We start from the raw sequence: 134,268 nt of genomic DNA, 5'->3' as shown, positions 1-134,268 counted from the left end.
TGAACAACCCAGGTAATTTTCGAAACGAGACGCGCTCCTGCATGCAGCCACGAGGCCGAACCCCCGTTAAAACCCCTGAGATATTTCACAATGCTAATAATTAATTAACAGCTAAAACAGGCAGCGGGAGTGGCGTCATTTGGCGCCCAACGTGGGGCAGCTTTCAAAAAACGAACTTTCGAACGTTTTTAAAAAATTTATAAAGTATATCAAAATTAATTCAGCACAAGTGAGTTTAAGGCGAGCAAGTGGCATTCAGTTTTCGTGACATTTTATCATTCCGGGACTATTCAATAAGGAACATTTGTAATTTAAAATATTTTAAATTTATTTTCATTACTCCGATGCGACGGTCTCACGCCAGGGCGACAGCGGAAGCCGGCGCGCCAGAACACGGGAGACGGCGCCGCGAGATAGCGACAGGAGACGGCGCGGCGAGATAGTAACGGGAGACAAGAAGATCGGATTCGCCGCGGTGCGATAACGCCGGCACCGCGGGATACGGCCGGGATCGGTTGCACGGCGTCTCACCGCGATCGGTTACGTCTCGGAACCGCGGGAACGGCGTGCCGCGACCGCGGGACACCTGCGCGGCGCAGAGTGATGTCACCGAGACACAGCCGCGCACAGCCGCACACACTTCATCGGGCTTCCGCGGGACAGGAGGCGTGCGAGCACGGGACACCGACTCGGTGGTGAGGGGAGGCGGTCCTCCCTACCTGCTCGCGGCCTTTCATCGGCGTCCTGATCCGTCGACCGGACAGCCTGCCGCGAACGCGTGTCACACGTCATCATGAACGGGGGCTACCCATGGGAGATGTGCTTACGGGCGGTAAAGCACACCGCGGAGACAGACGACGCGGGACGTCCCGCGGACGAGAGTGACCAACCCGCGAAACAGGAGCCGCAGAAGCCGGACATTCGAGGGGGCGAGTGCGGGGTCGCACAGTGCCGCGGACAGTCAGACGAGTTAGCCACTTGCTACCAGTGCGGCACGCTGCGCCACCGAACATGTATAGTCGCGCGAGAATTCCTAGTTTTCCGGGACGGACTATTCATGTGCCAGGCGTGCGAATGTAAGGCGACCGCGCCGTTGCAAGTAGCGGTCATAGCCGGCCCAGCCCGCGCAGGCGCCGGGATTAGGCTTCCCGAGTTCGCCGGGCAGGAACACGAAGACCCAGGAGCATTCGGCCGCACCTGCCGAGACCGTCTGACCCGTTTGGCGTTCCACTCGATGAGTGGACAGAGCGGGTGAGTGACCAGCGCTTAAAGGAGCCGCCCGGGACTGGTGGACCATGGTCGGGGAAGGCGAAATGGCCTGGGACGACTTCATTTCACGGCTGGAAAGCCGATTCGACGACGCGCGGGCAGGAGCACAGTGCCGACGCTCTCTGTTCTGCACCCCACAAGGCGACGACGAGGACGTGGAGGTGTTCATAAGAGCCAAGGTGCGGCTCCATCGCCGCCTAGCCACGGGGGGTTATTTGAGCGAGGCCCTAGGAATAGTGGTCGAGCTGAACAGGCGGGAGCTGCGGCCACACCTGAGGGGGGCCACCGGACGCGACCTGGAGGACTTCGTGCAGCTGGCCAGAGAGATCGAGCGGGACATACAGGCGCTCACAAGAACCCGTCAACAGGCGACGACGCGGCCACAGCCTGTAGCGCCGGAAGATCGACTGGCGGTAGTGCCCTACAGAGCCCCGGCACCGTCGAATGCTACACCGGCGGACGAGGGGCGGGGTCGCGCTCCTCCGACGGCCGCACGCCAGCCCGGGCAAGCAGCACAACAGAGCCGACGCGCAGGCGAGCAACAAACGCGACCACCTAAGTGTAGATACTGCCAAGGGGTGGTATATCACTGGCACGAAGTCTGCCCTACCCGCGCAGCGCTGGAGCAAGCTCTAAGTTCGGGGACTTCTCCGGCGGGAAACGCCAAGTAGAGGACAGCGTACCAGCGGGCTACTGTCCCCAGCTCACGGCCTCGTCACCGGAAACCAGGCCCATCCGCACCTACTCGCCCATCGCCGCGACAGGCGGTAGTGCCACGCACCACCGCCACCGGTCACGTCAGGCGGTGGTGCCCCGCACTACAATCCGCCGCCCCGCCCCGGGTCGCCGTCGCGCCACGCCGACTCGTCAGCGCACTCGGCGACTCCGGCACCACCTGCGGGGCGCGGCGACGCACCACTGCCACCCGTCACGTCAGGCGGTGGTGCCCCGCACCACGCGCTGCCGCCCCACCCCCGGTCCCCGCCGCGTCCAGCTGACTCGTCGGCACACCCGGCAGCGCGAACGACGACACCAAACCGGCTAAGGCGAGCAGGTGACAGCACGGGGGCCTGATCCGCGTGCCGGTCCTGGTCAACGGGCGACCTGTCCACGCCCTGGTGGACACTGCGGCGAGCCACTCTTACATCGCCGCCCACCTGGTACCTGAGGCAGAGCTGGAGCCAGGGGAGGAGGACGTCCTCCTGGCCACTCGTGGGACCCGCGCGCTCACGTCTGGGCGCGCTCAGGTAACGATCACCATAAGAGATATAAGCAGTCAGACCACCGCCCTGGTGCTGCGGGAGTTGAGGGACGACCTCATCCTGGGGCTCCCGTGGCTCGTCCAGGAGGACGCGTCCATCGACGTAAGGGATGGTAAGGTGCACGTGGGACGTGCGAGTCGCAGGACGGTGTACAGCATCGGCGGGGACAGGCCACTCGTGACCGCGCCAGCCATCACCGTGGGGGAGTTGCGCAATGAGGTACATGCAGCACACGTGGACCAGTTCAACGGGGTCCTAGCACAGCACCCCCAAGTATTCGCGGCCGCGGACATGTTACGCCGCACCACGGTGACGCAGCACACGATCCCTACACATCCCCATGAACCTAAATTTGTAAAACCTTTTAGTTTCGGACCCAAAGAACGTGAGGCCATTCAGGTACAAATAGCAGAGATGCTACGCGACGGGGTAATTGAGCCGAGCGAGTCGCCCTACAACAGTCTAGTGGTGATGGCGAAGAAGAAGGATGGCTCGCTCAGGTTTTGTGTTAACTTCAAACCCGTCAATTCTGTCACTATACCAGCACCCCCACCTCTCATCAACATAATGGATGCCCTGGCAGGGTTGGGGGACGCCCGCGTTTTCACCCCCCTAAACCTCTAATCGGGATACTGGCAAGTCCCAGTATGCCCGGAGGACAGACCCAAAACAGCATTCACTGCTCCCGATGGCCGCAGATTTCAGTTCTTCGCCATGCCGTTCGGGCTGATGGATGCCCCCGCGACCTTCCAGACCATGATGGTCCGCGTCCTGGATGGTTTCGTGGGCAAATTTGCCGCGGCCTACCTGGACGACGTGATTGTCTGGTCGCGGACGAGGGAGGAGCATGCGCAGCATATTGCCATGGTCCTCGAACGGCTGGCCAGACATGGGCTGACCTGCGCGCCCCACAAATGTCACATCAGTGCTACGGAACTAGAGTACCTGGGCCACATCGTGAGCGCGGACGGATGCCGACCCCTGCCAGCGCAACTCGACCTAATTGAGTCCAAGACCGCACCACGTACCCGCAAACAATTGCAGCAACTCATAGGCCTACTCAATTGGCTGAGGAGCTTCATCCCCCACTTCGCCACTGTCACAGCGCCGATGACAGCCCTTCTCTCTCCCAAGAACAGGTTCAGGTGGACAGACGAGGCAGACCACGCGCTGGCTGACGTGAAGCGTTTGTTCCGGGAGTGCCACACCCTCGCCCGCCTCCGCCCCAAGGAGCACGTGTTCCTGCAAACGGACGCTAGTCAGGAGGGGATAGGGGCGGTGCTGTACCAAGTAGGTCCGGAGGGGGAACGGTGCGTAGTGGAATACGCGAGCGCCAAGTTCAGCCCAGCGGCGCGCCGCTATCACGTCAATGAGCAGGAGTGCCTCGCGGTCGTGTGGGCAGTAGTACGCAACCGACACCACCTGGAGGGTAGGCCATTTACCCTACGTACTGATAGCCAGTGTCTCAAGTGGCTCGACTCGGCACAGGGCCGGAAGTCGAAGTTCACGCGGTGGGCCCTGAAACTCCAGAACTTCGACTTCCACGTCGAACACGTTCCAGGGCGCGAAAACCAATTGGCGGACGAACTATCACGACATTCCGATCCTAACACCGAGTATCACGACGAGGGCAGCTGGGAGGAGCTGCTAACGCCTGTAGGACATCCCGCGCACACCCCGGGGACAGGCGAACCCGCAGTTCTGTACGCCACCTCTTCCAACACAGATCCAGACACGTCTCTCCCGGACATGCTCACGGCCCTACATCGTGTCATGCTGGAGGCGCAGCATGACGACGAGTCAACAAGGGGGTGGGTGGCCAGGTGCGGGGAGCAGTTGCAGCCGTACCACAGATGTGTGGACGGGACGCTGCTGACCCGGGTACCAGGGGACAGGGAGGCCTGGAGAACATACGTGCCCGTAGCGGCCCGTTCAGCTGTCATCAACTTTTACCACGATCACGACCTGGCCGGCCACCCAGGCGTGGAGCAAACGCGAGGGGCGCTAAGTCGGGAATTTCACTGGTCCGGTGTTGCCGGGGACGTCCGCGACTACGTACGGAGGTGCCAGCTGTGTCAACAGCGCAAGTTGCGGCGAGCCGACGGGGTAGAGCAGCAGCAGCCCCGCAGACCAAAGGAACCCTTTCACACACTAGCCTTAGACATCATGGGACCATACCCCAGCACGTCACGCGGGAAAAGATTTTTGGTCATCATTACTGATCTTTTCACCCGCTGGGTAGAAGCCATCCCAGTCTCCAACGTCAGGTCGGGCACCATCTTGTCCCTCCTTGAAACGGAAATTTACCCACGATTCGGCTTCCCGATGGTACTTCTGACAGACAATGGGTGCCAGTTCACCGGGGGGCGCTGGCGAGCCAGATGCCGCCAGTGGGGGATTTTTCACCATACCACTCCTACATACCACCCTCAGGCGAATCCCACCGAGCGGAGTAACCAGGAGATAAAGGTTCAGCTCCGCCTCCGCCTCAGGGAGGATCATTCAAAGTGGGACATACACCTACCAAAACTTCTGTATTGTCTGCGCCGACGTACCAATGTGGTCACGGGCCACTCTCCAGCCGAACTACTCCTGGGGCAGAACCTGGCCCTCCCTGGGGAGTGTCGGGTGGCCGCAGCAGCTACCGAGGATCTATGGGGGGAGGAGATCGCAGCCATGAGGGAGCAGGCACGCGTAAAACAAACACAGTTCCTGGCCCAAAAGACACCGCAATCCACCCGCCCTCCGATTCAGCTTGAACCCGGTCAGTGGGTGTATGTGCGACAACACCATTTGTCTTCCGGAAAGAATAACTTCTGCGCGGGACTGGCCCCCAAGTGGTCAGAACATCGCCAAATCCTGTGGCGAACCGGGCCGTCAACATACACCGTACGCACCCCCAGGACCACATGCTGTGCCTGGTCACCGTCGCCCACCCCGCTGAGGATCCGCACCGCCACCTCGTCAGCTGTCTCCTCGTCAACGTTCGTGTTTCCCACCCGCCGTTCCCAGGGGTGGGCGCGACTCCGTTTACGTCCCTTTCCATGATCCGGCAGAGTCACCAGCGGGTCACTGAGGTCCACCAAGTCACCCAGGATGGTTTCGTCATCAGTCACTTCCTCGATGAGTGGCCCCGGCTTGCGAAGAGCGGCCCCGTCGTCGACGTTGTCGTCGTCGTCCGGAAGTACCCGGTTCATAAAGTGCTCAAGTTCCACCATGCAAGCGCCTCGCGGGCCCCCTCCGTGCATATTGCCGGGTGTCACTGCCCCACCCTTGGTCACCGGTGGGGAGCAGTCGCCACCCCCCTGACTTCCTCTCGAGGGAGAACGGGCCGGCACCCTCGCGGCGTCATTTCCGAGAACATTGTCCCGTTTTTCGTCGTCGTCGTACGTCCCGTCAGTTAATCTGAGATCAACCCTGTGTACCTTCATCGGCGGACGAGGTACGTGGTCCCCAGTCTGCCAACCTCCTCCAGTGGGCTGACCACTTAGGGGCTAGGCTGGTGCAGAAACCCTTGTCACCTGATGACAAATGGTGAACCCTGACAAAGACCTACTGGCCTGGTTCAAGCAGTCCCAGGGGCCGGTGCATCCGGGGCGTACGTCAGGCCAGGTATTGCTCTTGGCGATGTCGAGCGTTCTCTCGTCGATTGTCGACAGTCGCCTTGTGAGAGTTGGTAGTGCTACGCGCCTCCCCGGACAGGACGAGGTTTCGGACCTGCAACAGTTTGGCGGGGAGTGGCCCGTGACTACATTGGTCCTGCGGCGCAGGCTATACAGCAGCGTCGGCAGGTGCAGGTCCTACTTGGTGTGGTCCTTGTCCAACCGGATGTGCAGCTGAGTCTTTATGTCCTGATTCCGCCTTTCGGTCGGATTCGCGCGTGAATGGTAGGTGGGCGTGGTTTGATGCTCCACCCCCCAAGCCTCGCAGGACATTCGCCATTGTCTCCCCGTGAACTGCACCCCGTTGTACGTCAGGAGGACCACGGGATACCTGTATCGTGGGAAGGACTCGCGCTCAAGTGGGGCTTTCACGGTGCCGACCTTCACGTTTGGTACCGCGAACGCTTCTGCCCAGCGGGTGAAGACACGTCCGTGACCACTACGATAAAGCGCCGGCCGCGGGACGTACAAGGATACGGCCCTATGATATCCACCGCCACAGTGTGGAACGGATCCCGGGCCATCGTGAGACCTGTTGCTCCGTACCATCGGGACGTCTGTATTTCCGCCTCTGGCAACATTGAATGGCTCCCACATAGTGCCTTACCTCTGCCGCATCACCAGGCCAGTGGAATGTCCGTCGGACCTCATGCAGCGTCTGTTCCACGCCCGGGAGCCCCGCCAGGGGGTGGTCATGCACGTAACCAAGTACCCACTGCCTAGCCTCTGGCAGCATGTGTGTCTGCAACCTGTTCATCCTGTGGGCCCCCCTGGGCTGGAGCACACCGTTCAGACTCCGGCAGCTCGGTACCACACCTCTCCCACACTCCAACAGTTGGGACTGGGTGTCGGGCTCCCGGAGTTGCGCAGCGTGGACCCACGAAAGCAGTCCTGTCATGGTCTCTGGTCGAGTGTCTGGCACAGGAGCAGTGGAGCTGGACAGCGATTACAACGTGCACGGCCATGGCACAGAGTCCTCGACCCCGGGTTCGCGCTCAGGGAGGAGCACCTCCTCCCAGCCCTGGTCATCGCGGAACTCGCTCCTATGGTCCGGATTCCGGGACAACTCGTCGGCCAGCTGATTCTCTCATCCAGGGACGTGTTCGACCGTGAACAAGAATTCCTGGATCAGCATGGCCCAGCGACTGAACTTGGACTTTCGGCCCTGAGCGGAGTCCAGCCAGCGGAGGCACTGGCTGTCGATTCTCAGTGTGAATGAGCACCCCTCGACGTGGTGTCGGTAGTGCTGCAGGGACAAGAACACCGCAAGGCACTCCTGCTCATTCACGTGATATCTCCGTTCAGCCTGGCCAAACTTCGCGCTGGTGTACTGAATCACACGCCTCACTCCGTCGTCGTCTACTTGGTACAGCACCGCTCCCATCCCCTCCTGACTCGCATCTGTCTGGATGAAGATGGGGCAGCCAGGAACCAGACGTGACAGCATGTGACAGTTCCTGAACTGGTACTTCACATGGCGCAAAGCCTCGTCCACGGCGGGTGTCCACCAGAACTTGGTCTTTGGCGACAGTAGGTCTGTCATCGGAGCCGTGATCGTGGCGAAGCCAGGGATAAAGGACCGCAGCCAGTTGAGCAGCCCCAGCAGCTTCTGGAGCTGCTTCCTGGTCCTTGGTTCCCCCTTCCCCTCGACAAGCACCAACTGCTCGGGACGGGGGCGGCACCCCTCCGCCCTCACTATGTGTCCCAGGAATTCAATTTCAGTGGCACCAAAGTGACATTTATTTGGGGCAAAAGTCAGTCCATGTCTGCCCATCCGCTCCAGTACCAGTGCCAGGTGGTCCAGAACACGCACCATCAGGGCCTGGAACGTGGCAGGGGCATCCATGAGACCAAAAGGCAAGGCGCAGAACTGGTATCGCCGACCGTCTGGTGCAGTAAATGCCGTTTTCTGGCGGTCAGCAGGACATACTGGCACCTGCCAGTAGCCTGACTTTAGGTCAAAAGTCGTGAAAATGGTCGCGTCCCCCAGTCCAGCCAAAGCGTCTGTAATGTTGAATTGTGGGGGCGCAGCGGGAATAGTCAGTCTGTTTATCGCCTTGAAGTTTACTCAAAAGCGTAAACTTCCGTCCTTCTTGGTGGCCAACGCCACCCTGGAGTTGTAGGGAGAGGTACTAGGTTCTATCACCTGGTCACGCAGCATTTCGTCAACCTGGTTCTGAATGGCCTCACATTCTCAGGGCCCTAACTTGTTTACCTTCTCGAAGGGTTGGGGGGGCGGTGCGGTACCATAGCTCTCCGGTGTTCCATCATAGTCGTACGTCTTAACCGGTCCGCTGCCGCATATACCTGAGATTGGGAGGCGAGGACACTGTTGATGGCGTCGATGTGTTCTGCTGGGACGCCGTGCCTGAGGTCCTCGAAGCAGATGACCGACCGAGGTGGACTGGGAGGAGCCTGGTGGACGTCGTACACCGTCCAGCGCCCACGTGTGCTGAAGTGCACACCCCCAGCTCGTATCTCTACAGTTGCATCGACCTCGTACAGCCATGGTGCTCCCAGGATCAGTCCCTCGCAGAGCTCGAGGAACACCCAGGCCTCGATGTGACTAACGTGACCAACGATTTTCAATGTTACCTGGATGGTGCCCCTTGCTGTTGCTACTATGTCTCTGGTGGCCAGCTGCACTGTCTCCATACTCGGGGTTCACTGCCTCGGCCGTCACCAGGTGGGCCGCGATGTAGGACCGGCTGGCGGCGGTGTCCACCAAGGCCAGCATCTTCCGCCCACAGCGCGTACGGGTATCCGCTGCAGCTCCTGTTCATCGGGACCGACTTGTCCCAGCTGGGCAGCCGCATGGTCCCCTTCGCCCCCAGACAACGGGCCATCCGGTCGTGGGGAACCCGCGGGGAGCTCGCCTGCTCGCCCTGGAGTCGACGTGCCGATACTCTGGTGGGCCGGAAAATTCGGTATGGCATTATACGTTTGAACATCTACGAGTCCTCTACACCATTCTCCTTCCAACTCCAGGGGCGGGAAATGGACCGCACGCAGCTCCGAACTGTGACCCGTCAGGATAAGTGTTATCGACATGACTAATAAATTTTCATATCTGTACAGTTATTTTATAGACAAAAATTTTTTTTTCTTTTGGAAGCTACATTTTTTAGTTAAAAAGCGCAGACACAAGTGTCCGCAGTTTGTTTGATTAGGTGACTGTTTGGTTTCGTAATTGTAGAACAATGTAGTGGTTCGACCCAGGTACAACCTAACTTCTGGCGGAGGCCGTACATTTCCAAAACTATCATAGTACTCGGCAATTTTTCCAGACTTTATGTACGCCACCCAGTGCGTGCCACGACCCGACGATGTATCTAAATTAATTATGGCACGCTCACGTGTTTTTGGCTTGCTGGGTAAAGTGTCTCGCATAAACATGCCTCGGAAATTGGAATTTTCAGTTTTCGAGGGTACCTGATCAAATCTATATTGGTGAGCGGACGTTTCGGCAAAGAACTTAGGATTTTTTCATTCGTTTTTTTCTCATGCCCCGTCCTGCTTTGCAAGTGCGAAGTTAGAGTCCTGGCCATTTTTTTGTTTACCCATGGAAATGGCTTCCATGTTGGCGTTGTGTCGTGCTTCCTTTAATTGATTTCTCTGGTTCTTGCTAGTGTTGACTGCTCTAGCAATATTTGCTGCGGCTGCAGCGATTCCACTGAGTGTTCCCAGGGAGGGTAGCAGCAGAGGTAGAAAACCGCCCTTCTTCTTGTTCTTTTGTGTCTTGCGCTTGCAAGACCTGGTCCGGCGACGAGCACCCATTCCTAATTTGGTCTTTGCCTTCATGATTTTGGAAACGCCCCAAGCTGCGATTTTCTCTCTTAGTCCCGCGTTCGACGATTTACTTATAACTTCGGCTTCCTGTGCCAATACCTTGTCGGCACGGTGCCTGGATTCCAGATCCTTGTTGAGTGTGTATGCAATATCGTGCTGTTTGCACTTTTTGTCGAGAGAATTTGTAACCAATCCTCTACTGAAAGGATTGACTACACGTGTTGCGTAGCAGGAGAAATCACGAACTATCTAAGATATTAAGGCAACAGTCAGAAGTGTTACTATGAGAAGTGTAACTGGCTACAAAAAGACATGAGGCTAGGTAACGATAGTGCAATATATATTTTCATTATATGAAATTTACAATCATCACAGCTGAAGTACAATAAAGAACGAACATACGACATCAGAAAGGTATCTTTACAAGAGATTAACTGCCATCTTTTACTATATATTCAATGCTTAACAAATGAAGGCAAGAGACTAACAATACAATTTTTCCTAGTGATACATCCCACGTATATACATAACCGTAATGCTTCAATATACGTAAGAAATTACGTGTACACTAAATGTCTACTAAATGTGCCTCCTGAAATAACGTAAGGCTATACCACATTCACAACTGCTTATTAACGGCTTCACGATAATCACGAGTATATAAACAGGGACAAATACATATATTTAAACTAAAGCTCTCAAAAAGTGTTCTAAGACCACCAGCTCTTAACATGAATATATATATAAATATATTTACGCCCTTAATAAAGCCAACCGCCTCCAAGCAGGATCAATAGTACATAAAATATGTTTACTCGCGAGTAATAGAGCAGCTCTACCAGTAAGTTAACATTCATCACACGGATTAAAATGTGTAGTAGTGTAAGCCGTACGTCGAACACGCGCAAATGTCACCTATGCTAACACGGAATATTTAATGAATCAAGTAACATGCGCCCAGTGTAACAGCGCCGCTCAAGAACCACCACAAGCGACTCATGAATCGCCCTGAACTTAAAGCACCATAACTAAGGAAGCAGTTACACTGACTAATACCACTCGGCTGCGGATAAATCTACGTGAACATAACGTAAGAATGAGCATGAGCAAGACTAAGATCGTTCACTGACATATTCATGCGACGCGAGACTAAGACCGAAGGTTTAGCAATCACCCAGGGCGAGTAGAGACCATATCTACAGCCTATCGACAATAGTAACCGCGCCGAGTGGTTAACCATACTAACATTTGCTCGTCTCGACGGACAGTCATTCCCCTAATGGTAATGAACTGCGAGGAGGCCACGCAGAGGACACCCTTATATACTACTCAAAACACTAGGCCGCTAGGGGTGCTAACATCGCGGCGGCGGGGAAGGAAGGAGAAAAGGAGGGGAGGACCTGGAGGGGGAAGAGGGGGGGGATCAAGGGGAAGGAGCGCCGTACCAGGGGCCATGCTGACTAGCGGTGCAACATCACCGTGCCAACATCACCGTGAACTAACCTTTTCGTTAGTTTAGTGCTGGGGCCGCAGAATCTGTAGGCGGGAATGTGTAGCTCGAAGGGTAGGTTGTGTATCAGCGAGTTTACGAGTCCTGCACCGATGCGGTTTTTGTTCTTTCCTCTTCGAGGCATTACACACAATTGACCAGAAAGTATAAATACGGTTATTTTATACAATTTTTTGTCAGTATATTGCAAGTCGTCAAGCAAGAAGTGTGTTTGCCCGTGCGCATTACGCGAGATGATGTATTTAGTGCGCGTGAATCAACCATGGCTTACTGTTGACTCCTGCTGTACGATGCATAATGGTGGGTCCGTCCAACTGCAGTAAAACATGCGTTCTACTGAGTTCATTAGAGGAACCAAAAGGTCTTAGGTTTGAAAATGTGTAGCCTACCTCTATTTCAAATCGTTGCAACAGCCAAAATACCAGGGACTAGCTACAGTTCTACAATCGGTGGATGGTCTAGAGTATTTCCCGTTTAATGATAATGCGGATGTGGTACCTCCTAGCGAAGCGAGAGACAATTCCGTGTTTGTTTTCGACGATGTAATGTGGGAGAAGCAAGGCATAATACAAGAGTACTTTTCGATGGACAGACATACCAAGGTAGACTGTGTTTACCTGTGTCAGATGTACAGTCGTATTCCAAAACATCTCCTACGAGACAACGCGAATGTCATAGTGCTTTTTGGCATGGACGAACTTAATTTACGTCACGCTTATGACGATCACATAAACACTGACATTACATTCCAGGAATTTAAAGACATGTGCTCCTTGTGTTGGAAAGACGAACACGGATTCCTAGTTATAGTTAAAGACTGGCCTCTATATAATGTCATGTACAGACGAGGTTTCGATCAGTTTATCGTCAAACATGAGTCATAGCATTTCAAAATTCGGTCATAGCAGCAGACATACTGTATGTCACGAGTCAGATATCCGCAAATACAATATACTACTGTCTCATAAGGTTGACGTCGTCCGACCGAAGGCCACCCTAAAGCCCGACCTGCAACAGCCAGTATTCAACCCCGCTAACAGAACGCGTCCCTAGCCATGGCCCACCCGAGTCAGGCGAGGCACCAGCAACCAAGGTAGAACCCGGCCCCCCCCCCCCCAAATAAACAGACCGTCATTTCAACCAACCACGTTTAAAAACAAACACAGATTATTAAACAGTATTGAATATTAATTTGAAGTTGGTTGACGAAAGTGCGACGTAGGAGTGCCCGGGCACTCACGTGTGTAATACGTCGATACGTGTGTGAGTGTTCCCCTGGCGGCCTTCTGCCTGAATTAGTCAATGAAACCATATGATATAATTATTCACCCCTCGTGTTACGTTATTACCTCCACCAGAGCAATCCGGCAAGAGACGAACAGTCGCTGGTGTGACGTAAAATTTAAATGAAATAATTTCTAAACATAATAACTTCAATTTGTAGAAGGGACGAATGATCTTTATTCAGCTTTAATAATTAACGTAAGAATTTAACGCCCTTAAATTCTATTATTAACATATCATATCAGAAACTAACGTAATGAGGTCAACCCTGGCGCGAGGGCCACCGAGCCTCGGCCCGACGCCATGACATGACGCCAGTACAGCGCGACTCGTGGACCGGGGCGGACGCACATCCCACGGAGAGACATCATCCTTTGTCCACACCGAGTTCACTTCTAGTAAATATAGTCACTTCTTAAAACCTCTTTTTTATTAATCTCTCTGTGCATACCCGGTCCAATTTTTCGGCCCAGGGCCTAATCCGGCCGCATAAATTTAAACCCCCCCCCCCCCTGCATCAAACTTGGTCCGCGGGGTAGGTTCAGCATTCGGCACGGGCCGTCTCCCGAGGAACAGAACTTTAGTTAAAATCAGTTGCTCCGGCACTGACACCACCCCGTAAGGGAACTTTGAGCGAATTTAGCCGCGGTCCGCGCTCCACGACCGTGGACGCGAGCACTGCCTCGATACGTAGATTTACGAGATTGGCCGCCTCCAATCACCCTCACCCCTCGTTTGAGTAACCAGGCTCAGAAACGCCTAGTGCCACGCTAATACGGAATATTTAGTGATTTTGTACGACGCCTTGGAACTGAGCGTTTTTCTTTTGTAAACTTGTGCAACGCAACCCCACGTAACATTCATGAACTTGTGTAACGCACCCTCGTGCAACATTTCTTTTGTAATCTTGTGCAATGCAACTCCACGTAACATCATAAACTTGTGTAACGCACCCTCGTGTAACATTTCTTTTGTAAACTTGTGCCACGTTTATTAAGTAACCCTCAGACTCAGTTGTGTGTAATTGTGTAGTTTTTGTATTTGTGACGTCACCTGTTGTACGACGTGGCGTGTAACCAACGGCGTTACACATAGACCACAGTCGCCTGAATAAATGACGCACATCATTTATTGCCTCATGTCAGCGTATGATTACTCAACCCTACGATTCCCAACCACCGCCGAGTAGGGAATTCCTTAAACCCACGCAACATCGCCGACGGTCCTAGTGGGCCACGCAGGGAAATCAACCCCACGACCCACCTTACCGACTAGAACCAGAGCTAGTCTGGCGTCCACCCGGAAACATTACATTCACAGCAGCCACCCCCGCTAGGAACCGCACCGGGACTCGAGCCCGAGACCCCGGACGACGGCAAGGTAGAAAGTGTGAAAAAGGAATTACTAGAGTATCTCGTTGCCATCGGCCAGCGCGTGGAAGCTTCGGATTCTCGAATTCGCGACATGATCGAAGTTTCGACTGCGCAAAGACGTAACGACCTAAAGTCGCTCTTTTCGAAACTTTATTCGCGTCTTGTGAAAAAAGACATATAAGCATGGATGAAAAAACCAATTTAGCCAAACAACTACATGAGGTGATCGAGGCCATACGATCAAAGTACTTGCTCGCAAAGCAACATAGAATAGCCGACGAGGTTCGTAAGGAAGAGGAATTCAAGCCCCTAAGTACAAGACTGGATAGTTTGATATCCAGGAAGGACGAAGACGTAAAACCTGTTAGAATAAAAATTAAGGAGGAAGAGCTACAGTCTACACCTGCAGGGAAACGTAAGTGTGTCATTGAAAACGACACTACTTCTAGAGTGGATTCTACGGCAGAAGATGTACAGCGTAGACGATTTATCAGGAAGAAAGTACGTGACACAGGACCCGAACTCGTACCGCTAGCGAACGAATACCTAGCCTCTTATGCGTCTGGAACAAGCGACACGACTTATGGTGTGTGTAAACGCAGGAATAAATGGGTCCTTGGTTCGAAGGAAGTACATTTCTTGCCTATTGATAAGAAACAGTGCGGTAAAGACATGATTAAACTAACTTGCAGTCTGTGCGAATTTTTGTTTCGCAAAAAGCCACGACAGTATTCTAAGTACTTGCATAAATATCACAAACTACTAAAGACCACACATGTAGTTTTCGTAAACAACGATCCGAGCTCTCTAACATTCAAGGACTATGAGCATGAAAAGTATCCAATTATAGCCAGTCTTTTTTCGGAAATAGTGGGGGCCGGGCTACATAAACTCGATACTGGTAGAAAATTGTACCATGTGATGCCGTCCCCTCTACCTCCATTGATTTTTACGTGATTTTTATACTGTTCGTGATCTCAGGGAAGGTTCGGCCTTGTGGCTAGAGGTAGGGGTTAACGCAGTAGGACCCCCCGAGCTGTTATGGCCACTCGGTACACCTGAAGAAGAAAACAAAGTTACTGATTGATGCCTGATGAATTTATTACGGCACAGCCGTATACATAGTGCTGCCCGTCCTGGCCGTAACAGTTGTCCCGAATTGAATAGTCACACGCGCAGCCACTTCCTCAGTGGCAGCTCACGATTTTACTACGTGTGAAGGACCTACTCTTGCACATGATGCGGTGGTTACAGAATAAACCCTAACATGACATATTATACCCTGACGAATAAAACACTTCACAATTACACTTTACGTATTACACTGGGCTAATGACACCTAGGCCCATAACTCCGGCGACTCTACCTGACTCTTAGACTTGTCCCAGATATTGACTCGTTAGTAAGTTTGGTGGCACGATACCGTGCGGCGGTTACAAAATAAACCCTAATATGACATATTATACCCTGACGAATAAAACACCTCACTATTACACTTTACGTATTACACTGGGCTAATGACACGTAGGCCCGTAACTCCGGCGACTCTACCTGACTCTTAGACTTGTCCCAGATATTGACTCGTTAATAAGTTTGGTGGCACGTGACGCCTACTGGCTGTCCCGTGCAGGCTGAAACTATTTAGCCGGTCAGCTAGGTTGTTGCGTGAAGCGCCGACGTAACTTCTCGTAGACTCCCCACAGTACTTACGTATTATGCTGAACACTCGTCTTGGAGCACTGATTAATTTAAATTGCCGTCGCCCGGGTTCTCGTGTTCGAGACTCAGCGGTGTTCCTAGCGGGAAGGCTGTTTTCTTGCGGGGAAACGCGTTCGGGAGGGTGCCAGGCTAATGCGGTGGTTAGCCACGAGGTGGGTCGTGAGGTCCGAAGGCCCCTGCGTGGCCCACTAGGAACGGTGGCGGTGGTGGTGATGTTAGCGGTCCCTAATGCCTGCTGCACCACTGGCCCTACACAGCATAGGACGCTGATCCCTAACTGGATTGGTGAGGTTCAGATATAACGTACACGGTTTTGCACTGTCGTTTACATGTCGCGCACGGAGTGTGCGGAGTGGACGTTTAATTACGCTGGCAAATTACACTTGCAATTACATTCACACGATTTCCCTACATAAAGTACACTGTCATTATACACTGGGCGCTCTGACGCGCCGTCACTAAATTTATGTCCTCACGCCAGTCGAGGTTGAGGGAGAGAGTTTGATTGGAGTTGGCCAATCCCGTAATTTGTGAACGGCGACGCGCGGGCTCACCTGTGTGGACCGCAGCTCGCTATTAAATTAAGTAAAGTCTTCGATTAGATGTAGCCAGTGCCTGTGCACTCGGCAGTTAATTGAAAGTCTGGTATGGCGGGAGTCGGCCCGTGCCGTATATTGCACGGCCCCGCGTAATGCGTTGTGCGGGGCGTGTTATGTCTACGCGGCTGGGATAGGCCCTACACCAGAAAAGGACCGGGCGCGCACGGGGATTAATTAAAAAAGGTTTCGAAGTTTGACTATAGTTACCAGATGGAAGTTCAGTGAAGACAAAGGATGATGTCTCCGCGAATCGTGCTGTACTGGCGTCTGGAACTGGCGCGCGGGGAGGGGTGAGCTTCCTGTCGTGCCAGAGTTTCTAAAGTTCCGTTATTCGTAAAAAATTATATTAATAACAAAATGTAAGTGGCTCTAAATTCACACAATAAAACTTAATAATTAACTCTATATATATGTTTTAGAAATGACATGAAACAAGTTTGGATAAAATAAGTTTGAATTATCAGAGTCACACTGGAGACTGTTCGTCGCTTGATGACTGCTCCAGTGGCGAATGATAAATGCTAATTTGGGGCGGTTTTAATTAAGTCACATATTACACTATTGAATTCAGGCTGAAGGCTGCAAGTGGAGCACTCACAGCTGTTTTATTAAAAAACTTACGTGAGTGACCCGGGCACTCCTACGTCGCACTTGTGTTGCACGGTGTTGATAATTTAAAGTGGCGTATTCTTTAAAGTGTATTGAATTTACCGTGTACGTGACACGGTTTGTCTTGCCGGTTAAGTTAAGGGTGTTGATAATTCCTAAGTTCCGCGGCGCTTGTCTGACTCGGGTGGGCCATGGCTAGGGGCGCGTTGCGTTAACGGGGTCGGATACTGGCGGTTGCAGGTCGGGCTTTAGTTTGGCCTTTGGTCTGACGACGTCAAAGTGAAATACCACATGGTAAATTGAGGCCGACCACGGAACTGTACGAAAAAGATTGAGAAAGATTACGACTATTAAAACTACATGTCGGTGAAAACAAAAGTTGCTGGTTCCGTGTTGCGCGGCAGCTGCCGGCCTCTCGTAGCTCCTGAAGGACACTGCCGCTCACCGCGCGCGACACCCCTCGCCCGCCATCCCTCCCACGGAAACGTGTGAATTTCGCGGGAAACTGAACCGGCCAGGTTCGGGACAAGGCGCTCAGTGAAACATAATTTTGAAAGGACTGTAATATTAAATGATGAAAATAATGTCTAATAAAAACCTGTGGAAAAATATACATAATTAAATTTGTTGTAGTTCGGCGGCGGGATATGCCTGGCGTTCGCCTCGTTGCACGATCTACACTTTGGTGCACGCACGAGCGCGTTCGGTGCACATACCTTTGCGAGACGTTGATGAGGCATAGCGGTCTATGCATCATAGAGGAGCATTGGCGGTCGGCGTCACATGTATATTATGACGAACCAAACGAGTTGGTTACGAGACTTTGACTTTTAATGGCTTCGCAGAACGCGGGAAATTATTCGCACACAAATGAAATTGTATCCATTATGGAAGAATCACAGGAAGGGGGATATATTGAATAGTGATCATGTCAAAGTGTTGCATAAACCCGCAAAACGTAGTTATCCACGTCGAAAAATCAAAATCAAAGAATTGGAAGACAATTGGCAGTCTGATTTGATCGAGATGATTGAATATTCGCGTGTGAACAAGGGCTACAGGTACATTCTTCTTGTTATTGACACTTATTCCAAATACATTTGGACTATTCCCTTGAAACGTAAGACTGCAGCTGATGTTACGAATGCGATGGAGGATATTTTGAAACAAAAACGTAAGCCCTTATTATTACAGATGGACGACGGGAAAGAAATTTATTATTAACAGTCACTTTCATAAATAAAGTAATTTGAAACTGCACAATGTAAACACTACACTTCATCCTATTTAGGGCGTCAACCAAAATGGCGCTTTCATTTGTTAAAGGAAAAAAATCACCCCAAATATAAATACTTACTATGTTTTCATATAGATGTAACCACCTTATGGCTGTGCGTTACTTTTGTTTGAATTCCCACAGAAAAACGGCCTAACAGACATGCTGCACCCATGCAAATTAGTGTTTTAGGTTATGATCAACGTTATGTTTTTGAAGTACATGTGATTTTGTTGTTATTAATAAAGTGAAATAAGTCAGCAGCGATGTCCAAACGCAGTAACAAAGGAACAAAGTCAGCTTTGGAAAATATAAAAAAAGAAGATGTAGTTCAAGCTGTGGTTGTTATTGATTCCTTTAATAATGTGTTTGATCCAATAACTTATTTGAAACCAACAGTAAGTACACGCTGATAGGGTTATTTTCTAGAAAAATTCCAACAAATAATTATTCGGTCATATTCGTAGAATGTTTTTTTTTTTTCAAGAATCTCCTTAAAAATTGTTTTTGGGATGACCAAATTGGTTTTCCAAATTAGATTATTTGTGTTTGGTTTTGGCTTAATTTTTTCTCGTTTTTCACATGTTGCATATTGAATTTTTTTCTCAAGCTAAAGCAGAGCAATAAGTTTGTATTTGTTGCATATCATATATCGCCTACTTCTTGAGGTCCTGGCACAGTGTGCTTATTAGCTGCAGTGGGAGCAGTCTGCTGTTGGCAATTTAGCTTCTGATTGGCTAAGCTATGCGTTATGAGACTGCAGATTTGCAGCAGGTTGGCATTGAAAAACAGTGTCAACAGAATTTGGTAATTTTAATTTATTTGGTATGTGCATCTACTGCTGAGCAGCATTGTGTAAGTTATTATCCATTCTAAATGATACGAACTAATAAAAGTTGTTACATATGTGCGCAAGTGGATTATCAAAGTTTTGGTTACCTACTATTAATGAGAGGTTTGCATCCATTAAAAGCACATAAAAACTGGGACATGCATCTTTTTGGTACCTGACCTTTTTCATAATGATTCTGTAAAAGAATATTGCTACAAATGAAATAGTTTTCTGGTATTACACCATTTTAATGGTTGTTTATGTTAGGTAAGCTACATTAAGGTAAAATTATCTAGCAGATGGGCACTTCTGAAAAAGGAAAAATAAAAAAACCAGAAACTAATTTTTTTTTAGGTAAATATGTAGAGTCGCAGTATATGCGGAAAAAAAAATGCTAAAAATCCGAAAATACTTTTATTCTATGCTCTTTCACTTCCTCTTTTCAATAAACCCGGCGGAGATAAGAAATTCCAAATACTTTAGGAGATATCGAATTTTTATTTTCCATCACAATACCGACCATTGTTGCTTGTTTACGTTTATGATTTTTTTATTTTCGCGACGTAGGTAGAATGACTACATCATTTTCTACTAGTGGCAAAGGAATTGTACCCGCCTCTATCGTAGGTGATTTTTTAACGTTTCAAATTTTAATGTTTTATTTGTTGCGCAAGTAATAAGTAAAAAAAAAATTACGTGAGTTTCTACCGTTTCAAATTTTAATGTTTTATTTGTTGCGCAAGTAATAAGTAAAAAAAAAATTACGTGAGTTTCTACCGTTCATCCTTTGTCCCGGTTTGTTAGGTCAGGTCAGCTACATTATAAATACTTTAAAACTAAACAACCATTAAAATTAATTTATATTATTTTTAATGTCTGCTTAGTTTGAAAGTATTAATAATGTAACTGACCTGACCTAATCGACCATTTTAATAATTAGGCATTCACGAACGGTAAATCAAGATGCACAGAAAGTTCTGCAATTCCCGATTACACCCGAACAATTTACCTTCGGCCAACCTAGGGTTTATTTATTAATATTTATATTTCTCTGTTTATTTTAATGTAGCTATACTAACCTAACTAACCGTCCATAGTGTTTTAGTGTTTTAATGTAGCTAACCTAACATAACATAACTATAATAAAATTATTTTCAGATTTTAATAGATACTCCTAAACAAGCAACAATGTAGTCGTTCACCTACGTTGCGGGAAAAAAAAAAAATCATACTCGTCTCGTAAACAAGAAACAATGGTGGCCGCCTGAATTCACAGGTATTGTGATGAAAATTTAAAAATTCGATATCTCCTAAAGTATTTGGAATTTCTTATCTCCGCCGGTTTTAATGAAAAGAGGAAGTGAAAGAGCATATAATAAAAGTAATTTCAGATTTTTAGAATTTTTTTTTCGCAAATACCGCTACTCTACATGTTCAAAATTAAAAAATTCCATATCTCCTAAAGTATTTGGAATTTCTTATCTCCGCCGGTTGATTTGAAAAGAGGAAGTGAAAGAGCATATTTACCTTTTTTTACATCATGACATATTTTCTTTTTATTCTGTTAAAAAAATTGTGATATTATAAACTAGTTTGTAGTTACAATGGTGGTAAAATTAGTGTCTTTTCCGATTGAAAATGGTGATTTTGAGCACTAACAATGTTCCTGAATGTACCGTGAAAAAAGCATTTTTATTATTCATACTGGATTCTGAGAAACTCATTTTTTGGCAGAGCCATAAATTTAAGGGCAATTGTACATTAATAGTAATAAAAAACCAGAAAAATATTGATTGGAAAATTATTATAATTGTAGTGTAACAATGATATTAGAGCAAATGTAATAATTTTGCATCAGTATTTACTCATCTTCTAGTGGCTAAAATATACAATTTTTGTCGACTTTAAGACAGTTTTCCACTACCAAGTTTACTACAATTTCATGCCACCAGGATCAATACATTTTTTTGAATGATTTCTGCAGTGGGAAAGGTTGACTCAAAACTTATTTTGGACATATGCCATTGGCTGATGTAGGGGTGTGGGAACTCTTGTCAAATTAAAATAAAGATACTATTCTCTTGATTTGTATCCTTTGGCTTAAACTGCCAACTCCTGGCAGCCTGGGGCAGTGAAACCAAATTCAACATTTGGAAACCAGAAACTTGTCTAACGCCAGCTCGACCAAAAAAGCCCACTGTCTGAACCGGTCCTGTATTCAATTAATATCAAATACTCAACAAAGGAGTTCATCATAATCACCATGGCAGCGAGGGGGACAATTGTCTCAAGTGTAAAAAAGGTAGGTAATTTTCTTGAAAAATTATTTTGGGCCCAGTTGGTATCTTTATAGTCTATTTTTTGAAGGAAAAAAAAGCTTATAAGATAATTTTCCTGTCTGTGTTTATAGAGACATTACATGTGAAACCATTGAGCCTCATTTCTTGAGGGCCTACCGGTGTTGCGTTTTATACTGATTGTAGAATTAGTGGGCGCCACCACGTGAGTGGGCACGTGGACTCGACTGGAAACTCTTACTCAGGGCGTACCGTGGCCCGTGTGAGGTGAGATATTGGCCCTCCTGACTCCGGCGTTGACACCTGTACCTGTACCTAGCCCGCTCTCAGCGTCGGGTACTCTCCTACCTAATCGCAGTGGGCTCTTAGGGCATCCCACATGCCGCTGACTGGAGGAAGGACCCACGTGGCCCCCAAACACAAAAACACGTGACTCGTTTAAGTTGATTTATTTAGACTTAACAGGCCCTCTTACACTCCTCTCTTTACACGGTTGAAACGCCCGAGGCACGAATTGGTATAGATTAAGGAGGCGGACCACACACGTGGCCGCCCGAAGCTTTTAGGTAGAGTGAATGCTAAAAACTCCTGGGAGTATATAAACCATTTAAGATACAGCCCCACTGACCGAGAGAGGCCCCGAGGATAATAATAAAGCGGTTTAGATTAATTAAATATACAGAGCTACCTATCAGTGAATCAATGTTGATGTCCTCGGGGTGTCTGCAGAGACGTCCGCTCTTGGCCGGCTGAAGAAGTAGACTGGGGCGAGCCAAGGCTCGCGGCGGGAAACATGGCGTCCTTCGTGCCGAACACAAATACCGTTATCATTTGTAAGACTGTGTGGCCCGGGTTATTAGAAAAATAACATGAACCTCTTACAAAATTAATACATACATACCCATGACCAGACTTTCGGTAATAACTAATTGTACATGGAAAACAGTTTAAATAAAGTTTTATATTACTTCCGTCGTCGCCTGCTAGGGAGCGTCATTGGCCGTGCTTGCACTTACTTTACTAAAATTATCTAACTAAGAAACAAAGAACACTCACTCGGCTGACCTGTCATAACATTATTTAGGGGTTAAAAGAAAAAGGCTTACAATATTAATTTAGGTGTTTTAGTGGTACGGAGCACTGACGCTAAGCGCCCTCTTGCGGCAGTTCGTGGCGCGCAATTCAAACACCCACACGACTACGTATGTATCGGTGCAAATGCCGGGCGGGATGGGGAGGGAAATGGAGGATGACCAGGCTCATGGGGCGAAGCCCCGGCTGATGTCAACTTGAACATCACCATTTGCCAAAAAATTCACACGATTAATAATAAAATAATACCTACAAAAAATTTTGTTTCAGTTGCTTAGTCACCATGTTTTTTTTTTATAAAACTCTGTGAAAAAGTAAAAACATAAAGAAAGAAACTGGAAAAATGTAAGTTTTCATATTTACAAAACATTTTTCAGCACCTGTTTATATCTAGAGTTCCATTTGGTTTCATTGAAAATCTTTTGAAATTGGTCGTCATATAATATATTACTTAGCAAGGTTTAGTTGAGATTAATAGTTCAAGATCACCCAAAATTTATTCATTCCTGAATATATCCAAAAGTATATTTTTTTCAAATCTATTATATATATTTTTTGACCATTAAGAACATATTATTTAAATGACTATTATACATACTTACAATATTTGTTATTGTTCAAAAACAGTAACTATTTCAATTGCATATTTATTTTCATCAGTTATGCTTGACCTATTTAATTTATAATTTTTTTACTTGCAAAATAAATAATTAAAATTTTTTTTGATTATTTTAAATACATGTTTTACTCTGATGTTCAACGTTTAAAGAATTTAAGACTGTGCTGAAGAATTGTTTAAAATGTTATATTTAGATAAAATGTTTGCTGTTGAAATACTACATACTATTAACAATTTACCTTTGACAGCATGATGAAAATTTAAGTTACAGTAACTTTTTTTACCTACCATTTTCAAATCACACTGATTAAAGTTGAAAATGCAAAACCTTTTTCAGAAGACGGAAGAAACTAAATTAAATTATTAGAAAAAAATAATTAGTTTTGCATAAAGTAGGCTAAATAGTTATAGTGAAAACTTCTTACATTCCATTCACCAATATCGCCCAGGTATTCAACTATATAAATTAATTTTGAGCCTGCAAACAAAAGAACAGGTGGCAGAACAGTGCTTGCGTGAATTAAATAAATGATGTGATTTATTTAGCAGAATGTCCATCTATAATTTGTGTGTGTGTATGTGTGTGTTGAGGTGTGTGTGGGCATGTGTGTGGGTGTAGGTGCATGTGTGTGTGCATTTATGTGTGTGTGTGTGTGTGTGTGGGGTTGGGAGTGAGGGGGTGTGTGCTGGCATGTGGGGGTGTGTTTGTGTGAGGGGTAGGTGTGGGGGTGTGTGAAAGTGTGTGTTTGTGCATGTGTTGGGGTGGGTGTGCATGTGTAGGTGTGGGGGTATGTGTGTGCTGGGATGGGATTGGGGGTGCATGTGCGTGCATGCGTGGGGGACAGGGGTGGGTGCACATGTGCATGTGTGAAGGGGGGGGGGGGGAGATTGCGCAAGTGCGTGCGTGTGTGAGATTAGCAGCTTTTAGAACGTAGTTGAACACTTTGTTTGAGGTGCTGTTTCCAATGGTGAACACTCCATTGCTGGACTACACGCTCGAGATGTTGGCCCTCTCCAGAGTGCAGGAAGCCATACTCTTCTGCAGTTCTCACACGGATGCAGTCAAGAGTCACGTCAAGTAAGATATAATTGTGCTTTGATTCTGGATATTATGAGAGGTATTTCTGGAATTTGCTATTATCACAGGTCAAGGCCCAGGGGCATTCCATATCAAATCAACCAATAACATAATGACTTTAAAACGTGATGTTTTCATAATATGTCATATTTGGTGATTTTGTTATACTCATCATTATGACAAAAAATATAAAGTAAAATTTTTTTTTGACCATTTTTAGTCTACAAATTTTTGAAAAATTATAAAAAAATGATAGTTTGTATGAATATTTTGAAATATTTAATAGCATGTTACTTTAAAACCTTTTGTCTTAGAAAGCTAAAATTTTTTGTACTATTCTCTTTAGGATGACAAGGGCTTTAACTTGACATATAACTTGAGTGTATCACATTATATTTTTTCCAAAAAAACTCAAAAAAGTTTTTTTTATAAAAAACAAAAATTAGAATTTTTAATTATGATGAAAAAAAAATATATATTTTATACCAACCTCTTTAGTAAGTTGTGTACGAAGTTTCATGATGTTATTGGAATGGTATCATATTGAAATTATTTTTTTTTATGAAAATTGATGTTTGTGAAAATTCTGCTAATTCATGACTTTTTTATTTAACTTTTTAATTTAATCTTGTCTTAATAATTGATTCTCTATTATACAATATAAATTTACGTAAGTAATGTTAGGTCTAAATAGGGCGATAATAGTTACTTTGGTAAATATAACAACTGGACCTAACAGGAGTTACTCAAGCAGTGACATGTTTCTTTCCTGTCTCAACTTGCAACCCTTAGTCAGCTTCCTCCTACTAGGACTCTTATCTTCATTCATTGTGTTGTGACTTGTCTCTGAGTCAACAAGTGCTCTGTGCAAGTTCATAACATAACAAATGAATAAACCGTGGGGTAAATATTGTTGCAATCCTTTTAATAAACACAGGCATTGAGGGTCTCCGGCCAGAGGGGGTTGTTACCGCTGGATCTCTAGAAGTGGTGGGAGTCAGTGAACACGAAAGGTCGTCTCTAGCAGAGAGTGATTACAGGAGATGTCTGTGCATCAAACCCCATTTTCCCAGCTAGATGTAACTGGGAATTGCTGAATTCCAAAATGAAAGGAAACCCATGGAGATTGTTGCATGCTTTCTTTTTATACTCATGCTTAAGTCTCAGTTTTACATGCCGAGTTGGTTATTTAACTTTCTTGACATCACTATTAATCAAGGGATTTTTCGGTAAATTTTTTTTCAGTAGTTATCTTGTTTATATTATTTGGTCACAAATGTTCCCACCAGATATGTACCAAATGTAGTTTTCGAGTTGTAAAATGTCTCACAAGTGATGATGACTGTGAACACTAGTGTGACTTAACACTATATAATATTTAATAAATATCTGTTAAGTAAACTTGAGACAAAACATAGAATGAAACAGATTAATTTACAAGAAAAGACAAGTCAGCATGTGAAACTAAACTTAAAATAGGTAAATGTATGTAATGCACTGTCTAATTTATAGGTCTGAGGTACGTGAGTAGTAATAATAAACCTGCTGTATTTATTGCAAGGAAAAATAGTATGTACAAGCTAAGTCTCATAATACGTACTTTCCATTCAGTTTAGTTTAGTTTAGTTTATTGCGACTAGTTAGTCTTTTCAGTCGTAGAAGCTGGGACAAAGATGTTAAAGTCAGACTATACATAAATATATTACAATGACTTTTAATTAAACAAATAATATATTTCATTAAAAAATCAAAATATTTGTGTTATAATTTTTGTAATAATAATCTTAAAAAATGTAATATTTTTCTAAACTTAAGTAGTTTTTAAAATGAAGTCTACCTGTTAAGAGTTGAAAATATGCATTTATAAATTCTTCTATTATTTGGGAGTAGAAACTGAATGAATACTTATAAACTGCTTTAAGAAATAAAACCTTTTTGGTGTCAGACCTTTATTCTTGCACTGATTTTTAGTCGTAGGCTCGTCATGGCACCCCTTTTTTCTCTGAATTTTTTGCAGCATTTGTAGCGACATTTTCCTCCTCGTCTTTCCAACATTTCAATTTGTTATTACCTCCGAATGCTCCTTCCTCTAGACGGCATTCCCTGCACATGCGCATGCGGGGGGTTGGTTCCCGCTGAAACTCAAGGACAAGAACCTTTCGTCTCTCATTCTGGTTGTGGGATTTATCAGAATAATTAGTTTAGGTTTGCAAACTTGCAATGGGCAGTTTCTTTATTTTCTAAGTTATTTCTGTGGTGGGCAGTAGTGAAACCTTTTGACTGGAAATAATTTTTTGATTTTTTCCTCTTTTACTAAATTTAATTTTGGGTTTCGCACTTGTAAATTTTGCCTGGTTTTAGTTTTGTCTGCTTGCGAACACTGCCTAGATCCTCCCTTGTGTTTTTGCATTGATTAATAATACTCTCCACATTTACTCTTTGTGTGTCTTGGTATGCTAGACCTGACTGTGTTAAATTCTCTTAATATGCTTTGAATATGTTTAAAGTGACCTTTTGGTCAACACAACTTTTTTAGTCTATAATAATTAATACACAGTGTAACTTATACTTGTATTAAACATGGCCAACGTTGACAGTACATAAATCTGTGTAATTATGTAATGTTCTTGAATTGTAATTTTTAGTGCCTTAAGAATTATCATGTTGATGAAGTTTTATGGTGGAATCACATATACAGATAAATTGCAAGGGCATGCTTATGAGTATTATGGTCATTGACTTTTTTTGGTTTTGACAAGTATATTGTCTATAGTACTATAGTTTTCACTATGGTAAATTGGATCAGAAGGACTTCTGAATTTATTGAATTATTTGCATTTAGTTGGAATGTCATGTTTTTTCAATGTTGTAAATGCCATGTACTATTCTTAAGACTTTAATATTTTTGTTTTGTGAAAACAATTCAATAGAATAATGTAAACTTTTGTGCCATATTTTAAGGTTTCTGGGGAACATATACACATAAATACTACAGCATGAATATTTATTATGATTTTCTTAAGAAAATGTTATCAAACCTTTTTAACGTGTATAAAATTATTTTGAACGATCTCACATTATGCAACAAACGAGGTATTGAATTTCGAACTAATCCATTACAAATGTTATTATTACAGATTTCAGTTCTATCCGTTTCTTATTTGTAATGCATGTGGTTCTGTGTGCTCTAGGAAGAGTAAGTGGGCTCATCGCTTGAGTCCTATGGCAGTGAAAATAATAGTGTCGGAAAGCTGCCGATCGTTTGGAGATGCCATGAGAGACTTGGATGCCAAGGGCGTCATCAACAGTGACTTTATTCTGCTGTGTGGGGACACTGTCGGGAATTTGAACCTGTTGCCTATCCTCCAGCACCACAAGTATGTATGTTTTTTTGGTCTGGAATAGTTAACATATGTATGAACATTGTGCTCACTTAATCTAGTGAGTAATTAATTGTATTTAATTTTGTTATGTCCGTCCTATTAGCTCCGGTTAGAGCATCTGGCTGATAAACTTAAGGTCCCGGGTTCGATACTGGTTGGAAATTGAATTAATAAATTAGGGTTCAAAATGTCTCATCGACATTGAGGACATTAGAGACGATGAAGAGTGGTGAAATGAGATTGGATCGTTGATGTTTTGGGTGGGGGGGGGGGGGGGCGGATGACAGTAGTACCTCGAGAAAGAGCACAGACTCATGGCACTATTTGCCACTTATAAAAAATCCAGGTTCGACCCACCAGAAAACAGACTCAGATTACCATGGTGGGAAAAGAGTGATCTGACACTCACCATTCACTCTTAGAAATATTTTGTTAAAGTATGTGTATATTTTTGTAGTTAGAACAAAGTGTCAGGGATTCTGACTGTAAAATGACTTTTTACGTTGGCCGCTGGCGGAGTCCGGGAAGTCGTGGACCCTTCCCACCCCCAGCAAGGGAGGGTGTGTGTCACCTGGCCATTAATGACCTGTCAAACACTGCCTTCCCCCTCCACGCACCCACTGCATCAGTCGTGGAACCTGGTCAGTCTGGAGGGATGAAAAAACGGCTTGTATGCCGAGTGGACTAGAGAATTCTGGGGTCGTCGCCTCGGGGGATGGGCAAGGCCTTTGCCATCGGGTCAGGGACACTTGTGACATCCTGGTGTTTCCACACTTGACCAGGGGCACTTACACGTGGCTTTTGGGCGCTTAATGCCTGGCCTCCGCAGGTATAAAAGGGGCCCCGCCTCCAAGCACAGAGTGAGAGCAGTGGAGTGGAGAGAGTCTCTACCTACTGGTGAGTGACACCCGTGCAGCGGCATCGGAGTGACCGATGGCTGAAGGCCTGGCTACCGGGGAAGAGTCTCTCTGGTAGCGATACCAGCGAGGGCGACCAGCCAGAGGGAGACTCGAGGGCCTCTACTGTAGGAGTCGGGGCGACAGTAGCGACAGTTGCGGCGCGGCGCTGGTGAGTGGTGTGAGGTGGTTGTCGAGGACTGTGGTGAGCGGACAGAGACTGGCAGAGCGAGCCACTGTCGAGCTGAGCTCCAGCGTGCAGGCTAGTGTGTGGTTCATCGGCGAGGGACTGGTTTTACGGACAGAGATTGGACTGAGAGTGTTGCTGATTAAATTTAAGGTTTAGTTATTAGTATTTAATAAAACTGTATGAGAATTATTTGGGCTATCCTTACAAACCTGTTTTCCCCAGTTCGTAACAATATGTGTGTACAGTGTTTTATCAAGTATTTTTTTATTACTGTGGATGAATAAATATACCTTTAGGCATATCATTTTCACATAACCTGACTTATTAATTATTTTCCTGAAAATTAAGAGATATACTAGTATTATTAACATATAATTTCTGTAATACGAGTATTATTTTTTTTTTCAACCTCCGATCGGCTGTAATAAAAAACGGGAATGAATTGGGAAATTATTTTAATCTCAAAAGAAACGTACATCTTTACTCTATTTTTCCACATAATCACCGTGCGGATTGAGGCATTTGTCGTACCGATGCACCAGCTTTCCAATACCCTCTGCATAAAATGATGCCTCCTGCCTATTCAGCCACGTTTTGACAGTGCCCTGCAGTGTGATTACAGTTTCATTTCTCCATGGCATGCCCATTAATCGATACCCTAATTGCTCGTACACGAATCGACACGTCTCGTAGTGTTTACCCCCTTCCACCAACCATGGAGCGGCCAACTCACACCTCAGTTGAAGATGGGAAGTGTTTGATCACCCTCCTTACAGTCCGGATTTGGCACCGAGTGACTATCACCTTTTCCCCACGTTGAAAAAGTGGCTTGGAGGATGACTCATCAACACCAATGATGAACTGCAGAGCACTGTTAAAACGTGGCTGAATAGGCAGGAGGCATCATTTTATGCAGAGGGTATTGGAAAGCTGGTGCATCGGTACGAAAAATGCCTCAATCCGCACAGTGATTATGTGGAAAAATAGAGTAAAGATGTACGTTTCTTTTGAGATTAAAATAATTTCCCAATTCATTCCCGTTTTTTATTACAGCCGATCGGAGGTTGAAAAAAAAATAACCCTCGTATATATTAAATAGGTACTTTGCTACAAATAATAATTTTATGTATTAATATTATTATATTGATGTATTATAAATAATTGAAATCTTTATTTAAATTAATATAAATTATTAATAAAAGCATATATTTTTTTAAAAACATACTATAGGCAGTACAATTTTTGTACAAGAGTATTTTCAAAATGGGATTTGACCATTGAAATGGATTGCATGGGAAATATTCCTCTGGATTTAGTGACATTTTGTATTTAATTTTATAAACATGTTTGGAAAAAAAATGTGGTGAGTGGATTGTTTTATGTGTTAGTGTGTTCAAAATTTGTTATCTTCAAAGCTTTAATAAAATCATTAACTGAATGCCAGTATAAAAGTAGTACTATATTTATTGTTGATAAGATTGCACTACCTCTCCATGTAAAAAAGTAAAATATCCTAACATTTAGAAATAGGACATATAGCAATGTAGTAATATCATAAAAATATAAATTCCATTTCAGCCATCTGGATTTCATTTTTAATGGTTTCAGAAAATCATTCCTGAAATATGCTGGGTTGGTTCTGTATTGATAGCCATGGAAATTTTCGTGCAAGACAATGATGAGTTTATTTTGCTAGCTTCCTATCCACACTTTTGATGAGATTGGAAGAATAAATACACCTAGTGTATAAAACCCTAGCAATATCCATTGTGCAAGTGTGTAGTGTATGTGAGGTAGAGGGAATTGGGATATTGTCCCTTCCTCCACTTTCCCTCTTGCATCAAGAAGTTTTTAACTGTTTGTCTCATCAGAGCAGACTTACTGCTGTGGCCAAAGATATTTCACTCGATACTCAATAGGTAGGGACAAGACATTACGGCTTTATTTTTATTAAAAGCTGCTTTGTATTTCTTTCTCCACCAAAATTATGCTACATTTTATAGAATAAAATGATCCATAATAAATTAGTTTAAAACAGATACATTCAAAACAACAAAAATAAACTATTGATAATTTGTTGTTTAAAAGTGAGTCAATAAGAGATGCACAAATAAATAAATTAAATTAAATTTTCTTATCCATACATTTTGGTACAATTTTCTGTTCCAGAAACTCATTCCTTGAATTTCAAACATTAATAAAAGAATTCCTTTTATTATGATTGAATTTAAGTTGTGGTTAAATGCTACTTACTTCCATGATATAACTTGCATTTGAGTGCTACATGGTTTATGAACTTCCACATCGGCGATGGATGGAGATGTGTGGAGACAAAGCACATCGTTGTGAGCTGTGTGTGGCGCGCAGGGCAGTGCAGAAGAAGGACAAGGGAGCGGTGATGACGCTCGTCTACAAGCGAGCGGCCCCGGGCAACGCCGCTCGGGTCCCGGAGAGCGAGGCGCTCCTGGTGACCAGGTCGGACACCAACAGGATCCTCTTCCACCAGAGACTGCAGCCGGGCACTAAGAAGCTGACCTTCCCTCTGGTATGGCCAGCGTGTGTTTGCTCTTCAAGCCTTTCGTAACACTGCATCATTAATGGATTTTTTATTTTGTGCCTGCTGGTGGTATTATTTGTGTTCTAGTAGAAAATGGTGGTGTTACTTTTACTTTATTTGCAAATAATGCCTTTTTTTTTGTGAGGCCACTTGTGGCGGCCTCAGTCGTCTTGGATATTATTATTATTTTTTTTTGCGTAAAGTTTATTCTAAGATGATTAAATTTTTTATAACACTATTTATTAGGCATGTGCGAGAAAGACTTTTTTGAATTCGAGACGAGATCGAGAAAGCAATTTAAAAATTCTGGAGAATCGAGTCGAGATCGAGAAATCTGTACTTTAGTTAACAGGATAATATGATCCAAAAAAGTAAAACTCAATAATCTGACAAACATACATATCTATTCAATAATTTTATCAAGTATCCACAAAAGACGATGAATGAAACATTAGTTTACAAAGAAAGAACACTCTAGTGGCTAGCCTAATTTAAGGTCTAAAGCGGCTATTTAAAAACACCAGCTGTTCAACATTTTCAGCCAACAAATTTTCACGCCTAATGCTCACAGTGTTTCCAGCAGTACTAAATAGTCGTTCGCTTTCAACTTGTGTAGCTGGTATTGCCAGATACCTTCTTGCTACTTTAGCCAGAGCTGGAAAGCGTATCTTGTTGTTTTTCCACCAGGTAAGTGGGTCACCGTTCCTTGGAATTACATCTTCACGTAAATATATTTTTAGTTCTTCCTCCAGACTTGATGATTTAGTCCTAACTGAAGATTGTGATGTCTTCTTCAACACTTCAAAACTTGACCACAGTGAGCAAGTCTCTTTAGCTTCACTCACCTGCTCCAGTTCTGGTTCAGGACGATAATCATTTTCAGGTTGCTGATGTGAAGTGATGTATTTCGTGCACAACAACTTTTCATGGTCTTGCAATATCACAGTCTTGAATCTAGGGTCAAGCGCCATTGAAAGAAGATCTTCTTTCACACAAGAATATGAAGGAAATCTTGATTTTAAACCTCTTTGCAGTGATTTAGCAAATGCAGTACCAGATTTGCATTGGTCTGTTTGGACATAGTTTGTAAGCATTGCTTCAATTCCATATATCAATGGGATTTTTGATGACAGTGTTGGGAACTTTGAGTAACATAACTCGGTTGTGGCCTCATCTATTGGTTGCAAAATATGTGCAATGCTAGCAGCTAGTTTCCACTCACTAGAGGTGAAGTTCTCCACTGCCATGCTCTCTCCTAAATCAGCAGAAATGGGCACCTTCTGCTCAACAAGACGTGACAGCATGGTGTATTCACTATTCCATCTAGTTGGCACCATTGGCAGTAGCTCGTGAACAGGTTTGTTTAGCTTCACTTGAAGTGCATGCAGCCTCTCACGAGCAACATTACTGTGTCGATAATGGCCAACAATAGCTCGTCCTTTTGCCAAAAGTGCTGTAATATCATGTTAATTTTTTGCATCGTGCAGTGCCAACTGTAGTGTATGTGCAAAACACTGAACATGATGAAATAAGGTTTTCCTTATGGCACATTTAAGGTTTTTTGCATTGTCTGTTATGACATAAACTGGAACTTGATCAGTTGGCAAATTCCATTCTTCCATTGCCCCTACAAGCTTTGCATGTACTGCATCTGCAGTATGTGAGCCTGGAAAGTGGTAATTGCCAAGAATATGGCATTTTAATTTGAACTCTTCTGTTAGGTAATGGCCTGTAAGCGAAATGTAGCTTTCATGTCTCCTAGATGACCATTTATCGGTAGTGAAAGAAAGCGACTCCAGACCATTGATGGCATCTGTACTAATTTCATCAGCCAGTTTGGTTCTTTCCTCTTGATACAACTGTGGTATAACCGTCCTTGAAAATGTTGTTCGCGAAGGAATCTCGTAGCTAGCTTCTAATTCGTTGATTAGACCTCTGAAGCCATGGTCATCCACCATGCTGTAAGGTTGAAAATCACAAGCCATCATGATAGCAATTTTTTTGTCTATTTGATTTTTCCTCACATTGCTGATGCAAAGCTTATATTTTTTTGCAACACACTCAAACATTGAAAGTTGTCGACTAGAAGTCTTCTTTTCTTCAGCAGTTATTTTGTTGAATTCGTTTTCAGCGGCTGGATGTTGTTTCAAGTGCCGCAAAAGTCCACTTGTCGAGCATGAAGGCGTTTTAATAATGTTTTTACACAATTTACATTCGCCACCTTCTTTCTTTTTTTAAATAAAAGTTCCATATTGTGGCCATTTTCCGTTCTTTTTTATCCACACCACTAACACTTTCCTCCATCGCACTCAACTTTACTTGTTTTCGGTTTGCAATTACAACTTTACCTTTACACTCACTTAACAGTTTATTTGCCTACTGTCGTATGTAAACATACGTTATTGACTCCATAGTCTATACAGTTTCCTTGAGCCATGGACGGTACTTGATCATGAAAGTCTGAACATTCACCACTATCGATATATCACTATCGATACGGACCACAATTTAAACATCATGTTGCTTGTTATATACTGCTGGCCGTGTGTATAACCTAAGGCCATAAAACAAAATGCAATCGCGGAAGAATTCTGCAGTCATGTTTATATTTTTGTTTTTTACCGTACCGTTTTACGTTGATACTTGATATTGATACCAAAAATGATTTATTTTTAACTTTAATGTTGGTTTTATTAACGGAAAATAATCATTTTCTTCTGTAATTTAATGTGATAACTACAGCACAATTCATTGTTTACGTTTACCGTTTCATGTAGTGACTTGTGAACGGAAGTTGTTCGTTTTTAACTTTTTAATAATTTATCGTGTATACTATCGTAACAAGTATATTTTATTTTATTCAATCTACGTTACGTTGAAGATATGTTAATTATTTCAACACGCAACGAAAAATGCTGCCTCATTATATTATATTACCTAACCTATTTCTTGTTTACAAAATTCTCGAAAATCCAGAGCCAAAAAAATTATCTCGAGACGAGATCGAGAAAATTTCTTAATATTTATTTATTGTAACTTTTTAATAGTATTGTACAGATCGCACTTGGCTGCAGTTCTTGGCGTCGCCGCGCTCGTTCGGCCTGTCTGCGCCCCCTTTCACCCACATCCTCTCCCTGGTATCTCGTGTCATACTATCTCGCGACATCCTGACCTTCGCAGCGCGCACCTGCCTCAGATCGAGTTACTTAAAAGAGGCCGCACTGCGGCATAAAAGGACTCAGACATGTTTATCGGCGCGTTTTGTGGGAACCCGATGCTTGTTGCGTTTATCTGCGTTCTTTGAGCAGCCGCCGCGTCCTTCGACAGGACTCACGACGCGTTTCTGGGCATTTCGACGGCGAAGGTCGCGCGATATCTCGGAGACATGCCCGATTGTTCTGGACAGGAACCCAAGGGCTATATAAAGAGGTGGGGCCGACCTTCGAGTCAGTCTGAGTCTGAGAGAGTTCAGAGTGAAGTCGGGAGTTTTCCCGCGGCGGAGTTTCCGGGCGATAGAGTGGCGAAGTCCTTGGACGAAGGTTCCAGAGCGAAGAGTTCAGTTACGAGCGAGGCGTTGAGTGGGATCTCGGCGAAGGGAAGTGCGACGGCGGCGGCAGAGTGCAGCGAAGGAGTCCTGTGACGGAGGACCACGAGAGGTGCTGCGGTGAGAGTTGCACCAGAGGTGCGGCCCAGCGAGGTGTGTGGAACGAGTGACTGGGGAATAGACCTTTCTTTAAGTGTAATTAATTATTTGCCATTTTAGAAGATGTTTTGTAAGTGACATAAGAAGTGGCAATAAATAAAACTGTGTGTGTGATAAAAATCTTTAATTGGGCTATCCTTTACGAACCCGCGGTAAATCGTAACATTTTGGTGTTAGAAGTGGGATAGCCCTAATTTAAAGAATTTAAGATTAGTTTATAGTGAATTAAAATTTAATTAGATTTTCGAGATTGCAACAATTTTTAGGAACTAGTTAGTTTTAAGTGTAGTAGTTGTGGAAATTAGTGTTAGCGTTTAGTAGGGATTTTGGTTAGATCGTAGAAGGAATTACAGTGGTGTTAGTCTTATAGTGTATGTGGACAAGAAAGATGGCTGCCGACGACCTTAAGAATGTCATGGCATTCTTGGTCGAAATGAAGAATGAGATGAAGAATAATCAGGAGAAAACGGAGAATAGGCTGGACGAGATGAATAGTAGCCAGGAAGAAATGAAGAGTGGCCAGGAAGAAATGAAGAATGAAATGAAGAGTGGCCAGGAAGAAATGAAGAATAAAATTGATAACTGCCAAGAGGAGATGAAGAATGCTATGAAGGAAGAGGTAGAGGACATCAAGAAAAACCAAGAAGAAATGAAAAAGAAGATTGATGAAACCAGCATCCAGTTGGAAGGAAAAGTACAGTGCTTGGAGCAACATGTGGCAGAACATGAAGAACTAGTAGCACAACAGCTGGCCCAACTCGAGCACACCACAAACAGCGAATATCAGCGGTAACCGAAGAATGGCGTCGGATGCTCAAGGATGCTACATGTGCTACGAAACGAAGCAGTTATTCTGGAGATGTGAAGGTGGAAGGCGCAACCTGTCATTCAAAGTTCAAGCCACCCACCTTCGATGGCCAAACCTCGTGGGCTGTCTACAGAAGACAGTTTGAGGCAGCTTCTGAGGTAAATGGCTGGGGCGAGGAGGAGAAGGCTACAGCACTCGTCCTGGCCCTGCGAGGACCTCCACTCGAGCTGCTTCAGACCATACCAGTACCAGAGCAGAAGAACTATGCGGTACTGGTGGAAGCTCTCGAGCTAAGGTATGGCGACCGACACATGGGCGAGGTATACAGAACAGCCCTGAAGACACGTCAGCAGCGGCCCTCAGAAACATTCCAGGAATTCGAGGCTGACATTGAGCGCCTTGTGTACCTCGCTTTTCCAGATGCACCAACAGAATTTCGACAACAGCTGGCAACCAGTGCATTTATAGACGGGATCAGAGATGCAGAAGTACAGCAGACTCTTCGTTTGGCCCGGCACAAGAAGAGCTGCGATGCCTTGGTCCATGCCTTGGAAATTGAAGCAGCACGCAGTGCTTCAAGAAACACCAGCATTAGGACAAGGAGAACTGGACTGGAGCCATATACTGAAGGAAATGCCAGAAACAACACTAATGAAGGAGATATCATCAGGGCATTGAAGAAGTTGCTAAGTGGTACTCCGTGTACCCAGGCCCGAAAAGTAGGACGCCCACGGTGCTTTGTCTGCCAAGAATTAGGACACATCCAGTGGGAATGCCCGACACGCAAGAAGACATCACAGAAAGAAGACAAGCAAGAAGAACAGGGAAACGGGCAGTAGCTGGTGTGAGGGGGCGCACGCCAGCTCTACGGGAAATGGTAGCCCCTAGGGTTTTCCCAGAATCCTTACTTCGCAGAGGTCAGGACAGTTTGTTGCTTAATGGATGGATCAATGGTAGACAGTGTTTACTCTCTGTTGACACAGGGGCATCAGTGTCTATCATCCGCTCAGACCTTGTGAGTAGGGACAAACTGAAGAGAACACCCATTCCATACAGGCTTAAAACAGCCACTGGGGACACTGCACCAGTGCATGGATGGTTGGAATCGGAAGTAAGGATTGGGACTTGGACATTACCACAGATGTTTATTGTTGCCGATATGAATCAGTATGGATTTGTTATTGACATGGAGGGACAGGTACTGCGTATAAAAGGGGAAGAGGTGGCTTTGTTTACCCCTGATCAATTGGAAGTTCCTGTAAGGCAGGTAGTAGTTAGCGAATCGGTGTCAATTCCAGCAAACCATGAGCAGATTGTAGCTGCTAGAATAATGGGAGACCCTAGGGGCAACATGTGCTACCTGATTGAGCCAGATGTGACTTTAGGATTGGAGAAGCTCCTGATTGCTCGAAGCATTGCTAAGGTCGGCGAGGTTGTACCAGTCAGGGTAGCCAACCTTGATTCGCGAACGAGGGTTCTGAAGCAGGAAGACCCAATAGCTAGCTGTGAACCAGTCTCTTGGGTAGGCCTGTGTGAGTCTTCTTCAACTAGCATACATACAGAGCAGAGACTTAATCCTAATTTAGAACAGTTATTGGAGCGAAGCCAAGATAATCTGACAAGTGAAGAGATGGAAGAAGTTACTTCTTTCCTGTTGAGAAATCAAGATGTTTTTTTCTTAGGGGACACTGACCTTGGAAGAACCAGCATCGTGTATCACCGCATTAACACTGGCGATACCGAACCAATCCGACAAGTACCACGGCGACTTCCTCTAGCGAAACAGGAAGAGGCAGAGAAGATGATTGCAAGTATGATGGAGGGTGGTGTCATAGAGCCTTCTGCAAGTCCTTGGGCTTCCCCAGTCGTTCTGGTAGTGAAGAAGGATGGCCAACTGAGGTTCTGTGTGGATTACCGGAAGCTGAATGATGTCACCAAAAAGGACAGCTACCCCCTCCCACGTATCGATGACACACTTGACACACTCTCTGGCACCAGATGGTTCTCTACGCTGGACCTAAAGAGTGGTTACTGGCAAGTGGAGCTGCACCCCGAGGATAAAGAGAAGACTGCTTTCTCAACAGGAAGTGGGCTGTTTCAGTTTACTGTGTTACCATTCGGATTATGTAATGCACCCGCAACTTTTGAGAGATTGATGGAACTTGTGCTGCATGGCTTGACTTGGAAAACATGTCTAGTGTACCTGGACGACATTATTGTGGTGGGAAATACTGTAAAGGAGCGTTTAAAGAACCTCCAGGATGTATTCGACAGGCTTCGCCATGCACAGCTCAAGTTAAGTCCTAAGAAGTGCTTCTTGTTTCAACAGGTAACATTCCTCGGACATATTGTATCACAGGATGGGGTCCGAACAGACCCTGAGAAGATCCGGTCTGTAAAGGAGTGGCCACGGCCTGAAAACAAGCATGATGTAAGGAGCTTCTTGGGTCTCTGTACCTACTATAGGAGGTTTGTACCTGGGTTCGCAGCCATTGTAAAGCCTCTGCATGAGCTGACAGAGGAAATGAGGCAATTTCTGTGGACGTCAACATGCGAGACTGCCTTTCAAGACCTCAAGAAAGCCCTGTGTACAAGCCCTATTCTCGCCTATCCCCGTCAACATGGAGACTATATCCTTGACACAGATGCAAGTGGAAGGGGGTTGGGAGCTGTACTTTCCCAAGTCCAGGATGGGAATGAAAGAGTCATAGCATACTACAGTCAAGTTTTGTCTAAGCCTGAAAGTAACTATTGTGTCACAAGAAGAGAACTTCTAGCTGTAGTGAAGTCCTTCCGACATTTTCACAAATATCTGTATGGGAGGAGATTCCTTTTACGAACTGACCATGCTGCACTTAAGTGGCTATTACAGTTCAAGAATCCAGAGGGACAACTTGCTAGGTGGATTGAACAGATACAGCAATATGATTGTAAGATTGAACACAGGAAGGGTCGAATTCATAGCAATGCCGATGCTCTTTCTCGAAGACCTTGCAAGGTAGACTGCAACCACTGCAAAAGAGCAGAAAAAAATGAGGGAATCGAAGATATTCGGCAAACTACTATAACAAACGGTGAAGACAAATGGGACAATGCCAGCTTGAAATCAGCTCAGCATCATGACCCTGACCTGGGACCCATTATAAGCTGGATGGAAAAAGGTACTGGACGTCCATCATGGCAGGAGGTATCTAGTGACCGAAAGGAAGTAAAGGCTTATTGGGCACAATGGGATTCTTTAAGACTTGTGGATGGGCTGCTGATGAGGGCATGGGAAAGTCCAAATGTAAAAGTATTTAAGATGCAACTATTACTTCCAAAGAGTCTAGTGGCAGAGGTGTTGAAAGAAATCCACGATGGTACTTCTGGCGGACACCTAGGAGTTAACAAAACTCTGGGTAAGACCTGCCTACGCTACTATTGGTTGAAATGTCGCCAGGACATGGAGGCATGGTGTAGAAAATGCGAAACATGCTCGGCTAGGAAAAGACCACAACATTGTAGTCGCGGAAAAATGCAAGCCTATAATGTGGGAGCTCCATTTGAAAGGATAGCAATTGACATCGCTGGGCCATTCCCCAAGACTAAAGATGGTAACCGGTATATTCTGGTAGTGATGGATTACTTCAGTAAGTGGCCAGAGGCTTATGCACTTCCCAACCAGGAGGCTACCACCATTGCAGATACACTAGTCAACAACTTCATTTGTAGATTTGGGGTACCAATGGAGCTTCACTCAGACCAAGGCCGCAACTTCGAGTCCACAGTGTTTCAGGAGGTGTGCCGGTTACTAGGCATAAATAAAACCAGGACTACAGCCCTACATCCTCAGTCGGATGGCATGGTGGAAAGGTTCAACCGAACTCTAGAGGAACACCTTGCCAAGGTCGTGGCCGAACATCAGCAAGATTGGGATCAACATATTCAGTTATTCCTGATGGCTTATAGGGCTGCCATTCATGATTCGACTGGGCAGACTCCTGCAAGTATTGTATTTGGACAGGAGTTGAGGCTACCCTGTGACATCAAGTTCGGTCATCCTCACCAAGAGTCGACCAGCACTACCGACTATGTCAATCGCTTGGAGGAACGAATGACATTTATACATGACGAATCCCGTAGGAACCTCCGAATAGCGACAAACCGAATGAAGACGAGGTACGACATGAAGGCTAACTCGGCAGGATATCAGGAAGGCGATTTAGTGTGGCTGTATAACCCTCAGCGAAGGAAGGGCAGGTGTCCTAAGCTTCAGACAGCATGGGAAGGCCCGTACGAAGTATTGCAATGGTTAAATGATGTGGTGTACCGTATCCAGAGGGGAAAAAGAGGACGAATGAAAGTGGTGCATCTAGACCGATTGAAGGGATATGCGGGAAGAAATGAATTACCTGTTCGGGACGAACAGGTTTAAGGAGGGGGCAATGTTACGATCGCGCTTGGCTGCAGTACTTGGCGTCGCCGCGCTCGTTCGGCCTGTCTGCGCCCCCTTTCACCCGCATCCTCTCCCTGGTATCTCGTGTCATACTATCTCGCGACATCCTGACCTTTGCAGTGCGCACCTGACTCAGATCGAGTTACTTAAAAGAGGCCGCACTGCGGCATAAAAGGACTCAGACATGTTTATCGGCGCGTTTTGTGGGAACCCGATGCTTGTTACGTTTATCGGCACGTTTTGTGGGAACCCGATGCTTGTTGTGTTTATCTGCGTTCTTTGAGCAGCCGCCGCGTCCTTCGACAGGACTCACGACGCGTTTCTGGGCATTTCGACGGCGAAGGTCGCGCGATATCTCGGAGACATGCCCGATTGTTCTGGACAGGAACCCAAGGGCTATATAAAGAGGTGGGGCCGACCTTCGAGTCAGTCTGAGTCTGAGAGAGTTCAGAGTGAAGTCGGGAGTTTTCCCGCGGTGGAGTTTCCGGGCGATAGAGTGGCGAAGTCCTTGGACGAAGGTTCCAGGGCGAAGAGTTCAGTTCCGAGCGAGGCGTTGAGTGGGATCTTGGCGAAGGGAAGTGCGACGGCGGCGGCGGAGTGCAGTGAAGGAGTCCTGCGATGGAGGACCACGAGGGGTTCTGCGGTGAGAGTTGCGCCAGAGGTGCGGCCCAGCGAGGTGTGTGGAACGAGTGACTGGGGAATAGACCTTTCTTAAAATGTAATTAATTATTTGCCATTTTAGAAGATGTTTTGTAAGTGACATAAGAAGTGGCAATAAATAAAACTGTGTGTGTGATAAAAATCTTTAATTGGGCTATCCTTTACGAACCCGCGGTAAATGTAACAGTATACTTAGTTTATTTTACGTTAAGTACTCTTACTCTGTAGTGGGACGTACGAGAAGTAACGAGAAGGATCTAGCGGAGTGAGGGGTGGTAGCAGAGGAGGGGGGTGACGTCAGCTGACGTGACGAGTGGGAGGCGGCTGCCAGCTGTTTTGCGAGGAGTGTGTTTTTGATAGCCGGCCGCTGTACTGCTCGTGAATGTAGGAATCGCATCCCGGCCATGGGGAAGTTGTGTTACGTTACGTGAACAAGAATTAACGGGAATATGACGGTAATGCCATGGCACGTTTGGCGAAGCGAAAAACGTGGTGGTACACGAGCGGCGATGGTGTGGGGCTAGTGCACGGGCCACAGAAGCATTGCGCTGCTAGAGGCGCAAATAGTGAGTGGGGTTTACACCCGACCCCGGGAGTCTCCGGCTTCAGAGGTATGCTTCAGTACCAAGTAAGTGTGAGAACTGGATTTTAGTACTTTATTTTCCCGGCTGGTACGATTTACGGAAGATGTGTATTGAAAACAGAGTGCGGCGATGGGATTTAGTGGTTGGATTATATAGACTAAAGAACGTCATAATTTCGGTTCCTCCCCCCTCCTCCGTAATAGACTTTTTTGGGACTTTGGATTAGAATTAATTATACTGCAAGAGTGTCTGTAAACCAATGTCGTTACACTGTGAATGTAATTATACCAATTTAAATGATACCTAGAATTTACCTTTTAAGTCCCTTTGCCTTTTTACGGTATTTAAGTTTGAGCATCTTTGGTTTGGTAATTCATTATTATACCTATCACGATAGAGTTTCCAGGACTGTCGGTAAATTAGTATGCTAATATATTTTTTTGCGCACTTGCCAAATGTTAGACCAGTCGATGCGCGTCTGTTAAACTTAATTTCTTTATACTCTCATTATCAGTATGTCAGTGGTGACGCGTACGCGGGACTGGCGTGGTGAGTGCGGACGTGTGCGACTACCCCGGTATAAGCGGAGTTGGCCACATTTGTTATATAATGAAGTAGATTCACTCCATAATTGCTCTAAAATATAATTTTGTCATTTTTTTTTAATTTAAAACTATTTTGCTTATACATCAGGCTTACATGAAGCTTGGACTAAGCGAATTAATTGAAACTATTTTTAATATTTGATTTTACTTCACAGGGAAATATGCTATTCCTTTTATTTGAAGGTTTGGTTATTATGTAAAGCTTTGTATCTGATGTGAAGCTTTGCATTTGTTGCAAAACATTGGAAGCCTAACACTCACACATGAAAATATGTATTTAGTTTTTCTGTGTTGTATAAGTTTTGCTTGAAAGAGTTGTTACTTAAAAAAAAATCAAAAGGGCACACTTATTTTGCTTTTATGAAATGCTCAGTATTAATATTATGCATGTTTATTTTATAATTTTTTTGGAAAAATGTTTATGTCTAGGGCCCAATATTTTAATCAGCTAATAAGTTCAAACTTTTAAAATGTTAAAGAATTATTTTTTTCTTCAATCCTGTTTGTTTTTAAACAACCGCAATACAGCTTCATCGAGAACAATATTCACAATTTGATTCTACTTTACGAATATTTTTTAATCATTCAATTTGATATTCACTTAGCATCAATAAAATTGGAACACCAATCCCTCACTTAGCATGACTAATGTTTGTGTTATTCAAAATTGAAGCATTAGTCTCCATAAATAGCAAGGCTAATTTACTTAGTGTGTTCCAAACTGTGTTGGGAAATAGTCTGTACGTAATTTAAATGCATAGAATAACACTTAACGATAAATATATCAAATCATTTATCGTTATAATTCTACCATCAAATACTTTCTATGATAAATATGACACTGCGTAACAATAGATAGGTGGTTATGTACGTATCGTCAGTCGGCTGGTTGACTTGCCTGCTCAGACTTTACCAACTCACATCACGTACCTTTCAGCTAACTTTCAAAACCATTCTTTACTGGCAGTGAAACAGATATTACTGTCCGGATATTTATCTTTTTAATTTTTCAAATATTACAGGTGTTTTTCACGTATCACAGCTTGGTTCACACCAATCCTGTCAGGCCAGTGTTTTTTTTTTTCAATGCACCATTCGTTTAGCAACCTTTTCCAAGTGAATCATCTGTTCATTTCAGTTCTGGTATCTAATTAAGGTTGCGACTCATTCAAAGGGGTAAACCTTCTGCGGGTAAATACGGTATAGCTTGCAAATGCTTTTGTATGTGGTTCCTGAAGTATTGTTTTTTTTTTAAAAAATTGGTTTTCCCAAATTAAATACATAATGATCCTGCAAAAAAAAAACAACATTAATTTGCATTACTAGATATTGCTGCACTACAGGATGTCAGTACAATGCTGCTCCAGCATCTAATTACACTAGAAGCAACTGTGCTACCTAGGGGCTAAGTTACTTATTTGTGGTCTAATTATGGTAAAATGGAGTGCTGATAAGTCATGTTAAACAAACACACCTTTTATTAGGGTACACTGTATCTTTGGTGTGACTTGAAATTTTGTGGAGGTTAACCTAGAACTGAGAATGGGGAACTACTGTTTAAGAACCTGAACCAATCCGAGAACTGGGGAAAAAGTAGAACCGACATATCACACTAATTTAAATAGTGAATGGCTGAATGCTGCTAATTATTAGGTAGGTATATTAAATGCAACACATAAGTGTAGTAAAAATACAAGTGTACACATAAAGTCAAAATAATTATTTTATGAAATTGAAGCACTTAGAACATAAAATTACAAAAAAAAAAATTGTAGGAAATGTTACACACTAATTTAATCACTTAATTATGAAAGGGCATAAGTAAATTTACTAAAAGTTGTGGGAATATGCAAAAAACTATATCATATCTGTTATACGTTTCATACATCAAAGTTAATATTTTTCCATTACTCTGTACCTAAATGTTAATACATTGACAAGTGTATGCCTTGCAAGTATTTCATTTACTGCAAGAAAAAAATTGTTAAATATCACAAAGTTAAGCCTTTTTATAACTTAACCTTGCAATTCAACAAAAGTTATGTAATAAAACATTCCAATCAAAAAACAATGATGTAATTCAACCTACATATAGTTTGGAAAACATGTAACCATGGTATTGAACACTTTGAAGCATTTTCGCTGACCTAAAAATGCATAACATCACAGGTATAACCTTATTAATTACACAACACTACAAAAGTTATTTAATAAAGCATCATTCCACTTTAAACAACAGTGATGTAAGCGTACACATTGTTTTGAAAACATGTACAAAAGTTAATAACTTCTCACTTTATATGTTCTAATGTAACAATGCCTGTTACAGTGACATGGTTGCTCTGTTTGTTTGCTTGGTCGGCCACTGGATAATCTCATGATAGAAGTCTTTGTGTTCAGCTGGAACATAACGGAGAACCTTCTTTAAGTCAGTAATCTTGTTTGCATTAATTGGCACTTTTTTCGCAGGATACGCCTTTTGAACAGGAACATTAGGATTCAAACCTTTGTTGGATGTTTGACGAAGCACAAAAGTATGTGACACAAGGCCGTCAATGAATTCGGAAGCAACTAGCAACTACAGTACCTTTATGGCGACTGTTGTACTGGAACTTGATAAACTTTGATACAGCAAAGTCTTGCTTCTGGCTCCGCGGAACTGCTGTACTCTGGCTTTCCAATGACAAGCATGTTTTTTTATAATGGCTGGGCCACCAATTCTTGAAGTCCAACACGTCATCAGATGTTACCATGTTGACTGTGAATTTTCCAGCAACCCCTGCAGATGTAATAATATGGCAGACTTCCATGGGTACATAAAATCTATCAGTCTTTTTAAGAACCCGTTTCACCCGTGCAAAGTCGCGATCGCAAGCAAGATATGAATGACCACGTATCGGAAACAGAGGATAATAATGTCAAATTTGTTGGTGTCAGTAAGTGATAACAAGAAACTTACCATGCAACTGTTGTTATTTTGCCCTCCACAAGCATCACTGTAAAGGTGTAGTTCTTTAACACATGGAGGCACATTGTCGTTTATGTATTTGTGGAGAAAAGAGCATGTTTCATTTGGCCCTTTATTTGCCTGCCCTTCGTGATACAAAAAGAAACTCGCCTCATCTGTTTTCAGGTTATGTATGGCAAAGGGGAACACAGAAAGCTGGCAGTTGTAGAAAAGATCTTGTACTGTAATGCAGGGCAGTGAAATGTTCTGCATATAATCAAATGTTAACCCTAACACACTATAATTGGTTTTGCAAATGTTTTTCGTGTCTTTCATACTTGTGTAAAACTTTTTAGTCCTTCTTTCATGAATGGCCAGCTCGGCCATAGCAACTCGCTTAGCACAGTCATTAAGATTAGGATTTTTTATCTTGACCTTCAGTTGTTCACATTGTCCACAGGTGTCGATCTGTGGTCTCCCAAAGTGGAGGTGGAAATTTTCCCTAAAAATCTTGTAATAGAAAGAATACTTTACTTTAGAATCAGGAAATTTCTCTATGAACATTGTATGCATCTTCTTTATGTCCAACTGTGCATCAAGATATTTAAATTCTTTGGATGCATGGTAGCTTATCTTGACAGGAAATGAAGATATGTGGTCTTTGATGGCCTGAACATCACCAACAGGCACCGACTTCCTATTGTTTTGTTGGCCCCGCATGTCTTTTGGATATTGTCCACATTGTAACAATGTTTGCAGTCTCCTTACCCTCTTGGCAGATACTCCATATAACTGAATGAATGCTTTCTTGCACACTTTCACTCTTCGTTCTTGAATAAGTACATGGAAAGTGAAGGAGGATAACCTTTTTCCGGACTTGTCACCATTCCTTGGTCGGCGATGTTTAATTGACACAGCATCAAGCAACCCCTGAAGAAATATGTCTTGCTCATTCTTGCATGAAAATGAATGTATAACATCTAGTAATCTCCCTCTCTGTGCAATGTTAATCTTGTCATAAGATTTTTTGGCACATCTAAAACAATAAAAAAAGTTTTATTTAATGAGTTGTGCGAGCTATTTTACATATTTCCAACTTAACAATAATACTTAATTACTAATACATTTCTACTATACTAACTGCATTGTGTTTACGTGAGTGAAATCAGAAAGATGTATGAATATACATCTTAAAGAAAATAATATGAAGAATCAGGTTGCCTGCACGACTTGGTTGTACTTTTGGGTTTCACAACATTCCCTCTGTAGTTTACATACTCCTTTCCTTGCAGACGAGCTCGTTTAATTCTTTGACATTTGTATTCTTCCACATTTTGCACACCTTTTTTTATGTTTCTTGGAATGGTTACAATCTTACAATCATTTCTCACACAAATCTTATTAGACTCCATTTCACTCATTTTCTACTAAGTAAACAAACCACAAGTCACTACAAGAAGTACGTAACAAAACAAATGAGAACCGAATATACCAGCATGCAACACTGCATGGAACTGCCAAGGAGGTTGGAAGAGTATTCTGCTGTTTTGTTTTATCTTTGTAACCAGCTGCAACCATATGGTTATAAAAGGATATAAGTCCACTGACTACTTCCTTTTCATAACTAAATGAGATTTTCTGGCGGTTGGTAAACCCACTTCCTTGCATCAGACTAGTGCCTTTTAGTAACTAAACGATGCGTAAACACCCACAGATTTGCATCCTGTGTGTAACTCATTTCTTCAAAAAAGTTGACTTGTACACTTTCATAAATAAGCGATTCAATTGAAGTGTTTCAAATGTTGCCATTATTTGCTCCAAATATAATTCTCGTATTATAGGTTCTTTTAAATTTTGGCCAAAATATAGACAGTTAAGTATTTACATTCACATTTGTAATTGTAAGGCATTTAGTGGATCGTATTATTCAGAGATGGCTTATTTACAAATACATATCAGCCAAATTGAATTTTCAGACCAGTACTAAAGATACATAGCCTCTGACCAGTATATGTTGGTGAGGATCAGTAGTGTATTGATATGGTCCATCTACTTGGTGCATGTTCAGGAACAGGAGATGGATGACCTGGACCAGTGTATGTTTGCGAGGGTGGTGATGTGTCTGCGTGCAGGAACTGTTCGCGGAGAACCCGGACGTGGAGGTGCGCTACGACCTGCTGGACACGCACATCGCGGTCTGCTCCGCGGCCGTGCCGCCCCTCTTCGCGGACAACTTCGACTTCCAGAGCCGGGACGACCTGGTGCGGGACCTGCTGGTCAACGAGGAGATCCTCACCAGCACCATGTACTGCCACGAGCTGGGCGGCGCCGAATACGCCGCCCGCGTCGCCAGCTGGCCCGCCTACCAGGCCGTCAGGTGGGCACGCTCGTCGCGCCAGCCCGAGTTGAGGACTTCTTCAGTTGGCTTCGCTTTGTTGATTAGCAACATAACACTGTTCGATGGCTTGACAGGTGTATGTTGCTATTGCTTGCTTCAAGTGGTCTTGAGAAGTTGTAACTATGTTTATGATACAGCCAACGTGTTGTTATAGATTTTTGCCAAATAAATAAATGTACGAAAATCTAGAAACCGGCAGTGTAGATCACATTTCGGAAATTTGTTTAATGCAGGTTTATTAACCTTGAGCATTGTCAAATTTTAAAAAAAGTGATTTCCTACTTGCTATGTATTAACAGAAGAAGCGAAACAACACTCATTTTTATACTGTTTGGGTGATGTTAATAATTGAAATATTTATTAATTTAACAATTAATTTGCTTAATACTGGTGGTACCAATAAAACAATTTTCATGTTTATGGCAGTTCTATAATGAGAAATGTAAAATCACCATAGTTTTCTGCAGAGCACCAACATTTTTTACATGATTCCATAAGTGCTATCTTACACAATTGCTAACTTTAAATAAAAATTAATTTTTGTGGTTTCAGCAAAGAGCTCAGATCAGGTTTATACCCATATTTTGACTGACACAAACATTTTACTTCAAATTGTCCATAGTTAATATTACACAAAATATGCATATAAAATACAGTTTATTTAACCCTTTATATGTATAAAGTCTTTTAAGTACATAGATGTTTTGCATAGTTGGAAGTCAAATGTGAATCCTCTCAAATGTTAGTTTCATGTTTTACTGTGTAACTTTGATATTTAAAATATAAATTTTTTTTAATGTTGTAGGACCACTGTTATATGTTATATAGCAGTTGGATCACTAGCATACAATGGAGACATTCAATATGTCAAGTGCTTCTATTCCCACCACAACCATCATTGCTGTAGCTCTAACGTTTCCCAAGGGCTCGGAGTGGTTGAGTTGCCAGATAACTTGCTTCCCACCTAGACGGTCTGGTTCCAAAACCTGGCAGGAAGGTCTAACCATGATAATTGCAGGTGGGAAATGTGGCGGATGTTGCATTTTATAGGCATCTGCAAAGTTTGGAAATAATGAATATTAAAAAAAAATTTTTTAATTAGATTATAAAAACATTAAAAACCTAACTGAATTGTAAAGGAAAAAATTCATCCCTACAATAGCAATAAGTAACAAGTAAAAACTCTATATAACAAAACTGAAAGGATCAGATTCATGTGTTTTTTTTATAAAGTAGTAGTTTGTAAAGAGATGGCTCTAAAAAAGGCTAATAAGTTTACAATACAAGATATTTTTCTATTTTTACATGCATTTGCATGGATTATTTTGAGTGTGTTTATCACTGAAAGTGAATAGAATATGTTACATTTCAGACCTCTACAGCTAGGTATGGTCTGAATTGCATATACCTATATAAAGAAAGCACTGGTAAACTGATGAGAGTTTATAGCTGAAAATTGTAGATTTATTTTCCATTACCAACATTTTTTTAACAATGTCTAGGAATTCACTAAATCAACACATTTCATGGTGAAATTCACAAAATCAACACATTTCATGGTGACTCATCGCTCAACACAGAAAGAATTGGTTTGAGGTTTAAAAATGACAAAATTACTGAAAGTACTGATTCCTTATTTAAGAAAAGTCCCGTTGTCATTTTTGACCCACGGTATGACAAGCTCTTATGGAGATACAGCATGATATTACAAGATACACGATACATTACAAGATACATTACAATATACATTCTGATATTACAAACTGGTTGTTTTCTGGTGGGTGCTGTCTTTTATACCGTCTTGGTCGTAGATGGGAGCGAGGCAAGCACGGAGGAAGAGGGGTGAAGGGCTTCAGCGGTGGTCGGTGCACCTTGATACGTCTCGGGCCACCGCACTTTCCAAGGCACAAAAGCATCTGGTTGTGCAGCGGGTTGCTGGCCTCCAGGCACCGGCAAGGTCCCGTGTGCATGTAGGGTGTTGTCTGTGCCCTTTGATTGTGATGTGGCAACCTGACAAATATAATTTATTAATTGATGTATATATATATATATATATATTAGTTTATGTATAGTCACCACTTTTCATTCCAAGATAAAAAGTATTCGTGACATTAAGTCGTAGGCAGGTGTGCGTGTAATACACCAGCAAAGGATTACGTATTATGTTTGTCGGAGCCCTAAAGGTGTGAAAATGAGGGGCAATGCTGTGACAATTTTACGCAATAATGGGGCCCACGACCTGTCGAAAGAATTTTCCAGCTCGTGCGTGTTTCCAAGTTTAGTGGATGGTCAGCTTCACTGTGAGCAAACACATGGGCACAACAGTCCCACACTTCTCCGTCCTCAACTTCGCAACTGGGCTTTGGTACAGACGTTTTATATTTGGTTGCCTGCCTTCTTAAGTTCCTAGTTTAACAGAACAGTTTGCTTCCATTCTTGGCATGACACAGAACAGTTATTTATGTATTATTTATTTATTCATTAATTCACATACATTTGTTAATTTATTAATTAAACTCATTCAATCACTCTATTAATTGATGTATTTGCTCATCACTTGTCCCATTTGTTTGTTTTCCAGGCTGGACGTGTATGAGCGGTGTGTTGTTCTGGCAGGTCAGCCACTCTACTGAGTACCTGCTTCCTGTCATTTGTTTGAGGTGGGAGGCAGTGTGTGGATGTCACTGGTCAAAGCTAGGATGAATGGTCTTGTTCTAGCCATGACGTCCTGCACCGCTGGACGTATCCACTGGTCCCGGACATGGTGTTCTCAGACCTGGACGAGCCATGCATGTTCCTGCGCAACCACGTGTACAAGCATGCCTCCAACACCGTTGCCAAGTGAGTTCCCTCTACCCTGCGCAACCACGTGTACAAGCATGCCTCCAACACCATCACCGAGTGAGTTTCCAGTAAACCTGCACCACCACGTGTATAAGCATGCTTCCAACACTTGTCTCCAAGTGAGTTTCCTGTACCCTGCACCACCATGTGTACAAGCATGCCTTCAACACCATCGCCAAGAGAGTTTCCAGTAAACCTGCTCCACCACATGTACAAGCAAGCCTCTAACACCATCACCAAGTGAGTTTCCAGTAAACCTGCACCACCACGTGTACAAGCATGCCTCCAACACCATCACCAAGTGAGTTTCCAGTAAACCTGCACCACCACGTGTATAAGCATGTTTCCAACACTTGTCTCCAAGTGAGTGTCCCGTACCCTGCGCCACCATATGTACAAGCATGCCTCCAACACCATCACCAAGTGAGTATCCAGTAAACCTGCACCACCACGTGTATAAGCATGCTTTCAACACTTGTCTCCAAGTGAGTGTCCCGTACCCTGCACCACCACGTGTACAAGCATGCCTTCAACACCGTCGCCAAGTGAGTTTCCTGTAAACCTGCTCCACCACATGTACAAGCAAGCCTCTAACACCGTCTCCAAGTGAGTTTCCAGTAAACCTGCACCACCACGTGTATAAGCATGCTTCCAACACTTGTCTCCAAGTGAGTGTCCTGTACCCTGCACCACCACGTGTACAAGCATGCCTTCAACACCGTCGCCAAGTGAGTTTCCTGTAAACCTGCTCCACCACATGTACAAGCAAGCCTCTAACACCGTCTCCAAGTGAGTTTCCAGTAAACCTGCACCACCACACGTATAAGCATGCTTCCAACATTTGTCTCCAAGTGAGTGTCCCGTACCCTGCGCTACCATGTGTACAAGCATGCCTCCAACACCATCACCAAGTGAGTTTCCAGTAAACCTGCACCACCACGTGTATAAGCATGCTTCCAACACTTGTCTCCAAGTGAGTGTCCCGTACCCTGCGCCACCATGTGTACAAGCAAGCCTCTAACACCGTCTCCAAGTGAGTTTCCAGTAAACCTGCACCACCACGTGTATAAGCATGCTTCCAACACTTGTCTCCAAGTGAGTGTCCCGTACCCTGCGCCACCATGTGTACAAGCATGCCTCCAACACCATCACCAAGTGAGTTTCCAGTAAACCTGCACCACCACGTGTATAAGCATGCTTCCAACACTTGTCTCCAAGGGAGTGTCCCGTACCCTGCGACACCATGTGTACAAGCATGCCTCCAACACCATCACCAAGTGAGTTTCCAATAAACCTGCACCACCACGTGTATAAGCATGCTTCCAACACTTGTCTCCAAGTGAGTTTCCTGTACCCTGCACCACCACGTGTACAAGCATGCCTCAAATACTGTCGCTAAGAGGTAGTTCCCCCCCTACCCTGCACCAATACCGTTACCCTCTACTCTGTGCCCAGGGGCGGTTCCAGGATATAATTCTGTGTAGGCCCAAACTGTACCGTAGGACAGTATGCACAGTTTTGGGAGTCCGTGGTCTGGCTCCCTTATCAGAGGAGGTCTGGGGAATTGCCAAAATTCAGATCTAAAATGGTAAGTTTTGTGGCTTTCGGAGGGTATTTTATCTCTCTCTGAAGGCCAATTATTATTATTATTATTATTATTATTATTATTATTATTATTATTGTGTGTGTGTGTGTGTGTGTGTGTTTGTGTGTGTGTGCGTGTGAGCGGGAGCGTGTGCTTGTTCATGGGCCAGAGCGCGTGCGTGAGTGGGGGCGTGTGTGTATGTATATATATATGCACACACAGACACACACACTCACATATATATATTCCGAAGGAGACTTTCAAGCATAAGAAGTGAGTGGGAAAATTTTTCTTCTTCCCATTACCAACATGTGTATGTTTACGCATATATGTGAAATATGTAACAAATCACAATCGTGCCTGGCTAAGATGATGACAGTTCCTTGCACAAACATCAAACACTTGTAGCAAACCCTCTACGACTGTTGTAGGTAGTGGTGAGTTTTGTTTATGACTATTGATTGGTTGGAAACTGTTCCCGATAATTACTGAATAAAAATGTCAAAATTAATTTCCTCTTTCATTCTCCTCGATGACCAAATCATTACATGTTTGCTACACGATAAATCCATCTGAAAACACTCACTTTCACCTATCGTTACTCACTGTTCTGTGCCTTCACGAGTAAATATTCCTATTGACTCCGTCATTTAGGTACGCAGATACATGGGAAATCAATTCCAGTGGGCCAGCGGATCACTCGGGCCTACAAATACTAATCAGAATGCCCTAAAATGATGAAAATAACAACCAAGGATGATATTTAACTGTGGCACGGCCCCGGCACCCAGATATGAAATTGTCCATCTTTACAAGCTCATAATGTGACTTTATGAGCTGCTGCCCTCACACAAGTCCTGTCGGCACAGCACTTGAACAACAACTGACAAAACACAGCACATTACCAAGCCTTACAGAAAAATTCAGTTAGCTGGTTACTTCCCTGAAATACTGCCTTACTATTGGCTACAACACTTGTTCTTACAATTGTTAGTTTTCATTCTAAGTGCTAGTGTTTGTTGTTACAGAGGCTGTCTCCTGGAAGAGGATGTAGCCCTGGCTAGTGGCACCAGCATTGGTGAAAAATCATGCATATCACGTTCTGTTATTGGTAAAAATTGCAGAATTGGCAAAAATGTGGAGATAACAGATTCATTCATCTGGGATAGTGTTGTTATTGAGGTTGGTGAAACACTGTGATACTCATGTTTAATTATTTTTAGCAAGCTGCCTATTCTAAAAAAAATTTTAAGTGGTGTCTACATATACAGGGTTTGTATAAAAGGTACATATAAGGAACAATTTTTTCGTAACATGACTACGTCGCAGCGCACTCGCACTGCGCAGGCTCGGTGGTGGGGGTTGTGTTCTTTATCACGCATCAAGCGCCATTGTTTGTTCAGGCTGGATTGTGTTTTTTTAGTGGAACCCTATTGAGAGGCTCGGTGCATGCGCAAAATGCAGCAACTAATTTAACAGTGGTACGCCATCAAATTTTTTGTTGGACTGGGGAAATCGGGTACAGAGACTTTGAGCATGATTTGCCAAGTGTTCAAGAATGAAAGCATGACACAAACTCTAGTTTTTACCATGTTTTATCGCAAAAGCGTTGCACGTGCATAATCGTTGCACCGTTATTTTAGGGAATCAAAATTTGTAGAAAAATAATTCTCTCATAAATGTCGCATGATGTTTTTGGTTTTGCTGTTCAATTCCGAGTAATTTGTGTAGGTATTATTCCAGTATAATGCAATGTATTTTAAAGTTGAATTAAAATATTCATTCAATATTACAGATTACTTATTTAATTAACAAAAATACGAACTTGTCTGATGTGTAAATTTTCTTTTAAAAATGTTTTCAAACGTTATTATTTTTATCTGTTCTGCTTCATCGACACTGTGTACCGCTTATAAAAATGTAGCCAGCACTAGTTGGCATCATTCATGTTTGTTTATGTTATTCCCTTATAGAGCGAGCACATTTAGTTGAATATCAGTATCGATAGCTCGCTGATTGTATGCAATGCGTGCACTTTGTCTGGTGCCAAATTAAGTATACGTATTTGATAGCCCGCACTCTTTCATGGTAAGTGTGTACTATGACAATAGTTACGAGTTAGTTCCGGCTCATGTTTGTATCACGGTTTTGGTTTTTATATTTTAAAGTTGAACAAAATGTTTTTGTTGCATGTCTTATTGATTTAAATTGTTTGGCATGCTTTTGTATTCTCTACTTTTTAAAGAAATGTACTTCCATGGATAGGTTTATTTTTTATGAATAACTTCACCTAGCAAATTTTTTTTTTGTGTTTAAAAATCGCACCCCTAACTCGTCCTGAAGGTCTTGATGGATGATCAAAAGCAGAAGTGAGTGTCTGCTTGCAAAGACCTTCTGCAACACGACCCCGGCTTTTTGGACAATGTAATCACAGGAGACAAATTTTGGATGTTCAATTACAACCTGGAAACAAAGCGGCAAAGTTCCAAATGGCACACTTCGGCATCACCTTGTCCAAAAAAGGCTCAAACGAACACATCCAGAGTGAAATCCATGCTCATTGTTTTCTTCGACGCCAAGGGGGTGGTATACTACGAATTCGTGCCTGAGGGGCAGACAGTGAATGGTGCTTTTTACCTAGTGCTAAGAAGACTGAAGAGAAGGGTCAACTGGGTGAGGTAAGCCATTGCTGGAAATTAGAAATTGCATTACGACAATGCACCCAGCCACACCTACTCCAAGGACACCTACGACCTACTACCTGATGATAAATGGTGTCCCAACAATTCCCCAACCCCCTTACAGTCCAGACGGCACCAGCTGACTTTTTCCTATTCCCAAATGGGAAATCCTCCCTCAAAGGACACCACCATGGGACCCTAAGTGCCGTCAAAGAAGCTTGTACGTGTACCCTTAAGGACCTTCCGGAATATGCCCACCAGGGAGCTTTCCAGTTGTGGAAAAGCCGCTGGCAAAAGTGTGTCAATGCTCAAGGAATGGACTTTGAAGACTCTTGAGGCTTTGTAGAAATGTCTCAAATAAGTCTATTTTTCTGATACATTTTATACAAACACTGTATTTTGTAAATAGCAAATTTTAAGTGTAAAATGCTTGACGTAAATTGGTTATTGTATTTTTTAAAAGCACAAGAAACTTTCCAACATTTTAATTGTATTGTGTCTAGTTTCCATTACATATTTAACAACAACTTGCCAGACCTTAAATGTGGGTAAGAAAAATTTTGAACTGCAACTATTTATATAATTAACTATAGTGTGAATTTCTTCGTAATAATTTATAAACACCATGACTAAATTGAAACTATTTAGAACGTATTTTAAATCTTAGAGGCCTGATTTTCTTTAGCTTTTCTGTGTCTAATCATGCTCAAAAGAAATCTTTAAATTTCATGTTAAAAGAATATATTTTGGCATACTTTTAAAATTCATTACTGTAGCTGAGTTTCATTTCTACTTGCTTGCATGCTATGCAAAGAGATAGGAGTTCCGTAACATAGGCAAGGGCATGAATGAAAGTGCTACCTAATTAGTAATTACCCATACTTCCGGCCAACAACGTGAATCGTCAAAACTTGGTCTGAAGCACAAGAAGTTTGTGTGCTGACTACATAAGGCATGAATATTTGGCTGGAAGAAGGGGATTTTTAGGCAAGCGAGTTATTAAATAGTCTGGCGTTGATTTGGTAAGTGATTACATTCCAGGTTGGCCTGGCTAAGCAATCTAGAATAGTAACAAGTTCATGATACAATTGGAAAATTTATGATAATTCTCAGTGAATTTTTGTAGATTATTAATTTGAAATATGTAAGTCTCTTCATTAAAATTGGGATAAGTTATTTGTTAAATAGAGCAGTTTTTGTTGTACTTTTTCGAAATGAAAGATTTTTTAAACTGTCTTTTGTTTTCTTATTTTGTCAAAACAAAACGCCAATCTCAAGTTCCGTATATCCAGACAATCAACAGCTGTTATTTGTGTCAAAAATTGCGAAACCAGTTTCTATGGAAACTCCTCATCCATTATGAATTTACAGCTGTTTGAGAAAGTTGGAGTGGATATTTGTGATTATAGGCTAGGAAGAGTTATCTTGTTATTGTAAACTATTATTCTAAGTGGATTGAAGTACTGCCTTATCTCAAGCAAGCAAGAGATGTGGTTCTTAAAATGAAGACATTGTTTGCAACTCATTGCATTGGGTACTAAAGGTAGTCATATCTGATAACATGCCATTAAATTATTACTTGTATAAATAGTTTTCAACAGTCTGGGATTTTGTTTTTTGTTATTAATTGGTAATCTTTCAAAAATTTTTTTTAATTTAAAAAAAGGGGACAGTTGGTTGTAGATGTTTTCAGTTGTTTATAAAGGCGTGGCAAGTATTGTTTTTGATCTGTTAACGCTGTCAAGTTGTAATGAAAACAAGTTTTGTGACAGGCCGAATCATTCATTTAGAAGCGTAATAAGTTTTTTTTTTATCTGTTCATGCTGTCAATTTGTAATCAATACATGTTTTGATAGAGATAGAATCATTTGTTTAGAGGTATGGTTAAACTTTGTTTGTTATTGATCTGTTAATTCTGTCAAGTTGTAATCAAAACAAGTTTTTTTAAAAATAGGGGGGGGGGGGGGGGGGGAGATGTTGCGAGCATTGACCAACCTAGAAGTTGGTAGTAATGGTAGCGTCAAAGTGAGTCATGTGAGCGAGATCAAGTGGATGTATGTCTACGGACACGATGGTGTAAATAAAGAAATACTTTCACGGAATCATGACACAGTGAGCACTCTTTGATTCTGTAATCCGGCAGTGATCAAGTCTCTAATGTTCCTATTTTTCGGAAAGGTTAAAACATAGGAAATTCAATCCAAAATAGAAGAAATAGTATTGAAATATATTTAAATAGCTCAGCTCTGAAACACTAAAATATCTCGTGCTTATAGATTACATATATGTACTTTTAAGACTGAAAGTTGTATGACATAGTTTGGATTACATTTCCAGACACATGTTTAGCCTCATAAATAAGTTGGGAGATCATGTATTTTTAATTTTGTGGGGCACTGTCGAGATGATGGTCGCCTATCTTGATGGGCAGAGGAACTTCCGTCGCCTGGAATTGAGCAAATGTGGGCGGAGTTTACTACCGTGGAGATGTTTACTCTTATAGCCGCTACATGGTGTGGACATACTAAAACAGTTGAAGAATTTGTTTGTTTCCAAAATACTGTTCAATATTCGTTAAAAGGTTGCTCTAAATGATTCGTGATTAAAATAAAGTCTCTAGAAAACGATTACTAATTTTTACTACTTTTTATTATCTTTTATCGAAAATTCACATCAGCACAAAGACTGCCATGTTCTGATCACAACACAAAGCAAAAACCAAAATAAAGGTTCGTTGCTTCCAGAAAGACAATTTACTTGAAAATGGTACCGAAATGTCAGATGAAAAGATTATTTATTACTGTTAGTAAATCCAATGATTTCCCATGTTTTCCCCATTATGGGCAACGACCGACAACTGTAGGCAATGAATTCTAGATGAAATGCCCAAAAAAATTTATAAACCAGTGCCGCCCGGACCACAGTTGTGAAATTTACTTTTCCACTACATAATTATGTTACTTTTTGAGCCAAAGTCCGGCCATGGCCATTCAGTACCACAATCACAACATGACTAACTACCGGTCAGGCTACCTCTGTCTACGAAGGAGGGAGATGGTCACGTGTCCCCCACAACCAATCATATAGCAGCTTAAAACCCAATCAGCCAATCAAAGCACAAGTTTCAAGAGATGAACCAACTCTGCATACACATAACTAGGGGTTTTCCCTTTTTTGTCTCTTTCCAATTTTAATGATACATTTGCTTTGAGTTCCCACGCCGGGCAGGGAACTCGCTCTCTCGCTCACACACACTTCAGGTCATCCCTGCCCCTCTGTTTCTCTCTTTAACACTGATGTAATTTTAGTTTTTACCATCAAATTGCATTATGCTTTCAAACCATGGATAGTAAAAAACAAGTAAAATATGATTATACTTGAAAACTTAACCAAATACGTAATAATGACTTCAAGCAGATTTTTAAAATTTATTTTGTAAATTAACAGACTTACTTAAAAACTTGAACTAATGAAAAATAAGGGTAAAACAACACATTACTAACATATGACTAACTGTGAAACATTCAATCAGCCATTTTGTACATTGAAATGGTAAACCTAACCAAGTACTGAAAATGATAAAAAAAAAAAAATATATAAATTATTTATGCCAATGTTTTATGTGTAGAGAGTAAAGGGCTTGCAATGCTACAAACTTTCTAAAAGAGTGTACGGTAGCCATTTGTTTATCTTTCAAAAAAACAGAATTAACGAAGTAACGAAATTATTCCCAAAGACTTGGCAGTTCGTGCCTTTGTGTAAGCAGGGGCGCAACAACAGGGGGGGGGGGGAGGGGGGGAAGGGTATTCCCCCCCCCCCCTCTGAAACCTTGAAGTGGTGGGGGCAAACGGGGGCAAAGAAAGTGCTGTGTAATCAATTTTTAGATGATAAAATTGCTTAAATAGCACCATTTTCCACCTTGAAATACAAATGAGGTCCGGGGGAGGACCCACCGGACCCCCCGCTTCAATAGGGGGATCGAAGATTCTCTATAAAATGGTATATTGCCCCCCCCCCCCCCCCCCCCCCCTTTGGGAATTTAGTTGTTGCGCCCCTGTGTGTAAGTAAGGCAATCGTGTGAATGTTGAGGAGGACTGTTGACTGCAGTGGGTGGTTGTTGTTGCAGGACGGGTGCTCGGTGAAGGTGTCTGTGGTGTGCGAGGGCTGTGTTCTGCGCGAGGGCGCGCAGCTGAGCGCCGGCTGTGTCCTCGCTCCGGGCGTGCTGCTGGACCCCGGCGCACGGCTGGAAGGGGCGTGTGTCGTGGCGTCGCCCGCCACCACAGACCGCGACTTCCGGGACGAGCACGGTCAGTGTCACCTGCACCGTACCACACCATGTCGTTTTTATCCTCGTTGCTGTTATTTAAGAGGCCACTCCAGTGTTTCAGGGGCAATACGCAACCCGCGTTAACCTCATAAGATTCAATGCTATTTTCATTTTGCTTATAACTTATTAACTAATATAGATTTCGAAATGATGCTTGCTTGATATGTAAGAAAACGATGCTCTAATCAAAGCCCCTTTCTTCAAAAACTTGCATAAATTATTGTTCAAACCTAGACAATACACTTATGCATATTAGTATAAAACCATAATTAAGTCACAGCGTGGGAACTGGAGGAGAACTACTCTCCCACTGTGTTGGAGAGAGAAGGAGAAAGTGAATCCCCTGTTTCTATGTATGAAAATGGTTTTCAGTGTATATGTTCTGTGTTCTGATCGGCTTGTAATGTTATAATTGTTAGTGTGAATGAAGAGTGTATGTGATTGGTTGGTGAGGTCATGTGACTGCCTTTCCTGCGTGGACGAACGAGTGCCATGATCTCACCAGTCATCTGCTACCCTGTATGTTCTATGTTCGTCTGTCAATCGCTGCACCAGGAGGGCGCGTTCGATGGCTTCTCACAAAATATTTAGTTTTGAAAGTGATTGGATTCATCTGTGCCACATTCTATTTTGAAAAATGAAACAAAAACTACAATTGGCGCTTAACATCTTTTTAATTTTTGTATATAACGAACCGTTATATTTGGCAGCCCAACGTGCGGCGGGCATGGATTTCGACACGCCCTGTGAAAAGAGGAAGAAATAACGAGTGAAAAACATTTTCAAAAAATTTTATTATCTTCAAAAATTTTGTTAATCTACGTGTTGCTGTGTTGCGGAGACTGTATGCAGTGAACGAGTGACTACGAAAATCAACGGGTGACATCAGTGGCAGAAGAAAACTGTGGCGAAGCTCAGTTCCAGTAGGTACCAATGTCTGGACAACACCGAATTTCTTCAATTGGCATTCGTGGGACTTCGGCAGCCCAGGACGTCGAGATCGTCACTTTGAGATCGTCACTACAAGGAACAACGCGGGATGAATCGCCGAAAATAGCAAGTGGAAAAATGGAACTAAATTAATTGTGTTAATTTTTTTTTGTTTGTTTTGAGCATTCAACTAATATTTGTGTTAAAATTTTTGTACTTTGTATATTTCATTATGGATAACGATAGTAACAGTAGTAATGAAACAGGGAACGTCCTGCAGAACATGGTCAAATTATTGAACAAACTGTAACTAATAGCCCAATTGAGAATATGGGGGAGTTAGACATGTTGCAGAAATTAATGGAAATTATGCAGGAAATGTCACAAAAAATTGAACAGGGGCAGAATGAACTTGTTCAGGGACAAAAAGAGATCAACAACAAAATTGAGGTAAATTCACAAGAGATTGCGAAGTTTAGGAGCGAAATAGCTACACAGTTGCGACAGGAAATTGACAGGGTTGAAAACAAAATTGATGACTTTAAAATTAAAATTAATGAATACATGTACAAACAAAGTAGATGAGTGTGCAAATAATATGGCAGAAATGCAAGCTGGGATGGGAACATGTGTTGTAGAAATTCACACTTGTAAACAAAGGGTTGAGAGCTGTGAATCACAAGTGGAAAGGAAACTAACTAATGTAGAAATTTGTGAAAATGAATTAATGGTGTCAAATGAAAATGTTGAATTTATTGGGCATGATGTACATAAATACGTAAACATTGGGAATAAATGTGAAATGTTTCGAGATTAGGTGAACAGGGAATTTTTGGATAATGTGGAGGAAAAATTCGTTACAATAAGAGGCAATGCACATGGGATCAGGATTTTGTGTAAACAGATGAAAGAAGTAAAGACTGAGATGAAAGCATTCTCGGACAAACTTAAAGATCAGTTTGCTGAGGATGTAATCACGGAATTTAGTTCTGCAGATTGCAGAGAAGTAATAAAAGGACATAATTTTCTAAACCTAAACAGTAATGTGCTAAATGTGGGTGGTTTGTACCAAACTGTTGCGAAGAGTATGAACAGTTTTTTGTCATCTGCAAAGACAAAAGAAAGGAAGTGTAAATGGACAGGGGTGAGGCAAAATCTGGAAACTGTGTGTGTAGACTTGTTTGGCCCACTGCCTAGATGGAGGGGTGGAGTCAAATCTAGTTTTGTTGTTTTTGATGTTTTTTAAATTTTTGCAATTTTTGCCTTTTTTTTTGTTTTCCAGAATTTTTTTTTATCCTATGAATTGTGTACATTTTAATAATGTTTTGTATTTTTTGAAGATTTGTTATATAATATAGGAATGTATACGTAAAATTTCTAGCATCAAATTTTTAAGATGAATTACAAGTTTTTTAAAGATAAAGAAAGCTGTACACATAAATTTTTAAGATAACTATATGTTAATGTGAATATTTTTCTGTTTTTAAAAAATAACTATGATAATATATCTATAAATTCTTTTGAGTAGACAGTTACTAAATTCTATTTAAAGAAATGCTTTACATTGTGAGAATTTCATTGCACTTGGGTAATGTTTTGTTTGTTTAACGCTGTGTCATGGGAATAGGTTAACGGAAATTTATTGAAGTGTGTTTTCGGGAAAATTATAGAATTTTTAAATGGTTAAATGTTTTAAATTAAAGTGCCACACATGGGTAATGGTAAATGTTTGTTTTGGATTGAATGACAGGGTGACAACATCCTATATTAAAGGTATGAAATGTAATGCTAAATGTTAATGAATAACAGTTGTCGAGTTTTGAAGCTGCAGAAGCAGTTGTGTGTTCATGATGGCCAGAGTTAAGGTGAATATTTTGTATTGCCCTAAATAAGCAGCAAATTTTTTTTTTTTGTGTAATGTGGTTTGTGAGGCAGCTGGGGGGTCAGGAGGTTAATTTTAAATATGTTTCCGGCATGGAGTCCGATGTTTTTTTTTGCAAGGGTGCGTTCCTTCTCCTTGGTCGCTCCCACCCCTCATCAATGTTAATTTTATGTGGCTGCTGCTGAAAGGGGAGATATGATTTGAAACCTAAGGAAGGGCATTTGTTCATGTAATTTGTTTTTGAAGAATAGAAGCATACGATTGTATCGTAATGAAGTGTTTGTCACGCCATGACTAGAATTGTCAACTTGTTGTATGTGGAAAGTTAAGTGAGGTATGTAAAGCTTAAAGTTTGTTGTGTAATGACAAGTGCTATGTATATTTGTGTATAGTTTTGTATAATTTTTTGTTTTAAATTTTGTAAATAGTGGTAGTAGGTTAGCCGAGCTGACTAACAGCTAAAAGGGTTATAGTTGGGCGCCCCTTACCTTTCAGCTAGCTCGGGAGCTAGGAATGATAGAGAAGGAAGTTGGAAGAACTTTGTGTATTTTTTGTGTAATTTGGTAATAGGTTAGCCGAGCTGACTAGCAGCTAAAAGGGTTGTAGTTGGGCGCCCCTTACCTTTCGGCTAGCTCGGGAGCTAGGAATGATGCAGAAGGAATTTGGAAGAAAAGGAACTGTGGGTATTTTTTATGTGTGATAATGATGTTTTTGTGTATTTTGATGCACCTGTTAATAAGTTGTAGTTCATGGGTTATCAATGTTGAGCAGACTAGGTATAAGTTTGAAATAAGTGTTATCCAGTGGTTGAAGTTATGATGGAGGTATTGTGAAGATACTTAGAATTTTAGAAGTCGTTTTTGAATGGAATTTAGGAAAATTTGGTGTCAACAGTTTTGAAGTGATAGTGTTGTCAAGGTTTTGTTAGTGCAGATATGAAGAGTGAAGATATTGGTTGATTTGTGGGTTAAAGTGGTTGTTCCATGGGATTTGAGGAGTTTGTTATCATGAGCAGCAGAGAATTATAGTAACAGTGGTTTTTAAAGGGTTTTAAAGGAGATAATTTGTTTTGAGGTTGCTGCCGAGGTGTAATTTTTGAAGAAGTTGAAGTTGTATTTGTCGTCATCGTTGAGGGGGTCATGGAGACGTAATTCCTGGAGTTTATTGCAGCTGGTGTTGAGGTTTCCACGGCTGTCAAAGTAAGTTTTTCAGTTTTTGTTGTTGTTGTTGTTGAAGATTCTTCTTAGACCAGGGGGTTTCTGCTTGAAGCTTGTAGAGAAACCAGTTTCAAAGTGACTTGTATTATGCACTAATGAGAGGGAAATGACCATTTGTGAAGAGTTGTTGACACTTTGTAGTAAGAGATATATTTTCGAATTTGTGGTTTTTTTTTTTTTTTTTTTTTTACAAAGAATTGATGTTATTGCAATTTTTAAGTAACAATTTTTTGAATTTATGTATAAACTAGGGTTGTAATGACTGGATGCATTTATTTCTCAGGATGTTTTTGTATTTATTTTGTATAGATTATTTTTTTACTTTTGTAACTTTTCAATTAAATGTAGTGTTAATTTAATTGAAAAGTTGGGGGGGGGGGGGGGGGTAAATGTATCATTGCAAGACCCCTGCCCTCCTAGCTAGATATTTTTCTTCTAAACTATTTTTATGCATGTAAACATTTCTTAAAAAGTCTTGCTAAGAATATTTTTACAGTTTTTATGTTTTTTAGGGTTGATATTTTCACTTGCTGTGTGTTTTAAGAATCTACTTTGTATTTTAACAGACATTTTAAATCATTACTATTTTTTATGTAATCACAAATAAGTCCTACTGGATTTTTGCCTGTGTTAGCCTAATTTTTCAGGTTTTTCTAAATAAGTTTAATTTTGTCAAGTAATTTGTATTATGATTGCTGTTATCTAATGTTTCTAGAACAAGGGACTGTCTCTGGGGTGATGTGTAGAAAGAGAGAGGCATAAGAGGCCTGTAAGTGTGAGTGAGAATGAAACGGTAATTCCCCAGTAAGAGAGAGACTGTAACGCTATCTCGTCATTGCGTGGGAACTGGAGGAGAACTACTCTCCCACTGTGTTGGAGAGAGAAGGAGAAAGTGAATCCCCTGTTTCTATGTATGAAAATAGTTTTCAGTGTATATGTTCTGTGTTCTGATTGGTTTGTAATTGTTAGTGTGAATAAAGAGTATATGTGATTGGTCGGTGAGGCCATGTGACTGCCCTTCCTGCGTGGAGGAACCAGTGCCATGATTTCACCAGTCGTCTGTCGATCGTCGCACCAGGAGGGCGCGTTCGATGGCTTGTCACAAAATATGTAGTTTTGAAAGTGATTGGATTCGTCGGTGCAATATTCTATTTTGAAAAATAAAACAAAAACTACAATTGGCGCTTAACATCTTTTTATTTTTGTATATAACGAACCATTACATCGCGTATGGGTAGCACATTTTATGCCAATCTTGGGTTTACTAACAAGTACTGCTACCATTATGCAAATTTTTAAATTTTGGGTAAAAAAAAATTAACATTGCACTATGTGGTTGAATATGTGCGTAAATAACTAGCTTGTGTTGGTTTTTAATAAATATGTTATGAGTAAGTATATATATAATAGGGTTGTGCGAATGTTCGGTATACCGATACCGAAATCGAAATTTTGCTACTTTCATTTTCGATATCGGTAAGAATTTCATCTGTCGAAGTTCGTTTTTAGCGAAATATTTCGAGCCAAACGAAAGTTCAATAGCTTACCGAAGTTCGTTTGTTCTAGTTGAAAAAGAAATCGTAATTTAATAAAAATGTACAGTATAATACCGGTACAATAACGTTCCTTATTATAAAGTATATTTCACTTAACGAATTTTTTTTAAGTCCCCGCCAAAAATCGTATCTTCGCCATGCAAAACGGTTTCAGTTTAAAGTATCATTTTCACTATAACGTATAAATTCTACTAGTAGCGTGGCATTACTACACCAAAGTTTACTTAAACTGGTAAATAAATTTTCAGCTAAATGATTAATGTAGTAGAACAAAGATACACAAATACCAACGCACGTATTTTCTAACCTCTAGATTCTCAAAACAAAGTTAACAAACAGGCACAACCATAGATTATACCGTACGTAGTATGCGACGTGAGCAACACAACACCATTCGATACATCGAAAGACGGAGGTTTGAGAGAAGTATTAATTATTTAGACAAAAGTGTTACGCTACGCTAAAAATACTGTTTGATGTCTGTGCCGGGATTGTTTATTATTATTGTTGAGTTTATTTTCAGGTTACGTTATTTAAACACCGCATTGTATTTGTGCTACAATATGAATGATCCTGGAGATAAAAAGAAACGAAAGCAATTCACGCTTAAGGAAAAAGTGGATATACTCAGAGAACTAGACACGGGGAAAAAAGCAAGTCGCAGTTGCGAATACATATGGCATTGCGGCTCTCCTGTAGCTATTTTTTTATATATTTTTTTCTCTTTGTAAAGATATGTATGCATGTTTCAGTGCTAAGTACAAAAACTTGAGGTACCTGTAAGTACTTAGCACTGAGATTCTACTGTAATGTCTTTATATGATTTGCTTGTTATTACTAATAATGTAATAACATATGCAAATCATATAAAGACATTAATTAGAAAAAAGATTTCCATTAAGATTAATTTACGTGGTGATGAAAAAAACTCACGTTAATGAAAATCATAATTTGAACAAACATGGCAGATAAAGTAAACAAAATTCAACCGTGATTACAGTAGGCCTAGGTATCAAAACAAAATCATGCAATATTTGAAAAATTACCTGATTCATTTGCTTTCAAACAGTAGTGTAGGTACTATATTCGTAAAACATACATTCCAGAACTGTTAGTACACTATTTAGTATTTACCGTATACACATAAACAAAGAACGTACCTACTTTTATTCGCGCACAGCCAAACAAAAACATTGTCATCTGCTTTATTTAAATTTTACATACTCTGACTGGCATATAAAATCCTCATAATATACAGCCAATTAGACAAAAAGGTCAACAAGTCACTGCATGTAATGACCACTTGGCAGCAACCATTTGTTATGTTTTGTTTTGACCATGTCCATTGCCTAGTTTACAGCTTCCTGAGCTAGCCATGTGTGACAGTGGTGCAAGATGGCGGCCGTTCCGCAGTATTCACGTATTTTTTCATCAGTACCATGCACGTGATAAATATATTATCATAGACTGCGACATTACGACTGTAAAGGAAATAGTCTGTGCGCTGAAAGATCTGGATTGATTCTTGAAATTTACGAGTGACATGGGGCTGTGTTGTGTGGTCTAGGGCGGATGTTGATTTTATTAAATAGTAATATTTATATATACATCAAAAGGTACCAAAATGATTTATGTAATAGAATTTATTACTGAAGAGCAAATTTTGGGGCACTTTTTTTCTTTATTAATTAAAAAATTTCGCTTAACTTTCGTTAAGAATATATTTATCTCATAGAAAAATTCATTTTCGTTTCACTTTCGCGAAACTTGATAAATTTTCTTTCACTTTCATTTCGTGTGGATAAAGTCACTTTCGCACATCCCTATATATAATATCTCAGCAGTGCATGTAAAGGAACTGCATCATTAAGACCAGGGTCGATAATTTTTGAAACCAAAAAAAAATAATAGTAGGATGAAACCCATTGGAAAAGGAAGAGAATATAACAAAAATGAAAGGAAAAATAATTTACGGGCGATCTGAGGTCGGGAAGTGGAAGGGAGTGAGTTTTTAAGGGTAAAAAACGGTTTATCACGATTTCTGGCAAAACTTTAAGTCCTATAGAAAAAAGTTAAATAGCAAAGTTTTAGGTAATAAAAACATCTACAACTTTTGTATTTACACGTTTTTCACATAACCTCAAAATTTATGTGAAAAATTCAAATAACCAAGTTATTGGTTTTTTTTTTATCTTTCACAAAAACAAAAATATTTCCACGAAATTTGGTGAAAACCTACCTTTTTATGTCCCAAACACACTGTAAATTTTTTGATTTAAAATATTTATTTTTCACCTTTTTTTGACTTAATATCGAAAAAACACCCTAATTTTCAATTGAAAATTCTCACGTCAAAATATCAGCTTTTTTATAAAGTCGGTGGTCTTTAGTTCGTTGAAATCTCTATTTTCTGATGGTGCAAAAAATATATATACATTACTGTGGTAAATGTTCTCAGAATATGCAAAAAAAACGAAAATACTCGAATCCGAAATTTTTTTAAAAATCATTATGTACAATTTTGAGCTATTTATTAAAATTTACACTTTAATTAATGTAAGATTCCATTTTAAATTGATAAAAAATATTACAAATCCATAAAACATAAAGATTGCAAAAAACATGCGAAAATAGTTCTATATATTAAAGATAGGATTTAAAGGGGATTTCATCTAAAAAAATGTTACTGCTGCAATTTTTTTTCAGTAAAAAAGTTGATTTATTAAATTCTTTAGAATACTTAGTGTTGGAGCTGGAGTCTTCATCGCCAGCAATTTGTACAGGATGTAATTTTCCATAAAAGGATGACACTGGTGAGGCATGGGCGCGACACACTGTCGCCAGTAAGTAATTTTTCATGCCTCAAGGTAGTGCGTTAACCAGTGCGAAGGTGCATGACTGCGCAGCAATGGACTAAAACTTTCGTTAAGTGTTGTCTCTCCAGCCAATCAGAGTGAACCTTGAGGCAGTGTGTTGTGTCTCTCCAAACTTTCAGAGAAAAATTCTAGCAGCATATTATTCCCTTTATGGTCATGTTTCTAATTCTGTATTGTGGTTGGTCAGTTGACCCAGGGGTTGCTTCCCTTTGTTTTCACCTTTGTAAGAGAAGACAACTTCGTTCAACAAATCGTCTCTCTATTGTCGCCGTGGGCGGCTGTGCTATTGGCAGCTCACGAAAATATTACCTGAAGAGTGACGGGATAATTTCACACTTGTTGGTCGGGGCCAGGTCGAAGTTTAACTTTTTGATGCGTTGGCATCGGCCCATGGTGACAGTCGTCACCCTCCGAGGGTTAGAGTACTTAGTTAAGAAAATTTAACTAAGGGACTTTTTATTTATAATCGAGCGACGAGCTACAGTGACATTGACTGCTGGAAATCACAGTGAAAAGAAATTCTTTTATTTAAAAATTCTAGCAGAATATTGAAGGCATAATTTATCCTCAATGTTGGCTACAAGATGAACTTGAAAACAAAATTTCTAAGTAATCAGTTATAAACATCGTAAACTCTCAAGTGATTAAAGTTTCTTGTTAGTATTCTGGGTTGCTTAGCCAGGCCGAACTGGAATGTAACACCCTTCAGTTCAAAAAACCACAGAAACAAAAAAGAAAGTTACTGCAGTTCAAGAAGTAAATATTAAAATATGCTGAAAAATAAATAAAACATTCTCTTTATGTCAATCTGTACTGATATTTATGATTTTTATGAACTATTAACTTGATTCTAGTTTTGATTTCATCATGTAGCGTAGTAGTCATTTTCCAAATGTAAATAATTGGTCTCACCTCTATAATACAATTTGTTCTCCTTCACATAAAGTTGGTTGTCCCTAGCTCTGATAGTTGTGTGCACGTATGCCCGCAGAGCTGGAGCGGCTAGGCGAGCAGTCGTTCGTGGTGCGTGCGGTTAGCCATGTGTCTGACTCGGAGGATGAAGTGGCAGACGCACTTCAGCGAGGACTCAGGCTGTCGCTCAGCGAGGAGAACAGCTTCGACAGCGAGAGTGAGTCCAGCTCCAGCGAGATGTCCTATCGAACATCGCCTGTGCCTGACGACACTAATCGTAAGTTTGCTCACCAGTGTTATTTTGATTCGGTCCTTATATGTCGCTTGAAAATAATTGCTTTTATACATACATTCCACAACATCTAGACAAATACTGCATGTGTTCCTTTTAAATGAAAACATTGTCATGTGCTTTTATCTAAATGTAAACACCTTCATGACTCTTCAATGTACTTTAAAAAAAAATATGTGTTGTATAAGTGTTTCAACTCATTTAATAAATAAATAAACAAAACATAGCTTATTGCTCTCAAACAGAATGTCAATGCACAACACAATGGTGGAATAGGACCTATATATGTGTGTGTGTCATGTATATTATATATGTGTGTTTGTATAATATACTAAATCCTTGTGCCCCGATAATACCACCGATATCTGATGCTACAGACAATTACAATTATTGAACATACTATATTAATAAATAATTTAAACATATTTTTTTTTATAAATATGTTAAAGAATGTCATATTTATATCTCTAAATTCAAAGCAAGTTTATTAAAACTTTGTTCATAACTTATTTATTAGTTAAACATTTTCATTTCTGTTTACTTGTAAATAAACAGTGTCTAAGTTTATAATTTTCAAAATTTGCCTTCAAAAAATAAAAATAATTCTATAAATATATAAATATTACGGATGGACCTATCAAATCCTAAAATCCTGAAATACCTTCAAATCCTTAGTATTCAAAGGATTCAATATTCGAGGAACAGATTCAAAGAAATATTAAAAGAAATAAAGTAAATTAAATAATTCAACTCTGATAACCTCTGAAGTTAACTACTACACGCCCAAGCCAACTGTGGTCCCGGGACAAATGTGAACTACCCAAGGTCAGACGGACCCCTCCCTCCACCGTCATCCCTTCCGCCACACTGTCCCCTCCCTTTCCCTAGTCCGCCTCAAGGGTCGAAGTGCGTCATGTCACGGGTGGGACGGCAAGTAGAGTTGTTACTATAAGTCACGACACAGTGCGCGGATACGGAAGTATCGCTGTTCAAGTATTTCACGGATCCTTTGAAAGCGGAGCAAGGTTTCGAAGCGTGCGTGACTGTAATATAACGTGTATTGACAAATGGCATCGGGTAGTACAACAAAACACAAAACTATACATAGCCAGTGCAGGGAAGTGATTAGCAATGTGATTGCATTTTGTGATCAGGAGAAGGCATCAGGCAAACTTACCCATCCATTATGTAATGCAACAAAGCGTGCGGCCGCAGCGACAGGGAAATCGATAGGAACAATATGCAAAATTAGAAAAGAAAGTAAAGAAGCCGCTATCAGTGGGGGAATTTTGCGCACACCAGGTAAGAAAAGAAAAGCAAGTAGTAACAAGATATCGGTTGATGAGTTTGACCTTGGGGTAATACGGAGCACCGTACAACAGTTTTATACAGTGAAAGAAGAAGTTCCAACACTTAATAAGCTTCTTACAGTGTTACAAGAAGAAATAAATTTCCCTGGGTGAAAAGAAACTTTTAGAAAAATCCTGCATAAATTGGGTTTCCGGTTCAAAAAATGCAAGAATAAAAGGAAAATATTGTTGCTTGTAGGGGCAAATATTTACGTCGAATGGAAGTTTTATGTACCCGTTACACGCACTGTGTCTGCATTACACGATACATCAGTTACACAGGTTATCTGATGAGCTATCAGCCATGATGCCATCTGCTGACTAACGAACCATAGACAACACAACACTCTCAGCCTTACCAACCGAGCTGACAGTACATAACAGTCCTTCCCTCCAAGTGATTTTTTACCCTAAGCACTTGTACATATTGTTATACACAATGGAGAACTTGGTCACTCAAGTTTATTGGTGTTTTCTTGACTCGTGTGGATCGCTCCCTCACCCTCGTTGGCCAGTTACTCAGCTCCTGGGGCTGTCCCTGGGTCTCCTGCAGTGAGAACTCCAAGGTTACAGCAAGCTCCTCAGATGTTTGCTGCCCTGGACGAACATGATCGACTGCAGCTGCCGATCCGCAGTCACTAGGAAACCCCAAAAATGGTAGCTCGGAGTCCCCCAACACTAGGGAACCGGCCGCTCGCTGGAGGGGCATCTCGCTGCCACTCATCCTCGTACCAGATGATCCTGGTTGTGTCGCTGTACTGCTTGGAGGCCTCTGTGGTTGCTGCTGAAGCTCTGCTCTCCCCCGATGGACAGCTTGCTGGAGTGATTCTTCTTGCTCTCGGAGCCGCGTCCCAGATGCTCCTCCCACCGGTAACCTCGAGCTCCCCTGGAGTCGTGTAGCGATATTGCGTCGCACCATCTGATCAACATGTCTCCGTGCCATGTGACCTCCAGCCTGAACTTGGTATGTAACTGGACCCTCCCTACGTGCCACCACTCCAGGGACCCACTTGGGTCCAGCTCCATAGTTGCGTATTAACACTGGGTCCTTTTCACTAAACTGTCTCATTTGACCATCACACCCGTCCTCCACTAACCCTTTTCCCGCACCCGACAGCGACCGCGGGTGCAGCTTGTCGAAAACCGTCTGCAGCTTCCGACCCATCAAGAGTTCGGCAGGCGTCTTCTGCGTGACCGTACTGGGAGTTGTGCGCAACGAAAAAAGCAGTCTGTGCAATCTCGTATTCCAGTCACCTGCTTTCAACTTCTTCAACTTGTCCTTGACAGTTTGCACCGTTCGCTCGGCTTGTCCATTACTGGCCGGTAGGGCTGTGCGAATCCTCTATTTTCAGTTCGATTCGATTCCGAGTCGAATCCCTACCAACTATTTGAAATTCGATTCCAATTTCGAATCTTTTCTTTAATTTTTAAAGTTTATTATCATAAGAATTTTCATTAACTTTTCATACTCGTATTACTGAAGGATAACAAATAAGTTGACAAAATATTATTTTATTACATACAATTTCCAGTTGGCAGTTGTAGAAATAATAATTAACTCAAATGTAAAAATTTTTAAAAATGCTATTTGTTACTTCCATTTATACAACATTCACAGATTTGCATAGGCTACAGTTTATATACTAAATAAAACACTTTGAGTTAAGATGTATGGTAGGCTATACATAGAAACATTTAAACAAATGATTTTACAAAAATAAACATTATGTAGATCTACATGTTAAAGCTACTTATTCCTTTGACAATAAGCTAAAAATGATAGGCCCTAGGCTTCATGCAAAACCCCTTTCCAATAAAATACCTAGGCTATGTAAAAATGGGTAAGCTTAGTAAACATAAAACACTGTAAATAAAAGCCTGTAAGAGCGATGGTGTTTACAGATTATCATGTAAAAAAGTCAACTTCTCCACAAGTTAAGGCACAAGACATTCCCTGCGAGAAGTCACAATATTACCGGCTGTAGAAAACATTCGCTCACTTGGCACAGAAGTTGCGGGAATTGACAGCAATCTTTTGGCAACCACCGAAATGTATCTGAACCGGAATTGATTTGCTTTCCACCATGCAAATGGATCAGTGTGTCTGCTGATGACAGGCTCATTGATGTACCTTGAAATGTCATCAAGCACACTCTCATGTGGTAAGGGATCATTCACTGCCACTGACTGTGAAGCTGTATCAAATTTGTTCCACACTGAGAACTGTGAGGATGATGATGGCTGAAGTGTATTTTGTGCCCCTGTTGCTTGTTCCTTATGGATGCCTTCGAAACTTGTGTCAGACACTATGAACAATTTAAGAGAATGTAGTCCTTTCTTCTTTTCATGGTCGTGTAACAAAATTACTTTATATCTTGGATCAACAATCATTGAAACAACATATTCTTCTCTTAGTCTGTAATCAGGAAATCGCACAAGCATTGCCTTAAGCATGTTACGTGCAAAGACAATGCCACTTCCTGCTTCAGCTCGTGAGATGAAAGTTTCTAACAAATCTTTAATGCCATCTATAATGGGGATAACCATAGAAATGGTGGTATACTTTTCCCCACACAAATCATTAGCAGCCTCATAAATAGGTGCTAATACATCCACTACACCTGCAATCAATTTCCATTCAAGAGCATTTAAATTATCCATTGAGCACGAAGAAGCAAGCTCAGCTGCAATTACTTCCTTCTGTTCCAAGAGACGTAAAAGCATTGCATATTCACTGTTCCAACGTGTTTCGACGTCTTGAATGAGTTCATGTTGTGGTTTCCCCATTTTTTCTTGAAGTGTGTGCAACCGCTGAGTGGCTTGTGAGCTACGCTTGTAATGGCCCACAATGCTGCGTGCTTTCTTGCAAACTGATTCCATGCCTGGAGTTTCTCTTTTGCCATCATTTACAGCTAGTTGCAGGGTATGACCCAAACAACTGAATGGCACCCAAAAAGTTTTTGACAGTGCAAGTTTAATGTTCTTTACATTATCAGATAAGACATACACATGTACGCCTTGGGGAATTTTCCATTTGTTTGAAACTTCCAATAATACATCACAAATGGCAGCACCACTGTGTTCCCCAGAAAAAGGAACGTTTCCCAATGTGCGATGTACAAGGACAAAGTCGCTAGTCAAGTAATGGCAAGTCAGTGACAAGTAGCTATCGTTACTACGAGATGTCCACATGTCTGTAGTGTATGAAATGGACCCAACACCATTTTTAAAATCATGTTGCATTTCTTCTGTGACCTTCTTAACTGTATCTTCATACAGTTGTGGAATTACAGTCCGTGAAAAGGTAGTGCGGTCGGGAATCGTGTACTGTGGTTCTACCAAATTCATCATTTCAACGAAACCCCTGTCATTAACCATACTGAATGGCTGAAGATCAATTGCAATCATTCTGCCAATACTTTTTGTGATGGAGACTGCACGAGGGTTGTCAACTGAATATTTGGTAGTTTTTGCAAACAATAATGGTAAAGTTTGTTGAGCCTTTTTTACTACATGTGTCGGTTTTTGCTTTTCCATCTGCATCTGCAAGAATTCTGAATATTGCTTTGTGTGCAACCTTAAATGTTTGGCCATGCTTGATGTGCAACCTGTCGTTATTTTGAGTTCACGCCCACATGTATTACATTTTGATTTTAATTCAGACACTTTTTCAAAATAAGTCCAAACACTGCTACGACTTTTCGATGACGCCGGCTGTACATATGCCAAAGCATCACTGGTGGCGGCAGCGTTACTCATTCTTCAGCACAGTAGGCTACCACAGCAAACAGTAGTTACTTTACTGCACAACCTTCGATGGTGGACAAGTAAGCAAGCCCGAACATGAACGTGTGTGGGAACACATACGCAGATGCTTCAAAGAAAATTATATTAAGATAATTACAACTACCGCTACTTCTAATCACGTTTACAAGTGTGCTGACTTGAGGTTATTAACTCAAGATATGAATTTGATAAATAAACGGCAAACGATATTAACACACAATTACCAACCACATATAAAATGAGCTCCTATAAAAAGTACGGTATTCTATTTATACCAAAAAATATATTAGTTAACTTTTAACATTATTTTTTTAATTTTAATAAAACAATTATTTGTCTGATTATATATTATTTTATTCGTCAGTCGCTTTTCCTGTTAATTGGTGTTAGTGTTTGTGGTTTTCATCTTACGAGTAATCCAGTCCAACATTAAAAATGGCAGCTCGAAAAAAAATTTGCGTTGCGGCCTTGCGGGATGCTCCTTGCGTTCATTTTATAGTTATAAAGATTTGATTTGTATTCGAAGCCCTATTACCGGTGATTATGTGCTATGGTAGGCTGCAAATTATACATATTTATACTGTCTTGAATAAATAAAATAGACTTCCGATTACCTGGGGTAATGACTGACGAGGGATCAGTGGATAATCTAAAAACACCGTTAAAGCAAAGTAGGAAAAAACTTATATCTACTATATAAAAATACCGTAACACGTCTCTCAAAGTAACGCCCTAAATAGTTCCAGTAAAACAGGGTGCTAATCAACAGAGCTAATTTTTTATTAATAAGAGAGCATCTATATATTAATCAAAATAATTCGTTTTCCAAATAGCCTATGCACTTAAGTCTGATTGCTATTATTAATGAAGACACTACGCACGTTAAAATTAATTTACAGTATTCATGCGTATCTAAAAACCTTTCAAGTGCATTAAAATAAATGTTGAATAACATTTACAGTATAAAGAACACAAAATTACATTAAAAAATTTACGTACAGCGTTATTTACATTACCGGGCTTGGGCCGTGGGCATAACCCATAACATTTTTTTCCTCATTGTAGGCGCTACCAATATTTCTGAGTTGCAAACATTATTGATATAGAAGTTATATTTCAGTTCAAATAAGAATTTAAAAATAAAAAAACTTAACACTTTTTTAATTAGAAAGGTTATTTAATTTGTTAACGTAATTATCGTTTCTGCTTCTGTACTACATGCGTGACTGCCATGATTTGCCATTGACGCTAGTGCATCCTCGTTTCTGTGAGATAAACTAGTCCCGAAAGCTTCTGGCTTTTCTCTGTAGAGCCGTTGTTGTCACGCGGGAAGCGGGATGGCTAACATGTTCTATGATGGCTAATGTAAACGTTTGCTGAACACTTGCGCTCCGACGGAAATTATTACTTTATGAAATTATGGAAGATGGATGCAAATAGCTTTTAAGGAAAGAGAATAAAATATTGTTTGTTGAATCTTTACGTGATTAATTCGATACATTACTTATCACTGCGTTGTATTTAATAATGCTACATAACATCTGTTGCCAATGCCTATGTCCGCACGGAAAAAAATACTATAAATAATTTTTGTTTTTATGTTTTGTGGAAGTGAAATATGGCACAGTTAATCCATCAATAGGATAATCCGAACCCGGATAATCGGGAGTATACGGTACGTTAAATTCTTGATGTGTATGTGTGATTATAACCTATACTTATTTCAAGCCTATTTTTTTGGACTCGAAGCATTTTGAATCCCTTAAAATTAATCGGGGCGAGTTCGGGTATTCATGGAACCGAACCGAAATCGAAATTTTCGGGTACCCGCACACCCCTACTGGCTGGATGGTATGGGGGTGTATACTTGTAGATGACTCCATTCTTCTCTGGAAAGGTCTTCATTTCAATTGAAGCAAAGGCAGTCCCATTATCAGACACCACAACGTCCGGAATACCATGGTTACTAAACATACTCCACAGTTCCTGCACCACTACAGCTGATGACATTGACGGCACCAACCGTACCTCTGGCCATTTTGAAAAGGCATCGATGACAACCAGAAATATTTTCCCTTGAAAGGGCCCCGCAAAATCAACATGCAGACGGGACCATGGTCTCTGGGGCGTGCTCCATGGCACCTGGGTCTTCGCTGGTGCCCTGCATTCGGCCTGACACATCTGGCAATGGCTTACAATCTCCTCAATATCTTCGTCCAGTTTTGGCCACCAGATGTAGCTTCGAGCTATGGCCTTTGAGCGCACCATTCCATCATGTGATGCATGTAACATTCCTAGTAGGCTACTTCGCAGCTGCTGCGGAACTACCACCCAAGTTCCCCACAGCACACAATCACGGTAGACTGACAGTTCTAACCGGCGGTTCCAGTAGGGTCGAATCTCCTCACTTGGTAGTTCTTGTGGCCATCCATGCAACACAAACTGCTTCACCCTCTTCAACACTGGATCCTCACTCACACATCGTGCCATGGCCTGGGCGTCCAAGGGGGCGTCTGGCATTGCTTCAAACATCAGGATATCTGCCACTGCCGGAACTTCCCTTGGCGATGTCGGCTGTGGCACCCTGCTCAAGGAGTCTGCATGTCCAATCCGAACCCCTGGCTTATGCATGATGGTGTAGTCATACATGCCCAGCAACAGACTCCACCGTAACATGCGAGGTGACAGTATGTCCGGGGTTGGGCGCTTGGGATCCAAAAGTCGTAATAATGGCTTGTGGTCCGTCACCACTGTAAATGATCTGCCTGCCAAATATTGACGAAATTTAGTCACCCCAAATATCACCGCGAGGGCTTCCTTGTCGATCTGCGCATAGTTCCGCTCACATTTTTGCAGTGTCCGCGACCCAAACACCACTGGTCTCTCCTCACCATCATCCATGACGTGTGCCAACACTGCACGCTCGCCATACTCTGAGGCGTCGCATGTTAGCACCAGAGGTCTTGTGGTGTCATAATGGACCAGCACACAGTCTGTTTGTAGCAACTCCTTGGCCTTGGTAAATGCAGCTGCATGCTGTGTCTCCCATTTCCTGGCAGCGTTTCCATCAAGCAGTCGGTGTAGTGGCTCCAAAACACTAGCTTTATCTCTCAAGAACCGCTCATAGAAATTGAGCAAGCCCAAAAAAGACTGCAGGTCCTTCTTGTTTTGGGGCACTGGTACCCTACGGATTGCTTCCACTTTGTCGTGTGTGGGATGTATCCCTTCCGCATCTATCCTATAACCTAGAAAATTCACCACTGCAGATGCAAAAACACACTTGGACTTCTTCAACCGTAACCCAGCCTTGTCTATCCTTGCCACTACCTCCGCTACACGTGTCCAGTGCTCTTCTTCATTTGGGCCCGCTATTAACTCATCGTCCAGTAGCACTACCACCCCTTCTACTCCTGCTAAGAGTGTTTCCATGAGCCTCTGGAACACGGCAGGGCCACTGCTCACTCCAAACTGTAATCGGCGGACCTTAAAAAGTCCCTTGATGGTATTGACAGTCAACAAATCTGCCGTTCCCTCATCGACTCCAACCTGCATGTAGGCATCCTCCAAGTCCAGCTTCGTGAAATATTTCCCCCCTGCCAGCGATGCCAGAGCTTCATTGATGGTCGGCAATGGATAACACTCTGTCTTACATGCTGGATTGATTGTGCCCTTGTAGTCAGCACATATGCGAATGGACCCATCCGATTTCATAATAGGCACGTGACGCTTGCCCGCCCTCTCTATGTTAAATATCACGTTACTTTACGTTATAATTAAACCCAAAACGAGTTTTAATAAGTTCAGAAGCAATTCAGGGAAAAAGGTATTTCGGCAATAGGCCTACTCACGTAATATGCGGCGACGAATCTGTGCGCCGTCGTAGGTTATAAACAAAGCGATGAACAATAGAATAATTCATTAAAGCAACCAACCATCTTCGCCCTTTATTTTTTACGTCGCTATAACCACACATATTAATGTACTGCAGAATATAATAGTAAATATGGACGAGTTATGTAAACAAATGTATATTGTTCTTTTGCCACAGCTAAATATGTACATTGGGACGCCATCTTGTTACCGGCAATCTACCAACTATATTTATATTTTTATAAAAGTATAAAATTAAGTTGTGAAAGCAAGTTTAAATACTTTTTAATACCTAGGATTGAATATATATGTATGTACATATAATTATTTATGCCACATTTATCTTTTCTTTTTAATTATTAATATCTAGTTTATACTTCCACCACCAGGGCAGGGAAATTTCAGCGAGATTCATGCGCGCGCATCTCATCCCTTCCAAAGAGGAGTTAGTTCGCCCCTCCCTTCTTTTCTTCGTTCCCGCGCATTTCTCCCTATATAAAGGCGAGGTCATCCACCTGAAGTCAGTTGATCGGCCCGACGGCCAGTGAGGCTGGAATTCGCCCACTGACCATAGGACGATCATAGGGAGAGCAGCAGAACGACTGGCTATCCGTTTTCTGCTGCTCGCACCCCTCCTTCGCGAGTCAGGCCATCCGAGGACCTATCTCGGCCTAGGGAATTAGTTCCCCCCCCCCCCCCCCCCCTTTCTTGACGATAGGGTGTACTGTGTATGTAGTGAAAGCCGACGCAGGCGACCAATTGAACTGTTTGGACACTCAGGTCAATTAAAAAGTTCCTTGTAAAGATACCGACATTTTTCAATGAATAGTTTAGTCCCATCCCTCACCCCCACTAGCTATTCGCCTTCACCAGCCAACTGTGAATCCTGCCGCAAGACCAGCTCGACCTTCTCTACAGGATACCTGGCTCTCACCCAAGAGGGCTCGGTGCGAGAGGAGAGGAGAACACACGACAGGTGTCACCCACGATGAATACGGCACTGCCTTGTAATGCCTACAGGCATAAGGACGGGGTGCGACGCCATAGCATGGCAAGGATTGCGAACGGGTATTTGTAACACAACAGCAAATTTTAACAATAATAAAGTTTTAATAAAACTTAACAAAAATAAATAACAAGGTAATAATTTACGTAACAAATAAACCAAGTGCTTAACACACACAGCAGAAGAGAACGAGCCATTATCAAGGCTACAAAAAAGGTGAGATTTTTACGCCGGCGCATCGTGGTACAAAACATTCGCGGTAGACGCATTGAAACTGCCAAATTACAAGATTGTCAAAAATGCAGGGAAAACCTACTGCCATTATCTAAAAATGAATAATTACGTTACGTTTTACGTACGTCGATGACTCAGGGGAGAACAGTTACAAACAAGGTGAAGTTACGTTAAATTAAGTCAAGTTACATGAAAACCAAAAGTAATTTTCCAGGTGGCGATCGAAAGGGAATTTAGACAAAACATACAAAATTCAATAAACGTTTACATTATGGCAAGGGCCACCGCCTTACTCCAACTTACATTTTCTTTCGCCTGAGGTCGCGCACGTCGTACAAAGTTAAAGTCTAACTGACTGACTACATGCTGGCTAACAATTACTCGAGCTCTCACAAGAGACTAAAATAGGTCTGACGAGCTAGTTGATACTAGAAGAACAAGACTGAATAAATTGAAAATGTCTGTTTATATAACATATGTGCCGCATAGCGCGTATGCGCCGAACGGAGGAGGAGAGGGGAGGCGAGAAGCAAACAGGCATACACTAGGAGGGGGAAGGAAGGAGGGGACGACGAGCCGCCGCCCGCGCAGACGCGCGGTGTTTTAAAGAAGCGGCGATCCTAACGCTTCAGCCTCATAAGCTCCTCGCATCACCAGCTTGTCGATTGCATCCCCTACCTTGTCCCTTATTGCAAACGGCACTGGTCTGCATTTCCTAAATACTGGTGTGGCTCCCTCTTTAAGCGCGAGGGATACCGGCGGACCCTTATACTGTCCTAAACAACTGCTGTCAAATACCTTTGGATACTTGGCTACCAGTTCCTCCACCCATCGGCTCTTCTGCACAACACTCGGTTCCTTGCAACTCTACCATGAAAATGCCCTCCACAGAAATCCCAAGGGGCTCCAACCAGTTCCTCCCCATCAAACTCGGCCCTTTCCCAGCCGCCACTAACACCGGAAGCGGTACTGCCTCACTTCCCCTTGTTTTACCAAGACTGTTTTAACTCCCTTAACCCGCAACTGTTCCTGGGACCACGTACGCAATGCGATGTTACAAATGTCCAATGGTGGCTGTTCGGGCCACAGGGCCTTGTATGTTTCCCCACTAATAACAGAAAAGCTTGCGCCTGTATCTATTTCTATGCAGTGTTTGTTGCCATCCAACCAAACGACCATGACAAAGGGTGCCTTACTTTTCAACGCTCGCAGGTTATTCAAACTGTACATTGCTTCATTCTGTTCTGCCTCTTGCTCCCTCACTGTATCTGACAACATGTGAGTAAGTCCAGAGTTGGACTTATTCCCCACATTTCCCTGTCGAGCCCCACCAATAGGCCTACCTTGTTTTTGTTTCGTAATACAAGCTTTCTCTATGTGGCCCTGTTTGGAACAAAACCGGCACACAGTTGTCACATGCCGACACTCTTCCGCAACATGATTCCCTGTACATCGCCAACACTGTTGTTTCTGTTTGTTCTCCTGGGGGCCCATCATTTTTTTACGTATTCCCGTGTCCATGATTGCCTGAATACCATCCGGACGTCTGCCGGTATGGCTTCTGCCCGCCACCACATGCACCGGAGGTTCGTCAACACGCGTTGGACTTATCTCGTCTCCTTTTCCACGTAAGTCCAATATCTTCTTCCCTGTTGCCTCAGCCACAATAGCAATATCCACTGCATCTTTGAAACTCAGTGGATCCTTAGACAGCAACGCGTGCTGAACCGATCTATCCCGCACACCACACACCAGTCTGTCTCTCAACATCCTCTCCAAATTGGGGAAGTTACAATGCGTGCTCAATCGCCGGAGTTCCGCCAGATAGACTGCTATCGTTTCATCCGCTAGCTGGTCACGTTTAAAAAATTTGTATGTCTCCACAATCTCGCTGGGTTTCAGTTCGAAATGTGCGGAAAGCTTGCTGAATACCTCGGCGATGGGTATCTCATCGGTAGCCTGAGGAGCTAACAACGATGAAACTAAGTTGTAGAGTTCCGTCCCGCAGTCAGTGAAAAATACTGCGCGTTTTGCTTCGTCGTTTTCAATTTTATTAGCTATAAAATAAAACTGCACCCTTTCGCGGTAACTCTTCCACGTGTCCCGACCCGGCACAAACTCTCCCATAACCCCAATCACCGCCATCATCGCCCGCACACCACTCCACGCGCACGAACTGATCCGGAATTCCTCGTTGCCACTTTTATGTACCCGTTACACGCACTGTGTCTGCATTACACGATACATCAGTTACACAGGTTATCTGATGAGCTATGAGCCATGATGCCATCTGCTGACTAACGAACCATAGACAACACAACACTCTCAGCCTTACCAACCGAGCTGACAGTACATAACAGAAAGCAAATGAGCAGGCTGGTGAAAAGAAAAAAAACAGTTGTGTACATTGACGAAACCTGGATTCACCCGACGTACACAGTAAGCAAGTGTTGGCAAGACAATGAAACACCCGGTGTTTTGAAGAATGACAGCGCTGGTCAATGTTGGATAATCGTACATGCAGGTTGCGATCTAGGTTTCATTCCAGGTGCATATCTCATTTTCAAGTCCAAAGGTAAAAGTGGCGATTATCACGACGAGATGAACTTCGCAAACTTTTCCAGATGGGTGCAAGACAAGCTTATTCCAAATCTGCCTGCTAATTCGTTGGTTGTAATTGATAATGCCCCTTATCATTCCGTTCAGTTAAATAAGCCACCAACAGCCAGTACCAGAAAACAAGATATCATCCAATGGTTACAGAACAACAACATTCCGCATGACAATGATATGACAAAATGTGAACTCCTCCAGCTCGTTCGTGGTCGACGTCCACCTCCCAGGTTTCGCAAAGATGAGATGTTAGAAGAACATGGGCATGAAGTAATAAGATTACCGCCATACCACTGTGAGCTTAATGCTATTGAGTATGTATGGAACATTGTGAAATCACGTGTTGCTGAAAAAAAATGTCGCTCAATCATAACGTACCATTGAAAACATCACAACAGAATCAATCAATAGCGTCACCAAAGAAGAATGGCAAAATGCTATTTTACATGTAAAACATACAGAAGCAGAATACTGGACAGGTGACTGTCTAATAGAGCACGAAATTGAGAAAATTGTTGTTAACTTTGGCGAGTCCAGCTCAGACAGTGAATGGGACTTTTCGGACAACAGCAGCACATATTCCAATGGTAACATATCAGGAATTGAAGAACTAAATGGCTGAGTGGGCGTTTGTTACGTGCACTATGCACGAAACTGTGTTGAAATGTTTCTTGCATTTTTTTCATTAATTAATCACACAAACAATATTTTCTTTGATTACCGACATGTATGTTAAATATGGTGCTGAGTGAAATAATTATTATAACGCAAACGGTTCGATGTGATGCTGTAACACACATTGGTACACACTGTGACATCTTCGTAGACACTGTGTTTCGCTGTTTCATACAACTGTACCTTCACCTTATCACAACATTTCTTACTGCACGACTGCGCTTCATGGCCATCGCTTCATCCAGGTAATCATGCTTACATGTTGCGTACACTTATGAATGCATGTGTATACTCCTTGCTTCCACAGCTAACGGTATTCCCCTACTGCCAACCCCTCCTCATTCCCCACCCCTCTCTCACTGCGACACTAGCGCTCCCGTCACTCCCCTCCTCGGGACCACAGTTGGCTTGGGCGTGTAGTAGGTAAATTTTTTCCTTAATACGTATTCTGTTACTATTCCCAAAGATACTATATTTGTTATCTAGTAATATATAAATAAAATTACAATACGTATATGTATATTGATTCTGGAAACTTAGTTTGTGTGAAAAAACCATTTAATGGGTAAAATGTTTTAACGCCATAGTTAATATTTTTCATTTATTGGACATTGTTTTATGTTTGTCTATTGACACTTAGATTCGGTTTCTGGGGATATATTTGAGGTGCTATCTGGGATTCAAATTCAAAAATCAGATTTGAGAAAATTGGTATCTGACCCATTACTAAAAAATATTATTATAATTATGAGAAATAAACATAGCTTTCCATGTACTGTACTTGATGTTTGTCCTCATTATTATTAAATAAATTAATAAATTAGCCACAAGCTAGTTGCAATTGGCTATCTGCGAATCAGGAATTTTGAATTTAAAGCAAATTTTGAAGGGAAACACACAGTATTCACTAAGTTTGAAGATTTTTAAAATCTAATTTTTGGTATAAAAAAAATAAATTATAATGGAGTTATCTTGTAATGTTGTTTGCATGCATGCGTCGTGTTGGAAACTTTTTGGTATTCAGTGTCTCAACCAACTGGAATGGTGAGTAGTTCTACCAGAAATGATTAGGAGATAAAGAAATTTTAAGATAAAAGTTGCCTTTATATTAACACTGAAAAATCTAGGCAAATGATTTATTTATTTCTGTAGGTTTTCATTACACTTATTTAACCATTCTTGAAAACAATATTTGTGGAAATAGAAACTGGAAAATAATTTATACTGACATTGTAAAAAAAAATCATACTTTTCTGATTGACCAAATTTTTTTATCCCATGTTCATTTACTTACATAGGCTCCGCATTACTCAATCATACTGATGATCAAAAACATAGGGTGAGGAATTGTGCACTGAAGTTGGAGAAATTATTTTCGAACCATGCGTGATTGCTGCTTGCTTGTCAATTTACAGCGCCTTACTTTTTACTCCCCCTTTCCTAAACTTGTATTACTGGGGAGAGTTGGCAGGGGTGTATGAACAAGATGAGGTTGTTTGGGGTTGGAGAGGAAGTGGCACGTGTGTCTGCCCTCCATAGAACTTCCTTCCTCGGGAAGGGTCTCTAGTCCTGACAGTTTAGTGGCCGAATGCCACATGCCACAGCAATGTAGACGACTTGTTGACAGCGACAGAATTTTTACATCAAAGAAATAAATTATTAGTACAGATTACAATTACACTGATAAAGTAAACAAAATATTAAATCAGAATTTTTTTTTAGTTCTGAAAAAGTCTCTTGACAGTGGTTAACTAGATGTTTTTTTGTTGACAAACTGATAAATAATAGATTAAAAATTTTGACAGTAAGGAGTCCTGTTTGGAATTTTATTCATTAATGTTAAAGAATACAGAGTAAAATATTAGGGCCTACAGCATGTCACTCGTTGGTCATCCGCGTGTTGTGTTGTGTGTTGGCATTCTGTTTGAGAGCGGTAAGCTGTGTTTTATTTATTTATTTGATGAGTTGTGACACTTGGATAGGAAAGAGGAGGTGCTGAAGGCAAGTGTCTGCGCAGTGTTCTTCAGCGAGGTGCTGGACTCCCTGTCGCGGGGCTACGAGGACCGGCTCCAGTGCGACAACCTGGTGCTGGAGGTGAACTCGTCGCGCTACGCCTACAACGTGACCGTGCAGGAGGTGAACTACCACGTGGTGAAGGCCGTGCTCAGCATGCCTCCGCCGGAGAGCTACCTCCCGGGGCTGAGGCAGCGCCTCCAGTACTTCGCCCCGCTGCTGGCCAACTACGTGCGCAACGAACAGGCCCAGCTCGACTGCCTGCAGGCCATCGAGGTGGGCACACGGGGCTTCCGCCGATCCTGGAGTCGGGTGTCACTTCGGCGGAGGATCCGACACCACTTAGAGCTTGTAAACTATGAGTTGAAGTGAATATATCATAGTAGGGCAGACTTTGTTCGTGGTCGTGACGTACGACTCACCCGGTTAACATTTGCAGTGATGACGTAATGAGCGTCGAATTGAAGTCGGTGAGAGCTGTAACTCCAAAAGTAATAAGACCGATTTGCGTGATTTAACTTTTTAGTTGCTCGTGTGTGAGCATTGAGTGGTGCTAGTTAAGTGGTGTTAGTTAGTGGAATAACTAGGGATGGTGATTTTTCGTTTTCGCGAAATAGATGCGAAAATATGGTAAATTATATATTTTTCGCTATAAAATGCAAAATCTAGACTATTCCGAGACAAATGCGAAATCAAATTAAAAAACGTAGATTCGTCTTCACTCTAAAAATTTATTTACCGACTGTATTTCGTTTCAGTTCAGTATCAACAGAAACTAGTGATGGGATTTTCGATACTTCGATACCTCGATACCTTCTATATTTGACGGTATCGCAAAGTATCGAGTATCGAAACTGTAAGTTCGATACATTTTTTCGATACCGGAATGCTTGTTCATTTGTATTGAATTAAGTTTTGAGTCCATCGTACAAAATACAACTACAGTATAACCTCGATGATACGTTCCCGTTTCATTCATTTTCCCGTGTCATACGCCGATTAATTTTGGTCCTGCCGAAAGTACTATATTTACAATGGTTTACTTTCCCGGAACATACACTAATAAAATCATTAATTTCCTTTTTCATACGTTTTTACGAAGGCCATGGTTGCTACAGGACTAGAAAACCGGGAAAACCGGGAAATGTCAGGGAAATTAAAATGGTCAGGGAATTCCGGGAAGTGTCAGGGAAAATTCTACGAATTCTGGAAATTTTAAAGTTGCTTATAATTCAAACAAAGCTTTGTTTTGATGTGCTCGTACCGCTACCGAACGACTCCGCTAAAAGGCTGCTGCTTAAGGCACACGGCAACAGTAACTTTTTTTTTACTTGGTCTACGATTGTCCGTTGCAATAGGCTGATACAAGCACCCACCATAACTTCTGGCCAATCCAGGCACTCGTTTGTTCACTAGCGAACCCGGCCTTCATTTGTTCGTGTTTTGATCCTTTTTAATTTGCCCTTGAGACTTCGTGTTTTGTTCCGTTCCATTAAGTGAACTACAGAATGGGCATGGCGTCGTTTATCTTTTGAAGACTATTTTCACGTGGAATAAGATGAGTACAAAGCTTATTACGTGAATTTAAAGGCGTTGTTTCAGGTGAAGTTAGTTTTTGATGCGATCATAAGAAAATAAAGTGCATTTTGATAAAGAAGCAATACCAATTCTCATTTTGAAAACTATCAAGCTGATACGAAAACACGTGGCTTTTGTGTGCAGTTATGTTTTTGCATTTTTTCTAACTATTTTTTTTAATTACTTTTTTTCAACCATTATAATCCGTGAGTTCTGTTGCGTGACACTTACATTGTGTATAAAAAAATATGCATAACTGAACATGTTTTTCCCCAGAATCGTTAGTTAACATTGTAAGAATGTAAGAGTAGGCCCTATTGCATGTTGTAATGCTGCTATTGTAATTCTCTAAGTAGGCCCATTATATTGCTAGGTGTGAATTAGGAATAGTTTTTGTATTTGTGTAGTAATATTTTCTTAAGAATTCATTAACAAATTTTTTTAACCTAACCTGAAAATATTAATATGTACTTTTTTTTTAGCTTAGAGATGTCGAAGAAAACTACTTTTAAGGAGAATTGGCTCAAGGAGTCACAGTTTCAGCATATCAAACCCTCTGCTAAAAACATAAATTCTGCGTACTGCACTTTGTGCTACAAAAGTATTCACAGCAATATGAGCCAAAGAGCTCTCATCAGCCATGTCGAAGGAAAAAAAAACACATTCCTTCGCAATTCTGCCATCAAAATAACACAATAAAAAAACCTTATTTTACCTCATGTTGAAATTTTTATATTACATTTAATCATATGCACGTTAATATTTATGGTATGTACTTCATAAGAAAGTCAGGGAATTTTTCTCTTAAATTTCTGGAAAACAGGGGAAAGTCAGGGAATTCTAAGATTCTATTTCTGTAGCAACCATGGAAGCGGAAAAGTCCTAAAATGCACAAATGTTTTTGTTATATTCCTCCTGATAAACTACGTTTTAATGCTTTTATTTTGAAAAACGTTCATTGTTTACCTTTGCAAACGTAAGAAAATAACTTTATCACACCATAGATATGGATAGTATCAGGAAGACTGTGCACTTCGCTAGTAGCATCTATGGCCAGCACCAAGCGAGACTAGTGCCGCAAACTAGCAATGATTATGAAAATGGTGTACGGGCTTTACCAAGGCACGGATCTCATATTTTGTGCATTCATTAATCTTTGAACTGAATATACCCATTTGTTATTGTTTTCTTACGATCTGATTGTTTTGTAATTTACGTTTCTCAAGTTAAAATTTTATTGAAAATTGTTCTGTTGCATAAAGTTCTTTGTAAAATGAAACAAACAAGCAAAAATTTCTAATTTTCTTTTTACAATAGGCCTAATTTTTTATTTCTAATTTAGGCTTGGTGACTTTTCCCCGCCCTCCAAGAAAGGACTTCATAACATTTTGTACGGCCACTGTTTCGCATTTTGTATTTCACTTCTATTTTTTATATTGATTTTTATACTCAAGTCTTTAAAGTTGTTTGCAGTTTGTATTTTTGTAATAAAGAGGGAATTTGTATAGTTTAAAACTAATTTATGTTATTTGTAATAATTGTTACTTAATGGAAAAATACTTTTCCCTGGAGTATCGAAAGTATTGAAAGTATCGAACTGAAAAAACAATATAGAATCGAGTATCGAAAATGTGGTATCGTCCCACCTCTGAAAGAAACCATCATTTTATGACGTATTCAGCACAAGTATCTTATTGTCACGTCATTCACAACAACTATTGTTCGTAAATATTGAATGAAGAATGGCCATCCGTGGCTCGCGACTGTAAACAAAGCAAAGAACAACTAGCTGGAAGATTAACCGTCATCTTGCAGAGTACAAGTTTTTAGGCCACCAAATTGTGACATCTCTGCTTCGCCGCGCTAACAATTGTAAGTCCCATTTTCTGGCTGTGTTTCACGTGAAAGCCACGTTCTTGTGTAGTCTGTGGAAGGTGGTGTGTTTACAAATACGTGCATACTCGTGAATGTGTTGTATACTGTTATTTCTCGTGGTAAAAATGGGATGAAACGTAATTTCCATTTGAAATCGCATAAATAAATACAAATGTGAACAGTTATACGAAAGTGATACAAATATTTTAATGAGCAATTTATGTAATCGCCGTCTGGAGTGGAAAAAAGAGATGTACAGTAGAATCTCGCCGATGCGACCCCCCTCTGATGCGTCCATTCCGTTTATACGACCATTTTTTGAGAAACCGTGAAAAATTTGAGCAGACAAAGTCGAAAATTTGAGTAAAATCTGCTGAAAAACAAGTCTGTTACACTTTGTTGGGCGCTATGTGTTCATGTTTATCGTGGCGAGCGCTGTACTGTAAGCAGGCAGGCATACAAAAGATGGCTAAAAATAGATACCACCCCTCTAGACTGTCCACGCTAGCCAGTACCGGTAAACTGCGCGCATCATCACCTGATAGCATCTACGCGCGCATCTATTGCCATCCCGGTCCCGTGCCTATGTCTTGCGACTGGTTAGTGTGATCTTGCCAGCTGCATCTCAGGTGTCACTGGCCTCACAAAGCTGTGTTCACTGTGTTAACGACGTCGCCAGGTGTTTGGTTCTCGGCTATTTTTCTATAACATCGCTGACTTCGCACATACGCATATAACAAAAAAAAATTGCGTGGAATTATGCTATACACCTCGGACTCGCATACCCCGAACAATGGGTTCCCATAAATACTCGCGCTAAGTGAACTCGCGTCACGCGAGTTCGGCTATGCTAGCCGGCTGGTGGTTATTTTCGTTTAAAACATGGCGAAGGAACTTGTGTGGATCAGGTAGAAAACATTCGGCTATAAACGAAAGATATAAGAACAATGCTTTCCTGAAATGCTGTGACATGTTTTTGGAGTAGATAATAACAACGACGGACCGACAGGATGCGCTCCCGCGCTTGCCGTCAGCGATGTTTATTTTGACAACTCAAGCAATTATCTTTTCCACGTCCCTTCACAGCGTAAAAAAAAAAACACGTTGGAATGCAGATGGAAAAGTAACTATGCAGTAAAATAAATATATTTACGGCCCTGCTAAATTTTTCTATTCAATAAAATTCGAGGTATTAGTGATTTTTCAGCAGAAACTGCTGTGTGACTAATAAACAAATTTAATCATAATAACTTATAAAGTATTTATTAACGGCGAAGGACAGTCATAAGCCCATTAAAATATTTATTTTACCGAGAACGGACTATACAACCTGGCTTTTGTCGCACGTGGTGTGGGAGGGGAGGAGGTTGCTGACAGTTTCTCACGCAGAAGGTTGTAATAAGGGAGGGAATGTGTTGAAATGTTAGTCGGAAAAGGGGGATGGGGTTTTTTACATGGTTTGTGGCTCTGGGAGGGATGAGCCTTGAAGAATTAGCAGGGGATGGAGAGGTAAGCGTCACGTCACGTATGACGTCAAGCCGCCGCTACCGCCAGCCTGGCCGGACGAGTTTCTTACGCTCTCGCAGAAGCTACCTACCACAGCGGCCTTTTTGTGCGGGCGGGTAAGATAACATGACAGCTGAGACGGCTTTTCGTGCGATAGTGGACGCGTCGAGCTCGGCTAGACACTGCCCGAGCGGCATTCACGTGTATGTATCCGACGATGCGGTGACACCCCTAATTCTCTATTGCGACCATTCCGTTTATAAGTCCGTTTTTCCGTAAACCATGAGGGGTCGCATCAGCGGGATTCTACTGTACTTGAAAAGCACATTAAATCTGAGGGACATCAGGCGGCAAAAAAAAGATTCACCGAAAAGTCGGATGAAGAAAAAGATCGGTAAAACGACAAGCAACGGTTTCTGGCATGATCGAAAACCAAAAAAAGGCAAAAATTGGAAAAAAACGAAGAAAAAAAAATTGGAAAAACGAGTTTCAATAACATTATTTGTGCACTCTACATCAACTATGGCCATGAACACGGCTAAAAAATATTTATTGTAATTTTAAGTATTCAATTTATTGCACTCATAAAGTCATAAGTGCTAAAATGTTTGGAAACCTGCCAAGATAGGCTATCTTTGTAGTTGTGCTAGATATTTATTTCTATGGTTGTTAATAATTAATATGTGTATTATTTAATGCTTTTTAAAAATATACTTTTCTTCAGTACTTAATGTAAAATGAGAGAATTGGCTAAATCTTGTTTTTAAAAATGCTACAAAATGCTCAATTTCAAATTCAAAATGTTAAATGATATTATTTTAAATGCTATAAATCACCATCTCTAGGAATAACTATAAAGCTACTAACTTTTGTTTTGGAACCATTAATCGCAAATGCCTAAGAGAAAACAGGTTATTTTGGAGAAAAGAAAGATAACAATCAAAATCGTCCAAGCAGAAGCTTTTAAATATGAAGAGAAATGTTGTAGGTAGGCCTGTGCGAATATTCGAATTTTCGAATATCAAAACGAATAGTTTATTATTCGTATTCGATTCGATTTTGAATACTAACACTTCGAAAAAACGAATATTCAGTCATTTGCGAAAAAGGCTGAGTGGGATCACTGAAACCGGGAAACATTTTGGGATCACGGAGGTTTCTCTTGTTGGGCGGGGGCAAAAGTTCCGCGGGATTTTCGTAATGTTTTAGAGTTATGTATGTGGAGTTATTCCACTACATCTGGCCACGTAAAGCCCGTTTGAACACAGTAATTCGGAGCGATAACTAACGTACTTTATGTAGAAGAATGTCGTCAGGTCGTTTAAATAGATTTGAACTGTCAGCATACTGATAAAGATAAATACGTGTCTGTAAAATCCACACAACCGGGACGTTATATGTGACAGTTTTCAGATTTGTGCCGGAAATTAGGCATTTCGTCACCTTTTTTTAATTTTTGTTCTATAATTTTAAAATTTTGGGATTTCTTATTTTTTTTAATTTATCTGGTTGTTAATGGGGATGATTTACTTTTTGTTAGGCCGGTGTACGCCACGGATTTAAACTTTGTGCCAGTGGACCGAAGCCCCTTCCCAGGGGGGCCTATCTGATATTTTGCTGGCTAATGTGGACATGGTCAGCCCGGTTGAAATTTCTCTCGCCTGCAGTCACGTCCCGAGTTTGTAATTTTAATTCCCTGCATGACCAAAACTGCTTTGAGCAGCTCCTGGGCTGCAAGCTGCTACCTTGTAGAGGCCTGCTGAGAATAGCATGTCTCGTCACGAAGCAGTCTCCAGTGGAGCTGCGTTCCCACCTTAGTGGCTATTTCTGCCCCCCCTTCCTCTCTCTCCACCTCACTTTAGTTCTGAGAAATCAAGCTAGGGGCAGTGACCGGACGGGACGATGACCTGATGCAAAACCTTCTCCCTGGTCCGACAGACACATCCCCGACATCTGGCGGAGGAAAATGTAACCGCGGGCCTGGTCGCCAGCGTGCAGAGCTCACCCTCATGACACCTGGTGGCAAGTCAGCTCACCGCCTCAAGTAGTTCCCCCTTACGCCGCTAGAAAGCAGCGTCGCGGTGCCATAAGGCACTATGCTTTCTTCTCGCGGCCTGTAGAAGTCGATTGTTCGTTGCCTTCGTTTCGGTCCGGTAGAGAGTGCGCATGTCGTGTTCTTGTCACGCCCGCCTCGGACTCCTTCGGAAATCTTCGGCTTAGAACCGAACCTTCCCCCTCCTTCCTAGGGCTTGAGCGCCCGTTTTAATTAGAAGTCTTGTCCGCCACCGCGGGCACTTAGTTCTCTGAGCTCGGCTACTGACCACGTGTTCTCGGCGTCCTCTGCGCTAAGAGGCTTTTCGCGGGAATGGCGATTTTCGGTTGCACAAAAGATGTAGTCAGTTACTTAAGGGATGTGATCCCATTTGTACAGTAGTCAGGCAGAGGTAGTTTTTAGAAAAGTCATGCGTAGTTAAATATTTATTTTATTTATATTTTTAATTCCAAATATTCTGGTTTCCTTCGCGCATCCACGGATTCTCGGTGCGCGTCATCCTGATGTCGGCGCGAGACATCTCGCGAGCCCTGTTTCCACACCCTGTTTGGTGAGTAATCCTTTTTTTTTTTTTTCCCAAATTCCCGTTGTTGGCTTTCGTGCCAACTGTGTATGACTGTCTGGACGCAGGTCTAATTCGTTTTGAATTTGGGCTGTGTTTCAGACAGGGTCGAAGTTACGGAGGGAGAAATTGCCCCCGCATGATCTTCGGGACCTCCAGCTGATCCCCCCCCCTTGTTAGAAGAGTTTGGCCCGCAGTCCGGAGTCATCCTGGAAAGACCCGGGTGATATGAGATATATATATATTTTTTACTTAAATAGAAGGAACTAAAACAAAGATACCAGCGAGCAGTGTTTTAAGGACGTCATCCTCAAGAATCTGGAAAATCGAGGAATCTCATATATATATATATATATGTATATATGTAATCGTTGGGAGCTATATTTGAAATTTTGTTAATGTATTCATTTGATTGTTTGGTTGTAATATGAATCGTTTTAAATAATGCTGTGGCGCCCCTTTTAATTTTGTTAATTACTGAGATTTTTATTGTCAGGTATAAATAATGCCAACACTTAATTCCTTAATAATAAACTAGGAAAACCTATAGACCAAGCTACCGATTTTGTGTATTTATTTATCAAATACCTTCTTAATTGTAACGATCCACAAACTCCCCAAGTTACTAGTGCGCAGGGAGGGTAAATTTTGTCTTGTTCACCGTCTGTGCCCCCTCTGGTGATTAACTTAAAATTTTCTTAATATTTTGCCCAGCAGTTTCCAAGGACTTTTTGATTATTGAAAATAATAATAAATTTGGGCACGAGGGGCGTATCAATTGGTAGCAGAGCATGGTTTGGTCTTTAGGCATACCTAAATCGAGTAGGCATACCTAAAAATAAAAATAAAAATAATAAATATAGATAAAAAGAAATTAATTAAATTTTGTGATAGCAATTTTGTAGTAATAACATTGTGAACTGATCACTGGTACACCCGGTAGTTATATTGCTTTTTCTATTTTAAAATTTATTTTGAGTTTTACTTCCCACTGTGATTGTGTTTGCGCGCGGTGAGACACCGCGCGGCCCCGTCGCGTCGGTGCGACGGCCCTCAGGCAGCGTGCCTTATCAGGCGCGCGTGTCATTCTCCCTGTCATCCTCTTCACCCCTCCCCTTCACGCCTCACCGGCTGGTGGAGGCAAGGTCATGTCGTTGCCCCCGTGTCCGGCAGCGAAACAATGCGTTGCATTCTAGTTTGTTCCTCACGGCCAACAGTGCCCTGAGTTTGTCTAAATTCCTCATATTATCTGTGTTTTTTTTTATAACACATCCGCCTGCAAACCAGGCAATCTTTTTGAAAAACAGATAATAGAATTCCTTTCGGACATCGTGGTATTTTTTTTTTGTCTCTCGGCGCCTTTTGCGCGCCGACATGTTATCTCTCCACATGACAGGGCCGCCAACCGCGCGGAACTCTTCTCTACTCCACCCACGTACCACGTGTTTTGTAAACAAACTACCCATGCTTTGTATGTCCTAATAATATAATTTTTATGTCACAAAACAAGCACTATAAATAATCTATACTACCTTAAATCTAGCAGCAAAGTATTTTCTTAATCTAGGGTTACTAAAATATAACATAATAATTTTATGTATACCTTATAATAATATTAACAATACAAATAATATGATAATATAAACCTTTTGTTTTAGCTAATGTTAAGAAACTTCCATTGTTTACTATTTCTAAGTATCTTAAAATTAACGATTAAGTATTTTAATAATATATAAAATAAATCTAAAAAAAAAAGGTCCAATTATTAAGTAACATAAAATAAGAATATGCTCATAAGTAATTTTAACAAGTACTCTAACCCTATTGCATCGTTCACAAGCAACGTGAATATACTTCGTCGTACCATTTCATTGTGTTAGTGCACACATCCATGTGCCTAGCTTTTGTTTAGATTTATTTCGTGATCACCCAACGAGAGGTGCAATCACTCGTGCCTTTAACAGGGTGGCCACTCACCGGGAAAACCGGGAAAACCGGGATTTATCAGGGAAATCACGTTGATCGGGAATTATCAGGGAAATGTCAGGGAATTTTTTTAATAACCGGGAATTTTTTGTGTCATGTATATTTCCGCAGAGCTGCCAACCATTACGGATTTTCCGTAATTATTACGGATTTAACACAATATTACGGAATTACGGAACATCGTTGGTTTATTACGGAAACGAGGCTTTGTGCTGCTGGGTCACAAAAAAAAATTCCGTTTCTGGTGTGCGTGTTTCGTGAACGCAGTTCGAATACATCACGTGGTTGCGCAGATAACGGAACTGATAAATGTGCGCATGTACTGTCGAAATAAGTAGATTAATTATTGTGTTTTGTAATAGAAATGGTACGGTATTATGTCCGTTGTACGATACAACTAGTACATATTCTCCGTCTTTCCGTTTGTTAGCTACTTACATCACAATAATTTTTGTACGGTACTTTGGCTAACCTGTCTTGTGTTATTTACTTTCTTGAAAGCCATTTTTTTTCATCAAAGTGTTTTTGTCGTGTGTACAGACGTGAAACTTTTTTATGTTGTTCAATAGTGTTGTGTTCTTCAGTGCCGGTTGTAGAAATGAAGCGTGTGACAGAACAATGTGTATCTGGGGCAAAAAAAAAAAAAGAACGTTATTCTTCAGAACTTTCGACCAAACTATATAAAATAATGGCCATGCTTGTCATCTTCAAATGTTTTGGAACGCCACGCTTTTTATAAATACCACGTTTCCATGTCGGGTTTAAAACGTTTTAAGAACACTTACCGATTCGAAAACGTCCATGGAAACGGGTTCCAAAACGTTATGAGTTTGAAGGTCAATACACAAATTGTGGGATGGAATGGGATTGAGCAGAGGGAAAATGGCATGGAAACGGTTATCGTATTGGAAACGGATAGAAAGTAAATACGCACAGCATTTGTTACCAACGGCAGTTGTTTATAACACTTAAAGTGTGTTGTTGGTTGTTGTTCAAAAATGACGAGTGTTAGTAGGAATGTGTGGACAACAGAAGAAGTGTTAGTTTTGTTGGAAATTGTAAGGGAACGAGAAATAATAAAGCTGTTTGGCGGGAGGAGGTACAAAAATGCGGAAATATATGTTAGTACATGCATTTCGGACGTACGTAGCAGAATGACAAATCACCTGTTTGTGTTTATTTACTTACGTCTTTATTTATTTCGTGTGAGCCAACATAAATTTCAATTACGCCACCCTTATAACAAGCAAATATATCGATCGAATCGAAGTTGGTTTTAAATTGGATCGAATTATTGCATGGAAACGGGTATCGTACACAAACTAAATTGCATACCCGAAACGTTTTAAACCCGACATGGAAACGTGGTAAATGTATGCACGTGTGACTTTTCGATTGCGCATGGTGGAAGGGATGACTGAGGGCGGCATATTGAATCAAAGAAACATGCAGAACATTTTAAAGCCGTGACGAGCAATAAATCTATATCGTCGTTTTTCGCTACATCTGAAGAAACTCAAGTAACAAACGCAGAGTTATTGTTTACAAGTTTTTTGGTAGAACACAATTTACCGATAGCAATAGCCGATCATTCGGGTAATTTGTATAGAGCTATGTTTCCGGACTCAAATATTGCACAGAAATACAGCTGTGCGAGAGCAAAAACATCTGCCTTAATGGAGTATATGGCTGGTGAAACTAAATTGAAACTGTTGAATCTTTAGTAAGTGGACCATTTGCTTTAGCTACAGATGGGAGTACTGATTGTAATGCAGTGAAGATTTATCCATTAGTTGTTTCATTTTTAAATCAAACACAAGGTAAAATTTGCACTGTACTGTTATCCCTTGTTGAGAGTACTAAAACTAAGAATATTTCACAACTAGAAATGTTACATTTCAAAAATGAATTAAAGAACAGTTATCAAAAGTTGTGTGAAAAAATATTTGAGCGCTCGCCACTGAAATACCCTATTACATAAAACAAAAAACAGACTGCAGGTCATTGAACGGGACTCTATAATGTAAAGTGACATATTTAAAATGAATTTGTTATTTAACGAACTTCCGTATGTATATAATGAAGAAAACACAGCAGGGTGCTAAAATATGAGTAATCTCTTTCTATAATATTATATTTTTTCATCAAAAGTATGTTTTTTTGTAATTGTAAATATGAGGGAAATTTTGAATTTTTAATCAGGGAAATCAGGGAAAAATCAGGGAATATTTTTGGTGACTGTGAGTGGCCACCATGTTTAAGAAAAGGACTGAATTAAATTGTTTATATACACGGGTTGAATCCCCAATACTTTTTACGCTAGCCATGAGGTGAGGAATTTATTGTAAGATAGAGTACTATACCTTTTTTTTAACGTCGAGTTTTCTATGAGCAATTTACCAATTAATCTAAGAATGCAAGGTAAAGGATAAATAATATTTTTGTAATTATGATTTTTGAGTAAACAATTTATTAACTTATATATTTTTTTGGATCGGTATCAATTTCTTTTATAAAATGGTGTACAGCTATGTATTTAAAACATCTAAATTTTTTTCATTATCCATTTTTCATCCAAATTTGTTGATCTTTCGGGTTTCAAACCCGAACTAACTCATGGGTGAAATTCCCTCGTAGGTCTCTCTGTTTCAGCCTGATGGTCTGATCAACCGTCGGAGCTTGAACATATTGAGCCTATGTGAGTTAATAAATGTAGGTATCCGGGACCGAGGTGTACTTCGCTTTTTAAGCAAGTCATAAATTCATATATTTCGTCTGATCCATCATCAGATTGTGCAGAGCTATGACTCAATGCCTTCGAATTCTTATGGACAGCGAAACAATTATGTACAGGGGTTATATTCCCAAATTTAGTTTGTAAGTTACGGGTTACCATACCCATTTACAGGGGTTACAGTCCCCATTAGTCACTGAGTGCTCAAGGACGCATTTCCCTTGTTTCGGCCTCAGTGCTTTTCGGCCTCCCTCACAGCGCCCATTTTGTGTTCCTACACGATATCCAAAATCTGAGATCAACGGGATGAATTTCATTTCATTAATATAACAAAGGCATAAATAGTTGTAAGCTTACAGGTACTTTAAGGTTAAGCTTGAAATTTAATTTTTTATTTATTAAATGATTTTAAGGATTTATTTTAAATGATTCAAACCAAGTTCAAATAGACCCTATTTAGTTATCAACCTTGTGTTTGACTCATAAAGTGTTACAGTCAAAGGACATGGAATTAATTCGGCTTCTATTACAAGTAGTAGGGCAACAGACATATTTTTTATCTTTTCTTTTAGCTCATTATTAATAATAAAATCAAGCGTATCATAATACGTATTCCCCTGAAATTAAGCAGCTACGAGGTGACTAGTCTCATTTTAATATTTAAGGTAATCACCGAGAAGGGTGAAATACTTTCAACCCCCAACGAGAGGTCCACTTAATTAATTTGGGTATGTTTGAGCATCCCTTTTCTAGGCTAGCACAAGCTAGGTAATTTAAGATATTTTAATTTTTAATTTTTACATACCTTATTTCAGTCTTTAACAAGCTACTTGACGTAAATAGTTTTAATGTGTTTTTACTCAGAAATACCTCTCTGATATTTTTTGATTCTTCATGAATCTTGTTCCACGATTTCATATATTTAATTTCTGATTACGTTCCTTTTTTTAATAACCATAATTCGTAAAGTAAGCAAGAATAATGTTTGTAGTGTTTTTTGTACTGATTTTGCGTTAATACTTGTACATGTTTATTTCTTTATTTTCCCTTGCACGTAAATGTGATGTACAGTGACGTACATAGAGTCTGAGCACGGAAGCTGTCACATCTAGCCATTTTTCCTTTTTCTTTTGCATTCTACCCCAAAGGTGTATTTCTTTTACATCGTTATCAATGAGATTGTTTATTTAAGTAAGAGCTACGTGACTTCCAGACGGCAAACTGGTTTCTTTTATGTGTTTTTATAAAATAGGAGCTAGGTCAAGCTAGCCAACGAGCGGCGCAAAAGTTAGGGTCCTCTGAGCCAACGAGCCATGACCAGGTCCTCTGAGTGAAAAATCTCATGACCATTTTCGAGTGTTCTTTGGGTTACATTCCCACCACTCATCTTTGGATGGCCTATGTTCAAACCCCCTCTCAGGCAGTGCGAAGCCTATCAGCAGTCATGGAAGATCTAACCGCTCCGTTATAACTTATCCCTTTTTGATTTATAATTGTTGGTTTATTGCATTTTACATTTCTTTAAATAATTTAAATTTGAGTGCGAAGAGTCGTTAATTTATCGTTTTGTTTGCAGAATACTTTTAAATAATAAATATTAGTTAATAATAATAAACATCAGAGTGGTATGCGCTGAAATTTCTTAATTTATCGAATATTTAATATTTTTAAATCCATTCATTCCTACGGATCGTTGATCTTTTGGGCTTTTCATCCCCAATCATTTAAAATTCCGCCAAGGGAATTCCACCCTTAGGTCCTGTGTCACTCTGGGAGAGAGGTTCTGTTTCGCCTTCGGGCAAGCAGCAAATTTGACCGTCTTCCCCATCGCCTGACTGTGCAGGGCTGAGTCCCAATGCCTTTGGCTTCTTATGGAAACACTATTTTCAGGGGTACACAAATCCCCACCTTTCATAACTGGCACCCACCGGACCAAGTTCCGGTTCCGGCCCAGTGTTTTCGGCCCGCCTCACAGCGCCCATGTTTAGAGTTTTGTCACGTGACATCATTCCCAACATCTGAGATCAACTTTCCGAATTACATCATTCACCGTTAAGGGTGATTTAGACAATTATAATACACCTTCGATTTGATCAACATAATTTTTTGTAAGTAGTAAGTAGGATACAGGCGGACCTGGTACTAGTTTTACTGAGAAGTGTAAGTGTTGTTTTTTTTTATTTTCCCTATATGCTCCGCATTCAAGCGGGGGAGTATGTGCCGGAAATTAGGCATTACGTCACCAATTTTAATTTTTGTTCTATAATTTTAAAATTTTGGGATTTCTTATTTTTTTTAATTTATCTGGTTGTTAATGGGGATGATTTACTTTTTGTTAGGCCGGTGTACGCCACGGATTTAAACTTTGTGCCAGTGGACCGAAGCCCCTTCCCAGGGGGGCCTATCTGATATTTTTCTGGCTAATGTGGACATGGTCAGCCCGGTTGAAATTTCTCTCGCCTGCAGTCACGTCCCGAGTTTGTAATTTTAATTCCCTGCATGACCAAAACTGCTTTGAGCAGCTCCTGGGCTGCAAGCTGCTACCTTGTAGAGGCCTGCTGAGAATAGCATGTCTCGTCACGAAGCAGTCTCCAGTGGAGCTGCGTTCCCACCTTAGTGGCTATTTCTGCCCCCCCTTCCTCTCTCTCCATCTCACTTTAGTTCTGAGAAATCAAGCTAGGAGCAGTGACCGGACGGGACGATGACCTGATGCAAAACCTTCTCCCTGGTCCGACAGACACATCCCCGACATCTAGCGGAGGAAAATGTAACCGCGGGCCTGGTCGCCAGCGTGCAGAGCTCACCCTCATGACACCTGGTGGCAAGTCAGCTCACCGCCTCAAGTAGTTCCCCCTTACGCCGCTAGAAAGCAGCGTCGCGGTGCCATAAGGCACTATGCTTTCTTCTCGCGGCCTGTAGAAGTCGATTGTTCGTTGCCTTCGTTTCGGTCCGGTAGAGAGCGCGCATGTCGTGTTCTTGTCACGCCCGCCTCGGACTCCTTCGGAAATCTTCGGCTTAGAACCGAACCTTCCCCCTCCTTCCTAGGGCTTGAGCGCCCGTTTTAATTAGAAGTCTTGTCCGCCACCGCGGGCACTTAGTTCTCTGAGCTCGGCTACTGACCACGTGTTCTCGGCGTCCTCTGCGCTAAGAGACTTTTCGCGGGAACGGCGATTTTCGGTTGCACAAAAGATGTAGTCAGTTACTTAAGGGATGTGATCCCATTTGTACAGTAGCCAGGCAGAGGTAGTTTTTAGAAAAGTCATGCGTAGTTAAATTTTTATTTTATTTATATTTTTAATTCCAAATATTCTGGTTTCCTTCGCGCATCCGCGGATTCTCGGTGCGCGTCATCCTGATGTCGGCGCGAGACATCTCGCGAGCCCTGTTTCCACACCCTGTTTGGTGAGTAATCCTTTTTTTTTTTTTTTTTCCCAAATTCCCGTTGTTGGCTTTCGTGCCAACTGTGTATGACTGTCTGGACGCAGGTCTAATTCGTTTTGAATTTGGGCTGTGTTTCAGACAGGGTCGAAGTTACGGAGGGAGAAATTGCCCCCGCATGATCTTCGGGACCTCCAGCTGATCCCCCCCCCTTGTTAGAAGAGTTTGGCCCGCAGTCCGGAGTCATCCTGGAAAGACCCGGGTGATATGAGATATATATATATTTTTTACTTAAATAGAAGGAACTAAAACAAAGATACCAGCGAGCAGTGTTTTAAGGACGTCATCCTCAAGAATCTGGAAAATCGAGGAATCTCATATATATATATGTAATCGTTGGGAGCTGTATTTTAAATTTTGTTAATGTATTCATTTGATTGTTTGGTTGTAATATGAATAGTTTTAAATAATGCCGGGGCGCTTCTTTTAATTTTGTTAATTACTGAGATTTTTATTGTCAGGTATAAATAATGCCAACACGAAATTCCTTAATAATAAACTAGGAAAACCTATAGACCAAGCTACCGATTTTGTGTATTTATTTATCAAATACCTTCTTCATTGTAACGATCCACGAACTCCCCAAGTTACTAGTGTGCAGGGAGGGTAAATTTTGTCTTGTTCACCGTCTCGTGCCCCCTCTGGTGATTAACTTAAAATTTTCTTAATATTTTGCCCAGCAGTTTCCAAGGACTTTTTGATTAATTTAAAATAATATAAAAATTGGGCACGAGGGGCGTTTCAGATTAGAGGGTGAAACATGGTTTGTCGGCACTGTAATTTTGTTCAGAACGTGACGGTGAAGAGAAATAAAATTGTACAGACCATGTGGAAAACATCTGGCCGCATACTCACAGCAAAGACTCCAAAAGCCTAACATGCTACGTCAATGTTTTTCAATAGGATAATACACAGTAAACGACAGGATGCAGGCGGCAAAACCCCCCCCCCCCCCCCCCCCACCTCTTCATACCCTTCTCACGCTTCCCAAATTCCTCGCGTAGTGACAGCTCAGGCAATTATCCTGTCCCGCGCATCCAAAAAAACTCTTGCCAAGAACTTACTTAGCTTGCGATCACGTTACATGGTGTACCAAGATTGTGAAGTAAATGTGTTTTCTATGATGGTAGATCCACGGTTCAAAGATTCACTAATTGAGGATGAAAATTAAAAAAAAATATGGGTTGAAAATTTGTACAGGGAGGTATGTAAGCTGTGTAAGCTAAACACAGTAGCTGAAACTATAACTGAGACAAGTGAGGCTACAATTGAAATGTCTATTAAGAAGTCATCTCTGTGGGCCTACGTGAAACCTTCAACAGCAGCTCAGTCTACGCTTGCAAGCTACGAAGAAACTATCCAAGGAGAAGTAAACGAATATCTGGCAGCACCCTTAATCTCAAAGAATGAAAATCCTTTCAGTTTCTGGTGAGAGAAGGGGCACACTTGTTTCCGAAACACAGCTGTGGTAGCAAGAAAGTACTTGCCTATACCTGCCACACAAGTGTGCAGTGGGAGACTTTTCTCAACAGCTGGCAACATTGTGACGTGTAAAAGAGAGAGTCTACTCCCCGAAAATGTAGAGCAGCTTGTGTTTCTCCACAAAAATTTAAATTAGCTACATAATATGTAGTGATGTGACAAGACTCTTTTTAATACGAACTAATTATAAAATTGGAGAAACTTAAAATTTTAAGTACTGTCAGTTTTTTTGATTCTACATACATTTTATCGGTAAATATGTACCTGTTATCATATTGTAATGTGATGTAACATGTTTTATGGGATTTCAATTCTCATTCCAATTATTCGAACTCAATATTAGTATTCGAGAATAATTTGGTATTCGTATTCGAATTTGATTCGAACTAAAAAACTGATATTCGCACAGGCTTAGTTGTAGGTATTGAATGAGGCAAAAAGTTGCAGGGAGAAATGAGCCAGCAGGGCAATTTTTCTGGTTGGCCGCCTGACCATCAAGTAAGACGTTTATTTAATTCACATCAAAAATAAAGCAACATCAATTTTCTGAAATTATTTTATTTATTTCATTTATACAACATTCCCATTCAACGTGATGGAAATTCATGAAACAAACCGCTGGCAGCTGTAGTCCAAAATACATCCTACCCAGAGTTTTTTTTATCAAATAATATTTTGAATCAAATATCAAATTGTTTACGAATATTAAATATTTTTCAAATCATAATTGAACATACAGTGAAATTTTTTTTTTTCACACCATAGAAGTACACAAAAAGAAAAATTAATGCCAAAGGTCTAGGCAGTAAAAAGAAACAAAATAAAAAAGAACCTGCCAATACATTTTCTTAGACCCATTTAATTTTAAGTTTGAAAATTGTTTTGTTGGTCCAAATGATCTTATAATTATTTATTTATTTAATTATTTATTTATTTGTAATTGTAACATGCCAACCAACAGGAGAAAGCCTTTAATGGTTGGCACACAATTAGATACATATACACTCACAATAATAAACATAAATGAAAAACACAAAACAATACAATATAATACATATAAAAACAAAGCACACATAACGAAAGACAATAAAACAAAAATCAAACGTTACAATTAAGACAAAACAGAACTAAAACACATATGATCATTAGGAACTAAGGAAAATAATTAGTCTTTATCAAATTTATTAAAATTGGTTATTAGCCTAAAGATAATATCATTATTTCTGTTAACTGTACATAAAGTGGAAGTTAAACGACTGTTAAAAGGAGGTACTCTTAAACCGGTGTTATCAAGTATATATTTACAGTTTAATTTGTTAGTATAACATTTTTTAATAAAAATAAAGTCAAGTAATTCTCTTCGACTTGAGAGGGATATCAGATTGGGTAGAGGAAGTTGTTTTTGAATAATAATATTTATTAATTTATTCTGTATATTTTCAATTTTCATATTATCGCACATATTGATGTTGTTCCAAATTACTGAGCAGTATTCTAGTTTTGACCTAATTAATGCTAAATAAAGAGAGAGGATAGAATCAGTTTTGGTAGCATAACATGTGACATATTTAATTAAAGCTAATGTTCTTCAGGAACTAGAAATTAAATGTTGAACATGTTGGTGAAAGAACAATTTAGAATCTAGAATGATACCTAAATCTTTGAGAGAAGAGGATTTCTGAATTAAGGTGTTGCCCAATTTATAATCGTATTTGATCGGAAGGTATTTTCTGGTAAAGGATATTATTTTTGTTTTGCCTTTGTTGAGGGTCACAAGATTGGCTTTACACCAGTTATTAATTTCATTAATGTCAGTTTGTAATAATAAACAGTCATTAAAAGAGAAAATTTTTCTACTTATTTTTAGATCATCTGCGAATAGAGTGCCAGAAGAATGATTCAGAATTTGAGTAATGTCATCAATAAAAATGTTAAAAAGTAAAGGAGACAAGGTACCACCTTGAGGAACTCCAGATATAGCTATAAAATTTGAAGAATTGGAGTTGTTGATAGATACAAAAAAAGTTCGATTTTTAAGGTAGCTAGAAAACCAATTAACATAATTGTCACTAAGACCGAAATTATGTAACTTGCCTAATAGTAATGAATGGTTTACAGTATCAAAAGCTTTAGCAAGATCAAAATAGCAGGCATCCACCTGACCCCTGCTAATGACTTCATTAAAAATAGGATTGAGGAAAGTAATTAGATTGGTGGCTGTGGTCATTCCTGATCTAAAGCCATGTTGATTACTAGATAAACGATTTTTTAGTTGGAAATTAGTGATTTTAAAAACTATTTTTTCAAAAATTTTAGAGAGACCATTTAATAGTGATATTGGTCTATAGTTAACCACATTTAATTTGCTACCGTTTTTATGAATTGGAATGACCTTTGCAATTTTCCATTTATTTGGAAAAACTTGGGTTCTTAAACTAGTATTAAATAAATGTTTTAAAGGGGTACTAATATATTTGAACAGCCTTTCAGAATAAAATTAGGAATCCCGTCGGGTCCTGTAGACATTGAGGGTTTTAGGGCCCTTATGCCCCAAAGCACAAGGCTGTCTGAAACAGAGGGAACAGATATTGTATCAAGGAATGAATTTAAGGTGGGAACTTGGTAATTGATATTAGAGGACACATAAACACTTGAAAAGTATTCAGCAAATACATTAGTCAACACCACTGGATCACTAGATACAACATCATTAACTTTTAACGAAAGCTGTTCATGATAACCGTTTTTTATTAATTTGACATAGCGCCAAAACTTCTTAGGGTTGTTCTTGATATTATTGTTAGTGGTTCTGGTCCAATTTATTTTATCACGCTTGATAAGATATTTGGTTTGTTTTCGAAAGAATGAAAATTTAGTATAATAGTACATATTTTTGTTTCTTCTGTAAAGTTTGTGAAAATGTTTCTTGGATTTTAAAGCTTGAATTAAGTCTTTTGAAAACCAAACAGGGTATTTAGATGGTTTGCTAGTGAAAACGGGGATGAATTCATTAATATTGTGACATATACAAGTAGTTAATTGATCAACAAGATAGTTAACATCAGTAGATTCATAGAAATTTGACCAATCATAGTTTTTAACAGCATTGTAAAGACCAAAATAGTCACCATTTATATAGGACCTAGAGACTCTAGTAGAACTGACCACATAAGGAATGCTGTCAGATATTATTTTTATAATTAAGGCAGGATGATATGGGTCTTCAGTGACAAGTGCTTCATCCGCATGAGATACTGAACATTGCGAGATGTTTGTAAAACAAAGATCTAAGAGGTTTTTGGATGATAGGATTGTATTATACTGAAATTGACCAAGACTAGATATAAAGTTTATAAGATATTGTGCTTTAGTCTTGATGTGCGTGTGCACGATGTTGGTAGTTAGATTATTGGTCCAATCAACACCTGGGACGTTAAAATCACCAAGTAGCACTAACTCATCTTGATAAGCAGCCAGTTTATCTTCTAAAGTCTCAAAATAAGATGAATAAATATTTGGTGATGTTTGGGGTGGTAAATATATATTGCCAATTATTAAGGATTTATTCTGAGACATTTTAACTTTTAACCAAACAGATTCAATTCCGGGGTAGTCCAGGTGAAATATAGGCTGAATAGAAGTGAATTTAAACTTATTGACTGCTATTACATAATCAATCACATTTTTCAATAACTCATCTTAGCTTCATACTCGGTTTTTCTGTTGGTAAAAAAAAAAAATTGAAAAAAAAGAGAAAAAAATTATTTGAAATCGAATGTCAAATTTTTCTCGAATATCAATTATTTGTTGAATACTCACAGACCCTCTAGTCCGCACACTTTTAGTCGGAAACACTGCCTTCTTAAACATTTGCTAAACTACATTCAGTTTTTTTTGTTAATTTGTAAAATTCATTCAGTTTTAATTCGGCAGGCTGTCTCCAAAAGTGACCAAGTTGAGAGCAAGCCAGTAGGTATCTAGTGTTGTGCAAAATTTTGGTAGTGAACTCTACATCGAAAAATTTTGAAATTTTTTTTTATGATTTCAATGAAAGTCATTGAAGTGAAACTTTTTGAGTTAAATAAATATTTGGACCTAACAAGCAATTATTTAGCTGATATTAAATTATTGTACTCTTTGTAAGTCAATTAGATTTTTGCTAAGGAAATAAATGGTACATATACCTAATTGGCAAATATTAATTATTCTAAAATGCTAACATTACACCCATCCAGCCATAAAAAATTACGTCGAACAAAAGCTTAGGATTCCTTACTGAGATGGTTTTTAAATCAATACTGTTTTGAATATAGACAGCAATTTTTATCATAAAGACCTCAGTTGTAAGAAAAACTTTGATTGTAAAATTCACCTCAGATGTAGGATGACCTTGAATATATGATAACCTCAAATGTAAGATGATCTCAATGATTTTATGGCTTTGAATATAACATAACCTCACATGCGAGTGAGAACTGGAATAGAAGGGGAATCTCAAATATAAGACTGCACCGCATCGAGCGGCAAGAAGACCGAAAGTGTTGCAACTCCAGGTGGCTCTGGTAACGGCAGTCCGTCCCATGACCTACTTAAGACACAGCATGAAAAGCTCACTGTCATGAGCGGCAACATCACGAGTGGCCATAATTCAAACCAACCTGCTGACGAATATGGTTTCACTGTGCATCGTTCACATGAACATAAGAATGATGTGAGCTTTGAAATAAAATGGGAACAAGACCTTAAAAAACTCCCATGCAAGAGGGTATAAGGAATATAGCTTCATTCAAAACTGTCAACAAACCTACTCCCAAGAAAACAAAAGCACTGTTTTTGACACGATTTGACCCGTCAGTCCAGGAACAAGAGATAGCTGATTATATCAACACAGAGCTTAATCTTTCCCATGTGAAAACTGTCAAAATCCGAACAATGTTTAATTCCTACTCTTCCTTCCACATTTCTTTTCTTCAAGAGGATTTCAACAGAATTAACTGTATTGTATTCTGGTCTATTGGATGCTTAATCAGCCCCTTTTATGGAAAATTACATCATGTACAAATTGCTGGCGATAAAGACTCCAGCTTAAACACTAAAGATTCTAAAGAACAATCTTCAAATTTAGTGCTTGGAGGAGCATCTGAATACCCTCAGTCTGGCATGTAAGTGTTCAGTGGGAGTAATATAATTTATTATTTATTTAGAGGACTCGGAACAAAAGTGTTAAAAATTAATAACAATTTATCAGTATCTGATCACTCCATAATTTGGCTCACTGAGACATGGTTGAATAACTGTAGTATTAACTCACACTACTTTAATGACACTATATCTATAGATCAGATAGAGATCCTGTTCTATCATTGAAGGAAAGAGGAGGTGGTGCTTTAATGTCTATTAATAAACATACAGTCAAAACAGTCTTATTAACGAATGCTTACGATTTCCCTGGAGTTGAGGCTGTCTTGGTTAAAATTAAATTATCTCCAACGGATTCTCTAATGCTCGGAAACATTTACATTCCCCCTAATACAACATCTGCAACCTATCTTGCCTACTTCGAAAATCTTTAAGATAAGTTTTTGAACTGTCATGATAATATATTAATTATGGGTGACTTCAACGTGCCTGGTGTGGACTGAAAAAAATTATATAGCTCTAATATTATTCATTCAGGCATTTGGCAAAACATTCAGGCATTAACTTCATCTCTGGTCTGGGCTTATCCCAATTTAATGACTTGGTTTCTAATCACCTTTTGGATCTTTGCTTTTCCAATTTCCAGCAGTGTACAGTCACTAAAGCTCTGGACCCATCAGTCAAAGAAGACTTGGCTCACCCTGTTTCAAACATAAACATTAAATTAGATTTAATATTTAATAATGAAAAAAAAATTCATCTGCTTTCAGAAATTACAAGAATGGCGACTTCCTTAGCTTATGTAATGCCATTTAAGAGCATGATAGGTCAGATATTTATAATTTTAGTGATGTAAACAGCATGGTGGACTATCTTACCTCAACTATTTGTGACTATATTATTTCATACATACCAATTACTACGAAGAAGACATGCTATTCACATTGGATTTCCAAATTACTTATAAGAACATAATTTTCATCAATTATATAAAGGCAAAGGGAACTCGTATTATTATGCTATGTTCTCTCATTATCGTAAAGGGGCTAAACTTCCCTTTGCATACGGTAAAAAAAAAGCCTGGTTTCAAAATGTTAATAACAAAATAAAACATAACCCTAAATTTTTTTGGCAATATGTAAAAATTATGTGAGAAGGTTATCAAAATCAACTTTCCTGAAGGATAAATATGATTTACTAGTTACTAATGAGCCTCTCATTATATATAATAATTTTGCTGAATATTTCTCCATCGAATAACCATATCTCTTTACCATATGTCTCAACTAATTACTCCATTCCTCTAACTAATGTTACTGATTTGGAGTATTAAATCTTTAAAATGCATTTTATTGACTGGTCCTGATGGTATTCCTAATTTCATTGTTAAAGGTTGTTCCCAACTTTTTTGTTCCTATTCTTACATTTATTTTTAATTGCAGAATAAATAGTGTTATCTACCCTTACTATTGGAAAAGTCTAAAGTTATTTCTATACACAAGAAAGGTAGCAAATTGAATGTTAGTAATTATAGGCCTATATTTATTTTAAACACATTTGCTAAAATGTTTGATAAAATTATTTACAAAAAACTTGAATGCAATGTCAAAAACAAACTTTCTTACAGTCAACATGGCTTTTGAAGTTGCCAAACTACGGATACTAATTTGCTAACTTTTTAAAATCCTATTTATGCTAAAGTTATTTCACATGGTCAGGTGGATTCTTGTTATTTTGATCTGGAAAAAGCATTTGGTACTGTTAACCACAACATATTACTTTGTAAACTATCCAAAGTTAACTGATAAATGTCTAATCTAGTTTTCTAGTTACTTAAAGGTTAGAAAGTTTTATCTTGCTTGCTCAGGTGTTCCTCAAGGTGGAACTCCATCGCCCCTTCTTTTTAATATTTTCTTTAATGATTTCAGTAATGAACTCACCATTCTTTAGGTGTTCTATTCACAGATGACCTCAAAATTTCTAAATCTATTACCTCTATTAGTGGCTGTCATTTCCTGGAGAGAGAAATCAATTCAGTTGTCAAATGGTGCAATACTAATTTAGGTGAACACAACTACAATAAGACATAACGTAACACTAACACTAGAAAATACCATCCTATTATTTTCAATTACAAACTGTTAAATCAAACTATATAGCAAGCTAATGTTATTACAGTGATCTTGGAATTTTACTAGACTCTAAATTACTATTTCATTATCATGTTCAATCTTTATCTAATGTGAATAGAACTCTTGCTCTCATTAAATTTATTACATTTAATGATTCTAATGTTGATTCCTGTCTCAGTCTTTGTTTATAATTTATTAGAACTAAACTCAAGTATGGATCAATTATATGAAATACAATTGGCAAAACTGATAGTAACAAAATAGAAAAAATTCAAAATAAATATTAAAAGTCCAAATAGGAATTTTAATAATAATGTAGATTTACACTCTCGTCTGGACATCCTGTCGTCTAGAAGAGATAGTTTAGATGCTTTATTTGTAAAGAAATCTTATGAACATATTATAACCTGTAATAATTGTCTTGAAAATACAGGTTTAAAATACCTTATTTTAACTGTCAATATCAACCTTTGTTATGTTCATTAAATAAATCAAATGTTATAGTTTATAGGATAGTCTAAAATTTTAATAAGTATAACAGTTTAATTCCTTTAATAAATAAAAATATATCTATTAAGAAAATAATAGATCACATTAATTCTCTATTCTAGTTACTTTTCATTTTTTATCTGGTCTACTTTGCCTTATTTTGTTTGTATAGTTTTAATTTTGGCTCGTTTAGTGTACTGTTCTTTGGTGTTTTTGTATCTGTCCATTTTTGTTTTTGTGTGTTTATTTATTGTATCAGTGTTGTGCCTATCAGTTATGGCTAATCATTTGCTGTTTATAAGCATGGTACAATTGTTAAATAAATAAATAAAAAAATAAATATTAAATATAAGACAACTCACAATTCAGAATTAGGTACTTCAAATTTCACTGTAGCCAAGCTCACACATAAAGAAATGACGTAATGTTTATCTTTCATTTCATTGTTTTGATATTATGTATATTATTCTTGAATTTTGGATGTGATAAAATACTTGTCACGATAAACAATCAAGTTTAATTTGGTAATTATATGTAAATAAAATAATGAGCCATAAGTATTTGTTTTTAAGTTCAATTATATTACATATTACATATTATAATAATATTACATGTTATATTTTATAATAATACAAAAAAACAAGGGACTTTTGATAGTTTTGGAAACAATTTTTACTAAGAGGAGAACATTAACAATTTATACTCTTATTTTCTTTTAAAATTTTAGTGTTTTGTTAATTCTTACAAATACAAGTGTTAAAAATTTATTTTCCATAATATTTGATTTATATTTACCACTACAAATATTTTATTTTAGTGGTTTTTGAGGAACGTATAAAAGCTAGTAATAATTGCTCAAACTTTTACTGATCATTGTTAAAAATTACATAGACCACAGTTTAAGATTTAGGTGTACGTATACAGTTATGACTGAAAGCTACAAAAGATAAATGTATTAAAAACATCGCAATTTGTTAATTTGTTATATTTTATTTTTATCATATCAAAATTTCTGCATTTTGCTTAAATCTAACAACTGCCTTATCACACAACCAATTTTTTCTGATTTGTCGCAGGATACTGCAAGCTCAAATGAAATGCTGAAGGAAAATCTTGTGAAGCTTTTGAAGTTACTATATGATAAGGATATTTTGGGAGAAGATATGATTGTGAAGTGGTACAAGACACCTAATGAAGATAGCCCATCTGCCCTAGATTTACGGAAAAAGGTATGTGTGTGTAATTTTTTATTACTGATCCATTTATGTCTTCTTGTCTGTTTGGTTTCCTCAGTTCTTCCCAGATGTTGTGATTTTTTTTATTCTGTTCTGGGGATACTGTTATTATTATTTTTTTTTTTTTTAAGTAAAAATGCAAAGAAATTGAGACAGTCCTCTTATCTATAGATGTTATGCTCTCTTTGTTTTGATTTTGCCAGATAACAAGATAAATTCCCATTTATGTATAGAGAAATTAATTGAGAAATGATTGTTACCACTAAAAATTTGAAAATCACAAAATTAGAACCACGAATCCATACAAGTCTTGATTTAATATTCCTAGACAAAACCCTGAACGTAAAGTATTCACATAAAATAAAATTTTTATGAGTGGAGAATATGAGATTTAAATGATAGCCCAATAATTTTCTTGGTATTTTTATTTTATCAATAATATTAACACAGTTATCTTAAGGACACCACTATGCTATTTATACATATCACTGTCCACACACCACCGATTCGAGAAACCCTTCCACCACTACTCATTTGTGCGCCGTTTTCAAATGTCGCCTCCAGTCTTGCTCTCTTCGGCCACGAAGCCTTCCTTGCCAGCCGAGTAGTTGCTTGTCACATTAGCTCTCACTTGTTCACATGTTTTGCTAAACCAAAATACTGCCTCAGCAGGTCAGCTGATGCCTGCGGGAGTGGCTAATAAGGGGTCTCGTAGCTTTTTGATTCTGCTGCAAGCCAAGTTTTCCTTGATCTGACGCCTGGAAGCGGGCTCTTGTTCCTTGTGGGCTGTTTGTAGGAGTGGTTTGAGGTGATGGCATGATTGTAAAGGCATGTGTGAAGGAAGACAGAGTGTAGCTAGCACTGGCTCACTGTAGACCGTGAGGGAATAAAGAACAAGGCATGGGGATAGCCAACGAGGCCAGAAAGACCTCGGAAGATTTGACAGCACGAAATAGACTGTGACACAATGGACAGGTAACATGACTGTCAGCCGTCAGACACACCTCTTGATAAGTAAAACACTACCGTGGAAATTTGCCATTTTGGTTATCATTAAACATTACACACACTTCTAAACAAGCTACAATAGAACATGTCACAGTGTTTTTCAAGGGGGCAAAAGAAAAAAAAAACACTTTAAGCATAAAATATCAATTTAGCACTTTTCCAATGGAGTCATCAAGCTATGTAAATAAACATATTGTTAAAAACTAAAACCATTGGTGAGTACAGTTGATGCTTGAATTTGCTTAACCAAGCCAATAATTTTTCTTCAAATTTGTTATGCTTCCAGCTTCTATTTTATTTGTCTTTAAGGGGACCGGAAATGCCCTATCTTAACATTGTTAAAATTAGCACCTTAATGTCCCATTTTCTCAGGAACCTTTTGTCACAGCATGTTGAAATTTTTTTTACGTATTCATGAAGCCTTAATTATGGAATAGACATAGGGAAATTGTATTGTGTTGGGTTATAATTGGGGGGGGGGGGGGGAGGGGGGGAGGAATTTAGCATTTGAAAAATTTTTTTACAAAATTTTATCAAAATTTTTCGCAATAACATTTTTTAAAATTAATTTAGAAAAATAATCTTGTTTTAAAAGTCGCATAATCATACTAGCAATTTATATTCCAAGTTTCATTATTCTATCTCGAATAGTTCCTGAGAAAAAGGGGCATTTGCAGAGAAAACCCTTTATTTTGAGAAAAATGCATTTAAAGTAAATACTGTATACAATATATCTCACCTAACATTCTAATACATTCCAGCTCCATATTATGGCTCATCCGGGTCTTCTTGCTGCTCATGCAGATCCTCCAACTTCCGTTTTGCTGCATTCCTCTTCTGCCTGGCTTTCATTTCAATATTTTTCACCACACGCTTTGCTTCGTCTATTCTGTAGCTGTCTAGTCTCTTCATTGCTTCCACACAATTTTTACCAGGAGGGAAACCCAATCTTTCATACACATGACACACCACCAAATTTCCATCATTGAATGATGCAACAGCATCCCACACTCCAAAATGCAAGGTACGGAAACCAACAAATGTAGTTTTGGGAAGTCTGTTCCAGATAACACTGTTTACACTCTCATTTGGATTTTGTGTCCTTCCATGTAAACATTTCTTCAGCAACTCGGGCTCACTTAGGTCTCTAAATATGGGTTTCATTTCTTCAACCACGACACGAGGAAGGTGAAAGTGATCAGCATGTTTATAACATTCTCCTTTACTCTTTGCACGCTGATATTTACACCAACTTTCTGAACCCTTAGGACAGAGTCCATGCTGGGGGTCTTCATCCGATGATAGTAAATGGAAATACTCTGCCCATACACTCTCTCTCATTCCTTGAAGATTATTTGAATTTCTTCTTATTGCCAAACCATAATATTTTTGAATGCCCGCTATGGCTGAATCAGTAACTTGTCCTCGGCCACCAAAAACTTTGCCATCTTCTAGTTTCTTTCCCTGCAATTTGGTTTTCAAATTTTTCAACCTAGTACCCATCCTCTTCTGTACATGCCCTAAGCATTCTAATTTTGATACTGTTTTATCGCCATATGGGGCAGCCTGAAGAACAGCTTTGTGTCCCTTGCAATCACCATCACCTAAATAGTTTGTATATCGTACATTGTACTGTGATATGGATCGATTGAAAATGTTTACAACACCAGAAACCTCCATGCCACCACTAGTGCCTTTGTAGTTTGCAGTGCATGCTTCTTCATGCTGACCTTTTAGTTTATCCTTGCTTGTACAGTGCTTCGATAAAATGTCTACATCTATAACTTTACCAGTATCAACACTCGTACATGTTACAACACCATGCAGTGAAACATGCCCTCTACAATGCCACGACCCATCAAGGGCAACTGTCAAATCACGATCATTATTATTTTGTGCCGCTGCTTCTTCCGTAGCTGATTTCATTGAGTCTTTGCATACTTATTCTACAGCAGAACCTAAAATGCTTACATAGCGTTGAAACTTCAATGGAGGTTTGGGTAAGTTCAGGGCACCACAAAGCTTCTCGCCAGCTCTTCCTCCTTTCCCAATACTACGTAACCCATAAACCAGTCTCAAATTAATTTCATCATAACTTACTTTTTTATTTTCTGTAGAATAATGATGTTTCTTACTATTAGAAAACTCTAGTTTCTCCTCACACACACTACAATGCAAAACCATTTCATAGGCAAGGCCAAAACCTCTCTTTGAACATAGAGAAACAATGCCACTGCAACTTTTACAGACAACAAACTTCTGAATAGCTTCTTGTAATACAGATAAATTAATAATTTCATTTGAGTCACAGTTATTTTCAAATGTGTTGTAAATATTTACATTGAGTTTCTTCTCAGATGAACACTGAAGCACTTCATTGTTGGAACTAACCTCAACTGGTTCATTCATAACCTCAACACCACGTGGCTCACACACTACTATAGGCTTTGGTTTGCCTACATTTGTCCTCTGTTTGAAGAGTTTACTTTTAGTCATTTTAAAACCTAAAGAAGGACTCTGAAAATATACAAAATGTAAAAAACCTAAAACAGTTAAAGATTTTTACTTGAAAACACTAGTGTGTATTAGCAGCTATAATCAAACAAACTACAGCCTCAACATGGTTTCCAATACCAACATTGAAAGAGGGAAAAAATATCTCTCTAACTATAAAAGTCCCAATATAATAGCATTTTAAAATAAAACGTTATTTAACATTGAATTTTGTAATTGTTTTCGTTCTTTGATGTTTTTCCCCCTGAAATTCACATCTTTTAAATTATTATTTTTAACTAAATTATATTAGTATTTACCCTTAGTGTAATATATCATTTTAAAGCTTACATTCTGAAGAAAAATAATCTGCAAAAACATGAAAAATTATTTTTTTAAACAATTTCATAATCCCCCTTAAAGACACACTGCCTAATTTATGTAAAATATTCTCACAATTTTTAATAATGATGTTTAGTGTAGAAATGCCTATGTTCAATTTCTTTGCCACTTGAAAATGTATTTTTTGGGATTCCTCACTAAAAATTAAATTAATTCATCTCTATCAGCAATAGAAAACACTTTTTTTTTTGCCATCGCAAAATACTTGGCAAACTGAAAACAAATTAGAATGGCAAGGAAAAAAAAGATTTGTTGTTATTTTTTTTTAAAGACGAGGGTGCCATCAGATGTGTAACTGTGAACGTAACGTACCTTCGATATATCAAATACACAGCGTTAGCCAGCACTAACGTGTAGCGCTAGTGTTCTGGCACATTTACATTTTGTTTTTGCATACAATCCTATTTGAACAATCTACATATATGGTAGGCCTATAGTAATGATTTTAAACAAACATGTAAATTGCAAAGTAAAAGGTTTCACATGTTAAATTCACAGATGGGATAAGTTTTGGAATAATTAGGTAACTATATTTTTTTTGTTGCAATTACTGGATTTAAGAAACCAAACATTATAAGCAAGAAATGCACCATTCATGAAACATTATAAACAGGAAATAAATACATTGTTCTTATGGGGAAAATGTTGGGACTTATAAAATATTGTTACGGCCGGGTTCGTAAAAGGATAGCCCAATTAAAGATTTTACTACACAGTTTTATTTATCGCCAATATTTACATCACTTACAAATAATCTTCTAAAATGCCTAATAATTAATTACACTTAAAAATGTTTATTCCCCAGTCACTCGGTTCTTACACACCACACACCTTGCTGGGCCGCACCTCTGGCGCAACTCTCGCTGCAGCACCCCTCGTGGACCTCTGTCGCCGCACTCTGAAGCCGCCGTAGCACTACCATTCGCCGAGAACCCACTCGTAACTTTGCTAGGAACTTCGCTCGGAACTCCGCCGCGCCCGCGACACTATCGCCCGGAACTGAACTCTCCGCCCTGGAACCTTCGTCCAGGGACTTCGCCGCTCTATCGCCCGGAAACGCCGCCGCGGGAAAACTCCCGACTCCACTGCACTGACTCGGAGGCCAGCGTCCTGGTCTTATGTATCACAGGCACCACTTATAGAATTCACGAGCGCGGCTGGGGCCAGTCGCATCATTCCGCACCGACCCGACACGAGAAATCTCTAGACACGCGTCAGCAGCTGCCAGGTGGTGTGTGGAACTCCCCAGCTGTCAGGTTGTCAGGTGTCAAGCTAACAGCACCGCCCGGGGAGGGGGAGCGGTGGGAGGAAGGGGGGAAAGCGGCGCTCCTTGTAATCTACCAGATACGCGTGGCATGTCACACGTTGCTTCAGCCAGCTCTGCACCTGCGCGCCGCTGCCCTCCTTACGTTTCATTACAATATGATGTTATAAGGAGGAAAACATTATAAGTCGGAATATTATAACAGTTCTACTATACTCGCAGTGCCCGTTGATTAAGATGCTATGCATACTATCAATACTACTAATGGATAGGTGTTAAGAGATTAAACAATTACACTAATCCCTCACTTAGCACAAGTAATGTGTTCCAAAAAATGTTCGTGTTATTCAGAATCACATATTCTAAAGCATTGGTCTCCTTAAATAGGAAGGCTTTATTTACTTGATTTGCAGGGGAAATATTATTTATTTAATATAAATAATGTTGTGAATAACACTTAACGATAAATATGTCACACCATATAAGCTTACCAACAAATACTTTGTATGATAAATACGACACCGCATAACAGGAGGTAGTTATCATCAGTCGGCTGGTTGACTTGCCCGCTCAGGCATGACCTTCAACTCACGTTGCGTACCTTTCAGTGAACTTTCCAAACAGCCGATACTAGCAGTGAAACTGTCTGGATATTTACATTATAATTTTTAAAAAATTAAAGTGTGTATTTGTGTATCACCGCTTGGTAAACATCAATCCTATCAGGCTTATGTATTTTTTTTCATTGCACCATTTACATACTTAACAACCTTTTCCATGTGAATCATATGTTCATTTCTATTCTGGTATATATTGTCAAATATATTCCCACTAGTACAACCAACAGTATCAAACATCTTTAAACGTTGGATAGAGTCCTTATTTCGTACTATTGTGCGCACAGTTGACTTGCTTAAAACTAAAGTGCAACCAACATAAGTGTGCCCGTCATGACATTCTGCACGCCGTAATACTTCTAGATTTGTCTCAAATAATTGAACATGATGCATTATGCTCTCACTTGGAAACCATGATTCCACTATGATTCCAACTGCAGGTGCAACTTACAGTTACCGGCAGATGAATGGGCAGATGTTGCTTGTGTTTGTGCGTGCAAGTTACCTGCCACTGGCTAGACTGAAGTTCATCACGGCCCGGTCTGTGGCCGGGCGACAACGGTACGGCACGACACGGCGGCATACGCGGGGACGTAAAAACATTTGGTCCTTTACACTTTACAACAGCTGATAACGTAGTCAGACCCACGTTCGCATATTCACCCCTTGTATAGCTAATTGTATGCCACAGCACATCTGTTGTTTATCTATTGAAACAGACTTTGTGGCGTCATGCCCGACTTTTTTGTGCCTGTGGCAATTTCGTGCTAATTGAAATTTACTAATGTGCTATTTAAGACTGGGGCAGTAAAATTAACATTGTGCTAAATGAATTCACTCAATCTGAAGACGTGCTAAGTGAGGGATTGGTGTATATTTTTTTACTTAAGAAGCAAATAAATTTTCTAATAATGTTGCTCCTACTTTTTTATTGGTACATCTAAACAGTACACGTCAATTAATGTTGTTAAAAACCAGTAAATTTCTTCTTACATATTAACTTACGGTTTTTCTAACAATCATTATCGTGCTTTAATATATATGATGAACCCCTTAATCTGCTACACTCTGCATAATTTTTTTTTTGAATAACTTCTCTTCTTTGCATCTCTTTTTCTTTTCTCTATCACATTAAAGTGGCAGGCAGAAAAAATATTAACAATGTGTATATGATACCTGAAAGACTGTCATTCCTAACTTTAATTGTGGAAAGCTTGGGAAAAATCATTGTCTAGCATTCAGGTAAAAACTGTGGTTTTTTACCACAGGCTTGGACTGCTTCCTTCCTCAGTATTTCTCCATTGTGTTCATTGTTCGTATCCACATTTATTTAACTCGTTATGGACAAGATTCAAAAAGTAATTCAAAGTATTTTTTTTTACACGTTAATATTGCTGCTATTGTTTTAATATTTGAAATGGTATTTTGTTTTTAGGTCTCTTCATTCATTCAGTGGCTGCAGGAAGCAGAAGAAGAAAGTGACTAACTTAAGTAAAAATAAGTGTTAATTTTTCTTCTATACAGACATTGCTATGTTTTGATAAAGTGATTTTATTGTAAATGCCAAGCTGTTGAATAAATAGTGCTAAAGTGAAGGAGGATATTTTCTAACATTTTGCGATATGTTTTAGACTTTTAAGTGGTTAGCAGATCTGGAATCAGCCTCATGACTTTCTCTTTGTGTAATTTTCATTTCCATCCCCATTTTAAACCTCTTATTCACCCCTTGTCCTCAAGTGAGGTGTAGACTTCAGCTCTTCTCCAAATCATAATTTACAGTCTAGGGTCAACAAAACAGTCACAGGGCCAAAGAGAGCTCCCTGCAAAGTGACTATGCTACAAGGGTGTATTCTGCCACTCATGGCAGTCATCTTGACTATTAAAACGTGTTCAACCAGCATTCAACCCTAGTCTTGATCACGTAGCCAAGTATGCAGGTAGGAGTCCTCATGTCATTTACGTACCTAGTTTCTCTTTAGTGAGAACTGGTGAAAGGCAGGTAGTTGTGAGTGAGAGTCACGACAAGGTAAGATATCACGTTAATTTAATTTTTTTTTATCGCAGATGTGAACTACAAAATTATTTTAATAAACTTACATTTATATTGAAACTAGCTGCCCAACCTGGCTTTGCACTGCTATACTAATGGAAAAAAATTAAGCCACATCTCCCATTTACAGTAATGGTAAATAAAATAAAAATTCAGTGAAAATTTATTACAATGTTGTATAATGTACCGGAGAGAAAATGAATAGCACCGATGGTTTCCCGACTCGTGCATGCAACGCAAAACTGATGTACCCGTACTTCGCTACGGCAGTCTACAGGCAGATCACTCTTGCGCCGCTCATTATACATGCCCCTCCTTGTGGGTACGCCACTGCCTCGCGATGCCCGTTGCCATGGAGACGCAGAAGGCATGAACAATGCAAAATCCTGTTCTCATGCAGACAAAGTACCAACTGTTGCCTGGTTTTAACCACCCATGGGATCTAATTTTCAGAAAATGAGATCCTGCGTAACATAAGGTACATTACTGTGAAGTTTCAAGTCTGTAAAATATATATACTTGAAAAAAAGGGCAATAAAAAAAACAAATTAAACACAGAGAGAGGAAAAAAAACAATAGTTTAGGTTTGCAATTTAAAGTGATAAAAAGTATTTAAATACTAATTGAACTCTTATGAGGGTACTGATTGCTTTGTTGTTAATATCACACAGGTGTTTTTTTTACTTGTATGGGAAAATTAAGAATGATAAGGCATCTAGTGCGTGGCAACAATGTTAATAGGCAATAGGAAATAAACTTCTAGCACCTGCGGCATTGTCAACACACACTTCGTACGTGTACTGCATGCTGTATCTAACCCCCTCCAACACATTTGATTCTAAATTGGACTTTTAGTAAGGATCCCTAATGTTATAGCCTTCCTAGATAAATGTACTATCCAACACTGAAAGAATTTTTCAAATCGGACCAGTGGTTCCTGAGATTAGCGCGTTCAAACAAACAAGCAAACAAACTCTTCAGCTTTATAATATTAGTATAGATTTAATTTAATTTTCCAATGCTGATTTAATGAGTTACATAACTTCTTTTATTCTTTTTCAAATAATAGTAACCCATGTTACAACTTACGAGGTGATATTTTGGAGAACATAGAATAACAGAAGGTAGTTTAAGGTATGTTTATTTTGCCTATATTTGAAATTAAGTTTGATATAATCAGAAGATATTTTTTAATGTTAAAACAATATTTACAGTATTTCACTTCTTAAGAATTAGAACTTCAGCAACAAGTAAAAATGTGTTGGTAGATTTTGCATGTTTATAAATCATACAGTATAAGTTACATCCTGCTTAATTAGCTTTAGAGATATAACTTTCATAATAAAGAAAGAACGCATTTTCACCCTCTTTGTGGTCGAATATATAAATATGTCAAAGGTAAAAAAACCTGCTATTAAATCATACAATGTACATTATTCTTGCTCAGTTTCTTACCTCCATCTTGGTTTGCATGGATATATGATTTATTACTATAAAAACTAACATAACCCCCATGCCACCTTTGGGGTTGACTATCAAAAAATGATTAAAGCACCCTACATAATTAATTATTTAATTTGTTCATTCTCAGTTTCTTACTTCCAGCTTTATTTGCTATAGAGGTATGAGTTTTTTATGATAAAACTTCCATTTAAGGTAAATTCTGGGAAATTGAAGAAAAAATTGCATATAAGTAATTTATATCTTAATTAATTTTAGGTGAATTTTAAACATAAATAGAATATTTTCCACTTTTCACCCCCTTAAAAGATGTATTTCGATACATTAAAAAAAAGAAATGTAACTCTAGATACAAGTTATTCTTTCTTAGCTTCTTACTTCTAGTTCTAATCTAATTGGAAGTGTTAGATTTTTGTTTTAAAAACATATCCTCTCTTTTTACCTCACTTAAGGGGTTGAATTTCGAAAATGGTTAAATTGTGGTCAGTAATTTTTGGATGTTTATTATTGGTACCCAATATCTGATTAGATTCTGAGATATAATAATTCATCTTAAAACTCTATTTACCCCTTTTTTACTTCTTAGGGGTTGAATTTTGCAAAATAAAAAAATATATTGGTTAATAGTTTTTGTATGTTTATTGTTGGTACCCAATTCAAAATCTTTTACCATGCCTAGTTAAATTCTGAGTTATAATTAATAGATCTGCAAAATTTTTTTTGAAAAGTTTTTTTGTTAAATAGTTAATATTTGTTTTAATTGTCTTAATTAAAAGTAATAGAAAACGGTATTCATATGATATGTATCACGTCACATTTATCAGATTTAGATGATATAGTATTTGAATACGAAAAAGAACAAAACAAAAATTTAATAAAATGAATGAGAATCATTTTAGATTATTTTATTAAGTTTTATTGAATCTATAGCTATTAAAATACAATATTAAGGTATACATGAAGAAAACAATAATAATAATAATAATGTTTTCTTTTTGAAAAAAAGCTGCATTTTGTTGGTTTTCGTTTATGATTTTTTATTTAATCTCTGTGTATCATCCAACAATAGTCCGCCATCATATTAACGTCCCAATGGCCTTGATATCTTCCTTCCGTCTCTTTTATGTCCTGATGAAACCGTTCACCTTGTTCTTCACTGTAGTCGCCTAGATTTTTTGGGAAACAATCAATGTGAACTTCAAAAAATGAATTTTCAGGCTCATATTACAGCCTAAATTTTTATAGGCGTTTAACATTTCCTGAACAATATTTTTATACGCAGGATCTTTTTTGTTGCCTAGAAACTTAGATACAACATTTTTAAAGCCATGCCAGGCATTTCGTTGCAAGGTTGTCATCACTTTTTCAAATTCTGTATCCCTTATCAGTTTCCTGATATCAGGTCCCGTAAATATTCCCTCTTTCAACTTCGCATCAGATAAGCTAGGGAACCATGAACAAAGATACTTGAAAGTATTTCCATCTTGCGGTAATGCCTTTACTAACTGTTAGATCAAACCAAGTTTGATGTGAAGTGGTGGAAGCAATATTTTTTCGGGATACATTAAGCTCGGATTGATGATAATTTTTACTCCAACTTTCAATTCCATTATAATTTTCCAATCAGTTATTTGCCAATGTAAATTTCTTGCTCTACTGTCCCATTCACAAATATAACAGGGGAATTTTGTGTAGCCTTGCTGTTGACCAAGAAGCATGCATATGATTTTTAAGTCACCGCAAACTAACCATTTGTGTTCGGTGTATTTTATTTTCTCCTAAACATTTTTTCAAGTTTTCGTAAGTTTCTTTAAGATAAACTGAATGAGCTACAGGTATCGATGCAAATTTATTGCCGATATGCAAAATGACAGCCTTTAAGCTTCTTTTTGAAGAATCTATAAAGAGTCGCCATTCTTGTGTATTGTGTTCAATATTCAATTTTTGTATTAAACCGCCAATATCACAGCAAAATACTAAATTATCCTCTTTCTTAAAATACTCCACAAATTCTTGCTCTCTGCTTCGATACCAGTAAAATGTAGTTGCAGCATCTAATAAAATGTTTTCTTTTAGTCGAGAACCGAGAAGATCTGCAGCATCCTTAGGTAATCCAAGATCCCGTACCAAATCATTCAGTTCTTGTTGTTTTAAAGGTCGAGGGTCATTTGTAGGGTGAAAAATTTCACCACTGCTTTGCAGATGATCACTTTGTTCTGAGTTTTATGATAAAGGCGTTTCGAAGCTGTTAGTGTTAGTAGGAACTGGTATGGGTAATTCGGGTACATGTGGAACTGGCTTTGTTACAGACGAAACATCAGGATTCACAATTTTGGTACGGTTTTTAGAATTATATCCTGTTACATTGGTGAAACAAAAATAACAATCATCTGTATGTTTTTTTTTGTTCCCGCCACAACATAGGAATACCGAATGACAGTGATTTTGATTTACCGTAAGTCCATTGTCTTAACACTTCAATACATAGCCGGCATACTGTATGCGGAACCCACTGTTTCTCTTGGTAACATGACCTTATTCCGAAGTAAGCATAATACTAAACATTTTTACAAAGTCTGTTATTTTTAATTTTTGCTTAACTATTGTATATTGTCCGCAAATATAGCAAAATACATTTGGATTGTTTTCGCAACTCCGAGGAGCCATAGTTACAGATTTAATAAAACAATCTTTTATTACACTTTTTTTTTTTGCAGTTTAAACCACTATGATTAGTCATAGACTAAATAAAACTTTTTTTATGATAACGTTTTCTCACAGGGGAAAGGCAGGTTAGTAACAATAGACTATAGGATGGTTGGTCATAGAGTATAGAATAGAAATACAGATCATGGAATCAATTTTGTAAAAAAAAAAAAAAAAAAGAACTTACTGATCTAACGAACTATTATATATTTATATATATATACAAAAAGAATGAGACGTGATACATTAAAACAAAGTTTATATTTGCAATATACAGACCAACATCTACATGTTTGTGATAAATTTATTTAAAAAACTTTTTCATCGCAGACCTGTGTTATTAATCTTAAAACCATTTTAACCCCTGTTTCTCCCCTTAGAGTTCTCCCCTTAGGGGTTAAATTTGACAAAATGGCCAAATTGTTTTTGGTATGTTTTGTGTGTTTATTATTGATACACAATATCTTTAATTTTGCTTGATTAGTTTTGGAGATATGTTTAATTATCATAAAATATGTACCCCTTTTTCACTCCTTTAGGGGTGGAATTCTGCCAATATATATTGCCTAGTTTTTAAGTTAGCTAAAGAATTTAATAACAAAAAAAAGTTTCATTACAATCCATCTAGTAATTTTTGCATGATGCTTGAACAAACAAAAAGACACACACACTTCTGTTACAATGTTATAATAGTGTAGATTTTTACCTCCACAACCTTCCAGCAATAAAGTTTCTGTTTTCAAGCACTTGTACATTTCAAAAACCTATGTAACCATAGCAACCAGGTGTTTCAGAAAGTGATCAGTTTTTGAAAATACCAAGGAAATGTAATTAAATTGATATTCGGTACCGAAATAAAATAGATGCACAAAATAAGTAACCAAAGGGTTACATTAAAATTTGTTAATATTCCTTATTTTTTGTAGCTATTGTTTAGATACATTGAAGAGCATGGCAAAGCTGTATCTTAATCTATTTAAATTTTTTCTTGAAATGTTTGTGAATATATAGACAAAAGTTGTGTACATTCACTCATTCATGCTTGTAAGAGAACATGTTTCAGTTCAAGCCAGAAATTTAAATAATCTATTTGACAAATTTATGGTTTTATTTTTAGTCGAATTTGTTTTCAAAACAGAGGATTTCGGTGTTATTGTTTTTGTAATACTTAAAAACCACCAAAATTATGGTAAAATTTATATGCTGCATTTTTATGGTAAAATAATTTTTAACATTAAAAAAAATTAAATTCATTTTTCTGATCCATTAACTTTGGTTCAATTTTTTGTCCAGAAATAACATTCCTTGAATTTCAGACATTAAAATATGAATTTTTTTATGATTTTAATTAAGTTTTGGTTAAATACTATCTAATTCCATGATATAACTTGCATTTCGGTGCTCTATTGCATTACGGTGTTGTGTGGTATTTTGACGTACTTTTTAATGTTATTTCGGTTTTATCACAATTTACCATATAATCTTTGCCCTAGCAATAGTTTTAGCCCAGCTGTCCAATGTCTGTTGCCTGTCCTGGAAGGGCACCTTGGAGGGTTTTATGTCTTACTCAAAGGCTTTACAGATACTTCAACCTGTTCTTAAATACAGCACTCTAGTGTTATAGCTTGTTGGATTGTCGTTTTGTGAAATTATTATTTTCTTGTTTGTTACGACTGGCTGGCATTAATTTTTGGACGACTGCTAGTGCTTGTTGTGAATTTTTGTCAGCATACAGGTGACCTTATGAGTCTTTGTGGCCAGGGTATCTTTGGTATAAATTAAGAGTAGGCCGCTAGGTGTCCCACTATGTTGAGTAGATAGATAGATACCTTAGGTATACACATTAAGAATGGCATATTTGTGGTGCACCAGTGCCTCATGTAACTATTTATTTTTCATTTTGCTTTATAATACCTACCATGTCTGTGTACTAGGTGTATCTAAGGAATTATTAGGAATGTTTTTTGATATTGCTGGTGTAAGAGCAAGAACATTGTAAAGTGCTTAAGCAAAAAAAAATCCCTTTTGGTACAGCCTACAGGCATAGGGAGATTTTGAAGTATGTATTTCTTCTGAAAACATTCTGGAAACTTCTATAAACTTTTGGAACAATTTAAGAACTATGTGCATGTGACATCCCATATTTCGTCAAATATTTCAAAACTATTGATAAGACTTTTCTCATATTCCATGCAACAAAAATGTTTAAAATGCATCGCGTATTGACTAGCTTAGAGCTAATTTCATATTATGCCTACTCAGGTAGTATTTTTTTTTTTACTTTCAAACACTATTTTTCATCCCTTGCACTAACATGTAGTCATATAAAAGTTTGCTTTGAACCAAGGTTTAAAATAATATGATGATGGTTTAAAATATGTTCCAATGAATTTAATGGTAAGAAAGTTTTGAATTTTTTTTAAACTAAGCCCCTTTTTATGTGACAATAATTCATTTCATCAAAAATTGTTTCAGCCAAATGTTTAGAATTTTTTACAATAAATTATAATGGATTAATAGTAAACCTACTAAACAAGTTATGATTTTTTTTTTGTATTTCAACCCTAATTTCCACCCCTTGCAGTAATGGTTGGTTGTATAAATTATTTTTTCACACAAAAGTTGTAGATGACATTTTAATGGTTTTTTTTATAATAAATAAAATGGATTAAATAGCTTACAGGGTTTTAGATAATTATTTGGAGATTTACAATTAATTATTATAGGTTTAACAGGTTACCTAATATGGGAGTTATGGATGTTTTGTCCATTAACACCTGTTTACCCTTAGCGGCAATGGTTGGTTGTATCAAACATTTTGAACAGATTTGATTGTTATACTTACTAAGGGAATTAATTATAAATATTTTTGTCTTTCAACCCATATTTTTTTACACCCCATGCAGTAATGGTTGGTCATTTGAAAAAAAATTTAGGACGAAAGTTGTAAATGATATTTTAAGGTTTCACAAAACATTATTATTATTTTTTATTTCTATCCCTGTTTTTCCACCCCATGCAGTTATGGTTGGCCATATCAAAAATTGTTTTACACAAAAGTTTTAGATAATAAAGTATCTATATAGTTAAACAATTCGAACAGATTTAATAGTGTCTATATTAAGGAAGTTATGAATATTTTTGTCCATCCTTTTTTTTTTTTTTTTTTTTATACCCTTTGCAGTAATCGTTGGTTGTATACAAAATTATTTCAAATGAAAGTTGTAGATTATAATTTAAGGTTTTACAACAAATAAGAATGGATTTGATAGTTTACATAGTATGGAAAGTATGATTTTTTTTTTTAAATTCTACCCTTGTATTTTTCAACTCCTTGCATCAATAGTTTGTCTTATCAAAAATTGTTTCAGACAAAACTTTTAGATAAAAATTATAAGATTTACAAACAATTTGAACGGATTAGATTGTGAGCCTACTAGGGTAGTTCTGAATTTGTTTGCCCTCCAACCATTGTTTTTTCCACCCCTTGCAGTTATGGTTGCTCATATCAAAAATATATTCATATAAAATATTTTGGTATTACTCCTACAAGTTATAATACATTCAAACGGATGTGATATTCGTCATATTATGGAAATTATAACAATAATACTGTTTTTCAAAAAAACTTCCCTATTTCTACCTCTTTGTTCGGTTTTTGACCATTTACAAACTCGACGGAGATTTTTTATTGCTATATTCTATATTAGTTTGGAAGAGATCTTTTGCAAAATTACGGCATTATAGTGTCCATAAAGACACAAGTTTTGAGTTGACAATGGTTTTGGGGTCTACGAACCATGAAACTAAAAACTATATAAAAATTTTCCAGAAGTCGCACCAAGGTAACGGCTACAATAGGTAGTCTTTCTTTGAAATATGCTAAAAAAAAGATAAATGTGTGAATGTTTCATTATTTTGCAGAAATTAAAGATATGTACCTACAAGTATTTTATTGACTTTCAAAGGTACTGTATATTAGTATATTATTTCTAACTTTCAATTTTGCACTACCCTTTTGCTGGCTTATAAATAGATTTAATTTTAGCACTAATTATTTGCATTCTAAAATAATTCCAACATGAGAAATAATGGATATACATGAATTTGAACAAGTATCAGAAAATCTGTAACAATATTATGTTTGCAATTAATCTTCATTATTTTTGGTAAATAATTTATGAAAGGATACAAAGATTTACGAGAGAGCAGGGATATCTCCATCGTATACAAATTGAAATACGAATAACAATATCGAAGATAATCCTAGAAAATATTCAAGGAAGATGATATAAACAAATTTATGATAAGCAAATGGTAAGTCGTGTTTATAGCACCTCTTCAAAAATAAAAATGCAAAACATATCTCTTAACAGAATGAGTTTTTGTAATTTCTATTGGTGTTCTTTTTAATCCTGGAGCAATTCTGTAAACAGTTTTGAAGACTGTTCCTCTTAATGGTCATATTTCAGAAAAAAATATAATCTAGTAACAACTTTTTATTCTAAAGTTAAGTGAAAGTCATTTTTAAGGATGAAAAAAACCAATTATTGTTTCACTCCAATCAGTATAATACAAAGGAACATGACTGCAAAAAAAATCACATCTTGTCCATCTCTTGTTGATAACGTGAAATATATTTTCTTTTAATTATGTTTTAAGATCCTTGAAATTTTGTAGTGTTGATTCCTTCTGAAGAGAAATTGTTGGGGTTGGTTAATGCAGGATAAAACATAAATAATTTTTTAAATCTTAAGTGAACACAATAAATGGTAGCCATTGCTATGAAACAAATTATTTATTTCATTAAACACCATTTATTATGAGTGACATGGTATGGACAAATCCTTCAATAGTATGCGACATGTCAGAATGATTTGGTAAAACTATAAACTGTTTTCACCTGTTTGGACTGAATTAGTTCTTGACATAGACAATACATTTTACTGGTTTATGACTAAGAGATGAAAATAATGTTTGATGAATAGACAATATTGAACGACAATGGCACATAAAATTTTTAAGGCTTATTTATTTATAACATTACAAACTTGTAATAAATTTTGGTGACAGGAATTTTTCAAAGTAAAAGACTGGTTTGATGTCAGTGAGTAAACAAAGAAGCAAACATTCACAGCTTTGCTTTATTTACAACCATTGAAAAAAAAAGATATTTCTTATAAAATATTATAAGTAATTACACAAGTACATATAATATTACAATGTAGATGTGTAAAACGGATAACATTGCATTCAGTTGACACTTACTTCCATTTCAGTGAGTTAACTATCATTTAAATATTTTATTTCTATTATTGTTTCCATTTAAAAATATTTACTTCTGTTATCAACAGTTCCCTTTACTCTTAAAAAAGCACATTCCCTGTTTAAAATGTTTCTGGACTGCAGTTTGGAATAATAACTCTATGGGTCTAATTTAATTTTATGGATGAGTGGATTTTCAATTATGGTTTAGTATTATTTCAATACATTTCTAAGACATACATATTGGAACTACCCAAAGTTGCATTAATATTTTCTCCCACTAAATTTTTTTTTTCATTTAATGAAAGTAAGTAAACTCTTTAATAGCATAATGGTGCTATCGGTACAAAATACTTCATTTCTGATCAAAGTAAGGTGATAACTTTGGAATTAAAATAGTACAGTTGAATTCAGTTTGAATGAAATATTTGTAAGCTAAAACTGTTTGTTTAGATTGTTAGTGTTTGATTGTATGAATGATAAATATCTCTTGTAACTTGTCACAGTAGAGTTATAAGTTTGGTACTTTATAGAAGTATGTAATTTTTTTGTCTTAACACACAACTCATAAGGTACAAGTTAGGTTTTTAAAAGTGTTAAAAGTACAAAAATATGAATTGAAACTTTTAATTTGCAGAGTGATTAGTGCTACTAATCACCAAAATCTTGAAATACCAACATCATTAAATCTTCTTTAGTCTATTAAGCCTCTACTGACATCATATTCATATTGTAACAGAATATCACATTACTGTTAAAACTTATAACAGTTAAACAAGGTGTTTTTAAGTTCTGAGTTTGAGTAACCCATCAAGTCAAGAAAGCGTTATATTTTGCTGGCAGAATTTGTAAGTAAATGTTTTGTTTAATATTAAACCATTTATATCCAATGTGGAAATTGCATAAAAAGTGTTAATTTTATCTTTTGTGCAAAATTATTTTTCATGAGAGTCTTGCACAAATCGTTAGACATTCTTATAAAGACAACTATTTAATAGGTGACATGATCTGAGTAAAATCATAACCAACTTGGTGATAATGACCATTTAAATCATGGAAAACCTGATCATGACTCGGCCTACAATCAGCACTAGATGTTTACACGAAAATAAGACTTAGTTTATTAATGAAACATTAATATTTTTTTAGGTAGACATGTTCGTATTGAAATGATATGCAAAGTATGAATGAGGATTGAAATGATTTTTGAGGTGGCAAAAAATAGACAGCTTCCGTACCTTTTCTAATAGTGTTCAATACAAGTCCTGTTTCTGAGCTTCAAAATTTAAAAATTATTACACGACGAAACAAGAGTTTTAATATGTAGGATTGTTTTGTTTAAAATGATATCTTAGAAGTGCAGTTGTGTGTCCTAGTTAACTTATAAATTGTCACAAACATTACAAAATGGCTTAACAGTGTTTCACTGCCTGGGAAAACAGTTAAGTAATGAAACACAAATATTTAAAAAGTAGATGTCTTATTTCACTAATAAATAATGCACAGCAGCATGAGCATGAGTGAGTACACTGTATGAGACAAGATCCAACAGACAGCGCAGACAATGTGCACACCTGGTATAATTAAACACGTGTGCCTAGCAGCAAAGTGTCCGAGCTTGCTTCTGTGCATCTTGTGCCGCTGATTAGTGATTAGGTGATTACACAATTAAAATGAAACCCACAAAATGATTGTGGGTGATTGTGTTTGGGATGTTCTATTGAATCATTTAAACTGATATTAAGTCCTGGAATCAAAGTGCTCTTTAAAGTCAACCAATAGTTAACCAACAGTTATCATAGTTAAATAAGTGGCAACTTATTAATTTAAAATGTCAAAAAAGATTGTAATAGTTTAGTGTAAGGATATAAAAACCCTCTACAAAATTTATTGCTTTAATGATTCTTTATGGGGTTTGCATTCATATTTTAACATAAATACATGTACAAATAATTTCCAGAAAAATTATCTTACGACTAGGGTGAACGAGTACTTACAAATTAAAGTAAAGTCAAGTTGAACTTTAAGTACTCAACTTGGGCCAAATTTAATGCATAAAAATTTTGAGTATTTTATTTTTTGTTCTAGGAAAACAATAGAAGGCAAGTGAAACCTCACTGATACAAGCCTAGTGTGATCTGTTAATTGTGAAGCTTGTACAATGCAATTCAGTAAAAAAAACTTAGTTGACATCTTTGTTGCAGACTAAGAAAATAAGCATGCAAACATATGTCCTTCCATTTCGTTATAATAAAAAATTAAGATGATCAAATATTAAATGTGTTAGTGACAGTTGACTGTTTTTACAGCTTCTTATACTGTAATAATGATTTTCATTAGTGTTTAGACATATTTTCTGTCATTTATCATATTGTTGCCATAATTTTGTTTGTTTTTACTGAGGACACTAAAGTTAACCTACTTTGTGAGCGCTATACTCAAGATTTAGTAGAATTAGTACCTGTAGTAAATGTTTCTTAAAATGATTTATAAATATTGTTTTCCACATTAACATTTTTATACTTTGCATATTAAAAAGCAACAAAATGTGAAATTCACTTCTGTTTTTTTATCATCCACCTATCTGAAAATAATGGTGCACATGAAGTGAAAAAATTAATTGTGAGTGACAAATAAATTAGGATGAAGTACCTTAGTTACAGTAAATGGCCTGATACACATTTGGGAAGTTAAATGTTTTGGCACTACTGCTTGATGCATGGTGCATGAGCTTTGTATTAGAGTACATAAACTCTAAATGTTCTCTTACTAGGTGTATAGAGTGTAGTATCATGGTACAGCAATATGACAAACTTGAACATTTAAAAATAAATAAATATATAATAATAGTGTAGGTGTCAAAGTTTAAGGTTTTAAAGATGTAACTCGTAGGATTTACAAACTCTAATCCTGTACATGGGCAATGTAGACTACTTTGCAATTGGTGTGATGTAAAAACCCTTGTGAGACATGTACGGTATCTACTGTTGTACCAATATTTGCTGTTATTTGAGTGTGATAGCAAAATGCAAAGAAAAAATATACTTAATCTGACTATTCTCATCGAAAATACCACACTGATTTTGAACTACTTGACTTGATTCAACATCAAAATATACTACTTTTTTACCCCTACTTATGACTCTACACTGCAAATTATGGCTTTTATTAGTATAGCACAGCAGTTTTGTGTAAGTAAATAGATCAATAAAACCCAATATTTACTGATATGAAAGATGTTTTTCTAAGAGAACTTAAGTAATTCACCTCATACAATAATTACATTTTAGGAGAAGAAATAAATGTGTAATGTTTCACTGTAATTCAACTGGACTTATTCATAATTCCATGTTTATCATTGATAGTATTTTGTACTGTAATAGTATTTGAGAAATTTTGTTTAGTAATCAAGTAGATGAAAACATCAACAGATACCTATTTGTCTTTTGAATTCTTAAGCAGATATACCATAGATACAACATTCCAAAATTGGACACTATCTTGATGATGTTGGCACGAAAACGTCTCAAAACTGATGTGCCACAGTAAATGCTCTGAAAGGTTCTATACAGTCAGTGTTTATTGGATAATTTTAAATTCATAGCAACAATGAAGTTCAAGAATAATATTTTTTACTTCACAGAAGTCAAATTACGAGATTCAATCAAATCAGTTATGTTTGTGTAAGGCAGAGGTTAGTTAATACGTTCATTTCATTTTTTCCCACAAGTTATAATTAAGAAGCGGGCAAGGAAGCATACACAAAGCGAATATACTTTTCATCATTGAAGCTCAACTCTTGGACCAAAAATTGTTTCATAAAAAAAGTTAAAAATTAAGGAAACTAATGCATTATACACACATATGCAATTAGATACACATACGGGCATTACATTGTTCCACAGATACTTTAAAACATCACACGCAAGTGCTTTTAATATCTTATCCAACTACATCAATAAAACAGAATCCATGTTTTTTTAAATAACCCAAATACATTCTGAGCTAAAATATAACAATTTTTACATAGGCCTGTTTCAAATAAGTTTTCCAAATTTCCAGACAAGATATTACATGTTACAAATGAAACATCAGTATTGTAGCTGCAAACAACAAACATGTTTACGTCTACTTAAGACAAAACCATTAAATGTTAGCAGCTTTGTGAACGTTGGCAGGCTACAATTTACTTCCTTTGGTTTATTCTGTGGACAATGTCGGCACATTTACACAACTTAGGCGACTTTTTTTTTCATTATAATAAACATCATTTTACAACATCTTAACACCAGATTTAAGTGAACACAACAACAAAATTAATTAAATGTTTAAAACTGTGTTAGTCTGTCTTCTCCCATTTCTTTACTTCATAAAAAATATATAAATATAATATTGACACACACTTCTCGTGTACACACTGCAAATGTGTTTCCTTTTTTTTTAACTGGACACGCAATTGAACTTTTCGGTCGGAATATCAAACACAAAAATATGCATCTTTCATGACAATGATGTTACCCCATGCATTTACAAAATTTGTTGCTTAAATGATTCTTTCTGGGATTTACACTCATTTTTTAACATAAATATATGTACAAATAATTCCCAGAACAAATCACACCTTGAATGTCATAAGTTTTTTCGTTATGTGCACAAAACATTTGGCACACTGACCAGAATTTATTTAGTCTCACATGTGTTTGGCATCTTTGGAATATATAAATTCACTTTGGTATAAAACTGCTACACAGATTTCATAGCATGTATTTTCTTCAAGCTTGAAAGTCCTACCAAGGTCAGTACTTTATTTAATTTTCATCCATTGTTTTTGGTTATACAATAGCTGAAAAAGTATAATAGCAAATTTATTGATTTTGAGTCAGATATCTTCAATTATGCAGTCTTTACATCACTGATTTGGTTGATCATGTATAAAGTCAGTCTTAACTTGGTCAATACTTTGTGAAATATTCAAAAACTATACCATCAGTTTAAGCTGAAATAGTTATTAAATGTGTGCATTTTCTTCAGATAACTGAAAATATTTGCAGTCGCAGTAAATATTTTAGCATAGTTGATCCTGATGCATCCACAACAACCACCAACGTTTGTTACTTGTGCAACTCCTAAGTGGCCTCAAATTTTTCAATTCATCCTGACCTAACATTGCTTTTACAGATCTAGCAGGAAATTTGTTTAGACTTCGAAACATCGATGTGAAGGTTATTTTATCACGTTCTTTTTTATCATCATCATTTGTAGTGCCTCTCTTTTTCCTGCGCCTTTTAGCAGAGTCACCGGAAGTGTTCGCAAGCTTTTTGATGAACCTGATGTTGAAAGGATCTTCTGCCAGTTCCGGATAACGCTGCACATCGTGCACATACTCACCATCATAGTTTGCAGCATAGCCTACTTTCATTATTTCTTCCATTTCCGTGGCCGACCAGTCGACCGCCCCCGCGAAACCATTTCTGAGCGCTTCCTTCTCTCTGTGCCAGGCCTTGCGGACCGCAAACAGCTTGGCGTGGTGCAGCAACCTCTGCTTCTCCTTGTCCGGGCTCGTGCCGTAGCGGAGGTTCACGACCGCGCTCACGCCGTGGATCTTCAGGTCCACCACCTTGGTGACGCCGCTGCTCACCTCGGACGAGCCCGCCTCCTTCTCGTGGAACGTGGTGTTCACCTGCCCTCCCAGACGCTTCAGCTGCTGACGGTCCTCGGCCGCTCGCCAGGTGTCCTCCTTCACGAAGTAGAACACGTCTTGCTGGGCGTTGTGGAAGAACGTGAACGGGAGCAGGTACGACTGGTTGAACACGGAGGTGAACACGTCTCGGTAGATGGCGTTGGCACCGGGGACGCTGTTGACGATGGCGCGGCCCTCCGACGTGCGGGAGACCAAGATGCCCCTCCCGAAGGGCGGGTCGCAGGCGGCACCGAGCCGCCTGAACGGGAAGACGGAGGCGGGGTTGACGGCCGGGAAGTCGCGGGGTGGCCAGGAATCCCTCTTGACGGCTGAGCGAGGCGGGGAGGACAGAGTGGTGGCGTCTCCGAGCCGGCGCTCCTTCAAGTGAGCCAGGAAGCCCGACGCGATGCTGAACGCGGAGATGGACGTCTTGCGCTGCAGCTGCACGGACGACCGAGAGGTCATGGGCTCCGGCATGGCGGCGGCGAGAGAAGAGCCTCCCGCAGGATTGCCGGAGAGGGAGCCCGTCAGGCCAGCGAACCCCACGTGAGGAGGCAGCCCACCTCCCGGCAACAGTTCCGAGAACAGCTGCGGTGCGAGGCTTCGCAAGTCGTAACCCAGCAGCGACAGCCAGCTCAGATGGTCTGCGGACAAAATGTACATGATGACTTGCTGAACTGTACAGACAGTGCTTGCAACATCAAAATATACTCCTGCCGATAATGTACAAACCTGTCAGGTGTTGTGGGTTGCGTCTCACGTTTATGGGATCATTTCCATTGAATCTGTATAAGTGAAGATGAGAAGGATTGGCAACTCTGTCCAAGACACCCTCCCACATGGGGGACATCCACTGACCAATCAGAGGGTCGTATACTTTGCCATTAGGCATGTGCACTAATGATGTCACCTGAAAAATATAGATGATTCAGTAACTAAGTGCGTAGTTATCAAAACAGCAGCAAAATTAAAAAGCTACAATAAATATGATTACATATACGTATCACTACTGTAAGATTCCAATAAACA

At 39.6% G+C, this 134,268-nt stretch overlaps 2 protein-coding genes across 2 annotated transcripts in view; one reads left to right on the top strand and one right to left on the bottom strand.

Moving 5' to 3' along the window:
• The first annotated feature begins 18,474 nt into the window (after positions 1 to 18,474).
• On the top strand, positions 18,475 to 117,672 carry LOC134531693 (translation initiation factor eIF2B subunit epsilon). The gene is made up of 12 exons (XM_063367504.1): positions 18,475 to 18,750; positions 24,146 to 24,270; positions 27,462 to 27,647; positions 31,107 to 31,284; positions 47,171 to 47,415; positions 50,155 to 50,277; positions 52,894 to 53,047; positions 58,673 to 58,853; positions 68,326 to 68,523; positions 84,089 to 84,360; positions 110,135 to 110,287; positions 117,513 to 117,672. The coding sequence occupies exons 1-12, from the start codon at positions 18,619 to 18,621 to the stop codon at positions 117,561 to 117,563; spliced, it is 1,998 nt and encodes a 665-aa protein (XP_063223574.1). The 5' UTR covers positions 18,475 to 18,618; the 3' UTR covers positions 117,564 to 117,672.
• Positions 117,673 to 127,077: 9,405 nt separating this feature from the next.
• The window catches only part of LOC134531692 (teneurin-a), a 1,284,829-nt gene continuing 1,277,638 nt past the window's right edge, over positions 127,078 to 134,268 (bottom strand). Inside the window, exons 36-37 of the mRNA XM_063367503.1 lie at positions 133,972 to 134,149; positions 127,078 to 133,883 (exon numbers count right to left, since the gene is read on the bottom strand). Coding sequence (XP_063223573.1) covers positions 132,625 to 133,883; positions 133,972 to 134,149 — 1,437 coding nt within the window. The 3' untranslated portion in view covers positions 127,078 to 132,624. The remainder of the gene's footprint in view (positions 133,884 to 133,971; positions 134,150 to 134,268) is intronic.

The sequence above is a fragment of the Bacillus rossius genome, chromosome 5, assembly GCF_032445375.1.
Source record: "Bacillus rossius redtenbacheri isolate Brsri chromosome 5, Brsri_v3, whole genome shotgun sequence".
NCBI lineage: Eukaryota > Metazoa > Arthropoda > Insecta > Phasmatodea > Bacillidae > Bacillus > Bacillus rossius.
The sequence above is the reverse complement of the archived record's forward strand: the minus strand, read 5'-3'. Positions and strand labels throughout refer to the sequence as shown.

Excerpts from the sequence above, each read along its gene's own strand:
- LOC134531693 (XM_063367504.1), top strand. The coding sequence starts at position 18,619 with ATGTCCAAACGCAGTAACAAAGGAACAAAGTCAGCTTTGGAAAATATA. Across the intron at positions 27,648-31,106 it reads CCTATCCTCCAGCACCACAA|GGCAGTGCAGAAGAAGGACA; the intron begins GTATGTATGTTT and ends TGTGGCGCGCAG. Across the intron at positions 31,285-47,170 it reads AGAAGCTGACCTTCCCTCTG|GAACTGTTCGCGGAGAACCC; the intron begins GTATGGCCAGCG and ends GTCTGCGTGCAG.